This window comes from Urocitellus parryii, chromosome 2 (genome assembly GCF_045843805.1).
Source record: "Urocitellus parryii isolate mUroPar1 chromosome 2, mUroPar1.hap1, whole genome shotgun sequence".
NCBI classification, from domain to species: Eukaryota; Metazoa; Chordata; class Mammalia; order Rodentia; family Sciuridae; genus Urocitellus; species Urocitellus parryii.
The window spans coordinates 132,951,064-133,095,242 of NC_135532.1; the positions used below are offsets into that span (position 1 = coordinate 132,951,064).

The 144,179-nt window shown below is 35.5% G+C and overlaps 1 protein-coding gene, 1 non-coding gene and 1 pseudogene across 19 annotated transcripts; 1 reads left to right on the top strand and 2 right to left on the bottom strand.

The window, feature by feature from the left end:
• Positions 1-11,760: 11,760 nt before the first annotated feature.
• Positions 11,761-103,082, top strand: Ect2 (epithelial cell transforming 2). Of its 18 annotated transcripts, XM_077794087.1 has the most exons (25): positions 11,761-11,890; positions 13,027-13,106; positions 13,215-13,307; positions 15,634-15,816; positions 17,158-17,247; positions 17,910-18,017; positions 18,843-18,916; positions 20,371-20,501; positions 20,653-20,768; positions 20,913-20,975; positions 22,269-22,491; positions 23,590-23,592; positions 32,551-32,687; positions 50,915-51,034; positions 55,881-55,949; positions 57,204-57,314; positions 57,955-58,051; positions 59,930-60,011; positions 70,276-70,354; positions 70,505-70,624; positions 74,157-74,295; positions 76,323-76,477; positions 98,605-98,712; positions 99,662-99,808; positions 102,993-103,082. In XM_077794087.1, exons 1-25 carry the CDS (start codon positions 11,761-11,763, stop codon positions 103,080-103,082), a joined length of 2,748 nt encoding a protein of 915 aa, XP_077650213.1. The 18 variants fall into 18 exon arrangements, with proteins under 18 accessions (XP_077650213.1, XP_077650214.1, XP_077650221.1 ...); XM_077794088.1 differs by lacking the exon at positions 23,590-23,592; XM_077794095.1 differs by lacking the exon at positions 23,590-23,592 and having other exon boundaries at positions 76,323-76,474.
• Positions 26,828-27,309, bottom strand: LOC113187237 (tropomyosin pseudogene; annotated as a pseudogene).
• Positions 62,198-62,388, bottom strand: LOC113187263 (U2 spliceosomal RNA). The gene has a single exon (XR_003301394.1). It is a non-coding gene; the product is annotated as a U2 spliceosomal RNA (small nuclear RNA).
• Positions 103,083-144,179: the final 41,097 nt, after the last annotated feature.

Below are 144,179 nucleotides of genomic sequence, written 5' to 3' on the forward strand. Positions count from 1 at the left end.
GAAGGAATAAACTGCAAGAGAAATGTGTAAAAATGGAGCTAGGGGAAAAGGTAGAATGAGCCAGGCATGGTGGTGTGGTAGTACACTTTGTAATTCTAATAACTAGGAGGGGCGGGCTGAAAAGAGGAGAAGGTTATTAATAGCCTCAGCAACTTAGTGAGACCCTGTCTCAAAATAAAAAATAAAAAGATCTGGGAATTTAGCTGAGTGATAAAGTGTCTCTGGGTTTGATCCTCAGTAACTTCACCACCAAAAAAAGACTGGTAGGATGGTTCAGAATGTCACCCAGTTTGGAGATGGAAATGGGTAAACTGACCCTACAAAGTAAGAATCTCTGTAGTTCTATCTTCCACATGGAAAATTATTTTATTGCTATCGCTGAAAGCTCAGTCCTTGTCCTCGATGTCAATTTAATAAGGAGGACATGGTTTTGAGAAAAAGGAAAAAGAAAATTTATTGCTTTACTAGCAAAGGAGAAACACAAGGCACTGCTGTCCCAAAGGCTGTGATTCTGTCCATCATCAGGAACAGGGGGCTTTTATTGAGGTGATTCAGAGAAAATAAGATTAGAGAGGAGAGATCAGAAAAAAGATCGGGAGGAGATCAGGAAGGAGAAATTTAGGGAAAAGAAGATTGGGAAAAAGAAAAAAATGTGTAAGTTTCAAAGCCACAAGGGATATAGTCAGAGCATCAAGTTACGTTGCTTAGGGAAAATATATTATATACTTTAATATTCTAAGTACTTCTATTCATTTCAATTGCTTTAGTATTTTATCTTCATTTAGCATCTTAGGAGTTAAACATAAGTTACACATCTTAGGATAACACAAAAGAATTTTGTAATGCTTCATTCTTTCAAGGTACTTGTTATTGTGATTAAACTCATATATATGGAACTGTTACAGTTTTTGTTCTATTGACATTAATTCAATAACTATATTTCCAGTGAAGGGACCTTGGAGGGAGGGACTAACATTTAGCCTAAGGAATCTTGGCTGGGATTTGCTATGGGAAGGAGCCTTGTCAAGGGTGGCAACCAGTCCACATTCTCCAGACAAGAGGAGACAATTCAGGCATAGTAAGGTTTCTCTTAGAAAAGGGAGATTAAATTTGGTGTAGACCAAGGAATGGACTGTCCTTCCTCTGGGAGAAGAACACACACAGCCTTGGTGTAGCAGTGAGAGTTTGTAGTTGCGGTAAGGAGGAGCAAAGGAAATGGCAGCTGCACAGGTGCCACTGCTCCTGGGGTCATGGGTGAGAAGGCAGTGCACTCACATCAGTCAATTATTACAAGGCTTTAGCTGGGATAGCAAAAGTAATAACAGGTGCAGCCACAGTAGTAGAAGCAGTGGTAGTAATATTAGCAGATACAATTTGTAGAATGTTTAATAAGTGCCCAAACAGGTTTTAATTACATATGGTAACTTTTTAAGTCCTCAAAACAATGCCATAAATTAAACCCTACCTACCCTTTTACAGAAAGACAAACTGAGGCACAGAAATTAAATAACTTGCTTGAGGTCCTTGGCTAGGAAATGGAAAAGCCAGGACCAGAACCATGGAATTGGTTTCCATTTCCCAAAGCTAGAGGGCTTCTCAAGCAGACAAGGGAAGACTTTGTCTATTGTTGAGTTCTGGAACCCTACAGTATGGGAACTCTGCAAAGCAATGGTGGCCCAAGGAGGAAAAGGCTACTAAGAATGACAGCATATGAACCAACATATCTTAATCTGGTAGCTGCAGATTAAATCTGCAAGTAGATGAATTAATACAAGGGAAAGAGACAAGGGAGAGAGGTAAGAGGTAGGAAACTCTTTAGTTCATACACCATGAGAGAAATAAACTATGTTAGCAACTACCAGGCAATTCATGAAAGTCATTTTGCAGAAGTGACTTGGAAGGAGTCATGGCTCTGCAATTATGTTTTGGGTTTAAGACAGAAACATTGGCTTACATTATTTTAAGTTTCATTCCTTGAATATTACCCCTGATCATAGGGAAATAATTATTAAATATTGACTAAGAATAAGGTTAAAAAGTACACTTTAATATGTAGATAATTTATTCCAATTTAGACACAAAATGATAAGCTTTAGAATCAATTTAGTAAGCAGAAATAAAGCATTAAGATGAAAAGTCCCAGAAAACTAAGACAACATGAGCTTATTTGTCTGTTTTCAATCTTGAGGTTTAAACTCAGTGCTCTACCTCTGAGCTCCATCCCAAACCTGATATGAATTTATTAATCTATTTAGATATTATAAAATTCTTAGATCCCCCTGGCCACCTCTAAACATCTGGTATGGGTGTCATAAATAAGAGTAAGCAGGTGATATGTAACTTTTTGGATTTAAGACAGAACAATTGATAAAGCAACAGTAACAAGTGGAGGAGTATTTGTGACTGCTAATTCACTAATTTAAAAAATGATTTATACTCAGGCACCTAGCCTCTGTCACAGCAAATAAGATATATACATAAATCCAAATAGTGAAATATTTTCCATTTTCCCATACATATTAATCCAGTGCACAAATGCTAGGGTACAAAGATGAAAGGAATATGGTCTTGTTCTCTGTCCTTGAATACCTCGTATTTCAATAGAGGAGACAGTCATGTTAACTAATACTTACAATAAAAAAGTGACAACAGCCATACTGAGGTCTAAATAGTATTGTGTTCACACACTGATGAAGGGGCATATAACCCTCTATGGGATAGTCAAAGAAGGTTTCTTGAGGTTCCAGTGGGGTCTTCAATGATCAATAGGAATTTTCATGTAGAAAAACAGAGACAGGGCAAGTGGGAAAGAATATGTAAATGTAGATATTTATAAAAGCTTGACATGTTTTGGGGACTGATGAGAATTCCAGTATAACTGAACACATGGTGTATATATGGTAGCAAAGAGGGTAACAGAAAATTTGAGAAGGATCTGTATTCTCTTTAGGAATTTGGACTTTATTCTATGAGCAATGAAAAAACACATTTTTTTAAAAATGTTGTTTTTAAGTAGGAAGAGACATAGTCACGTTTATTTTTTAAAAGATGGTTCTTGGGCTGGGGATGTGGCTCAAGGGGTATCCTCAGCACCACATACAAAGATGTTGTGTCCGCCGAAAACTAAAAAATAAATATTTAAAAAAAAAATTCTCTCTATCTTAAAAAAAAAAAAGATGGTTCTTTTATCTTTCCGAAAGAATAATGACTGGGGGCGGGGGAAGAGAGAGAGAGAAAGGGAGGGAGGGGAAGAGACAAAGGGAGGGAGGGGGAGAGAGAAAGGGTGGGGAAGGAGAGAGAGAGAGAGAGAGAGAGAGAGAGAGAGAGAGAGAGAGAGAGAGAGAGAGAGAAAGATTGGTTGCAGATCCACAAGGTTGTTGTTGGAGTTGGAATGAGAGATAATGAAGACCTAAACACAGGCAGTGTTCTGACAAGGGAATATTCAGATTCTAGAAACATTTTGAGGTAAAATTAGGTGAATGATGTTGGGGTGGGTGGTGGTGTAGAAAGACAGAAAGAAGGAAAGGAACAGGATGAATAGAAGATGACTTTGAGAGATCCAACTGCAGAATCTGCATGAAAGGGATTCAACCAATTAAAAGAGCTCTTGTCTTTACAAGAGATAAGAGTGGAGAGTTAGGAGAAAATGAGGAATTCCCTTCAGAACAGGTAGAGTTTAGTCAGGAGCCACAGTGTATGCCCATAATCCCAGGAACCAGGGAGGGAGACTGAGGAAGGAGGAACACAAATTTTCAGGCCAGTCTCACTAACTCAGTAAGATTCTGTCTCAAAAGAGAGAGAGAGAGAGAGAGAGAGATATGGATGAAAGAGATATAGCTTAGTGGTAAAGTATCCCTAGGTTCAACCCCCAGTATTACAAGAACAACAACAATTAAAAAAAAAAAAAGTACAGGTGGAATTCGATATGATTGGGTAAGTCACAGGAGTGACCTTTATTAAAATCCTGGCTTTATGTTTCAATAGCATTAGGCAAGGTAGAGAGATCTAGAATCATTAGCATATAATTTAAATTTAAATTCCTTGGAATGATTGAGTTCACCTAGGGAGTGTTGCATAAGAACAATAATTTGGGAAACAATAATATTTAAGCCAAAGAAACTGAAGAGGAAAAATCAGTGAGGCAGGAAGAAAAATAAACCATTTAAACTGGTGATCTTTCAGTTGAAGCAAGTGATCAAGGGTTACAAAGAGAGGGAAGGATGCAATCATTTGGCAGAATTGAAGGCTAAAATTCTTGGTTTGGGGTAAAAGGGATTAAGAGGTAGGATAAAAACCCACTGGGTGTGGTGGCACACCTGAAATTTCAGTGACTCAGGAGGCTAAAGCAGGAGGATTGCAAGTTTGAGGCCAGACTTAACAAGACACTATCTCAAAATAGCAAATGAAATGGGCTGGAGATATATAGTTCAGTAGTAAAGTGCCTTTGAGCATCCCTAATACCCAACACAAACAGAAAAATAAGAAGTGGGGAAGAATGTTCTGATTGGAGTGGCATGTTTGAAGCTAAAATTTCAGAGCTAAAGATTTTTTGAGTGCAAAGTACATAAGACATGACCACAAAAATGCATGTTGAGGAGAGCTAGGGTTGTAGCTCAGTAGTAAAGCATTTGCTTCACATGTATGAGGCACTGGGTTCAATCCTCAGCACCACATAAAAATAAATAAGAATAAAGATATTGTGTTCATCTACAGCTAATAAATATTTTAAAAAATGGATGTTTAGGGTTTGGGATTCCAAGAATTCAAGGAACTTAATCTGGTTGGTTGGTTGGTTCATCAGTAAGGATATTGAAGTAACTGAGGATGAAAATAATCATTGGGAAGGGAAGGAGGACAGGGAATTAAAGTCTTCTGGATATAAGCAATTATTCTATTTCTTTAACAATATTGCTAGTTTTCCACTCATTCAGAAAGATGAAATGATTTTACATTACATTTTACATTCCTTCTCATCCTCTATATTTAATTAGCTGCAAAGTCCTACTAATTTTTTGTATTCTTTCTTTCCAAATCATCTTTCCCATCTTTGTTCAAACTGCCACTTCATTTCTTTTTCTTTTTTTTTTTGTGTGTGTTATAAAATTTATTAGTGTAAGCATCCAGACACTTCCAGGTGGGACAGATGATGATATGCAGATTCCGTTATGAGGTGCAACAGAAAATCCTGTGGGCAGGACAGTATGCCTGGTGCATGACTCTAAACAGAGGTTAGACAAGAGCGCTTCCTCTGGGACACTCAGAATAATAATTTAAAGCTTCATGAGGCAAGATATGTTCCAATTTAAAACACTAAGAAATAGTACCATCGATGAAAAAGGAAATCAACTTCTAAGTGTACCAAAAGGGGTGAAGGATAAACAAGAGGAACATTTGCATCTGTCGAGGTACGAATGGGAGTGTTCCATCGAGGGGCATTAATTATTATTAATGGCAAACCCTGCAAATACAAAATAAAACCTAAATCACTGGTCACATGATTCAAAATGTAATAAAGGCAAGGCAACAGACTCAAGTTATGGCCTGTCAAATATTTACTCCACGGAGATTATCTACAGAAGTCCTTGGCCAATTTGTACACAGTGATTCCTTATGCACACCAGAGGGATTTCTGTAAAAATGATGCTATATACAGTCTGTACACAGATCCACCAGCGATTCTCCATCCCCCTGGGGGAGTTATCGACTTAAAGCAGGATACCTGAGGTTTCATGTCTTTAGTTGCCTTATCACAATCCCAAATATACACTTCAGGGGTTTTGTTTTCAAAGACATTTTCCTTCAGTATGTGCACTATGGTTAAAATTAAAAACAATAAAAAAATAAAATAATTGGGCTGGGGATGCGGCTCAAGCGGTAGCACGCTCGCCTGGCATGCATGCGGCCCGGTTTGATCCTCTGCACCACATACAAACAAAGATGTTGTGTCCGCAAAAAACTAAAAAATAAATATTTAAAAATAAAATAAAATAATTGCTTGAAGGAACTGGCCCTCCCCACCCCTTGTGAAGACTTCATCAGGCTGTGGCACAGCGAGGGCTGAGTGTGTCCCTGGACAGCGTGGCCTTGGGGGTGGCCCTCCGTGGCGCCTCCAGCAGAGCCGGCAAAGGTTCTCCTCAACTTTCCAAAGGAGGCTGCAGAAGAAAGGAGGGAAAACAAAACCCCAGAGGCCAAAGGGTTTCAGTGGGACGAAGTTCCTCCACCACTAAGAGAATATCTCTGCAGCCGCTGCACCAGCTGGGCCACCATGGTGTCGGAGATCCCGGGGCAGGCCTCTTCTGCCAGGTAGATGGCCCCTCGCAGCTCCTCTATGGACCCCAGGTTCCCTCCACATGCTTGGCTCTTCTCCTTCAGCTCCGCAAACAGAGGAGAAATAATTGTCAATAAACACCGAGAGAAATGCCTCTTTGGGATGTCTTTCATCTTGTTTCTCTCCAATCCGACGGCTGAAGAGCTCCGTTCTCAAGATTCTTGGGATCCTTCTCTCGGATTGTGAAGGTCCAGTCCCCAGAGTGGCTACCTCCAGATGCCTGGCCGTCTGTCTCCCGTGTCCGAGTCCTCAGAGCTGGAATCGTCCTGGCTCTGCTCGGCCTTCCTGTCGATGAGCTCCTTCAGGTAGGACGTTTTCTTTGTGTTGCACATTATGAATTTGTGCTTCCAAACTGCCACTTCATTTCTATTTCAATTTAACATCATTTTGACTAGTCTTTCTTCTCTTCCATTGTTCCATTTCAAGTGAAAATCTGTTGTTAGATTACTATTATTAAAAAGTTACAGAGACTACATACCTTTCTTGCTTCAAGGTTTTTGGTTTTGTTCATTGGATACTGGGGACTGAATACTGGGGACCTTTACCATTGAGCCACACATTAAGAGCAATGTATCCTGGTAAAGGAGGCTGACGTCAGAGGATCTCAAGTTTGAGATCAGTCTGGTCAACTAAGAGAGGAGCTGTCTCAAAATAAGCTAAAAAAGGGTTGGTTTTGTAGCTCAGTGGTCAAGTGCCCTGGATTAAATCTTCAGTACTAACAAGGGGAGAAAAAAAAAAGAGAGAGCGAGCGAGAGCATGCGCGCAATGTGTCACTTTTATCTTTGTAGCGGTAGCCTTTTAAAACTGAAAAAATTAGGGACTGTTTTACTTCATTATCAAGTGCAATTAGGTGGCAAACAATCATTTTAAACACACAATTATCTAAATTACCTTCCTGTTCATTGCTTTCATTGAGCCCGAAGACAGTTTTTTTTTGGTACTGGGGAACCAAAGGCCAATACACTGAGCTACATTCCCAGCCCTTTTTATTTTTTATTTTGAGACAGTCTTGCTAAACTCCTGAAGGTTTTGCTAAGTTGCTAAGAGTGGCTTTGCACTTTCAATCTTCCTGTCTCAGCCTCCCCATTTGTTGGGGAACCAGAATACAGATCTATGCAGGCTTTGTTTACATTGATCTAAGGCAGGTTATAAAATTTACTAGGTGATCTTGTTGAAATTACTCAAACATTTCCTTCAGTTAGATGTTTTTCATGGAGGTACCTGATTGTGCCAATATGGGTTAATGATGACTAATCAGGGGGTTGTTTTAAGGATTAAATAAGGTAAAATGCTTAGTAAACTATCAGTATTAGGTTTTCTTTTTTCTTTCCCTTGCATTGTAGTCATTTTTACCTGTTAATATCCCTCACCAGATTGTTGGGTCCTGAGAAGTAGGTATTTATGCCTCATTCATCTCTGTACCCTCAGCAAGCATAAAGAATGTCTTGCAATTAATAAATATCTACTGAGTCAACAAAGACCTGAGAGAGAGAAGATTGTATTGCCTATTTGCTAGTCAAACTGCCACATATTCCTTGAGAGGAATGAAGTACAGCTTTTGTTAGCTAGCATAAAATTCGTGGAGTAAAACCACCCTTGGTCAATTATTAGTTTGGGTGGAAAGCCTGCTTAACAGGGAGCAATGTACAAAGGAAGTAGGCTGATTCCACAGTAGCTTAATATATTTCTAGTGAGGACAATTTTTGGAATGCTGGGCACACCCAAGTTTAAAGTATGCAGTTACATTCCAAAGGGAAATTTCAATTACTGTTTTTCTTTTCTTCTGCTCTAATGGTTATTACAGCATTATATTGAAGGGCAGACTATAAATATTGATAAGCAGGAAAATCAACAATTACAGACTGCTTAGACTGCTTCACTCCTTTTGTGCAGTGTATTACAAACTTTTCAGACACTCTTAAGGTTGCCTGACAAAATTAGGAAAAAGTTAAAATTCTTACAACCTGTTTGAGATTTTTGTTGTTGTTGTTGTTCCAAAGTGCAAGTTTTTTTTTTTTTTTAAATTGGGATTTAGGATTCTAGTAATGAGTTCCCCCGTTTTTCTTTATTTAAATCATCAGTGAAAATATATACATCTCCTTAAATTGCCCAGGCTGGCCTGGAATTAAGAGCCTACTGCCATAGAAGCTGGAGGAGCAGGGATTACAGGCTTGCGCCACCTCACCTTCTTTGTATTCTTCTTGGCAGATTGTGTCTTATAATTAGAAAATATAAAAACCTGTTTTCATAACAGCAATAGAAATCACAGGGAAAAACTTGATAAAACTCTTGGCTAGACTTTAAAGGAACTAATATTCTCACGGTGGGGGAGGGAGCAATTTACTTCTAAGGATTCTAGAACCTCGTGCATGTTTTTAATTTGTTCCAAGGCAAGTTTATGTTTTTTAAAAAATCCGATAATTTAAAAGATTTGATGCCGCTTTTTTCTGTTTTTTAAAAAATGTTGGGGAAGATGGTGGAGAAAATTTACCTAGCTGTTCCTCAGGAAACGGAATGTTTACTGAGTAAACAAGCGGTAGTCACAGAAACACCTGCTACTCCCAGAGGCGACAAGAAGTCACCACCGCCACCTCCTGGTCACATCCGGGCACTTCTGTACAAATTCCTGACGTCCCGACGCCCAAGCCGTTGGGCTTATTTGAAACTCACGCACAACCAATCAATGGTCTCCTGCAGGGAGGCGGGCATTGAAGAGCGGCCAATCACCTCACCTTTGGAGGCTCCAGCCTATGAGAAGGAGGTTGACATCACGCGCCAATCGGCATGGCTCTTAGAGAGAACGGCTCGTATTTTTGAATTGGAGGTGGCAGCCACCGGCAGGGAATGTCGGAGTCGGTGAGAGGAATCAGCGCTTGAAGAGGTGGATCTCACCGGACTTTTGTTTGAGTGGTGAGGACTCTGTGGTGTGGGTGAGGGAGGTGAGAGTGATCCTCGTCCCCCGGGGCCATGGACTCCTTTGCCTGCGGTCAGCATCCCTGTCCCGGTGACCGCGAATTCCGGAGCACCCTGGCTCAGGCTTCCCGATTCTGGGAACTCCTCCACCCCCACCCACAGCCGGTGGTGAAGCAGAGTGCAGCCTGGTTCCCGAGATTGCTGGGCATCTTCACCACTCACCCAGTTGCATCTCTTCCGGAAGAATGTGGTGAAGGGAGGGAATTGGGAAAGGGATTTTGGCTAGCCGCGAACTCTGCAGCTCTGGGGCGGGCCGCTGCAGCTTTTGGGGGCTTATCTCAGAGAACTTAGTGGTTTCATTTAGGATTCTTGGCTTCGTCTTTGCAGGAAGTTTAATTTTTAGTTTCTACATGAAAATGTATGGTCAACATCCCCTCTTCCTAGCCACAGATGTATATGGTTTAGTGATTAAAAGCACAGCCTCTAAAATCAGCTTGGGCTTTGAATCGCAGTTTTACTTTATTTATTCATAAAATGGGGATAATAATAATATCTGTCTCTTCGGATCGTCTCAATTTTTAAATAAGATCAAGCAAAAGGTTTAAGTTTAGTACAATGCTGCATATAAAGCTTTAAATGTTGTCAATCACAGTTTTATTAATAATACCACCATCATATCCAGTATTGTGTTTTGGCCCTTCACTCTGCAAGATGATTGCCAAAACCAACCAACCAACCAAACAAACAAAAACCCAACAAACAAACAACAAAAAGCCCCCAACAAACAAACAAAAAAGAAATTTGAGTAAAAGGAAACCTAATGTGAGTATTTGTTTACAAGTGCCTATGGGTTATAGTATATTTGGTCAGAAACTCCTCCAGATGCTGTTCACAGGTGAGAAATATAGGTTATAGGAACACTGATTCTATTGTGCTTATTTATTTATTGTGGTACTGGGGATCAAACCCAAGGCCCTGTCCATGCTCACCAAGTGGTCTACCACTGAGGATTAATAATTATTTGTCACTTATTTTAAGAAATCATTTATTCACTTTTTATCACAACTGGATTGCAGTTGTATTACCAACTCTGCTTGACCCAAATTGAAACTGATTGTTAACCTGCAGAGCTGGGACAGGAAGCTGAATTGCCTGACATTGAAGTATACAATCTCACAACTGTGCCAGGGCTCTTTTATTACTAAGCACATTTCCCACTACCTAGTGTGACTTGATGCCACTGCTAACTTTACCATTTTCCCAAAACATACAGTTTAAACCATTTCCTTGCTAAGAATCTGGAGCAAGGTATTTGTATATTAATTTAAAGAAGTAGGGAAGAGTAACGGAGATCAGACATGTATCTCCAGATGAAGGTGGAACTTCCTCTTTTTTATTTTTTTAATATTTTAAAAATTTACTTCAAGAAAATCAACTTATACAAAACCTCTATTTTGAACTGATGAAAACCTGCCAAACTGTTTTCTTTTTTCCTCATTTGCACAACTTTTTAACTCTTTTATCCTGGAAGGAAGAAGAAAAAAAGAAAAATAAAGTTTTTTTTTTTTTTTCTCATAGTCCAGAGTTATATTAACACTAACCTATGCATTTGAATAAGTTTGAAAAGTAATATGAAAATACTGATAAGGAATCAGTCTAAATATACCTGAGAGGTTCTGAGAGATACATAAAGGGTGAGTCAAGTGGTGGTTGACAGTTGGAAGCCACTCTATGTGGAGAGTTAAGCACTATTAAATATAAATAGTTGTGAAGTACATTGTGATTTGGGTTTGAAAAGTGCTGAAAAATTTCATTTATCGGTGATGAGTCTGAATGGGTAGAAGGGAACTAAATGGAAAACTTGATGGTGAATTTGGACTTGGTCATATAGGGAGGAGTGCTTATGGAAGTTGTTGAACAAGAAAGTGATATACCCCTGAAGACCATGTGAGGAATGATTTCTGAAGAGATTGATAAAGTTATTTGAAGTTGTTGTATTATACCAAGTAACTATTGTATCATTGTGCATAGAGAAGAGAGGTGAGATATACTTGAGGTGGGATTGACAGGAATTTGGGGAATGAAAATGAGGTAGAGGAAAGTAATGATGGATCCCACATTTTCTGCAAGGATTATCGATGGTGATGAGTGTTATGATGGTTTTATAAATAAACATAGAAAGTGAAATGATTGAGGGTAGAGGTATTGAGGGAGATACAATAATATTTATGACTACCTTTTGTGTGTTTCTTATGTCTGGTAATGTTCTGTGCTTTTGATACATTTTAAATATTTTACTGTATTCCTTTTAGTCAGGTATTAGTATCTTATTTTATAGAAGAGGAAACAAGCTCAGAAAGTAGAGTTACTTTTTGTAAGTATTAAGAAAAGTGGATAGTAATACTTTTTATAAATTCTAGGTGTGAAAGTAGAACCTCTGATGCTTGTTTTTGCCTAGTGATCGTATTTGTTTCATGTTTTTATTTAAATTTTGTTTTTTTCAGTCGATAGTACAAACAATGGCTGACCTTAGTATATTAACATCTACTACTGAGAGGACTAGCTTGGCAGACTCTTCCATTTTTGATTCTAAGGTTACTGAAAGTTCCAAGGAAAACTTATTTATTGAATCTACTTCATGTGTTGAAGGTAAATCTATTATCTGTTTTAAGACACTGAATAGCTATTTTAATGCTAACCTCATTAGCAATTTTCTTATGAAATAGCTGTAATAGCAACTGTTGTGCTAGAGCCCAGGTATTGAATCATGAATATGACAGAATCCCTTTACACTAGATTTTCTGCTTATCGTTTAGATTAATGCTTCCTAACTTTAAAAAGGAGGAGGCATCTTTATATTGATTCTGTTTTTGAACTATTGAAGGAGAAGGCTATGAAAGATAGTGAGTGCTTTCTTTGGTTAAGAAGAATGGGTATATGTTTGTATCCCCTGCTATGGTACATTTTTTCTCACTTTTTTTTTTTTTTTTTGTGGTACTGGGGATTGAATCCAGGGCCTCACACATGTGAGACAAATGCTCTTCTGTGTCATATCTCCGGCCCTCTTTATTTATTTTGGTACTGGGGATTGAACCCAGGGGTGCTTTACCACTCACCTTTATCCCCAGTTCTTTTATTTTATATTTTAATTTTTGAGACAAGGTCTCACTATGTTGTTAGGGTCTTCGAATTTATGATCTTCTTGTCTCAGGCTCCTGAGTTGCTGGGATTATAGTTGTGTACCTCTGCACCTGGCCATTCCTTTTCATTTTTAATTTTGAGAAAGAGTCTCTCACTAGGTTGCTCAGGCCTTGAACTTTTTTTTTCTTTTTTGGTACTGAGGATTGAACCCAAGGTTATTTTTATTTCACCACAGAGCCTATAAATTTTTTTAAAAAATTATTTTTTAAATTTTGAGGAAGAGCCTTGATAAATTACTGAGGCTAGCCTTGAACTTATGATCCTCCTGCCTCAGCCTTCTTAGTTACTGGGATTACAGGTGTGTACCACTGCACATAGCTCTGGCCTCAAACTTTTGATTTCCTGTCTCAGCCTCTTGAATAGTTGGGATTGTAGACATGAGACATGTGCCCCTGGCCTGGTAATTTTTTCTTTTTCCAAAGAAACCATAAGGCCAAATATTCCTCTACTAAATTAGTAATTAAGTCATTTTAATTTTAGAGAATTTTATGGTCTCCTCAAAAGTAGAACACATACCAGATATAGCCAAAGAAGGATTAGGAATTGCTGATTGTAATGTTAATACCTGATTAAAATTTTAACAGAAGAAATGCCTCAGATTGAAACAAGAGTGGTAATGGTTCAAGAAGCTGGAAAACAAGAAGAAGTTATACAAGCATTAAAGGTATGGAACTTGGATTTATAGTAAATTTCTAAACAGCAATTTTTCTTCCATCAGTGTATAAGTAGTTTATAGCTTCCTTAATCTTACACTTAAGTCTCTTTTCCACAGACTATTAAAATAATGGAAGTCCCAGTTTTAAAGATAAAAGAAAGTTGTCCTGGAAAGTCGGATGAAAAATTAATAAAAAGTGTTATTAATATGGTAGGTCAAACATCTCATTGCATGTGGCATGTTGCACTTCCCTTGATAAAATTATTCCACTTTATGGTGATGGGAGTTTAGGCACAAGGTGTATTTTATATATCTGAAGCTAGACAAATGGAAACTATTTTATACTTATTCTGAAAATTTGGGTGTGTATGAAACCCCAAACTAGCATCTATTTTGAATAATGCTAGGTTTATAAAAACTTAAGTTTAAATATATAGGTATTTTTTCTGATACTGGGAATTGAACCCAGGGTCACTTAACCACTAAGCTACATCCCCAGTCCTTTTTTATTTTGACACAGCGTCTTGCTAAGTTGTGATCTCAAAGAGTTGCTGAGGCTGGCCTTGAACTTGTGATCCTCTTGTCTCAGCCCCCTGAATCTCATGGAATTACAGGTGTCCAGCTTCAATTTAAATTTAAGTGACATAACATGTACAAAAATCTGAAAATTAAACTCTACCTTTTTCTCGTTAATTTTATTTTTAGCTGGGTGTGATGGTGCATACCTGTAATCCCATCTACTTGAGAGGCTGAGGTAGGAGGAATGCAAATTCAAGGCTGTCCTCAGCAAGTTAGGAAGACTATGTCTTAAAATAAAAAAGAAAAAGGTCTGGGGATGTAGCTCAGTGGTAAAGTCCCCCTAAAATCAATCCCTAGTTCCAAAAAAGAAAAAAACAAAGCCTAAATTCTTGTATTTCCAAGTTATATATCACATTAATTGATAATCACCAAGAAATTTACCTCTGCATTTGAAACATCTAAATTTCTAATTCAGCTAGGGCTAGGGCTACCAGAACAAAATACAACATCCTGAGTAGCTTAAACAAATTATTTTCTCACATTTCTGGAGGCTAGAAGTTCAAGGTCAAGATCAAGGTGTCACCTGATTTAGTATCCCTTGAAGCCTTTCTTGGCTTGTAGATGGCCTCTTTTTTGCTGCATCTCACATAGCCTTTTTTTTTTTTTTCGGTATATGTGCATCTGTGGTGTTTATTTTGTGTGTTCAAATATCTTCTAAAAGGATACCAGATTGGATTAGAGCCCACCCAAATGACCTAATTTAACCTTAATTTCCTCTTGGAAGTTCTTATTTCCAAATAGCAGACACATTTGGAAAAGGTCTTTATTATTTATTCTGGTTAAGGCTTCAACATATAAAGATCTAAGACATCAATATGAAAACATCATGGATACATGATTGAACCCTTGATTCCATCCTTCCACATTAAGATCAAATAATTTGTTGATCAGTTTACAATTTTCTTTTAAGTGGTTCTGTTCTTTTTAACAGGAATTATATAAGTTCTTTTATACTTTAATTCTTATTCTATAGAAATAGTATAAACAATAAGTCACAATTTGTAACTATCTTTTTATATCCTATTTTGCCATCCTGCAAAAGCCTACAAATCTCACATTTCTCTCTCTCTCTCTCTCTTTTTCCTGAAGATAGTTAATTTGTGCAGAAAGAACTGTATTATGGAATCATTTTCTTGATCAGGATAAAAGAAATAGTGGAGAAGATCTTTTTGTCCTACTATCAACATGGCATGTACTTAAGCCGGGCGAGGTGGTGCACACCTATAATCCCAGCAGCTCTGGAGGCTGAGGCAGGAGAATCACGAGTTCAAAGCCAGTCTTAGCCAATGAGAGGGGCACTAAGCAACTCAGTGAGACCCTGTCTCTAAATAAAACACAAAATAAGGCTGGGGATGGCTCAGTGGCTCAGTGCCCCTGAGTTCAATCGCTAATACCAAAAAAATAAAAGTGCATCTACTTAAAACAAATCTCATCAATCTAATTTTATGGAACTTAATGTTCATTCTGTATGATTTATGATGACTGCTAAGTAATTAGAAGTTTATGCCTTTATAATAATGGATTTTAAAAATCAATTACTATAAATTAAGATCTTTTTTTTTTAAAAGAGAGAGAGAGAATTTTTTAATATTTATTTTTTAGTTCTTGGCGGACACAACATCTTTGTTTGTATGTGGTGCTGAGGATCGAACCTGGGCCGCATGCATGCCAGGCGAGCGCACTACCGCTTGAGCCGCATCCCCAGCCCCTAAATTAAGATCTTAATGCAGATGGATACACACACACACACACACAAATGTACATAAGTAAAATGTGTTTTTTTTACTATGTGTAATGTTGATTATTATATGATATTAAATGAGTTTTCTAAAAATCTAAAAAATAAAGATGTTAAAAATATTGATAGGGAATTGATTTTTAGGTCTTATAGGATCATGAATTAATTAAAAAGGTATATAAATAATTTTTATTTCTAATAATCATGTGAAAAACTCAGGAAATTAAAGTACCGTATATAAAGATGGACTCATTAGAAGAATTTGAAAGTTTGGATTCCCCAGAATTCGAGAATGTATTCGTACTCATGGACTTCCAGAATTCTGTCTTTAATGATTTATACAAGGCTGACTGTAGAATTATTGGACCACCAGTTGTATTAAACTCTGCACAAAAAGGAGAGGTAAGAAACAATATGTTTGTTATGACTTTTCAAAGTTATTTTTTTTTAAATTTCTTACATACATGACAATAGTGGAATGTTATTAATGAATTCTTTGGAAATTCATATAGAGAATTCCTGTTAATTATTAAGAGTATACAATATTAATAGTGACCAATCTAATGTATTTCTTTCTTATTATACATTTTAGTAGTGAGCATCAAAGATCTTTGAGAGTTAAACAATGTCAATTGTGTGTATATATAAACATATAATCTTACTTCCTGCAATGTCTAGGAAGAAATAATTTGCTTAAAGTTGGGTTACAGAAATGTATACATGTACATAAACTTTTATTTTCCTCCATACAGAACAGATGTCACATTTTAATTTTTATCAGTTACTGCATGATTTAAAATTAGGGAAATTATTTTAGCTTTTTGCTTAAGAGGTATAGTATATTTTGTCCCTAATTGGTTTTGTTGTTTTTGACTTTCTTTTATTTTGGTGGTACTGGGGACTAACCCCAGGGGTGCTCTACCATGAAGCTACATCTCAGTCCTTTTAGTTTTTGTTTTGAGACAGGGTCTCTCTAAGTTGCTGAGGCTGTCCTCAAATTTGTGACCTCATGTCAGCCTCCCAAAACTTTGGAATAGGGTGTTCCATAGCGCCTAGCCACTTTTGCCTTTCTTAAACTTGCCTTATCACTGAAAATTGCTTTGGTCATTTTGCTTCTATTGTTATAGATGCTAGTAATGAGCACCTGGTCACCTTGAATTCTTGAATAATGGTGGGACTCAAGTATAGTCTTTTTTAATCATTCTATGCCTTTCTGGTATATATGTATATAACCATTGAATAAAATATTTACTAAATATCTCCATTTTTAACTTAAAAATTGAAATCACATTTGATTTAAGTATGTGCTACATTTATACACTGTTTATTATACAGTGCCTTTGACCTGTTTTTATAACATGTATTGGAAGCACTTATAATAGTGTATGAATGAGTCGTACATATATTTCATATATGTCAGAGTACATTTTGGTTAACAATTTTAATTATAAATATTTTGTTTAATTTGCTAATTGTAAAGTGTATTCAGATATTACATATATACGTGCATACATATATATGTCTATATATCAAATGTGATTTGAGAATTATGGGAAAATTTTTTATTGTGGAACTTATAGTCTGGATGTTTACCCTTTTTTTGTGGCAAAATGAAAAATACCAGTAAATCTTTGGGCTAGAAAGTTGATTGACAGGAGGGGAAATACCTCTAGCTTGAGAAAGATGTCTTCTACTTTCTACTAAAAAGAAAGCTCACAGATTTAAAACTATTATATCCTTCAGCCTTTGCCATTTTCCTGTCGCCCACTGTATTGCACAAGTATGATGAATCTAGTGTTATGTTTTACTGGATTCAGGAAGAAAGAGGAACTAGTAAGTATTATAAAACAAATTCTATTCAAAGAAATGTTTTTCCCATCCAAATTAACTTGGCTTTTTTCTTCTTTTTGGTATCATGATTTGATTTTAAAAATATTGACGGAGAAAATATGTGACTAAATTTGACTTTAAATTTTGTGATGATACAAATTCTTAAATAGCCTTGCAAAGAAATGAATATTTTATCTAGAATGACTGGCATGTAAACTAACAAAAAATTTTCATAATGACCTGATCTGTTTAATTATCTTGTTAAGTATCATATCAGCTACAATGTTTACATGAAGTTTTTGTTTATACATTTAGTTTTTCATTATGTAAGTATTCTTACTGCCCTACAGAAGTCATAGAATTTTTTTTCTTTGTTTCTCAAAATTTTGAATGTTGGAGCTAATGAGTAATTCTGTAATTTTGTGGGAAGAATCTTGGTGTGATATAATCTGGGTGATTTAGGAAAAAATAACAATATATATTTGAAAGCTTCTCATTTTTGCATGGTCTATATTATGTCTGTATGATTTTGCCTGTGTAGTAGGCAAACTAATTTTTTAATCCTTTTTTGACATATCAAGTAGAAGGTAGTAAATGCTAGGTGAATTTTAAATAGTTTAAAAATTTGTTCAAATTAATTATAGTATACTTAATTTTTTTTTGAGGTCAGATTGGTGACATTGGTTCATCATATGGGTGGAGTTATTCGAAAAGACTTTAATTCAAAAGTCACACATTTGGTGGCAAATTGTACAGCAGGAGAAAAATTCAGGGTATGTATGCTTGGTATTTTTGTGTATTTTAATAGAGAATTATTGTGGGATGGGTTTAAAAATAGCACTTTCCCCCTATTTGTTCCTTGCATAATTTATTGAGGATTAGAAATTCAGTTTTTACTGTGAGTATATTTAATAAAAGTTATAAATCATAGATGTTTGGTTCCATATATTTTTAAGAAGGCAATGAAATTGGAGTTAGGTTTTGAAAAATGAGTAGGATTGCAAAGTTAGGTAGATGGATAATGTTGTAGGCAGATGAATAGTATCAGCAAAGGTTCCTGTGATCGTTGATGATGAGGGGTCAAGAACTGTGAGAGCAGATAATTTACTCTTTATTTTTATTTTATAAGAACAGAGCTCTGCTCTTTTATAAAAGGGTTCTATGATTTTTCTTTAGTCTTCTCTTGGTCAGTATTTCCATTGTAGTGAACATAAAGAACAGAGAAGATAAATAGAAATTTATTTTGCATAAAGTGGCACAGGCCTATAATTCCAGCAACTTGGGAGGCTGAGGCAGGAGGATCACAAGTTGGAGGCCATCTTTAGCAACTTAGTGAGACCTACATCAAGTGACAGAGTGCACTGGATGCAGTCCCCTGTATCTAAGTAAATCAAATAAGGAATGAGTGTGAACACTGTGGAACTTGTTTTAAAGTTTTTAACTTAAGTTGTATGATTGAGTGATAGTTTTTTTGTTCATTTTTCTTTATGGTTTGCTACAGAGTAGATGATGCTAATCTAAAATTATGCTAAAATATATATAATTTTTTAAATGTAATTTAGACAAAAATTCATTGTAATTAATGTTAATATTTTTAGGTTGCTGTTAGTTTGGGTACTCCAATTATGAAGCCAGATTGGATTTACAAAGCATGGGAAAGGCGGAATGAGCAGTAAGTGTTTAGAAATTCTGTAGTTCATTTTGTGAATTCACCATATGTTTTTAAAGATAAATCTATGTGCCAAAAAAACCTCTAAATTCATAGATAGTATAGAAAAGATGAATTCAGTCTTTTGGTAGCATAGCAGAAAAATTTGAGGTTATAAAAAAATTACAAATTGAAAGATATCTGTAGTATCTTTGGGTCTTACTTTGTGAAATAATTTTAATTATAAACATTCTAAAATTACTAGATAATAGCTCAATGCATCTCTGTATTTTGATTGTTATATTTTATGCTTGTATGGTTACATTTTAATTGATGCTTATGATTCATTGCTTTGTTGTGCTAAGGTTTCTAATCTTATAATTTCATTGCTGTAGCAATTTATCACTAACATTTCATGAAATTAGAGAACTCAAAAGTTCAAATACAGTCAGGTATGATGGTGCATGCCTGTAATTCAACAATTTGGGAGGCTGAGGCAGGAATATCACAAGTTTGTGTTAAGCCTCTGCAATTTAGCATGACACTGTCTCAAAAATAAAAAGGGTTAGGGTTGTAGCTCAGTGGTAAAATGCACCTGGGTTCTGTTCCTAGTACTGGTGGTGGGGGAAACTCACAAAAAACACGGTATTTACACAGTAAGGATTTGATTGTTCTTGTGAAAGCTACATATGGTGACATTTTGTCAGAATTTACTTCCAGAGTGACTCCAGGACACACGATCTGCCTGCCCTTCCCGGTGCTCTAGATTGAACCAGGGTCTCTTGCATGCTAAGCACACACACTACCACTGAGCTGCATCCTTAGCACCCACTTTTAAATTTATTTATTTATTTATTATTATTTTTTAAAAAGTATATTCTTTTTTTATATGTATATTTTATTTTTTATTTATTTTTATGTGGTGTTAAGGATTGAACCCTTAGGCGAGTGCTCTACTGCTGAGCCATAACCCCAGGCCCCCCAATTTTTTAAACTGAAGTTTTGTGAACATTTCAAGATAAGTTATAAAATGTTTAGATATTATAATTTTGTTTGTTTGTTTTAATAGTATTGGGATTGTACCTAGGGGTGCTTTATCACTTTCTCTCTCTCTCTCTCTTTTTTTTTTTTTTTGGTGCTGAGGATTGAACCCAGGGCCTTGTACATGCAAGGCAAGCACTCTATCAACTGAGCTATATCCCTAGCCCTCTATTTTCCTTTTGATACACCGTTTACTATGTTATACAGGCTGTCCTCCAGCTTGCTGATGCTGGCCTCGAACTTGTGATCTTCCTGCTTCAACTTCCTGAGTCTCTGGGATTACAGGCATGCACCATCAAGCCTGGCTAAGATATAAAATATTTTCAGTAAATACATTATGCTAAGATCTTGGGAATTACTGTGGATTTGTAGATTGATTTGTCTAACAAATGGAACTGAAGTTAAACTGATTTTAAAAGAGTATATTTTGTTTTTAGAGATTTCTGTGCATCAGTTGATGACTTTAGAAATGAATTTAAAGTTCCTCCATTTCAAGATTGCATTTTGAGTTTCCTGGGATTCTCAGATGAAGAGAAAACCAATATGGAAGAAATGACAGAAATGCAAGGTAAAATTAGCATAATTTAAAAATGATGTGTATTTTATTCTCTAGGCCTGCTTAATTACTTCCTTTTAAAGATTTAATCACTTTCTTTTAAAGATTTAGGGTTGCAGATAAGTAGTTTGGCTTATTTATGCTTGTATGCATTCCTTTTTAGGAGGTAGCTATTTAGCAGTTGGAGATGAAAGATGCACTCACCTAATAGTTGAAGAGAATACAGTAAAAGAACTTCCATTTGAACCTTCAAAGAAACTTTACGTTGTCAAGCAAGAGGCAAGTAATTCTGGAATGAATTTTTTCTTTCTTTCTTTCTTTCTTTCTTTCTTTCTTTCTTTCTTTCTTTCTTTCTTTTTTTAAACAACAGTAATAGCTTCTTTGTTAAGGTTTATAAATTAAAATATTTTTTCTGTCATTTAGTGGTTCTGGGGAAGCATTCAAATGGATGCTCGTGCTGGAGAAACTATGTATTTGTATGAAAAGGTATGTTTTTTTTTTTTCCTTTTGGTACTTGTTCTGTGGACTTGATTGTATAAAAATAATACTTTTCTATGCAGAAGGTTTAGAGAGCATGATATAATTAGCACGTATATCATATCTTATGATGTGTATGAATTTCAAAATAAACAATTGCAGTATTCTTAGCCTATATAGATTTAAGTGAAAGTATTCAATGTAACGGGTATTATTTTAATCGAATATATGTCATTCTGTGTTACCATTATGAATAGTAACATTCCTGTGTTTAGAAACTTAGAACCTTAATGAAAAGATATTTGTAGACAATGACAGCCTAGAATGATGTGTGTTATAATTGCATAATGTATTCTAGGGAGCCTTACTCTGAGACTCAGGATTGAAAAGGGCAAATATATGTAGAGGCTAACAGATAAGGACATTCAAGTGCATGTGGGAGGTAGAGTCTGAAATCTTGAGAGTATATTAAAATAGCAAGTAGTTTAAAAAAAGAATATAGGAAAGAAGGCCAACAGATAAAACTTAATAGCCAGAGTCAAGAAGTTTTCAATATGTTAAGGAGTTGATTTTATTCATAAGGGCTAGGAGTCACTAAAGATTATTAAGGGAAGCAATGTCAGTTAAAAAGATGACTTTAATAGTAGTATGTAGACAAGGAAAACCCACCCTTTGTATGGATCTTGATGAACATTAATATCATTCACCAAAACAATAACAGACTTCAAGAGAAGATTTTCTTCAGTTTAGAATTTAATAATTTTGAGCAAAATATTGAAGATGAGATATGGATTATTATTTCTCTATAAAATCTAAATTGATACCATATTTTGCTCTTTAGACTCTCTTGTTCTCACTGTTAAGTTTATAACATAAAGTTTAAAAAGTATGCTTTAGATTTAAGTAGAGAGCTCTTAAAATCAAGTGTTATTCAGCAAATATTGAAAAGTACTATGTCTAGGCACAGTGCTTAATGTTTGGGATACAATGGACAGAATATGAATGGTCTCTGCCCCTGTGGAATTTATGGCCTAATAGAGGAGTAGATGGTAAACAGGCTAACAGATGAGTGTATAATGGTTATAGTGCTATGAAGAAAAAAATGAGGTTCCAAAGTTAGACAATTACTATGCTCTCTTGACCATTATGTTTTATGTAGCTTCTAAATTGTCTAGTAGAGTGTAGGATTACAAAATTGTGTAAAATCCAGATTTTGTCACTCATAAATTCATTCTTTTCTTGTTCCTGTCTCAGTAAAAGAACCATGGACGTGAAATGGAACTTTTGTGCTTTTGATTTCAGGCCAATACTCCTGAACTCAAGAAATCAGTGTCACTGCTTTCTCTAAGTACCCCAAACAGTAATCGCAAAAGACGTCGTTTAAAAGAGACACTTGCTCAGCTTTCAAGAGAGACAGACATGTCACCTTTTCCTCCCCGAAAGCGTCCGTCAGCTGAACATTCCCTTTCTATAGGGTCACTCCTAGATATCTCCAACACACCAGAGTCTAGCATTAATTATGGAGGTAATTCACATTTTATCTATCTATCTATCTATCTATCTATCTATCTATCTATCTATCTATTTTGGGTATTGGGGGTTGAACTCTGGGGCGCTCAACCACTGAGCCACATCCATAGCCCCATTTTGTATTTTATTTAGACACAGGGTCTCTGAGTGGCTTAGTGCCTTACTTTTTGCTGAGGCTGGCTTTGAACTAGAGATCCTCCTGCTTTAGCTTCCCGAGATGCTAGGATTACAGGCATGCACCACCATGCTCAGCAGTAATTCACATTTTTAAAAAATGATCTTTAAAATTTAGGGAAGTGAAATAATTGTTAAGACTATAAATTCCGATGGCAGTGAATACAAAAGACTTTGTCTTTAACTACCTTTGTTATAGTTGAGAAAAGACAAATGAAAAGGTAAGCATGATAGTGCTTCCAGTGGATAAGTGCGTACTGCATGCCAAATGCCTTATGCATTTTCTGTATTTATAATAGGTTTTTATTATTCCTATTTTACAGATGATTAAACTGAGGTACAGAGAAATTAAGTAATTTGCCACGACTAATGAGTAACAGAGTTATTTAAAAAGCAAATTCTTTTATTTAAAGAATTTTTTTTTATTGGTGCATTATATAGAATAGTGGGATTCGTTGTTACATATTTGTACGTTCACATAACATAATTTTGGTCAATTCCCTTTTACCTCCTCTGCTCCCTCCTCTCATCCTCCTTTTCTGCTCTACTGGTCTCCCTCCTATTTTCATGAGATTCTCCCTGCTTTTTTTCCTTTTTTCTCTCTACCTTCCCCATGTGAGAGAAAAACACATAATCCTGATTTTCTGAGTTTGGTTTATTTCATGTAATATAATGCTCTCAAGTTACATTCATTTTCTTGTGACATAATTTTGTTCTTCTTAATTTATGAATAAAACTCCATTGTATTTATATACCAGATTTTCTTTATCCATTTATGTGCTGACAGATACCTAGGCTGGTTCCATAACTTGGCTTTTGTGAATAGTGATGCTGTAAACATGGGTATGCTTGTATTGCTATACTATGTTTTTTAATTATTTTGGAATAATGCCAAAGAATGGTATAGCTGAGTCATAAGGTAGTTCCATTTCTAGTCTTTTGAGGAATTTCTATATTGATTTTCATAGTGATTGTATTATTTACCCACCAATAGTATATACAAGTGTCCTTTTCCCCTACATTCTCCACAATATTTATTATTATTTTTTATTTTTGCTAACTGCCATTCAAATAGGAGTGAGATGAAATCTCAGTGTAGTTTTGATTTGTATTTCCCTGATTGTTAGAGATGTTTTGTATTTACCTGATGTTAAATGATGTTTCATATTGGCCATTTGCATTTCTTCTTTTCAAAAATATCTGTTTAGAGCTAGACATTGTAATCCCAGAAATTTGGGAGGCTGAGGCAGAAGGATTGCAAATTCAAGGCCATCCTTGGCAATTTAGTGAGACCCTGTCTCGAAAAATAAAAACGACTGGGAGTTTAGCTCAGTGGCAGTACCCTTGAGTTCAATCCCAATTTAAAAAAAAAAAAAAAAATCAGGCTTGGGCTGTGGCTCAGTGATAGCATACTTTCCTGGCATGTTTGAGGCACTGGATTAAATTCTCAGCAACACATATAAATAAATAAAATAAAGGTCTATCAACAACTAAAAAATATTTTTAAAAAGTATCAGTTTAGTTCATTTGCTCATTTATTGAGTTTTTCTGGTGTTAAGACTTGAGTTTAATATACTCTGAGTATTAATCCTGTCAAAAGAGTAGCTGGTAAATATTATCTCACATTCTATAGGCTCTCTCCATGCTATTGTTTCCTTTGCTGAGCAGAAGCTTTTATATTTGATGCCATGCCATTTATTAAGTCTTGGTATTATTTTCTGAGCTCTCTAGGTCCTATTGAGGAAGCTGTTGCCTGCACCTGTGTGTTGAAGTGTTGATTGTATGTTTTCTTCTAGCAGTTGCAAAGTTTCTGGTCTATTCCTAGGGCTTTGACCCATTTTGAGTTGACTTGTATGAGATGAGAGAGAGGGGTATAATTTCATTCTTCTGCATATGGATTTCCAGTTTTTTCAGTGTCATTTATTAAAAAGTTTGTCTTTTTTCCAATGTATGTTTTTGGAGTCTTTGTCGAGGATCAGAATACTCTGTAGGTCTATCTCTGTCTTCTATTCCAAGTGGGAAATTTCTTTGAAATCTGTTATCTTTGAAAAGCTTTCAGAGCTCTATTGCATACATGTTTTTATGCCAGAACCAATGCAGTATTAGTTACTACAGTTCTGTAGTATAATTACTTCCTTTGTTTAGAATTGCTTTGACTATTCAGGGCCTTTTATTCTTCCCCAAAAGCAAATTCTTTTTTTTTTTTTTTTGATACTGAGGATTGAATTCAGAGGCACTCGACCACTGAGCCACATCCCCAGCCCTGCTTTATATTTTATTCAGAGATGGGGTCTCACTGAGTTGCTTAGCGCCTTGCTTTTGCTGAGGCTGGCTTTTAACTTGGATAGGTGTAGGCCACCAGGCCTGGCCCCAAAAGCAAATTCTTAACACTAAACAAAATTGTTTGAGATGTTATATGAGTTATGGATAAAATAGGAAGAATGAAGTAGAAGGAAGGTGAGTTCATTTTGTGTTATATCAATACAGGAAGGTTCCTACAATTAACTCCTTTCTTGATCATCAATTTTCCTCTTTTATTTTTAGTCTGCAAACAAACATTTTCTAGATTTAAGAAATGAACAAAAATTCAAAACCTTTTTAACCCCATTAGATTCTTCACTTACTGTCCTGTTTTTCTGTTCTCTTTGACATAAGTATGCTTCAAAGAATTACCTTGATCCATTAACTCATTTCCTGTTTCTCATTATTCTTTTTTTTTTTTTGAAGTTTGGAGGGACTGGTTCTTTATTTCAAAAAGACACTTGTCAGTATTCAGTATCAAAACAGTTGCATTATTGTTTTTCTTTCTTCCAACTGGCCCCAAAGAGACCACAACAAAGGAGAATACATTTTAAGCCAATAAGCTGCAGGATGTACACCTAACAGACCTCACGAAACTCACCTAAAAAAGTGGGGATTGGGCTGGGAAAGAAACTTTGAAAGATCAGCACACGGCCAGCCCAGACTGCAGGACTCTTACAGCCAGATGGGGTGGCCAGGTACCCCAACCCCAAAGATGCAGTTTCAAAATAATATAAAATTTAAAAAGTTGTGTACATAAGCTATTCAAGATTCTCCAGCACTGACTGATACAAAGCACAATGAGATGGCACTTTTAGATACAGCAGCTTCAGACCCAGAAAAGTCATTTAGCTATGAGTTCATATGGTTAAATCAGTGGCCAAAACATAATTTATTTATTTATTTTCTTCCTTCCTTCCTTCCTTCCTTCCTTCCTTCCTTCCTTCCTTTCTTTCTTTCTTTCTTTTTCAAGCAGGCAGGAGAGCAAATAAGTGGTCACCACAAGATTAAGGGGCCTATGATCCATTCTGTGAACACTTGGGAAGTGGGTAGAGATGGGAGAAAAATTTGGTCTCAGGGCTAAGAATATGGCTCAGTGGTAGAGCGTTTGCTGAACATGCACGAGGCCCTGGGTTCAGTCCCCAGCACCAGAAAAACAAAAAGTCTCAGAGGTCTCACCATGTTAATTTGGTCATTTCTGATGAAAAAAAGTAAAAAATAAGAATACAGTTGTCTAAAGATACCTTAAAGCTAAAACCAAAACAAAACCTGAATAGCAAGGTTTTTGTTTTTTGGCTAACTCCTCTTGGAATTACCTTTCTGGTTTGGCTGGTACTTTGCACAGAGCAATGAGGTTTGCCATAATAAAGTCTTTCCCTAGGCTCTGTTTGGCTCTCAGTAAGACAGGCCCATTCCTCGTTTCCTCCTCTATGGAGAGGGCAATGGGGATTAGGCTGGAAAGTTACCTTCCAAAAGTGAGAAGGGAATTAGATTGCTACTTCAGAGCTATGAAATTATTTGGAATGTTTTACAAATGGTTAATGTAACAACAACAAAAAAGTAATTACAAAAGTAAAAAGTAATTAAAAGCACAACATGCTTTTAAAGATACTTTGCGTTGTGCTCACATTCCCTTAAATGCTGTTCCCAAAGGTGCTCAGCTTGAATCTCTGGGAAGAAGCAGAGACAGTTTGGTGAAAAAGACAAAGGGGTTGGGGTAGAGGGGGTGTTGAAAGGAAAAAGCAGCCTTCCACTTAAAGATCAGCCCTCAGTTTCAAGGTCAGCTTTGGGCTGTCTGGCCTCAGGTGGAGTCAGGGTCAGAGGGAGGAGCAGCAGCAGGGCGGGACTGGGGAGCTCTACATCTCATTCAGGTCAAACAGAGTCTGGTCCAGCATCCTTTGTGTATAGACGTGCTCCTCTTTGGTGCATTTCAGCTTATCTTCCAAATCATCAATTATCTTTTCCAGTTTGCCTCCTATGTCTCTGCAAACTCAGTGCCGGGTCTCTGCCTCCTTGAGTTTATCAGTGAGAATCTTTATTTCTTCTTCATATTTGTCTTCTTTTTGAGAGTACTTTTCTTCAGCAGCATTCAGACACTTTAGGTTCTGGTCCATCTGTCTGATCTGCTCACCCATCTCAGCAACGGGACTCTGCCAGCTCAGCGCTCAGCTTGTTCCTCTGTGCATTCCAAGTCTCCTTCAATAATCACTAACTTACGAGCCACCTCTTCATACTTTCTATCTGCTTCTTCAGCATTGTGCTTAGCTTCTTTGAGTTGGATTTTCTGGAGTTCCATCTTTTCTTCATCTTTTAGGGCCCAGTTTTCAATAACCTTCATACCTCTCTCTCATGAGCAGCTTTTTCTGCTTCCTTTAGCTTTTGCTTAGGCGCTCCTGTGTTGTAGGGACAAATGAGGCAAGGCACTGAAGATAGCAGGAAAGAGTTTTATTTGGCTGCAGCCAGGTTCAGAGGGTACAACTTTTGCTGTAATCAATTTATCCCCTGAACCCCGAGTTCAGGGAGTTTCAGAGTTTTATACCTAGCGTATAAGGGGCGGGGCTCAGAAGTTCACAGTCTGCAGAAGTTCACATAAAAACAGCTTTTTCTTTCACTGTTCTGGGCAAGTTAACTCTTCAAGGACAACACCTGAGAAGGGGAGAGCTTCATCTTCCCTTTCTTTCCTCCCCCTGCCAGCTGTTACCATGGGCCCATTTGTAACTTATCTTAAAAAATGTAGACATCTCTGTGAAGCCCAGCTCAAGGCCAGAGGCCTTGTTTGCACATTTCTTCGAAGTAGTATACTTGATATGTTTGTGAAAACTTGTAAGGGGTTGTCCAGCACCTGGAGTGCTGGTATCTTCTTGGCCAGTGGCCAAGTAAACAGGGTGACATGAAAATAGGAAGTTTATCTACATTGAACTCTTTTGCAGAGACTCTTTTGCTGACAGTCCCAAAATCAGCCATGGTGAAGAGGGCTTTTCTGTGGAGAAAGGGGGTGCCCACTTCACCTGAGCAGGGTCCAGCTCTTCTTCCTATGGTTCAAGGAGGCTACCTCAGCCTTAGCCTGTTCCCTGGCCTGCCTTTCTCTCTCAACTTCCTGCTGGAGGCCCTCAGCCCTCTCTTCGGCATTATCTGCTTGCTGCTGCAGAACCTGAATCTTGTGCTTCACCACCTCTATGGTGGTGATCCTGACCGTGGTACCCACCCAGCGGCTTCTCAATATCTGCCTTCTGCCTCCTCTCGGCGCTGCAGCTGCTTCTCTGTTTCTCATTGTTCTTTCAGCTCATTCTAGATTAGAGCTGCAGTCCATACTATATCAAATTGTTCTTTTTGGGGGAGATAGTTTTTATGTAGTTCACAGCTTTTAGCAATCATTGAATGGGCTATTCCTTCATGAACATATTTTTTTCCTCTTGGCTTTGGTGATATCACTCATTTCTTTTTTTTTGTTTTAAGAGAGAGAATTTTTTAATATTTATTTTTCAGTTTTTGGTGGACACAACATCTTTATTTTATTTTATATGGTGCTGAGGATCGAACCCAGTGCCCGGCGCATACCAGGCAAGCACGCTACCGCTTGAGCCACATCCCCAGCCCCAACTTATTTCTTATTCTCTTTTGCCTAACATTTCTCTCCAACTCTAAATCTAAATGTTTTATGTTCTTACTGAGTCATCGTTTTCCTATTATATTCTTTCTAAATGATCTCATTTAATTCCATGATTTTAAATAATATTTATATGTTGATAATTACTAAATATATCTTTTTCCCTATTTAGTTCCCTACTGGATACCTTCTTGTCCAAGTTTGATAGGCATTATAAACTTAACATAGCCAAGTTAGAACATTTGATTCTCTTTACTACTTTGAATTCCTCGATTTTTCTACCATCTTTCATAGTCTTTCTGTAAAAAGGTCTTCTAAATGTTTGTGTTGGTCTCCTAAATGATTGCTTCATTTATGTTGTCTTTCCATAAGCAACACTCTAAAAGCCACTCCCATGCTTTAAAAGTCATTCAGTGGCTTTATGTTATTGTAGATTTTTTTGTTTTTGTTTTTGGTATTAGATATTGAACCCAGGATCACTTTACCACTGAACTACATCCCCAACCCTTAGTATTTTGTATTTTGAGACAAGGTCTGGCTATGTTGTGCTGTGCCTCATGAATTTGCCCAGGCTGGCCTCCAACTTGCAGTCCTCCTGCCCTAGCCTCATGAATTGTAGGGATTTCAGCTGTGCACCTGGCTCAACAAGGAATTTTAAAAGTCTTTTGAGCAGAATAGTTGGACAATTTGTAGTGGATTATTCTAAGAAAGTTGAAAGGTAGTTGGGAAATATCTAGACCATGAAGTAATCTACTGTGATGGATTGGGTCATGAGATAGGACACTAAATCAGGGTAGTTGGTGGTTGAAAAGTATGAAGCCCTGGGAAAATACTGATAGAAAGGAGTAATAAGAAGGGAACAGGGAAGATGAAGGTGAAATATTGATTTAAATGAAAGAAACATTGGCTTGGCACAAATAGGATGTTTATATTTTTCAGGACTCTTAGTACAATTTTAACGAAATTCATGTTATATCGAAGTAGAAATGTCTGGTAGGTTTGGAAAAGTTATACCTGGTGCTTGGAAGGAGGATCATGATTAGATATGTAACTCTGACCATAATGGACAGGGAATGAGGTGGTAGGTGCTGATCATCACAGACAATACTGAAATATATAGTTTGGGAGACAGGAGAAGAAAATGAACCATTAAATAAATTAATTTAAAAAGAAATAACTATGGATAAATGGCAGAAAGTTCAGTAGTGGGAAGGGAACAGGGGCCAGTGGGAAGTACTGGTGGGGTGGGAAGGAGAGGTACTAAGGACTGAATTAGAAAAAAATATATCCATGCTTTTGTAATTATGTCAAAATGGATTCTACTGTCATGTATAACTAAAAAGAACCAATTTTTTTTTTTTTTAAAGGAAAGAAAACAGGCATGACATCTACACTAATCTATTAGGTCCTCTATTCAGTTTGTAGATCACTGCCTATACACCATATAATTAAATTAGATCAGTGTGTCTCCATTCCCCTCCCCTGTAATGGCAGACATTTATGGGTTTGGTCAGTGTAGCCTGAAGTAATGTAAGGAAAGTAGAAAATTTCTTTGAAGTCTATTATCTTTGAAAAGCTTTCAGAGCTCTATTGCACACATGATTTGTTTTCATATAAAAATGTTTAAAAATATTTGGTATTGAATAAAATTGATATGCTGGGCGTATATTACCTTGTTTTTACTTCATGTCACATATTCCTTTTATGTTATATATTCCTCTTCCAATTGAAAAACTTGCCATTAGGAGATATTCTATATAATATTGAAGTATTCTAAACATTTCTTTTCTTTTATTGGGGGGGTGGGTACCAGGGATTGAATTCAGGGGCACTTGGCACTGGGCCACGTCCCTAGCCCTGATTTGTATTTTATTTAGAGACAAGGTTTCACTGAGTTGCTTAGCGCCTTGCTGTTGCTAAGGCCGACTTTGAACTCTTGATCCTCCTGCCTCAGCCTCCCGAGCTGCTGGGATTATAGGCATATGCTACCATGCCCGGTGAAGTATTTGAAACATTTTGATTGAGAAAATGTGTTTTAACCTTCCATGATTTTTTTTTCCTTTCATGAAATACCTATAAAGTATCCAAATTATATTTTTATTCTACTCTGAATTGGACTGGATGTTTTATATTATGATACTTTGATCTAACAAAAAACTTTTTTTTTTTTTTTTTTTTTTTTTAATTGGGAATTGAATCCAGGGGCACTTTTAACCACTGAGCCACATACCCAGCCTGTTTTATTTAGTTTTTAAAATTTTGAGATAGGTCTTGCAAAGTTGCTTATAGCCTTGCTAAGTTGTTTAGGCTGGCTTTGAACCTGTGATCCCCAGCTTTTAGCCTCCTGAGTTGCATCACAGGGATTACAGGCATGTGCCACAACATCTGGCCGTCACAAAGAATTTTTAATTAATTTTTTTTCTATTTTTGTTGGGTGTTTCCTTCATATGTATGTAAGAAGTTTTACACAATTAATTTTGTATGATTATAACTATATATATATATTTTTTTTTTTTTCCCCTCATACTGGGAATTAAACCTAGGACCTCATGCATCCTAGGAAAACCTTCTACCACTACGGTACATTCCCTAGCCAATTTTATTTTAGTTTTAATTTAGTTTAATTTAATTTTATATTTTCACTAGAGATTGAACCCAGGGGAGCTCTACCACTGAGCTATATCCCTAGTCCTTTTTGTTTTTTATTTTGAGACAGATTTTTACTAAGTCACTGGGACTGACATCAAACTTGTGATCCTCCTACCTTCAGTTTCCCTAGTAGCAGGAATTACAGGCCTATGCTACTGTGCCTGGCATGCCTCCTTTTTTAACCATAGCATTTTTATATGTTACTTTATATTTTATTTTTATTTATTTATTTATTAAAATTTTTTTTTTTGTAGTTGTGGGTGGACAGAATGCCTTTATTTTATTTGCTTATTTTTGTGTGGTGCTGAGGATCGATTCCTGTGTCTCACATATGCTAGGCAAGTGCTCCACCACTAAGCCACCACTCCAGCCCCCATTTTATTTTATTATTTTAGCTTTACAAAGATTCCTATTCCTTCTAAATAGAATTTTCAAATGGATTTTTTTTTGCCATGTTGCTTTAACCTTCATTTAGTAAAAATGTTTCTACATACATACACGTGTGCACACGTGCCTGTACACACACACTTTTTTTTAATATCTGTACTGTTTGAGAGTAAGTTTTAGATATAATGTGCTTTTAACTCTCTATATGTTTGTTTCCCAAAATATGAGATTATTTCTTAAATAACCACATTATACTTATATAATGAGGAAATTGGCATTGATGCCATGAACTATAGACTGAAATTTCTCTAGTTTTCCCACTAATATCTTTAGAGCTTTGTTTGGAGGTTCTAGCAGGAGAGCACAGCTAATTGTATACCTTTGACTGAAGATCACTCCTCCTCTAGTGGGGAAGGTTGTCCTCTTTGATTGAGTATGCAGCTTCCTGAAAGCAGTGAAGTGGAGCAGTGAAGGAGGAAAGGAACATCCGGTAGCCAGCCAGATCACCAAATCAACATTGTAATCACTGGAGTGACAGATTTCTCATCTAGATAGCCCCCACATCCTGACCCACTAATAACTGTCCTTTTAAGCAAAGCAAAACCGAAAAGTTCATTTTGTTGGTCTAAGGTCTAATGCAGTATTATAGTTGGTTGTCTTTATCCTCCTCTAGAACAGGTTCTTGTTGTTCTTTGTATTTAATGACCTTTATATTTTTGGGAGCATATGTACCATTTATTAGTAGAATGTGTGTCAAGTTGGAATGAGTGATGTTTTTGACCATTATATTTTTCTGGCCTTATAATGAAATTTTACTTTAATGAAAATATATATGGTGGTGGTATATTAAGCAGCCCCCCCCCCATTTTGTTAAATCTGTAAAATATTTGGTACTTAGAGCTGGCTTCCATTAAATCTTTCTTTCGTACCTTTCAGAAACACCGAAGTCTTGTAATACATCTTCTAAAAATTCCACTCCCATTCCTTCAAAGCAGTCAGCCAGGTGGCAAGTTGCGAAAGAGCTCTATCAGACTGAAAGTAATTATGTAAATATTTTGGCAACAATTATTCAAGTAAGTATGGGTTTGGTTGTAAAATGATTGCCAGCGTTCCTAATACATAATCTAGAAAACTATGTTCTTATTTGGATATTTTTGTGTTTTGTTTTTGTTAAAAATACTGTTTCTTATAAAAAGAATGTATGCATATAATTTGAATACAGATATTAAAAATGAAAATGTGTGATGAAAACTGCTATTAAGGAATGGCATTACTCATCCAGAAATAGCACCATTTTTAGTAATCACTTTAAGGAGAGAAAGACCCTGAGTCTTAGTTGGTGGTCTTAGGACAATGTTTGATTCAGAACTATGTAGATTTGGGTTGTCAACTAAAGCAACCAAGACAGATTCTCCAAAGAATAATGATATTTTGTTGGGAATATGCAGGTCATAGTATTCAGAGAGGTTGAAGCAAGGGAAAGTTTTTAAAGACAAAAAATGTAAAGGATTACATGCAATATTTTGAAATAATAATGCTTGTTCCTGATGGTTAATGAGAGTAATGTCAGTTCAAGGTTGAACAAACAATTTCTGGTCAGATGTCCTTTGTGAAAGTACTTTTTGTATAAGATTGTGGTGACTTCTTGGAAATTTTTGTTTTCGGAAGTCTTTTGTGTTTTTACTATCATGCAATTATGTCTAAGGACCCTTCCTTCATAACTTCCTGGATTTATTTAGTTTCCTTTGGTTAGAATTGATACAAGGGACTCCATTGTGATTCTGACAACTTTGACATTGTCAAAGTACTGCATTTATATTTGGAAATGGTACAAAATTTTTTTGAAAGTGTGTAATAAATCATTGCTGTATTTAATACAGTATATATGAGAAAAAGATTGTCTAAGCAGTAGTAATGAAGCATAACAATATTGATATCAGTAATTTTTTAGTAATCATTTCATGTGACCCATGAAATATGCAGTGGTTATTCTTATATAAAGAATATATATATACACACACACACATATGTATGTATGTATATATGTGTGTGTGTGTATACATTTTTTTTTTTCCTGGCACTGGGAACTGAACTCAGGCCCTTGCACATGGTAGATAAGAGCTCTACCACTGAGCTATATCCTCAGCCCTGCTGACCAATATTGAAATGTACTACGAAGTTATTTCTAAAGAAAAACAATTTTATTGAATCTTTATAGGGTAAGATTGAAGAAGATATTAAGGAGTAAATTGACATTCAGTGCTCTGAAAGATACAATAATAGAACATTATTTAGGCACCTGTAAAGAAAAGGAATAATAGTGGAACATGGTGGCATATGCCTGTAATCCCAGTGACTTGGGAGTCTGGAGCAGTAGGATCGAAAATTCAATATCAGTCTCAGCAACTTAGTAAATCCTAAACAACTTAGTGTGACCCAGTCTCAAAATAAAAAATGAAAAGGGCTGGGGATGTGGTTCAGTGGTTAAGTGCCCCTGGGTTCTATCACTGGTACCAAAAAAAAAAAAAAAAAAGGAAAAGAAAAAGAAAGAAAAGGAATACATTTGTTTTAGGTAGTGAAGGAGATAATTTTACGTACTGTCAGGAAAATAAAGTTGAGGCCACCAGACTTATCTTTGAATAGACAATAATAGGGAGTTTTTGATGTGAGTTCAGTTTTGAACAGAATTTGTTTGAATTCTTAAAATGACTCCTTAAGGAAAACTTGTACACTGTTGGTGGGATTATAAATTAGTACAACCACTATGGAAATCAGTATGGAGTTTCCTCAAGAGATTATGAATGGACCCAACTATACCACCCCTCGATATTTATCCTAAGGCATTAAACTCAGCATACATGCATAACTATGATACGTGCATATCCATACTTATAGCAGCACAATTCACAATAGCCAAACTAGAACCGGCTTAGGTATTTGTCAGCAGATGGATGTATAAAGAAAATGTGGTGTATATATACACACAATTCATCCATAAAGAAAAATGAGATTATGTCATTCACAGGAAAATGTTTGGAATTTGAGAACATCATGTTAATGAAATAAGTCAAACTCAGTAGTTCATATGTTTTCTCTCATGTGGAAGCTATTTTTTTTAAAAAAGGAAAACAAAAAAGGTGGGGAGGATCTCATGAAATAAAAGGGAGAACAGTAAAATAGAGGAAAGGGATCAGAGGGAAGGAGGAAAAAATGGAAAGGGGAAATACTGGGGAATAGTATTGGCCAAATTATATTATTTATTTATTTTTTAAAATGAACCCAGGGCCTCACACATGCCAGGCAAGAATTCTACCACTAAGCTACAACTCTAGCCCCAAATTATATTATATTATTGTATGTATCTGTGAATATGTAACAACAGATTCCATTATTATGTACAACTGTGATGTACTCATTAAAAAAATGAGGGGAAAACCCCCGATTGCTTCAAGTCCAATCTAATGGCCTTTAATTGCTTATACCATTGGTAAAATGCATGAATAAGAAATGAAAAGACTTCTTTCTTGATGGTCATAGAGATTTGTGTTCACAACTTTTTTTTATTAGCAGTAGTTAATGTTTTATGAGGCATTTTCCTGTTTTAAACTTATTTTTAAATCAGCTTTGCTCTTTCTCAAGGGAAATCATCATTGATGAACTTCTTGTATTTATAGTATATAGTGTAAGTATTTATAGTGAAACAATGTGGTTGAGTATCAGAAAATTCCTTTACCATATACTATTCATGTACTTTGGTAGCCATTATTACCTAGAAATGTAAATCTTTTCACGCCATGGTAAAAGGCACTGAAATTTCAGAATTCTAATTTTCATATCAGTTAAATAAATTAATGAAAACTCCTTTTTAAAAAACCCATAAAATCATTAGACTGGAGACAAGTTTTCATACTACTTTTCTTAGTATAAACTCATCAATTTAAAAAAAATATATTTTAGTTGTAGATGGACACAATACCTTTATTTTATTTATTTATTTTTTATGTGGTGCTGAGGATTGAACCCAGTGCCTCATACGTGCAAGATGAGTACTTTTACCACTGAGCCACAACTCCAGCCCCTCATCAAATGTTTTATGCAAACCTAAATTCATGATAATATTCTCTCTAAGCTTTGTTTTAGGCCTAGTGTTTTTCTTATTTTGAATTGTATTTGGAATAAATTAGTTTCAGCATAGCTATTCAAACTAAATGAATATCCAGAAACAGTTTATTTATTCTATATAATCCTTTGGTGACTCCTAATATAAACTATTGAGCCAAGTATTAAAGAGGATTTCTGTTTTAAAGGAAGTTCTAGTGAACGAGGAGAAAGAATCTAATTGTTACCATGTGGAAGGTTATGAACATCGTAAGATAATAAACATTGCAAGGGAGGTTTATTTATGCTATTAAATTTGTAAACTGAGAGTTTTACTAGAATTCTGTGGCTTTTACATCAGAAAAGCAGCATAAAGAAAGTAACGATTGAAGTAAAATTTTAAAGTATAGTTATGATTGGTACATGCAAACACAATATGGGTGGGAAGTCTGTTTGAGATTGGGCAAACAGTCCAAGTGATGGAAGAAGTATATCATTCAAGGTAGAGTAGCGCATGGATATAGAGAAAGTTGAGATAAGATGGTCTGTGTCAGACTCGAAGGCCTTTGAACAGTGTATTTATCCACAAGCTGTAGGAAAATTTATAATGTGAAGGGGGAATAATAATTACATCTGACTTATACATTTCAGAAAGATAACTTGGTTTACTTTGAAGATGTAGACTTTGAAGATGTTGAAGAGGGTAGATTGTGGAGATAGAGACAAGTTTGGAGATTATCTTACTAGTTCATCAGAGATTTTGAGGTGCTGAACTTCTTAGGGTTGAATCAGTAAAAATGAAGAGGATATATTTCAGAAATATTAGAAAGGTAGAATCAATAGTTTTTAGCTACTTAATTTTAATTTTTTGATACTGGCTGTTGAACCCAGGGGTACTCAAAACACAAAACTACATTCCCAAATCCTTTTTATTTTTTATTTTGAGACAGGGTCTCACTAAGTTGCTGAGGCTGGCCTCGAAATTTTGATTCTCCTGTCTCAGCCATGCAAGTCACTAGGATTATAGATATGTACCACTATACCTGGCTATCTACCTAATTTTATATGGGGGATTAAAGCAAATACAGTAGAGCTATTTTAGGATAGTTTATATCTTAAGACTACCGGGAGATTTTTAATGAAAAGTGATGTATTTTGGTTAGGACTTTGAATGAACTGATGACTAGAAAGAGTAATACTTAAAAATTGATTACAGGTATTTTTGAGACCTTTATTGTGTTTTTCTCCCATTCCTTTCCCTCTGATCAGAGATAATCATTATCTGAAATTTTGTACTTATAGATCCCTGGTACACATATCACATATGTGTAAGAATGCAAGTTTTATAGTCATTTTTATACCTTTAAAGCAAATTACTTTTTTTTTTTTTTTTTTTTTACAAATAGAAGTATTCTTGAAATCTATCTTTGTCAATGCATGTAGCTGCAATTCTTTTTATTTTTCAGTACTGGGGATTGAATTCAGGGGTTCTTTACCACTGAACTCTATCTCTAGTCCTTTTTTATTTTATATTTTTCATTCTGAGATAGGTTCTCTCTAAGTATTTTAGAGTCTCCTTAAGTTGCTAAGGCTGGCCTTGAACTTGGTGATCCTTCTGCCTCAGCCTCCTAAATTGCTAGGATTGTAGGCATACACATTATTACCGAAAACAATGAATTCTTTTCCTTTGTGATTATACCTATTTATCTAACGATTCTGTTGTAATAGACATATGAGTTATTGTAAGTTTTAGGTTTCTTGTTTTCTGTTTTTTTTTTTTTTTTTAAATCATTATTTGCAGTGCTACTGTGGATATTCATATGTAAACATGTCTCCTAGAAAACACTCTGGATAAAAAGCCTGGAATTGCTGAGCCATATGCTATGCACATTTTCATTTTTACTGGAATTTGGTGGTAGGTTGGAAAGTAGGCTTTGTGTTAGTCTTCTGTGCCTGCTGCAGCTTCTATAGGTGGAACTTAAATTTTCATTAGATTAGGCAAGTGTCCTTGAGGGCAAAAGTTGGCTTCAGTACTAAACTTTTTGTTTTCACTCTGATTTTAACTTTTAAAGTCACCCCAGTTTCTTATGAGCTTACTGATGTATCTGGTTTTTCTTTTCTTTTTGAGAGAGAGAGAGACAAAGAGAGAGAGAGAATTTTTTAATATTTATTTTTTAGTTTTCGGTGGACACAACATCTTTGTTTGTATGTGGTGCTGAGGATCGAACCCAGGCCGCATGCATGCCAGGCGAGCATGCTACTGCTTGAGCCACATCCCCAGCCCTGGTTTTCTTAATTCAACATTTTTAGTTGATTTTTGCAGGTAGGGTTCAGCCTACTAGTAGAAATGGAAAGCTTGATTATGTGTATGTAGGTGTGGGTGTGTATTTGGAATTTATAGGTTTAAGTTAAGAATTGTATGATAAAACAAAATATGAATGAGAAAAACAATTATTACTGTTTTACGGGGGCTGAATATGTAGAGTACATGCTTAGCACACAGAGGCCCTTGGTTCTACCCTAACACACAAATAGTAACAAAAATAGTAACAAAATTATTACTACTTTTTAAGAACTCCTAAAATTCTGCTAGTCTACTCTTTACAAATCATACGTCCCCCCCATACACCTTCTATTTGTGTCTGTCTGTAGGGTGAACCCTATGTTCAAAATATGGTTACATCAAAAATTCATTGAAATCCCCTAACCTATGGGACATCATAGCTTAGCAACACATTATATTATAGTATATAGTGTATAGTGTATACTGCTAGCCTAGGAAAAGATCAAAATTTAAAATTCAGAATATGAACATGGTTTCTACTAAATGCATGTCACCTTCACACTATCATAAAGTTAAAATCATAAGTCAGGAACTGTACCTTTCGTGTCATTGGCATCTATAGTGATGTCACAGTTTTTATTTCTTTTTTTTTTGTATTTTTCTTTTTTTATTCCTTTTTTTCTTTTTTTTAATTGGTTATTCAAAACATTACAAAGATTGCAGAATCACATCGGTTACACATCCACATTTTTACATAATGCCATAATAGTAACTGTTGTATTCTGCTACCTTTCTTATCCTCTACTATCCCCCCTCCCCTCCCCTCTATTGGCTGCACCAATTGGCAGTCCCACCAGCAGTGTACAAGAGTACCCTTTTCTCCACATCCTCACCAGCATTGTTGTTGTTTGACTTCATAGTGGCTGCCAATCTTACTGGAGTGAGATGGTATCTTAGGGTGGTTTTGATTTGCATTTCTCTGACTGCTAGAGATGGTGAGCATTTTTTCATGTACTTATTGATTAATTGTATGTCCTCCTCTGAGAAGTGTCTGTTCAGGTCTTTGGCCCATTTGTTGATTGGGTTATTTGTTTTCTTATTGTTTAATTTTTTGAGTTCTTTGTATACTCTGGATATTAGGGCTCTATCTGATGTGTGAGGAGTAAACATTTGTTCCCATGATGTAGGCTCCCTGTATACCTCTCTTATTGTTTCTCTTGCTGAGAAAAAAACTTTTTAGTTTAAGTAAGTCCTATTTGTTGATTCTAGTTATTAACTCTTGTGCTATGGGTGTCCTATTAAGGAATTTGGAGCCCGACCCCACAATATGTAGATCGGAGCCAACCTTTTCTTCTATCAGACGCATAGACTCTGATTTGATATCAAGGTCCTTGATTCATTTTGAGTTAACTTTTGTGCATGGCGAGAGAAGGGGATTCAGTTTCATTTTGTTGCATATGGATTTCCAGTTTTCCCAGCACCATTTGTTGAAGATGCTATCCTTCCTCCATTGCATGCTTTTAGCCCCTTTATCGAATATAAGATAGTTGTAGTTTTGTGGATTGGTCTCTGTGTCCTCTATTCTATACCATTGGTCCACCCGCTTGTTTTGGTACCAGTACCATGCTGTTTTTGTTACTATTGCTCTGTAGTACAGTTTGAAATCTGGTATCGCTACACCTCCTGATTCACACTTCCTGCTTAGAATTGCTTTTGCTATTCTGGGTCTTTTATTTTTCCATTTGATTTTCATGATTGCTTTATCTATTTCTACAAGAAATGCCGTTGGGATTTTGATTGGCATTGCATTGAACCTATAGAGAACTTTTGGTAATATCGCCATTTTGATGATGTTAGTTCTGCCTATCCATGAACAGGGTATATTTTTCCATCTTCCAAGATCTTCTATTTCTCTCTTTAGGGTTCTATAGTTTTCATTGTATAAATCTTTCACCTCTTTTGTTAGGTTGATTCCCAAGTATTTTATTTTTTTTGAGGATATTGTGAATGGGGTGGTTTTCCTCATTTCCAGTTCAGAAGATTTGTCACTGATATACAGGAATGCCTTTGATTTATGCGTGTTGATTTTATATCCTGCCACTTTGCTGAATTCATTTATTAGCTCTAGTAGTTTCTTTGTAGACCCTTTTGGGTCTTCTACGTATAAAATCATATCATCCGCAAATAGTGATAATTTAAGTTCTTCTTTTCCTATCTTAATGCCTTTAATTTCTTTTGTCTGTCTAATTGTCTGGCCAGTATTTCGAGAACGATATTGAATAGAAGTGGTGAGAGAGGTCATCCCTGTCTTATTCCAGATTTTAGAGGGAATGCCTTCAGTTTTTTCCATTTAGAATGATGCTAGCCTGAGGCTTAGTATATATAGCTTTTACAATGTTGAGGTAAGTTCCTGTTATCCTTAGTTTTTCTAATGTTTTGAACATAAAGGGATGCTGTACTTTGTCGAATGCTTTTTCTGCGTCTATCGAGATGATCATATGGTTCTTATCTTTAAGTCTATTGATATGGTGAATAACGTTTATTGATTTCCGTATATTGAACCAGCCTTGCATCCCAGGGATGAATCCTACTTGATCATGGTGCACGATCTTTTTGATATGTTTTTGTATACGATTTGCCAGATTTTATTGAGGATTTTTGCATCTAAATTCATTAGGGATATTGGTCTGTAGTTTTCTTTCTTTGAGGTGTCTTTATCTGGTTTGGGAATCAGGGTGATATTGGCCTCATAGAATGAATTTGGAAGTTCTCCCTCTTTTTCTATCTCCTGAAATAGATTGTGGAGTATTGGTATTAGTTCTTCTTTAAAGTTCTTGTAAAACTCTGCTGTATATCCATCCGGTCCTGGGCTTTTCTTGGTTGGTAGTCTTTTGATGGCTTCTTCTATTTCCTCACTTGATATTGGTCTGTTTAGGTTGTTTATATCTTCCTGATTCAATCTGAGTAGTTCATATGTCTTAAGGAATTTATCGATGCCTTCACTATCTTCTATTTTATTAGAGTATAGGGTTTCAAAATAATTTCTAATTATCTTCTGTATTTCTGAATTGTCTGTTGTGATGTTGCCTTTTTCATCCCGTAAGCTAGTAATTTGGGATCTCTCTCTTCTTCTCTTTGTTAGCGTGGCTATTGGTCTATCAATCTTATTTATTTTTTCAAAGAACCAACTTTTAGTTTTGTCAATTTTTTCGATTGTTTCTTTTGTTTCGATTTCATTGATTTCAGCTCTAATTTTAATTATTTCTTGCCTTCTACTGTATTTGCTGCTGATTTGTTCATCTTTTTCTAAGGCTTTGAGGTGTAGTGTGAGGTCATTTATTTGTTGGCTTTTCTTTCTTTTTAAGGAATGAACTCCATGAAATGAATTTTCCTCTTAGTACTGCTTTCATAGTGTCCCAGAGATTTTGATATGTTGTGTCTGAGTTTTCGTTTACCTGTAAGAATTTTTTAATTTCCTCTTTGATGTCTTCTGTAACCCTTTGTTCATTCAGTAGCATATTGTTTAATCTCCATGTGATGTAGGATTTTTCCTTTCTCATTATTGATTTCCAATTTCATTCCATTATGATCAGATAAAATGCATGGTAGTATCTCAACTCCTTTGTAATTGCTAAGATTTGCCCTGTGACATAATATATGGTCTGTTTTTGAGAAGGATCCATGTGCTGCTGAGAAGAAAGTGTATCCGCTTGATGTTGGGTGGTATATTCTGTATATATCAATTAAGTCTAAATTATTAATTGTATTATTGAGCTCTATGGTTTCTTTATTCAACTTTTGTTTGGAAGATCTGTCCATTGGTGAGAGAGGTGTGTTAAAATCTCCCATGATTATTGTGTTGTGGTCTATTAGACTCTTGAACTTGAGAAGAGTTTGTTTGATGAACATAGCTGCACCATTGTTTGGGGCATATATATTAATGATCGTCAAGTCTTGTTGGTGTATGGTTCCCTTGAGCAGTATGTAGTGTCCTTGTTTATCCCTTTTCATTAACTTTGGCTTGAAGTCTATTTTATTTGATACAAGTATGGACACCCCTGCTTGCTTCCGGGGTCCGTATGAGTGATATGATTTTTCCCAACCTTTCACCTTCAGTTTGTGTATGTCTTTTCCTATCAGATGAGTCTCCTGTAGGCAGCATATTGTTGGATCTTTGTTTTTAATCCATTCTTCTAGCCTATGTCTTTTGATTGGTGAATTTAAGCCATTAACATTTAGGGTTACTATTGAGATATGGTTTCTATTTCCAGCCATATTTGGTTATGTATGATACTTAACATGATTTGTTTTTCCTCTATGCTTAGTTTTTCCTTTACTCTACTACCTCCGCTGTTGGTTTTCATTTTTTTCATTTCCTCTTCCTGTAATGTTTTGCCAAGGATGTTTTGAAGAGCTGGTTTTCTAGCTGCAAATTCTTTTAACTTTTGTTTATCATGGAAGATTTTTATTTCCTCTTCAATCCTGAAGCTTAATTTCGCTGGATACATGATTCTTGGTTGGAATCCTTTTTCTTTCAGCGTTTGAAATATGTTGTTCCAGGATCTTCTAGCTTTCAGAGTCTGTGTTGAAAGATCAGCAGTTATCCTGATTGGTTTACCCCTAAATGTAATCTGCTTCCTCTCTCTTGTGGCTTTTAAGATTGTCTCCTTATTCTGTATGTTGGGCATCTTCATTATTATGTGTCTTGGTGTGGATCTCTTATGATTTTGTACATTCGGTGTCCTGTAGGCTTCTAGTATTTGGATTTCTTTTTCATTCTTTAAGTCTGGGAAGTTTTCTAGTATTATTTCATTGAGTAGATTGCTCATTCCCTTGATTTGGACCTCTGTACCCTCTTGTAACCCAATAACTCTTAGGTTTGGTTTCTTGATGTTATCCCATAATTCTTGTATGTTCTGCTCATGATTTCTTAACATTCTCGCTGAGCTGTCTATGTTCTTTTCAAGTTGAAAAACTTTGTCTTCGTTGTCTGAAGTTCTCTATCTTCTAAGTGTTCTACTGTGCTGGTAATACTTTCATTTGAGTTTTTAATTTGGTTTATTGTTTCTTGCATTTCCAGGATTTCTGTTTGTTTGTTTGTTTTTTATCCTCTATCTCCCTATAGAGTTGATCTTTTGCTTCATTGTCAAAGTGATTTTTTCATTGTCTAAATTTGATGTATAATGTCTTCCTTGAGACTCCAGATCATCTGAAGCATGTATATCCTGAACTCTTTGTCTGACATTCCATCAGCTGCAGATATTACCTCATCTAATGTTGAATTGACCTGTATTGTTTGTGGTCCTTTATTTCCTTGTCTTTTCATACTGCTCATGATTTTTTCTAGCTTTGTGAAACTGTTGTGCTAATGTTTTTCCCCTTATATATTTGTATTGTTCTTGTATAGCTCCAAAATTCCTCTTTTGCAGAGAAAGACAATGTTAACACATCCCAATATCAACAGTACATTATCTAAGCACAAGTTTTCATTATTAATACATTTATAGTTAGATTCTATGACTATAGATATTGGTTTTAATTATTACTTAAGAATATATTCATTAGTTTAATAAAAGGCGTACCATATCTGGTGGCATATAGAAAACCTAATTTCAGACGAAGGATGTTATACTTAGAGGGAAAGGAGTGAGGGTATGAGGTTAAACTAACTTAGCACCTTTGGAGAACTCTAACCACTAGACTGGTAATTTATGGAAGAATGTATAGACTCAACCTCCTATCTATTTAGATAGTTACCCTATGTATAGATAGCAAAAGTTAGGAGGTTGAAAGTGGGATAGAGAGAATACGAATTGAAAAAAAAGAAAAAATATCAAGGAAGAAAAGAGAAATAAGAGAAGGAAAATGGAAGTAAGATAGAAATAAAGAAAAAAAATGGGGGGGAGGTGGGGTATATGCAGTTCCTCCATATTATATTACTTTGGTAATTCGGTTGTTCATGCACAGTTCTTGGTTTCACATATGCTGAAGTTGTGGAAGAGAGAGAAGAAAAGAGAAAGAAAGAGAAAAAAATGTCTCTCAGAACACTGTTTTCCTTGCTTCCAGTAGGTGGCGTTGTCTATTCCTAGCTTGAGCCTCTGTATTCAGGGTGGTGGGTATAGCCAGTGTGAAAGGAAATGAGCTTCCACCTTTATCTTCCCTACTCTAGTCTCTGAGGTAGAAACCAGGTGCCTGTACAGTTGTTGTTTTGCGTTGATAGCTACAACCCCCAAAAGCTTGTGGGAAATATTTTGAGTTATCCTAGCTAAGGGTGGGGGAGTTGGAAACTGGTAGCCACACCCCCTTTGATGGGTTTTAAGGGTTGATGGGCTTCCTCTGGACTAGCACTCAGGGCGGGGCCGGACTTCCTCCTCCGGTCTGGCTGGGCGCCTGGCGCATCTTCCTCCTCCCTGTATTTTTCTTTTTTTAATTGGTACTTTTTAGTGATATATAACAGAATGCATTTTAACATAATGGTAAAAACATGTAATACATCTTATTCTAATTTAGTCCTTAATACCTCCCATTCCCCTCCACTGCTCTATTTCTTGCTCCCTTTACTCTACTGATCTTTCTGCCATTTATCCTAGTTATTTTTTTAAAAATAATTTCTTGTGGATGTACTTGATGGTGAGATTCACTGTGGTGTATTCACATATGTATATAGGAAAGTTAAGTCAAGTTTCTTTATTGTCTTTCCTTTTCTCATTCCTCTTCCCTTCCCTTCATTCCCCTTTTTCTATTCCACACAACTCTTTTTTAACCACCCAGCCTTTTTTTTTTGCCCCCTGCCTTCCCCTCCCTCCCCTTTGCCCTATCTAAATTTCCCCATTCCTCCCATGCTTCCCCCCACCCCTATTATGGAGCAGCATCCACAAATCAGAGAAAACATTCAACCTTTGGTTTTTGGGAATTGGCCTACTTCACTTAGCATGATATTCTCCAACTCCATCCATTTACCTGCAAATGCAATGATTTTTTTCTTTTAATTCTGAGTAAAATTCCATTGTGTATCTATACCACATCTAGGTTGGTTCCACAATTTAGTTATTGTGAATTGTGGCTTCCTCACTGTGGTATGCTGCTTTTACGTCCTTTGGGTATAAACCGAGGAGTGGGATAGCTGGGTCAAATGGTAATTCCATTCCCAGTTTTCCAGGGAATCTCCATACTGCTTTCCAGATTGGTTACTCCAATTTACAGTCCCACCAGCAATGTATGAGTATACCTTTTCTCCCACATCCTCACCAACACTTATTATTGTTTGTATTCTTAATAGCTGCCTTTCTGACTGGAGTGAAATGAAATCTTAGAGTAGTTTTGATTTGCATTTCTCTAATTGCTGGAGTTGTTGAACATTTTTTACCATCCCCCCACCCCAATTGTGAATTAGCTTTTACGTATCAGAGGAAATATTCAACTTTTGGCTTTTTTTTTTTTATGATTGGCCTTTAAGCTTTATTAATTTAGGCAAAATGACAGGGTAGTTTGTATGGTTTGCAGCTGTCAAGAACAGAGTCTTTACTAATGCAGTTTACAATGATAAGGAGATTCTTCCTCAGGCTACCCACTGTTGAAAAGATTGTAACACAAACACATGTCACCAAGGACTTGATTTCTAGTTAGACAATCCCCTAAGAAATTTATGATATACCATCCTGCAAGTGTTCAAATCTGAAGTTGAAAGAAGATTATATCTACATAATAAGGGCCGTATTATCCCAAGTCTTTTGTCTTTAATATACTCTATTTCTCCTGTATCACAAATTGTACTAGAGACACAATTTTAAAAGAATTCTATGCTAGAGAATCTATTTTCCTTAAAATCGCCACAAATATCAACTTTTGGCTTTTTGTGACTAGTTTATTTCATTTAGCATGACAGACTGTAGATCCATCTATTTACTGGCAAGTGTTGTAAAGTCATTCTTTATGGCTAAGTAATACTCTACTGTGTATATATACCACATTTTCTATAATCTTTTGAAGGGCACCTAAGTTGGCTCCATAGCTTAGTTATTGTGAATTGTTTGCTATAAACATTGATGTGGCTGTGTCAACTGTAGTATGCTGATTTTAACGCCTTTGGATATATACCGGGGAATGGGATGACTGGGTCAAATGGTGGTTCCGTTCCAAGTTTTCTGAGGAATCCATACTGCTTTCCAGAGTGGTTGTACCACTTTGTCATCCCACCATAATGTATGAGTGTATCCCTTTCCCCACATCCTTACCAACTTTATTGTTACTTGTGTTCCTGATAATTGCTGTTTTGACTGGAGTGAGATGAAATCTCAGTGTTGTTTATATTTGCATTTCTCTAATTGCTAGAGATGTTGAACATTTTCTTGCATATTTGTTGACTATATTTCTTCTTTTGAGAAGTTTCTGTTTAGTTCCTTTGCCCATTTATTGGTTGGGTTATTTGTTTATACTACAGGGCTATAGTAACAAAAACAGCATAGTTATTAGCACCAAAACAGGCATGAAGGCCAATGGAATAGAATAGAAGAAACAGACAAACCCACATAAATACAGTCGTCTCATATTTGGCAAGGTGCCAGAAACATACATGGGAGAAAAGAGATCCTTTTTAACAAATGGCACTGAAAAAAACCTGGAAATCCATATATAGTAGAATGAAATTTAACCCCAGTCTCTCACCCTGCACACTCCTGAACTCAAAGTAGATCAAAGACTTAGGAATTAGACCAGAAACCCTGCTCCTGCTAAAAGAAAATGTAGACTCAGCACTCTAAATGTTGGTTCAGGAACTGAATTCCTTAACAAGACTCCTGATGTGTAGGAAGTAAAACCAGAAATCATTAAAAAGCTAATTCACAGCAAAGGAAACAATCAAAAGCATGAAGAAAGAACTTACAGAATGGGAGAAAATCTCAACTGCTCTCAGATAGGGCATTTATATCCAGGATATACAAATAATTCAAAAAACTTAACATCAAAAAACAAAACAAGGAGCTGGGATTGTGGCTCAGTGGTAGAGTGCTCACCTAGCACGGGCGGGACCAGGGTTCTATCCTCAGCACCACATAAAAAAAATAAAACGCATTGTGTTGTGTCCATCTACACCAAAAAATAATACTAAAACAATAACAACAACAACAACAAAAACAACAACCCAATCAATCAATAGGCAAAGAAACTAAATAGGCTTTTTAATATTAGTAATTTGTGTCCTCTTTTTTCCTTAGTTACCCTGGCTAGACAATTACTGATTTTATTTGTCTTTTCAAAGAACCACCTTCAGGTTTTGTTGATTTTTTTTTTTTTTTTCTTTACTGAGTTCTTATCTTCAATTTTATTGATTTCTGCTCGAATTTTTACTTCTTCTCTTTGGATTCAATTTGGTTTTCACTTTCTAGTGGAAGCTTAAATTACTGATTTTTATATCCTCAGTTGATCATTACTGACTTCATACCTTTCTTTTTTTTTAAAAAAATAGTAATAGCTCTTAATCTTCAGGTATTTACAGTTTACTTTTTTTCCCATGTGTGTGTTTTACTTCTAGTCAGTCCCTTCTGTTCTTTGTTTATTATGGTCATTCATTTTACCTCTCTGTATATTAAGAGCCCAATAATACATTATTATTATTTTGCTTACTTCGAAAGAACAATTGACCTTTTAAAATTTTAGTTTTACTGGGGAGGTATGCAGTTCTATAAATTTTAACACATGAATATTTGTGTATCCACAATTAGGAACTTTCTCCAAAAGTTCCTTGATGCTGTTCCTTTATAAGTCACACCTTTGTCCCTCTCCCAGCCAGTCTCTTTTTCATCATTGCAATTTTCATATTTTTTGAGAATGTCATGTAAGTGGAATCATACGGCATACAACCTAATGAGGCTGGCTTCTTTATATATATTTAATTGTAGATAGACACAATGACTTTATTTATTTATTTATTTTTATGTGGTGCCAAAGATTGAACCCAGTGCCTCACATGTTCTAAGCAAGCACTCTATCACTGATCTACAACCCTAGCCCTAGCTTTTTTTTTTTTTTTAAAAAAAAAATTTATTAGAGCACTATAATTTACATAGTATATGAGTTAATTTCATTTTGACAAAATCATACATGCAAGGAACTTGGTTTCAAATACTTTTTTTTTTATGGTGTTGGGGATTGAAATCAGGGCCTTGTGAATGTGAGGCTAGCACTCTACCAACTGAGCTATATCCACAGCCCTAAGGAATTTGACTTCAATCCCAATTTCCACACTCTACTTTTCGCAACCTTCCCTCCCCTTATTCTCCCTGTACTGTAGGAAACTTTCTTTTTTCTACATATACATAAAGGTGATATTCCCTTTAGTACCTTTATATATCTTGTTGCATTCATTCCATTTTTCTTTCCCTTCCTTCCTCATTCTTCTACTTATTCCACTGATCTTCCCTATGTCTATATGGTGTTCAATCCCTTTACCAACTGCCTTTTTTCCCTTGTCTTGCTCTAGCTCTGGCTTCTGCATATGAGAGAAAATATTTGACTCTTCATTTTCTGAGTGTGGTTTGTTTCATTAAGCCTGTTTTTCCCCATTTCTATCCATTTACTGGTAAATATGATTATTTCATTCTTCTTTATGGCTGAATAGAACTCCATTGTATATCTATACCACATTTTCTGAATCTATTCATTTATTGACAGGCATCTGGGTGATTCCATAATTTGGCTGTTGTGAATTGTGCTGCTGTAAACATTAAAGTGGCTGTATTGCTATAGTAGGCTGATATTAAATCTTTTGGATAAATACCAAGAAGTGGGACAGCTGGGTCATGTGGTTGTACCATTCCTAGTTTTTTGCAAAATCCATACTGTTTTCCAGAGTAGTTGTACTCATTTGCAGTCTATATTGTGGTATTTCCATTTTTGGAGATTATGAATAGAGCTTTCATCAATCTTTATGTACAGGTTTTATATGAACATGAGTTTTCATTTCTCTTGGGTAAATACTCAGGAGTGGGGTTGTTGGATCGTTTGGTAAGAAATGTTTAACATTTTAAGAAACAGACAAATGTTTTTCCAGAGGTGCTATATAGTTTTGCATTCAATGTATGATAGTTCTAATGCTCATATCCTTACCAGTGCTTGAAAGGATCAGTTCTTGTCTGTGTCTGTTCACCTCCCTTCCCCATCCTCTTGCTGGGGATTGAACACAGGGACACTTTACCATTGAGCTATATCAACAGCTTTTTAAAAATTTGAGACAGGGTCTTGCTGTGTTGCCAAGACTAGCCTTCAATTTGTAATCCTTCTGCCTCAGCCTCTCAGCTAAGTAGATGGGATTATAGGAGTGTGACAGTATACCTGGCCAGTATCAGTATTTTTTTTATTTTAGCATTTTATTAGGTATGTGGTGTTATCTCATTGTGACATTAGTTTTCATTTCCATAATGAGTAATGATCTTGAACATCTATTCTTGTACTTGACATATTTATCTATTTTCATAAAAATAACTTCACCTTTTTTTTTTGCCTATTTTTAAATTGGCCTACTTCTTCCTGAGTTTTTAGATTCTTTATATATTTTAGGTATTAGTCCTTTGTTAGGTATGTGATTTGTAAATATTCATAGTCCATAGCATGTCTTTAATTTTGTTAAATGTCTTTTGCTGAGAAAGTTTTACATTTTTATTGAATTTATGAGTCCAGTTTATGAGTTTTTCATTTATAAATAATGCTTTTGAGGTCATGTCTAAGAACTCTACTTAAACTAAATCATGAAGATTTTCTTCTGTGTTCTTTTCTAAATATCTCACAGTTTTTAGGTCTCCGATCCATTTTGAGATAATTTTCATATAAGATGTTATATTTAGGCTGATGTTCATTTGTGGCTATAGTAAATGGTGTTCTAATACCACTTGTTGAAAGATTATTCTCCTTTCCTTCTATTGAATTGTTTTGCACCCTTCCCTAAAATTACTTGGCCATATTTGCATAGGGTGTTTTTTCTGACCTTAATTCTCTTCTATTGATCTGTGTTTTTCCTTTCACAATATCACACAGTCTTGAATAGTATAGCTTTTTAATAAGATGTTTCTTTGCATTTACAAAGAAATATTTAGGATCAGATTTTCTGTATGTACAAAATGTCCTTGATGGGCATGTGCTTAAAATCCATAGGTGAATTGGTAGGAGAATTGACAGTTTTACTGGGTTGAGTCTTTGAATCCATGACTGTATGTCTTCTTTTTTTTAGCTCCTTTTCTTTTATCAGCTTTTTGAGATTTTCAGAATTATTTGTCTTATAATATTTACACCTCAGTATGTTAATTTCTTGTTATAAATGTTACTGTTTTTAAATTTTATTGTATATTACTGGTATATTATAGTTAAGGCGTGTGTGTGTACATATGTCTGCCCTTGTATCCTTCAATCTTTGAAAATACATTTATTAGTTCTTGGAGATTTTTTCCTTTTATAATTTTGAATTGATACAAGCAACAACATGGACACAAATAGATCTTCTAGCATCAAATTCAGTTTTCCCTTACATCAAGTTTTTATACTACAGTCTCTAAAACATTTAATGCTTCATATTAACTATATGTCTGGAAATGATTGGTTATTGATTTCTTTTTTATGTTGAATAAAGAAGTAGAAATTATTCTTGTCAATTTTAATTTCATTTTATAAAACCGTGATAACATTATTAGTTTCTAAGGTAAGATAACATTTCGTGACGAGGGTGTATATATACACACACACATATACATACATAAGTATATAAGTAAGTGAATAGAAATGTTATGAGAAAAAATGTCTCGAATTTAGGGAAAGTATTTATTATTACTATTTTTCTTCACATCAACATCTTGTCCCTCTTTACCACTACCTGTATTTTACCTTTTGTTCCTTTCTTACAATCTATTTTAACTAGCACTTTTCTTCATTTAGTTATTTCAGGTACCCTTGGAAGAGGAAGGACAGCGTGGTGGGCCTATCCTTGCACCAGAAGAGATTAAGACTATTTTTGGTAGCATCCCGGATATCTTTGATGTACACACTAAGATAAAGGTAAATTTGAATCCTTTAGGTTGGTAGTATTTCTTTTTTCTTTTTTTTTTGGATAGGGTGTATTATTGTGATCTTTTAGTTATCTTAATAAATTTTGTGTTGAAAACTTCTTATTACCTCATTTGTTTCTTTCAATCGGTTGCCCCTTTGTCTAGTGCCTTATTAATATTTGTTGTTTATCTTTTGATTTCGATTAATACTAAAAATAGGAGTTAAGGCTTTATGAAATCTTTTCTATAGAAATGTGATTCCTAGTACTAATTTTACTTTTTTACTGTCATTGTTCTTGGGTTATGTAGGTTTGTTTGAGTTTGAATATGTTTGAAAATAAATACAGCTGTAAGGGACCTAGAGGTCATTTAATTTATTTCTCTGTTTAGGCTGATAAATGCCCAAACCATGTAAGACAGTATTATTTTATTCTTAAACATTTTCCTTTAGTGAAGAATTCCAGGATTTCCAGATGTCAGTCTGGAAATAGTAATTTGGGGGTAGATTTAGCTGAACTCTTTGTTGTTGTTTGAGGGGAGGTTTCACTGTGCTGCCCAAGCTGGTCTCAAACTCCAGTGAGTAAGTTATCCTCCTACTTGGCTCCTTAGTACCTGGGAGCATAGGCATGCATCACCACTCCTGGAATGCTGAACTCTTAGTAACAATAGTTTATCTTTGTTTCTCTTATTTTTTCTATATGATAATTTGAGTGAAACTGATTAATGTTTTTTCTATATTCCAAATAAAGCATCAAACTGAATTATATAATGTTCTCAAACACATTAAATTGTTTTTTCTTTTAATGTACATTGTAAGCAAAAATATTAAAAGATTGTAAGTTAGTAGGAGTGCAGTTTATCAAATGCTTACATTTTATCAAAAATCCTTAGTCATATTTCAGTTATTGTTGAGATCTAAAGGGAACCACATCCCCAACCTTTTTTTTTTTTTAATTTTGAGACAGGCTCTCACTAAGTTGCTAATTCTGGCCTTTAACTTGCAATTCTCCCATGTCAGCTTTCCGAGTTGGTGGGATTATAGACATGCCACTGTGCCTGGCTCATTTTTTTCTTTAAATATAGCTAGCCATTTACTGAATTTTCCCACATTTTTAGTGCAAGAAGTTGATATTATTGTTGTCCACATCTTATACACGTGAGACTGCTATATCCAGAGATTTAATAATTTTCCAAAGTTAATCATTTGATAAACATTAGATCCAGTATTTGAATTCTTGTTTGTCTAATACTACACTGGCACTTGGTGTGTGTATCTATATCTATATATCCATTCTGTAGTCTTCCATGCTTTAAAAAAGATACCATAAGATTATACTGGCAGAACTATAAGTATTTTCTGTTTTATATCTCAGTTTTCTATGTTCCCTTCTTTATATTAAATATTTATGTGGGAAAATAAAGCTAATTATAACTTATTGAGCACTACTGTCTGTTTAGGATTCTTTTAGATGCTGTACAAATATTAACTCATTTAATTTTCTATGAGGTAGGAATGATTGCTATCCTCATTTTTCAGAGTAGGAAATTAAGTTACATAGAGGTTAAGAAACAGGTCTAAGAGCACAAGATTAATAAGCCCTAGCGGCATATGTAAACCTTGGTAGTTGTCGCCAGTATCCACTACATTGTATGGCCCCAAGGCTAGACATATATATAATATTTTTCTTTTTTCTTTCAAGTGCAGTTTTGAGTAGATAAGCTTTCGTAGTTCTTGTGTCAAAGTTTTCTTACTTTGAGTTCACTTTTATGCCTTGAAAGCTATTTTATCCCCTTTTAAGTTTCTGAATGTGCTAATATAAGACAATGGTTTATTATTTGGATTCAGAATCCCTTTTTGTTTGTAAAAATCAAGAAACTTGTTTTGTTGTGCTGGGGATGAGACTAAGGATCTTATGTATACAAGACAAGCTCTATGTTACAGAACTACATCCCTAGCCCTGTGTGGATTTTATCTATTGGGATTAACTCTACTCAAAATTAAAAAAAAAAAAAAAAGAAAATTAAACTAGATGCAACAATTTTTGATGGCTTTATTTATGTACCATTATACATGTCTTTAAATTCACCTATTTAAAAGGTGCATTCTAATTGTTTTAGTAACTTTGCCAAATGGTATAAATATCATCATAAATCTGTTTTGAAATATTTTGATTCTCTACCCCAATAAGATCTTTTATCCCCATTTATTGTTAATCCTCATCACTAGCCACAGCCAACCATTAAGCTATGAATTTGTCTTTTCTTAGATATTTCATGTAAATGCATTTATATAGTTTATGACCTCTGAGGTCTTGCTCCTACTTATCATTTTTTTCAGGTTTGTATATGTTGTTCATGTTAGTTTATTTCATTTTATGACAAAAGGATGTTTCATTATATTCACTATAACAGATTTTTTAAAAAAATATTATTTACCAGTTAATGCACATTTATGTTATTTCCAAGTTTGGGTGATTATGAATAATATTACTGGGATCATTGTTTGCAAATCTGAGTAGATAATTAGAAGGAGAATTACTGGGTAATTTTATATTTAAGGTTGTGAGAAATTGTCAGGATTTTCCATTATTTTTGTTTTCATTCCTTTAATTTTCCACATTCTCATCAATACTTAGTATTATCTTTATTTTATTTTTCTAAATTAGAACAATCCTAGTAGTGAAGTGGAATCTCTTATGGTTGTAATTGGCATTTCCTTAGTGATTAATGGCATTGAATACCATTTCAGCATGCCTTACTAGCAATTTGAATATCATCTTTGGTGAAATATCTGCTTAGATCTATTGCCCATTCTTTGGGTTATTTTTCCTCTTAATGAGTTGTAAGCATTTGTAAATTCTGGATATAAGTTCTTTTAAAGTACAAGAGTTTTAAATTTTGAAGTTGTTCCTAATCCAAGATTTTAAATATATCCTCTTATATTTTCTTCTAAAAGTTGTTTACCTTGAGGTGAGGGCTTATAGTTTGTCTTTTTTTTTTTTAATGTACGATACCTAATTTTAAAATATATTAATTCATTTAAAATAATAATAATAGATTATCTGGTCACATAAATAATATATTCTTTATGAAAATCAATTTTCAAGGAACTGATTATTGAGAAGAGTGGTGATGTTTTACATTGTTTGTATTTTATTTACTATTTGGCTTTAAACGAAGATGAGTTATCATATTTCCTTCTGTATTCATTCAGTCTGTTGGAATATCACATATCATGTAGCTTCTAGAAAACTGTATACTTGTAAGAGAATGTGAATGAAGTAGTCGAATAATGCCTTAGTATTACTAAATGAAAATAGTTTTAATCTCATGGATCCCACTGAAAGTGTTTCCTAGGGTGTTTTTTTTTGTTTGTTTGTTTGTGTGGGCAGGGTACCTGGGATCTAACTCTGGGGCACTTGCCACTGAGCCACATCCCCAGCCCTATTTTGTACTTTATGTAGAGAGAGTCTCACTGAGTTCTTAGCCCCTTGCTTTTGCTGAGGCTGGCTTTGAACTTGTGATCCTCTTGTCTTAGCCTCCTTAGCCACTGGGATTATAGGCATGCACCACTGGCTCCTTTGGATGACATGTGGAGAACAGCTGGTAGAAGAGTCTCTTAATTGATTTTTACTTTAAAATCACTTAGAATTTTAATTTAGATAATGTCATTTCTTGGCATTTCATTTAATTGTTTAATTTGTTTTATTATCTTATAAAGCTTTAGAATATTTTCTAAAATTTTCAAGAATGTAACATTTTAGAATTACTGTGAGGAATTTTGTAGACCAGAAATTAGCAAACTGTGGTTCATGAACCAACTCCAGCCTGATTGTTTTTTTAATAAAGGAAGTCTTATTAGCACATAGCCACGTTCATTTGTTTGAATATTGTGTATGGCTGCTTTTACTCTATAGAGCTGAATAGTTGTGACAGAAACCATATGGCCTGCAAGCCTTAAAATATTTACCATCTGGATGGGAAAAGGGAAGTACGGTGAAATGAATCTCACCTAACTTTCCAGGGTACATGTATGAATATACCAAAGTGAATCTTACCTTCATGTGTATATTTACAAGGCACTAATTAAAAACAAACAAACAAAGAAATAACAACAAAAAGGAAAACCCACACTTTTAAATAGATAGCAGGAAAATCAGTAGAGTAGAAGAAAGGGAAAAAGGAAATAGTACTGAATTAGAGCAAATTATATTCCATCCTTATATAATTATTTAAAAATGAACCCTAATATGATGTATAATTAAAAGGATCTAAAAAAATAAATAAAATATTTATCATCTGACCCCGTCAGTAAAATTTGTTTTGTTTTTTGGTTGTCCTTGTGGTTTGAACCAAGGGCTTGCACATGGTAGGCAAGTACTCAATTACTGAACTACATGTCCAGATTTTTAAAAATTCTATTTTGAGACATGCTTGCTAAATTGTCCAGGTTGGCCCCAAACTTGAGATCTTCCTACCTCAGTCACCTGAGTCTCTGGGATTATAGGCATGTTAACCTTATTTGTCAATTTATATTAAATAACATGCTTCGGCAGCAGGATTAAATGTAGTTTTCTAATTAATAGCACCACCAGTTAGCTTTATAGTTAATAAGAAAAGATTGAATGTGATAACATTTTGAGAAGTTAGGTTTTGTCTTATTGACTGATACTATTTATATTTTCTTAATTATTTTTCAAAGGATGTTTTCTTTGTAGACAAAAAATTCCTTATTGAGGAGAAGAACAAAGTATGAACTATTTTTATACATTAAGTTAAAACATTTTTTGGAGTGCTTTTTCCCAATAAGGAGGTGTCAAGTTTGATTTTAAATGTTCTAATTTGTGCTATTTCAGGATGATCTTGAAGACCTTATAATTAATTGGGATGAGAGCAAAAGCATTGGTGATATCTTTCTTAAATATGTAAGTAGTTTCTTCCTTTTAAAAAATTTTCAGATTGAAGTATTATCAGGGACTGGCAAAGAGGGAAATTTACTTTTTGAAATGTGAGATGTTTTCAAACTTTGACATGATTATCTTTATTAAATATATCAGAATTTTTCTTGACTTCTAACATGTTTTCTATGTATGACTTAACACATGATCATTGTTAGAACCCTACTTGTTGCACTGCACTAGATTTTACTTTATGTTATTTGCTCTTTCTAATGGTCACAGATTCATGAGTTTTTGAAAATGTTAAATTTTTATTGTTTTTTTCTTAGTTGGTGTCACTTTTGTTTGTCATTATGTTTATTTCTGTTTAAAGGTTTCTAATGAATTGCTTCTTTATTAGAGTAAGAACTCCCTAGGTTGTTTATAAAATTAAAATAATTTTGGTGAGGTGCTGTGAATAGGATTTACTGTATAATTTTTTAAAAAAATTTCTTTGAATAGGAATTACAAGTCAGTGCCTTGAGTACTGACACATGTACTTCTGTTTTCTAAGGACTCTCTTTAACTTCCTTCCTTAGCATATAGTCTCTTAAAAGTTCTTTTTTAAATTTTTTTTAGTTGCAGTTGGACACAATACCTTTATTTAATTTATTTATTTTTATGTGGTGCTGAGGGTCGAACCCAGTGCCTCGTGCATGCTAGGTGAGCACTCTACTGCTGAGCCACAACCCCAGCCCCTCTTAGAAGTTTTTTTCCTGGTTGATTAAGAATCCACATATGCAAATCATTACCATGTATCTTTTTGATACCTATTTGTCTCAGGATAGTGTTCCTTTTCTCATTTGCATTTTTGGGTAATATAGTTGGTATTTTAATGGTGGTTTGGAATCTTCTATAAATAATATAGCATGCTTTTAGATTTTCTGTAGATCAATTCTATTTTTTTCATATATTCTAAAAATTTGTGAAGTTTTAAAGTTTTATTTGTTATATTTGTGTAAGTATGATAAGATTTAATATACTTTTGCTTCTGTTTGGTTTTCAATTTTCTAAAATTACAAGTTAATGTACTTTGTTTAGCAATTAACTCTCTTTACTGGGAAGTTTAGAAGGTGAATTTCTGTATTTAATTTGTGAATAAACTTACTTGAAGAAACTTACTTTAAACACTTTCCCTTTACATTCAAGATGTCAGACAGTGACTGGATTATTTGACCTTAAGTTTCATTGTCTAAAAGTGATATGCATAACAAATTAATGATTCTTTTCCCTTGTTCCTAGTCAAAAGATTTGGTAAAAACCTACCCTCCCTTTGTAAACTTCTTTGAAATGAGCAAGGATACTATTATTAAATGTGAAAAACAGAAACCCAGATTTCATGCATTTCTCAAGGTAATTTTTATATCTTTCAAATAAAAATCAGAATCATTTCTGAAGGAATTCATTAAATTATAATTTAAGTAAAATTACCTACATATAAGAGCACTCTAATATTGTCTGTTAATTTTAGTTGTACGTATAAGTGACAAATATTTTTTATTTCAGAAGATTTGATATATTAAGTAGTAGAGCACAAAAGGCAGATGAGCAAATGAGGATATTGTATGTGGCTATTTAAAAAGAAAAAAATTATACTTGTTTTAACTCTCAAAATACCTAGCGATTTTCCTGTGAGACTTCATTTTGCCTTTAATGGTTGCCTTTCCTCACCTGTGCCTTATATGTTTATCTAATGTACCAGCATACTTAATATTTTAAAACTTTTTTTTTGTTTAAAATGTAGATGTAAGAGAAAATTAAGATGGGATATATAGAGGATTATAGAGGAACTCACTTCCATAAAATATGTTAAGCTTTGATGGCCAAGAGGAAATTTCAGTTCCTGGAAGATTATTATCCACAGTGATTTTCCAGAGATCCTATGTCTTCTCCATTAGTTCTTATCAGGGACAATTATGATCAGATGTAATCTAATAAATGTAAGATGTCTAATCGTTGAAGAAAACTTAATGAATAAATTAATTCCTTTCAGATAAATCAAGCTAAACCAGAATGTGGACGGCAAAGCCTTGTTGAACTTCTCATTCGACCAGTACAGAGGTTACCCAGTGTTGCATTACTTTTAAATGGTACTTGTCTGGACTGTTTTCAGATTACTTCATGTATTTTCATGGAACTGACTTTTCTAAAACAGTTGAAATTCTTCTTTTCAGATTTTCTTATACTTGAGAATTGAAGTTTATATATCTTTTATATAGAAAACATCTTTATGGATAACTTTAAAAAGCACTTGCAAATATTAGGAAGATACTATATCGCAGGAGCTCACAGGCTAGCAAGGAAGACAGATAAATGTATAATCATAATAAATGAGAGGAAAGGATAACAATAGAGAAAAAACAAAACAAAAAAATTACAGATGCTATAAAAATTAAGTTTAGTACTTGAAATACTTTATTTGTTCTGAAGTTACTTATGTTGACTAATATTTTATCCTTTTTCTTTCCACTTAAAAATCTTCTTGTATTTCATGGTGTGTCACTAATTCAAAATCAATTTATATTTAAGTACCACAAAATTCACCCACAAAATTAAAAGGCAAGGGATGATACATATGTCCCAAATTTTTAGTTAAATTCCTTATGTTTGGTCTTATACTTTCTTATTTTTCCTTAGATTGTTCAAAGCTGTATCTATTTATTTTAGAACTATAGATATCAGTAGAAGAAAGTTGGACATCAAAGATTTTTTATGAATAAATTTTACCTTTGGTTAAAAAAAAGTATGTATATGAATGTGGGAGTGAGTGTGTATACATATATATATTTTATTCTTCTACATTCAGCAGACTAAAGTAGTGAGTAGTTTTAGGACAGTGCCAGTTTTTATTACTTTTTTGGTTTTATTTTTTATTTTTTGGGCTTATAAATTTTTTTCCCATTTTTTAATTGATATGTTATAGTTGTACATAATGGTGGGATTTGTTATTATATAATCATACATGTATACAATATAACAGTACAGTTTGGCTAATATCATTCCCCAGTATTTCCCTTTTATTACATTAAAAAAAATTAAAGTGTAAGGCTAAATTACAAACAAAAAATTTGCAATAAAAACTAAAAAATAAATATTAAAATTCTCTCTCTCTTTCTCTCTCTCTCTCTCTCTTTTAAAAAAAAAAAAAGAATTTTGATTCCTAAGCTTATAGTAATATGTACAGCAGAGAAGGAGGCTGATTTTTGTGACTGTTTAATCTGTGTTTTTTTTCTGTAAAATGTTTTGGTTAGTAAGAGGTAAAGTACAAAGTAAAAAGTAAAAAGTTGATTTTTGTTTTCATTGTGGTTATCTAATGTATTTGAGAATTACCAGCTTATAAAATTCCCCCCCTCTTTAAAACCTATCCTGTTTTACAAATTATAATGTCAGTATATAAACAAACCTTCAAGTTTCTCAAGCTGTGATTTTTTTCCCAATTTGCATATCTCAATTTTATTGCATTAAGTACTTGTAGAAATTTATCAAATGTTGTCATGACTAAAATGAATGTGATCTGTAAGCCTTTTGTCTTATTAGTCCACATAAAAGATTGGGTGGACATGGTATGAGATTGAACATAGATGTGGTAAGAATGTGCCAAGGATGGCATAAGGAACACAATAAGCAACCTGGATAAAAAAGAGTCAATGTGTATGAACTTCTACTAGGAGTCCCCAAGTGTTACTAGAAGGGAATTGAGACAGTTCAATAAGAAAATCAGTGTGACATTTTCTAAAAATTTAGTCAATAGAAAAGTATGGATACCTGATTGTGAAGTGTAAAAGAAAAAGCTTGTTAGGGAATATTGCTTAAACCTTTTTTTTTTTTTTTTTTTTTTTTTTAAAGTGAAGGGTAGATGTTATTTTTTAAAACAATCAGGCTATATCAAGATTGACCACATTTTTAAGTCTTGGATTGGAAACCATTGAATTTTTTAAAATTATGAAACAGCCATTTTATTTTTATAGATCTTAAGAAGCATACAGCTGATGAAAATCCTGACAAAAGCACTTTAGAAAAAGCTATTGGATCACTTAAAGAAGTAATGACGTAAGTGCATTGTTTTAGTTTTTTATTCTTTAGATTTAGAATGGAATTGATATGCTAGTCATAAATAGAAGAGTATCAATAGCAACTTTTTATCAAATAATATCTAACTTATTGTTATTATTTTTTGGTACTGAGGATTTGAACTCAGGGGTACTTGGCCACTGAGCCACATCCCCAGCCTTATTTTGTATTTTATTTAGAGACAGGTCTCACTGAATTGCTTAGCACCTTTTTCTGAGGCTGTCTTTGAACTCATGATCCTCCTGCCTCAGCCTCCCAAGCCCTGGGATAAATTATTTTTTAATAGTGTAGCTGCACATTAAAATGACAAGAAGAGGCTGAGGATGTAGCCTAGGATAGAGTGCTTTTCTAGCATGTGCAAGGTCCTAGGTTCAACCCTGAGAACTGCAAAAAGAAAAAAAAAATTTTAAAAATAAAAAGATGAGGCAAATACATTTATTAATCAAAACATTTGTTTCTGAAATTAAACTATTATGTGTAGACAGAATAACGGTTTAGAAACTTAAAAATGTTATAAATGCTCAAATAGACATTTTCTTCAGTTATGTTATAGCATGTTGTTGTTTTCTTACTAATGTGAACTACCCAAATGTTAACAGAAATTTGACCAGGTAAATTAAAACAAAACAAAACAAAAATGTTTATAATATTTCTATATTCTTTCTTTCTTACCTAGAATTTTATGGAATTAAATTGCTAGTACCATATTGATTAGAGATGTATTACAAGTCCAAACTCAATGAAATTGACTTGAGAGGCTTGATCCTTAAACTGAGGCTGTTGACTATAGGTCTAATTTGGAAAACAGGTCTGATGAGAAATGATCTTTTCTATTAGGATTATAGTGGAAGATTCTTGCCATTACCTGTTTTACCTCATGAAATTCACTTAAACTCTTTGAACTTTATACATGAATGTATTTAATACATTTGATTGAATGATTCCTGTGAATGCATGAGGTTCTTATCTATGACATCATTTATTAGAATGTTTGCAAAGGAGGGTTGGGGATATACCTCAGTGGTAGGATGCCTGTTTAGCTTGCATGAGACCCTGGGTTAATCTCTAGTACTGAAATGGAAAGAAAGTAAAGAAAAAAAAAAAAAAAAGAAAAGAAAGAAACACTTGCAAAGGAGCTGTTAGAAAGAAACTTTACTAGCTCTAGAGAGAAAATCCAGTTGGAACTCTTTATTATTCACTTATGTGAGAGATTAATCATCAAATTAGCTAATACCAGCTTCTGTTGCTGCTGAAAGGGTTATGGAGTTACATTTTTTATTTTATTTTTTTCCTTGTGGTGTTTTTAACGTTTTCACCTGCCAGCCTTTATACATTTTTGGGTTTTATTTTTAACTTTTTTTCCTGCTTTTGATTTGTTATCCTGAAGTCAGGATAACACTTTTGAGGCTATGATGATGATAATTCTCTTTTTCTCAACAAATTTAAAATAATGTACTATTATTTGCTTTGGTCTTTTCAATAAGCTTCATGAAATGGGCAGTTACTGTTTATTTATTTTTACAAAAGAGAAAAGATGTGAGGTTGTTACTTGCCCAGTTTGCCTGTTTAATGTGTAGAATACTCTATTAACTTATGCTATTTGTTACTTATGTATAATATATTTTGGCAAACTATAAAGAAATAAGTTACTATTAATAATAGGTATTGTAGTAGTGAGTAAACCAATCATTTGTCTAGTGGCCTCCTTTACAATAGTGTTAAGGTGATTGTTAACAGATAAACTGAATCCATAAGACAAATAATTAAAGATTTCTTTTCCTTTTAACATTTTTTTGAGCTTCCTGAGAATTTATGAATATTTTCAATGTATTCTTAAGTGCCTTGCTCATAGGTTTTCAAGTAATGTTGAATTATAGGAGATATTTTAGTGTTGATTTGTAATGTTGATATATAAACCTATTGGAATTTGACTAGATTTAGATTCTTGAACATCTAGTCTAACATGTAAATGCTTATTATGATTTATTGAAACCACCATAATCTGTCAGGTTAAGCAAATAACGAGTCAGCACAATTCACTAATCCTTGCCATTTAAGTAAACCCAAAACACTTGCTAAAATTCAATTCTGACAACATTAGTAACATATGCTTTGCTTATAATAGATTTTGTGAGTGTGTGTGTGTGTGTGTGTGTGTGTGTGTGTGTGTGTGTACCGTTGCTGGAAGTACTGCAATACCAGGTCGATGCGTGGAGTGGATGGAGCAAGCTACTATTCCATCTCCCTGCTCCAAAAATCCATTTAATATATTGTCCTCGGACAGAGGACGTATCAGATATTAAACTGATAAGAACAGATACTACATTTGATCTTAGCCAAAAGGCCAAGAAGTGATTATTATGAATAGATTTTGTTATGTTTCTAATAACTTCAGTATGCTTTTTCTCCCCTCAAATTATATGTTTAAAATGTAGTTTGATTAATTTTGGCATACATACACTCCTATGAAACCATCACCACAATTCAGGAAATTTTCTATCACCCCCTAAATTTACTCATGCTCCTTGGTAATAGATGCCTTGGTAGTGGTTCCACTTCTTTTGCCTCTGCCTATCTCACATATTCCAAGGCAACCATTACTCTTCTCTCTCTTCCTATAATACAGATTTTCCAGGATTTTATCTAAACCATATCACATGGTTTATTCTCTTTTGCATGTTTTTCCCCCTCAGTATAAGTATCTTGAGATTCATATTTATTCTTTTTTTATTATTTATTTTATTTTTTAAAATACATGATAGCTGAATGTATTACAATTCTTATTACACATATAGAGCACAATTTTTCATATCTTTGTATAAAATATGTTCGTGCCAATTCATGTCTTTATACATGTACTTTTTTTTTTGCATTACAATTCTTTTTTTTTTTTTTTTTTTTTGTGGTACAGGGGATTGAACCCAGGGTTATGTGCATGGAAGGCAAGCACTCTACCAACTGAGCTATATCCCCAGCTACAATTCTTATTACACATATATACCACAATTTTTCATATCTCTGTTTGTATATAAAGTAGGTTGACACCTAATTCGTGTCTTTATACATGTACTTTGGATAATGATGTCCATCACATTCCACCATCCTTGCTAATCCCCTGCCTCCTCTCTTTCCGTCCCTCCCCTCTTCCCTATCTAGAATTCATCTATTCGTCCCATGTTCCCCCTCCCTACTCCACTATGAGTCAGCCTCCTTACATCAGAGAAAACATTGGGCATTTGTTTTTTTGGGATTGGATAACTTCACTTAGCATTATCTTCTCCAATGCCATCCATTTACCTGCAAATTGTCTTTTATTGTTGAGTAAAATTCCATTGTGTATATATGCCACATTTTTTTTTTTATCCATTCATCCTCTGAAGGGCATCTAGGTTGGCTCCACAGTTTAGCTAATGTGAATTATGCTGCTATAAGCATTGATGTGGCTGTGTCCCTGTAGTATGCTGTTTTTAAATCCTTTGGGTGTAGTCCAAGGAGAGGGATAGCTGAGTCAAATGGTGGTTTCATTCCCAGACTTCGAAGGAATGTCCACACTGCTTTCCATATTAGCTGCACCAATTTGCAGTCCCACCAGCAATGTATGGGTGTACCTTTTTGCTCACATCCTTACCAACACTTATTGTTGTTTGTCTTCATAATAGCTGACATTCTGACTGGAGTGAGATGATATCTTAGAGTAGTTTTGATTTGCATTTCTCTGATTGCTAGAGTTGATGAGCATTTTTTCATATATTTGTTGATTGATTGTATATTCTCTTCTGAGAAGTGTCTGTTCAGGTCCTTGGCCCATTTGTTGATTGGGTTATTTGTGGTTTTGGTGCTTAGCTTTTTGAGTTCTTTCTATACCATAGAGATTAGTGCTCTGTCTGATATGTGAGGAGTAAAGATTTGCTCCCAGGATGTAGGCTCTCTGTTCACCTCACAGATTGTTTCTTTTGATGAGAAAAAACTTTTTAGTTTGATTCCATCCTATTTATTGATTCTTGGTTTTAATTCTTGCGCTATAGGAGTCTTATTAAGGAAGTTGAGGCCTAATCCCACATGATGAAGATTAGGGCCTACTTTTTCTTCGATTAGATGGAGAGTCTCTGATTTAATTCCTAGGTCCTTGATTCATTTTGAGTTAAGTTTTGTGCATGGTGAGAGATAGGGGTTTAATTTCATTTTGTTACATATGGATTTCCAGTTTTCCCAGCACCATTTGTTGAAAATGCTGTCTTTTCTCCAGTGTGTGTTTTTGACACCTTTGTCTAATATAAGATAATTGTAATTTTGTGGGTTAGTTTCTGTGTCCTCTATTTTGTACCATTGGTCTACCAGTGTGTTTTGGTTCTAATACCTGCTGTTTTTGTTATTATTGCTCTGTAGTATAGTTTAAGGTCTGGTATAGCGATGCCACCTGCTTCACTCCTCCGGCTAAGGATTGCTTTAGCTATTCTGGGTCTCTTATTTTTCCAGATGATTTCATGATTGCTTTTTCTATTTCTATGAGGAATGCCATTGGGATTTTGATCGGAATTGCATTAAATCTGTATAGTGCTTTTGGTAGTATGGTCATTTTGATAATATTAATTCTGCCTATCCCAGAGCAAGGTAGATCCTTCCATCTTCTAAGGTCTTCTTTGATTTCTCTCTTTAGGGTTCTGTAGTTTTCATTGTATAGATCTTTCACCTCTTTTGTTAAGTTGATTCCCAAGTATCTTATTTTTATTTTTATTTTTTGAGGTTATTGTGAATGGGGTAGTTTTCTTCATTTCCTTCTCAGGGGCTTTGTCACTGATATACGTAAATGCCTTTAATTTAATGGGTGTTGATTTTATATTCTGCTACTTTGCTGAATTCATTTACTAGTTCTAGAAGTCTTCTGGTGGAGTTTTTTGGGTCTTCTAGGAATAGAATTATATTGTCAGCAAATAGTGCTAATTTAAGTTCTTCTTTCCTATATATATCCCTTTGATTTCTTTCATCTGTCTAATTGCTCTGGCCAGTGTTTCAAGAACTATGTTGAATGGAAGTGGTATAAGAGGGCATCCTGTCTTCCAGTTTTTAGAGGGAATGCCTTCAATTTTTCTCTGTCTAGAATGATGTTGACCTGAGGCTTAGTGTAGATAGCCTTTACAATGTTGAGATATGTTCCTGTTATCCCTAGTTTTTCTAGTGTTTTGAACATAAAGGGGTGCTGTATTTTGTCAAATGCTTTTTCTGCATCTATTGAGATAATCATATGATTCTTATGTTTAAGTCTACCGATGTGATGAATTACATTTATTGATTTCCGTATGTTGAACCGACCTTGCATCCCTGGGATGAATCCCACTTGATCATGGTGCACAATCTTTTTGATCACCTGTGAACAAATTGTTGTTATTAAAACATTTACAGTTTAGTTTCAATGTCCAGAAATGTTGGACTCAATTATTATTTAAAATATAATCAGTAGTTTCATAAAAAGTTTACAGTTTCTGGCGGTGGACAATGAACTGGGGCTCATGTGTAGGACAGTATGTTGAGGGGAGAAGATGTCAGGGTATATAGTTAATGTATCTTAGGAAATGTGAAGGAGAAATCTAGTGAAGAGGATTTGTAGCAGGAGAATAGATTGGAGGTAATTTGGGGTAGACAATTATGAGGGAGGACAGTAGAGTACATAAAACAGACACATATGTTTTTAGAAAAATACAGGATGTTAAGATAGTATAATATGGAGGGTGAAGGAAGAAGAAAGAAAAAAGGGAAAGAAAGAAAGAGAAAAAGAAGAAAAAAAAAGGAAAAAAGAAAAAAAGAAGAAAGGGCTTATTATATTATTCAGGTGACGCAGTCCTCAAAGTCCTATTTCATGCAAAGTTCTTGGTTTTACATATGTTGGGGATGTGAGGGCCAGAGGATAGAAGGGTAGAAGAGAAAGAAGAGGAGAAAAAAAATACTCTCAGAGATCTGTTTCTTTCTCTTATCCAGTAGGTGGGGTTGTCTCATCCAGTAGGTGTCTAGGTAACCAGGGTTTGAAGACTGGACCTGGTGTGGAGCATCTGAAAGTGGGGAGTACCGCCCACCAGTCCCAGCCTGGAAATAGTGCCTCACGGGTCTTTTTTTTTTTTTTTTTTTTTTTTTTTGTGACCACTTGTCTGACTTGAGCCCCAGGTATCGTCTCCCTCTCTTGCCTGGAAATTTCCCAGATCCTGGTCTCTGTGTTATGCTCTAGACTTTAGTCTCCTCCCCTCTCTTACTTATCAGGTTCCAACTGCAGGACCTCTCACCCCTAGGCTCACACCAGGTGGGCGGTGCCCTGTTTGCATTGCGCTCCTGTCCAACTGAGAGCTGTTCTTGTATTGGGTGGTCACTGTGCCAAGTTAACACCATTGGGAAGGGGAGAGGGGAGAGGAATTGGAAATCAATGCTCAAATGGCCATCTGACTTGATAGCCATGCCCACCACAAAATGGCAGAGGAAGGGTTTTCCAAGATGGAGTCACGCTGGGGTGTCTAGTGATGTTGGGGGAGCTGGGCCATGGCCTTGTGCTGTGGATAAGTAGCAGCAGAGTGGCCTGCGCAGGAGCCGCATGTAGTCTGGAGTTCTGCAGAGGTACTGATAGTACTTATTCTTATATCAGTAGTTCGTTCACTTTTATTATTTTCATTGTAAGAATATACCACTATCCATTCTTGTGTTGATGGACATTTTATTATTTCTAGTTACTGGCTATTAAAAATAAATATATGAATATATGTGAACAAGTCTTTTTATGCATATATGCTTTTTTTGGATAAATTGGTAGGAGTAGGAGTGGACAGATCAGTTAGTTGATGTATGCATAATATTTTAAAGAAACTGTCAGACTCTCCAAAATGATTGTACTTTTACATTCCTGCTGTGTCTCTATATCCTTGTTAACCCTCATTTTGATCAGTCATTTTAATTTGTGGCATTCAAATAGATATACAGTGGTTATCTCATTATAGTTTTGATTTGGATTTTCGTAGTGACAAATGATGTTGAACATCGTTTTATGTGTTTATTTGCTATAAGATTATCTTCTTTGGTGATATGTACCTTGAAATTTTTTGTTTACTCTCTTTTAATATGGGTCGTGTTCTTTTTTGTGGTGTTAGGTATTGAATCCAGGGCCATGTGCATGCAAAGGAAGTATTCTACCAACTGAGCTATATCCTAAGCCTCCAGGTTGTGTTCTTATAATTAAATTTTGAGACTTCTTTCTAGAGTATTTTCTGATTAAAAAGTTTTTATTAGACATGTAATTTGCAGTTTTTTCTTATCTGTATCTTGTTTTTTCTTTTAATGTTTTTCTTTCAAAAAAGAGTTCTAGATTTTGAAGTATAATTTATTAATTTTTTCATAGATGATACTTTCATATTATGTAAGAAAATCTTTGTCTAACCCAAGGCTACAAGAATGTTCTCCTGTTCAAGGAGATTTTCAGTTTTAGTCTTTCCATAAAAATCATTTAGGTCTTGCTCAACACACGACTAAACCAGTAAGGGTCACTCCAGGTGAACTGGGATGGCACGAAATAATGACATACAGAGAAATACCTTTTTTTTTTTTTTTTTTTTTAAAGAGAACGTGAGAGAGGAGAGAGAGAGAGAGAGAATTTTAATATTTATTTTTTTTAGTTCTCGGCGGACACAACATTTTGTTGGTATGTGGTGCTGAGGATTGAACCCGGGCCGCGAACCCGGGCCGCACGCATGCCAGACGAGTGCGCTACCACTTGAGCCACATCCCCAGCCCACAGAGAAATACCTTTTTTGGGGCGGGGGGGGGGGTTTGTGATGGCTCCTCTGACCTAGCTTCCACAAAGGAGACAAGGCAGGCAAGAGAACTCTTTTATTGGGAAGAAACCATTTAAATGACGCAAGGGGGGTTCAGTTTTCAGGGGGTTGAGTCTAGCTTCCTGATGTCTTGCTGTCAACAGATTGACTAACAACTTGGAAGGCCATACCCATCCTGTGTATTGTGTGGGGATCATAGGCAGAGCTAGCTAAAAGGACACATACATCACCAGCCCAAATAGAGAGGCAGCGTCAGTCTAGTTCACCTTGTGTGCTCAGTGCTCATAGTTCACACACACATGGCTGGCTTGCCACATACGTAGCTCCTGTCCAGAGCAGCTCCAGACAAAGTCCATGATGCATTTTGAGGTAATTTTTGTATTTGAGGCAAGGTATGGATCAAAGTTTATTCATTTTTTATAAATATGGAAATCTTTTCTAGCACTATTTTGAAAAGAATATCCTTTCTCCAGTGAATTGCTTTTGTACCTGAAATGTAAGGCTTATTTATTTTTTGGATTCTCAGTTCACAGATTTATAGATCCATCCTTATACCAGTTTCACAGAGTTTTGATTACTGTGTTAAAGAGTTTGAAATTGGGAAGTGTGAATCCCACTTTCTTTGTTCTTTATTCTCAGGATTATTTTTGCTATTCAGGTCCCCTTGAATTTACATATTTTCCCCCTATTTATTTATTTATTTATTTAACATATGGTTTTTAGGACCATCTTGATAGTTTCTGAAAAACAATAATATTTAAAAAACAGTGGCAAATTTGAATATGATTTTATTGATTCTATAGATCAATTTGGGGTATATGGTTATTTTAGCAATATTAAGTGATCTGTGAGATTTATTTCCATATATTTTTAGTTATTTAATTTCTTTTATTTTAAAATATTTTTCTTAGTTGTTGATGGACCCTTTCCCCCTTTTAAATTTATTTATAAGTAGTGCTTAGAATCACACCCAGTGCCTCATACATGCTAGACAAGCACTCTCCACTAAGCCACAACCCCCAGCCTTAGTTCTTTAATTTCTTTTAACTGTGTTTTGTAGTTTCAGGGTATAAGTTCTTCATTTCTTTTGTTAAACTTATTCTAAGCATTTTATTCTTTTTGTTACATTGCAAATGGAATGGCTTTCCTAATTTAATTTTTGAATTGTTCATGGATGTTATATAGAAATGCATTTGCTTTATATCCTGCAATTTTGCTTTCCTTGCTTTTTATAGTAATTTTTTACTGAATTTTTAAGTTTTTCCTGTAAATAAGTACCATGTCATCTACAAACCTGATTTCAGGAAGAAAACATTCATTTTTTTTGCTGTTATGTATGATGGGGGTTTTCATATATCTGTTTTCTAAAAATATTTTTTTAGTTGGTATGGACCTTTATTTATATGTGTTGATGAGAATCGAACCCAGTCTCTCAAACATTCTAGGCAAGTGCTCCATCACAGAGCCAGAACCCCAGCCCTCATAGATAGTTTTTATTAGCTTGCAGAAGTCCTTACCTATTTGTAGTTTGTTGAATGTTTATTTTATGAGAGGGTGTTAATTTGTCAAATACTTTTGTCTTTTGAGGCGGTCATTTGATTTTTGTCCTTTGTTCTATCAAAAGTGTTACATTTTCTGTTTCTTCTTGAGTCAGTTTCTGTGGTTTGTATCTTTCTAAAAATTTGCCCTTTACACCTATGTGATCGAATTTGTTTTGAAGTAGTTGTTCATAGAGTTCTATATGATTTTATTTCTATAACATTAGTAATGATGTCTAGACTTTATTATTGCTGATTTTACTAATTTGAGTCTTATTTTTCTCTTGGCTAGTATAGCTAAAAGTGTCAATTTGTTGATCTTTTCAAGTTTTTTATTTTATGTTTTCATTAATTTTCACTCTAATCTTACTATGTCTTTCCTTCTTTTTGCATTAGGTTGTTCTTCCTCCACCCACTCTTATGGTAGAAGGTTATGTTACTGATTTAAGTATCTTGAGAACCTTTGTTTCTTTATATTTTGACTGGCTTTTTAGTTGTTTCAGGCAGAATGATAAATATATTCTCTGATATTCCATTTTGTCTGTAAGCAGTGATTTTAAGATTATTTCAAGAAATAATTAGCATATGACCTGGGAATGACTTGCATGAAGCCTTAACTGAATTTTTATTTAGAATTCAAAATTTTGTTTAATCCAAATATTTGTACATTTAATTTTTTAAATAAAATGTATAACGAATATAAAGATATACGCTAGGAAAACATACTTTTTAAAAAGATTCTATGGAATAAATTAGTAGTGTATTTTAAAAAAATATTTAAACTGATTTTAGTCACCAAAATCAAGACAGACTGATGAAATTTTTTGTGACATGAGATGTATTCATATTCTGATATTGTATTCTGTTTTTCAAAGCTTTAAAAATAACTTAATTTTTTAGGCATATCAATGAGGATAAGAGAAAAACAGAAGCACAAAAGCAAATTTTTGATGTTGTTTATGAAGTAGATGGATGCCCAGTAAGTATTTTTTGATGATTGTCATTTATTTTCTTCCTTGTTAATAAGTTTTGATATAAGCAACATCATGGCAGCACTTTCATTTAAAATACAGCTTTTAAAAAATTACTTGATACCAATTGATTTCTTAATATTTTTCCATCTGTACAGGCTAATCTTTTATCTTCTCACCGAAGCTTAGTGCAACGAGTTGAAACAATTTCTCTAGGTGAGCACCCCTGTGACAGAGGAGAACAAGTGACTCTTTTCCTCTTCAATGACTGCCTTGAGGTAAAGTTATACACATATAATAACACTGCAAACTACTGTTGTTTTAAAAAATTATTTAAGATGTATTTATTAACAGGTGCTTGCAATTATTGACTTTTTTGAAAAAAATCAAATTGTAAAATTTTATTACAGATTAAAGATGAAGTTCTCAAAAATCTCAGCATACCTATTTGTAGTTTGTTGAATGTTTAGTTTATGAGAGGGTGTTAAATTTGTCAAATATTTTGTCTTTTGAGGCAGTCATTTGATTTTTGTCCTTTTTGTGACTTCCCTGAATATTTAAAACCAAGCTTCAATTAAAGTATAATTTAGAAGTCTGAAGTAAGCCCAATTTAATCACTTTTAAAAAAAATTGAAACCAGTCATTAGTTTAATGTAATAAAATGTATTTAAGATAAGGTCTAATATTAGTAAGTAAAATGAATTTCTATTACTTCAAATTCAAGTCAAAATGAAAACTTAATTATTGCCATACAAATAAATGCCTAGATCAAGAATTTTGGGAACTTCTTGTTTTTATGTATATTTACTCAAGATTCACAAAATAATTCTGAGTTCTTCTTTTTTGAATTTAAGTAGATTTTTTTTCAGTAGAGATAAAGTCAATGTTTTGTTGAAGAGAGAATTTAATAAAAAATATTATTAATTCCTTATGATTCTTTGATTATTCTTTAAATTAATGGTTTTTGCAGTGAATGAATGTTTAGTATATCAGATAATGTGTAATGATTCCAATACTGAAATTATTTTATATCCAAATTAAGATTTTTCTTCATACTACTCTTACAGGAAAATTGTTGAATTATCTTTGTGTGTTTTTTAAAAAAAATTCTTCTTTTTCTCTTGATTCTTTTAATATGCATTTTTACACAACTATACAGTCTAGTGATAGATAAAAGGAGTGCCTTTTCTTCATGTTTAAAGAGAAAAAAATGTTCATTTTGATAAAACAGACATTGATAAGACTTTGCTTTATATTTTTTTAACTGGGTAACTTTCCGTTGCCTTCATCAGAGCAATTGGTGGTTTTCTTTAAAGTCTGTACCCCAACATTTTATCCTTTTCTGCTGTACTCCCCTTGAAGTGCTGCCCTTTTATATCATGTACATTATTATTTAAAGTATAAAATACAGGGAGTCGTAGAGAACAAGCCATGTACAAAGCAGTTACAAGTGCAATAAAATCTCACCAAAAATTCAATTGTTAAATGCAGAGTTTTGTGATTTTGAAATTAATGAAAAAATATTTTCATTAGATCAGTAACGTTACAAAAAGTATAACACTAACAACATTACAAATACCATACACAATTGACCATATCCTATAGTGAGAAAATCATAAAAAAAATCATGAGGCACAGATAATTCTGAACTATATGTCTCCTGCTTAATAAGAATTCTAGCCTGCCCTACTTTTTAAAAAATGTCTTTATTTATTTATATGTGGTGATGAAGATTGAACCCAGTGCCTCACACATGCTAGCTAGGCCAGTGCTCTACCACTGAGCCACAACCCCAGCCTAATCTGCCCTACTTTTGAGAACAGGTGCTAAGCAGATAAATCAATTTTAATCATATTGTATATGAATTTATATTATCATGGCATTTTACCCTACTTATATCTCTGTATTTGTATTAATTTGCTTCTATTAAGGCATTTTAGGTTTTTCCGGTTCAACTCCCTAGCCCAGCTGACTCTGTTCCAATCCATTTTGAATTTTGCCATCCTGTTCTTGGTGGAGCAAAGACTTAGTTTGTATTCTTTGATCTTAATTTCCTTCACAGTCTTCTGTAGCAGCCTCATTGACGTCCCTTCTACTTCAGTCAAGCCATGGCTCATCCTCTATAAGCTTCCAAGTACCTAGCCTCTTACTTCCCTACTAGTGACTTTTCGTTTGACTCCCTTTTAGGTTCTCTGTCTCAGAATCACTTTGATAGAAACTGCTCTATTTGTAAATAACATTAAATTTGAACTTTATAATCTTAAGTAAAGTTTTATTCTTGAATTTGTTTTAGAAAAATAAAACTCTTAGCAAATTTATAATGAAAATATGCTATTTCCTTAACATGATTAAAAACCTATAGTATTAGGGCTGGGGTTGTGGCTCAGCAGTAGAGTGCTCACCTTGCACTTGCAAAACCCTAGGTTTGATCCTCAGCACCACATACAAAAATAAATAAGTGAAATAAAGGTGTTGTTTCCAACTACAACTAAAAAATAAATTAAAAAACTATAGTATACATCATACTAGTTAGAAGTAGTGACTGTAGGTAAAAATCTGTTTTTTTCTCTTTGACAGGTAATGGTTTTTACTGAAACAAATTTTGGATTTAAGGATACATTTTCCTTTTGTATATTTTATCTCTTTTTTACCTTAATTTTTAACATTTGTACCATCAATATTAATACTTGTCATTTCTTTTCTTTTTAAAAATAAACCTTAAAATCATTTAATTATTTTGGTTAGCCAAACTTTAACGTATATTCAACTATTACAATGGAAATAATTATTTTAAGAGTCTTTATTGCTTATTTTCAATATACTTATATAAATGAACCTTTAATATTTGATATATGTACTTCATACGCAATATAAACATGTTTTTCATATTTCTACTTCAATGTGAATATGATATACTGACTAGTTTTGGTTTGCTCATTAGCCCTAACACAAAGTATTACATATTCAGCTGTACTTCGTTATATTCATGATGATCAATCAAAATCCAAGGAACTTAATCAAAACTCATTTTATGTTAATATCTTTTAGTAAAGTCTGTAAATAATATGTAAGACTTTCATGGAAATGAAACCAAAAAAATGTAGACTTTATAAAATTCATAAAACTTCAGTATATCATGAATCACAAGGTCTTTTCTGATTTTGCTCTTATCTTCTCCAGTGTTACCTTACTTAACTCTTCTTTTTGTGTGAGTACCCGGTTTAGGTAAAATTGTAGCCTAACAAGCATCTTGAATTTATAATTTGCATCATTTGTTTAATATATTGTTTGATTACTTCTTTAATTCCTTTCTCAATAGTGTATAGATAATAATGAGAGCAGGAACCATTTGTGTTATTTCCTCTGTTTTTCAATTTGTGCATAGGATCTGAGATATTGTAAATTCTGTTCTTAAACTAAAATTAATGATCTTTTGAACCTAAGAGATCTCAGAGTACCTGTTCTCTTCCAGAACTCACAGCCTTTCATTTCCTTTATCCTTTCATAATATTGCTTCTCACAATGTTTCTTATTCTTTCACATCTCTAGGGTTGTTTTCCACCCACCCTATCCCTTGGCCTATTTTTTCTTGACTTTTGAGCACTCCTTAAATGTAAGCATGTCTGCTACTCAATTGCATGTGTGATTTTGTCACATAGTAATTCTGCTTCTTATCAGATAGTAACTCTGGAATGTCTAATAATCAGATGACTTGTATATGGATTTGTGTGGTTAGTACTATTTTTTAAGTTTTTGGCCTTGGTTTTTATTCACATTATTGATGATGACTTTTTTATTTTCTATAATCAGATAGCAAGAAAACGGCACAAAGTTATTGGCACTTTTAGGAGTCCTCACGGCCATGCCCGACCTCCAGCTTCCCTTAAGCATATTCACCTAATGCCTCTTTCTCAGATTAAGAAGGTGCTGGACATAAGAGAGACAGAAGGTATGCTCATTGGTTAACTTATGGGCTTGGTAAAAATAGTTTATATTCATAGGAGGTTTAATTTGCTTCTGTATGTTTTCTTTTTGTGTTTTTGTGGTTCTAACAATTTAACCCTAGGTCAATTTACCTGTGAGCTACATCCCAGCCTGTTTTTGTTTTGTTTTTGTTTTATTTTGAGGTAGTCTTACTAAATTGAGAAGGCTGGGCTCCAACTTGAATCTTCTTGTATTGGCTTCCCAAGTTATAGGTTAAAGGATTATAGGTGTGTGCCAATTCACTCAAGTATATGTTTGTCTTTTTAACTGATATATTATCTTTCAGTGCAGAGAGTCAGTTTGGTAAAGTAATTGTTCCTGTACCTGTATCCCAACTTCATTTCTAGAAAGAGGTTTGATTTTTTTTTTTTTTAAATGAAAGTACTACTTCAACTTATAGGGTATCCTACTTCTAGTGGTTATGTACTAAACTATTTTATTTCCACATTGAAATATTTTTTTCTAATTTTTTCTTCTTTTTTTAAAAGAAATCACCAGTCTATGCTTCATATCTTACCATCCCCAGTGCCAGTGACTATGTTTAAGATATGGCTTGGGAATAGATTGTGTGTGAAATAAATTGTGTGTGAAATAAATATTACCTAAAGTTATTGGTAGACTTGACATGAGGTCATATATGTGTTAGTCAGCTTTCTGTTACTGTTAAAAAATATTTGATATAGTTAATTTATAGAGTATTTGGCTTGTAGTTATGGAGGTTTCAGTCCATGACTGAAATCCATTAGTATGATCCTATCATGAGGCAGCACATTAAGCCAGGAGTGTGTGATGGAATAGTGTTCACCTCATGGCTGGCATGTGAAAAGGGAAGGAGAAAGAGACTGGGGTCCCATAATCTCCTTCAAGGACATGCTACCAATAACCTAAAGCCTCCTATTAGGCCCCATGTCTTCAAGTTTTCAGATCTCCCAGTAGTGCCTAGCTGGGGGTGATGCCTTTAATAGATGGACCTTTGGATGATGTTCCATATCTAAGTCATAGCCTTGTACTAAAGAAAGCCTTTTCTCTCAATTTTGGTAGTATTTAGGGAGGGTGCTTGGAAGGCCTGAAATTGTTAAAAAATTTTTTGTGGTGCTAGGGATTGAACCCACAACTTTGTGCATATTAAGCAAGCACTTTACCACTGAGCCACACCCCTAGCCCTAAAACAGTGTTACCTGTTTACTTGTCACATAATAATGTGTTTTTATGCCCATATTTTGGATGTTAGGCATACATTTTTATAATGTAAGCTTTTTCTATTACTGATTCCTCTAACGATAGAAGTTTTGAGTTCATGAGAAATTATTCTTAAAGAAAACTAAGTTTATTAAGGTTACGAGACATTTATTTAAATAACTTAAATGTTTTTGGAATTTTTATTATGAAAGAGTTCATTGTTTAAAATAGGTTCGGTTTTAGCATCTTGAGCAAAAAACATTTTGTAATGGTTTTAATATTTGGACACATTTATTTGAATGTGATTCAAGTGTTTTGTTGTTGTTGTGGTTGTTGTTTGTTTGTTTGTGGAGCTGGGGATTGAACCCAGGGCCTTTTGCATTCGAGGCAAGCACTCTACCCAGCTATATCCTCAGCCCCAAGTGGATTGCTATTGAATTATTCTTATAATGCCATTTTAATTTGAAACAAATTCTAAAATTCTAAGAAATGAAATAATCTAATTTTTTTCTTAAAATTTATCATAGAAAATATTAAATTCATGGAAAATACTGCTTACTTAATGTTATTAAGTTATTGTTGGTTCTTTACATGGTATGCTATTACTATTATAATTTTTTCTTTGCTTCAACTTAATATGGTGATATTCTGTATATCTTCAAATAGACTTTCTTTGAACTGATGATTTTTTTATTGTTCATTTGAAAAAAAGGGGACAGGGAGGGTGGAGAAGAAATAATTGTATTGGAATTTTGGTGCTCCGAGGACACTCTGCAAGGAGTAACAATGTTTATGGTTATTCTGGAACCCTAGATTGCCATAATGCTTTTGCCTTGCTTGTGAGGCCACCGACAGAGCAGGCAAATGTGCTGCTAAGTTTCCAGATGACATCAGATGAACTTCCAAAAGAAAACTGGTTAAAGATGCTGTGTCGACATGTAGCCAACACCATTTGTAAAGCAGATGCCGTAAGTTCTTTAACCTGTGTTATAATGAAAATTTAAACTCCATGGCAATGCATTCACACTGAATTTGTATATTTCTAATGACTTGTTAATTATGAGTATTGAAGAGTTTTAGTTTTGTGTGTATGCAGAAAAACTAGTTTAATAAGTTGTTTTAGAAAAGACTTTTGAAAGTTTAGGCATGTGAAACATTCTTTGAGTCCCTAGCTTACAGACAGGTCCTCATAGCCGCCTAACTCCTATGGCTCTTGATGTGGTGAGGTTTTTGGGATTTGTAACATACCCTGTAATCTTCCATTCTATCACTCTATGCCTTTAGTTGATAATTTAATCTGTTTATGTTTAAAGGAATTATCGAAAGGCAAGGTCTTATTATAGTCATTTTGTTATTTGTTTTCTAATTTTATTGTACTTCCTTTCTCACTCTATTATAGTCCTTGTGTTAAATGATACAGTGATACTCTAGTAGTGCATCTTGATTCATTGCTTATTATTTTGGGGCAGTCTATTACAAATATTTGCTTTATGGTTACCAAGAGACTTACAAAAAAAAATCTTTTGATTGTAACAGGCTATTTTGAAAGGACAGCGACTTCACATGAGTATAAAGAGACACAAAAAGAAAAAGAGAAAATACACTAATAAAAAACTTCACTTGCACTTGATTCCTCACCACATTTTGAAGTTTGGATGTCCTATTTTACATCTTTCTGTATTGCCTATTTCTTTAATGCATAAATGTAGTTATTGTTTTTGTTTTATTTTTTAGTCTTCATACTAAAGATAACAATGCTTTACAAACCATGTATACATATTAGAGCTTTCTGCATTTGTCTCTCTAGTTACTCTTACCAGTGAGTTTTATGCCTTCTCATATTTTCATCTTATTATTAATGTTTTTTTTTTTCTTTTTGTTTGAAGAACTCTTTAAGAATTTCTAATAGGACAGGTATGGCAGAGATATATTCCCTCAGCTTTTATTTATTTGGGATGTCTATATTACCTTTCATTTCTTAAGGATAGCTTTGCTGGCTACAGTGTTCTTTGATGGCAGAGGTTTTTTTGTTTTGTTGGGGTTTTTTCCTTTCTCCCCTCCTTTCCCTTTTCTCCCTTCCCCTCCCCTTTTCTTTCCTCCTTTTCCCCCCTCCTCCCGCCCCTCATTCCTTCTCTACTTTGAAAATCTCATGCTACTGTTGTGGCATGTAAGGCTTCTGCTGAGAAGTCAGCTTTCTGTCAAACTAGGACACGCTTATGCAATTTGTTTTTCATTTCTCTTAAAGCCTTAGAATCTTTTTCACCTTTGAAAGTTTGAATATGGTATGTCTTGGGCTAGACTTGGTTGAATAAAATGTGATCTTTGACCTTCTTATACTTAGATATTTGTATTTTTCTCTAGATTTGGAAAAGTTTTTTCCTTTTATTTCTTTAAATAAGCTTTCTACCCCTTGGGCTTTCTGAAATCCATGAACTGAATATTTGCTCTTTTAAGGCGGCCCCAAAGTTCCTGCAGTGTTTTTTCATTCCTCTTCTTTCCTTATTATTTTTCTCCTCTGTATATTTTCACATAGTCTGTTTTTGAGCTGTTTCTTTTTTGTTTGATCTTTCCAGATTTATATTTTTGATCATGTTTTTAATTTTGCTTAGTATGTTTTTCAGCTCAAGGATTGTTTGGTTTAATTTTTAAAAAATGCCTCTCTCTCTCTGAAAGTATCTCTGAGAGTATTGAATTTTTCCTCTCATTTTCCTTCCCTTGAAGCTTGATGAATTTCCTTAAAACAGCCATTTTATATTTTCTATTAAACTAAGTACTGTGGCACATGACTATAATCCCAGTGAGTCGGGAGGCTAAGGCAGAGGATCACAAGTTCAAGGCCAGTCTCAGCAACTTAGTGAGGCCCTATCTCAAAATGAAAAGGACTGGGGATATGGCTCAGTGGTAAAGTATCCCTGAGTTCAATCCCCAGAACCAAAAATTTTTAAAATTTTCTTTTGAACTTTTGGAGAGTTCATCCATACTGGTTGCTATCTATTCAGTTTCTGGTGTGTTATTTTAACTGTAAGAGTGAGGTCATGATTTCCTGAAAGCTCTTGGTCCTTGGTGTGTAAAATCATCTAGGCATTGAAAGATCAGCATTTCTTCCACTCTTTGTGTTTTAGCTTCATGCCTGATCAGAAATTTAAGGCAAACTAGTTATGTTCTCTGAGACTGTAGTTACTTTATTTCAGCACTAGATGGCACCCCTAAGTCCACGTTAATCATCAGTCACTATTGGTGTATTGTCATTGTTTCAATACGAGAGGGCTATCCAAGTCCAAGCTTGTCCCAAATCTGCACTTGATTTGTTGTTCAATGTGAAATGAGTACTAACAAAGGGTACTCCATCCCTTTAAGTCTCTCTCTCAGACTGTGATAGGTCAAGATGCTTTATCCAGTGTCCTGTGGTTGGATACTATAGGATTCTGCCTCGCTTTGAAACATGTCACACTCTGAGCCCAAAGCCCACCATAATCAGCAAAGCAATGGAATAGGAGCAAGGCTCACAACTATGGGATACCTACTGCTGGGTGGACTTGGCCCAAGCAAGGCCCAAGATTACTTCAAGTAGACACAGGTGATGCTGGCTAGAATAGAAGTCTGACAAACTGGAACCACCTCTGGTACTGGGAGTTTTTCAGAGACTCTGCTTGGGCAAAGGCCTGGGGATTAGTGCTGTTAGTATCTGCCCAGTACACCAGCTCAGCACAAAGCTCCAAGGTAATCCTGTGCTAAGTACTCTGCCCTTCTCTCAGCAAATGGAGGTTCGTTTCATGCTTTGTTGCCCAAGATTGCTGTAATGTTGGTAAAGGCAGTAACTTGGCCACCACGCCTGCACTGTACCTGAGTCCCATAATGCTACTAAGTACATGCATAGTCTGCATAGTCCCGTTCTGCAACTAATAAGCCAAAAATGAATCTGTCCCTCCAGTGCTCAGGTTTCTGCTGGTGCCAGAGCAAGTCCAGAGGCTTCATCTGTGAGTATTGGCCTGGCCATAGCTATGCTCAGCAGTTGTTGGTGGAGACAGTCCTGTGGTCACTCATGCTGACGCTAAATTGGTTATACCTAAGTCTCATAGCCACAGAAACCTGCATAGGCTGGATGAGGACTGTCCTGGGCCTGTTTCAAGGCTGGACTTGATGCAGGTCAAAACTTGAGTCTGGCCGAGTGAGGTGGCCCCACACCTACCATGAAAATCTGTAATCCAAAATGCTTGAAATTCAAAAAATTTTGAGTGCTACATTGTTTTATTAATGAAGTATGTTGAATTTCAGATTTTTGGATTAAGAATTTGCTCAATCAATAGAAAGAAGAGAACATTTTGTTCTATTGTAATGATTAGTAACAGCAGTATTTTATTTTATTTTATTGAAAGCAATAAAGGGTTGTAGCATATTGCTTTGCCTGTCAGGACAAGTGACCAGTCCATTTTTCTCACATCACCTCTTAAAATCAAATACCATCGTGAAGATATAATTATCTTTGTAGCATACAAATTAAAGTAAAGATAGATGAGGAAATCAAAATATTGAAGTTACATGATCAGCCAGAAATCTACTAGCCTATAATAGATCTTGGATAAAATCTCAGTCAGTTCCCTTAAAGATAATTTGAAATGTTCTCCATGTATAACATAGACATATAATAGAGATAGAGCTCTTAACTTTTTGTACCAATAACAGATTGAATAGAATGTAATCATATAATAGATTATCCTTTTCAGTAGAATAGTACTATAATTGAGATTTTCCTGGACATGCTTGTGGGAATAAAACATTTTATCATAGTTAAATCTGACTTTGAAAAACATTTATTATTATGTAGTTTATAAAGTAGACAATTCTTGATTAAAAAAATTTCCCACCTAAGTATTTAGAACAATAAATAGACATCGTGATTCATTTGGTTTTTAAAAAAATTTTATGGATCAAGAATGTGTTTGGTCATAGAAAAAGTAGAGTTTTTTTTTTTTTTTTTTTTTTGGTACTAGGAATTGATTGAACTCTGAGGTGCTTTACCACGGAGCTGCATCCCCAGCCCTGTATTTTATTTTTTATATTGAGACAGGGCTTCACAAGGTTGCTTAGGACCTCACTAAATTGCTGATGCCCTTAAATTTGCCATTCTCGTATCTCAGCCTCTGAAGTCACTGAGATTACAGGTGTGTTCCACCATGCCTGACTGAAAACAGCTTAAAGATTAAAAGTATCTCTTATAAGGAAGAATTTTTAAATTTAGTTATAGGTATCTGTCTATAAAATGGACTTCTTTACAGTATAGTAATTACTCACTGTAGAAATGACTTCTGCATTGTCAGGATGTGAGACTTGATGGCCTATGTAGTCTTTTCCAAATTTATAACCTTAATGGTAAAATGTAAAGTTAAAGACACAATATGGCTAATAATATTAGAACTGAAATATAAATAGCAAATGAAAAATTTCATAAAATATAATTTTCCACAAGATGGCAGCAAACATTTAACTATGTTCTGATTTATATTCTTATCCTACAAAATTAATCCAATCTGTTGCAATTTTTCTTAGAATTTTGTTTGTAAATTCAGATATATGGTGTCTTCCCTTTCCTGCATTTAAAATTTTGCACTTAGTAAATTTTTAAAAAAGTCCTGAGTCAGTGTTTTGACAACGTTTTTCCATGTTGAAGAGGTAATGTTTATAAATATATAAATACAAAAGACATATACATGTAAAATGTATTGAAATCTCTCATACTTTGAATTAGTAGGTTTTGTCTTCCTATTATGTATTTCTTGGTATCCTAACTAATGGAAGCTTGCTTGATAATTATAAGTACAGTTTTTTCATTCTATAAATATATTTCATGATATTTTCATTTGTGATGACCCTTCATAAATGACTTAAGAATTAGGACTTCTAGGCTGAAAGAAAACTAATTTTTTTTCATATTTATTTTTTAGAAGTAGTTGGACACAATACCTTAATTTTGTTTATTTAATTTTATGTGGTGCTGAGGATCAAACCTCGCAGGTCCTCGCAGGTGGTAGACGAGCACTCTACTGCTGAGCCACAATCTCAGCCCCAGAAAACTTATTATTTTTTTAATGTGAAACTAAGGCCAAGAACAGTGACCTTTAAGTATAAAAGTAGAGATTAGTATAAAATCTGAGCTTCCTTACTCTTGGTCAAACTTTCTTGATAGTGTTTCTTCCCATGGATATGATGTTGCATATTCTGTTATTTCAGAATTTAAAGCTTCTTAAAATTATTATCTCTCAGAATACTTAAGTATGTGTTTATTATCTCTTGTCAACATGTGATCTTTAATTGCATGCTTCATATTCTGAAGTTTAAAAATATCACCTGCTGTCAGGTGGTATCTTTGTAAAGTCATTTCAGATTTCTAACTCTAATATCTAAAGTATAATTTTATTAATAGATAAGTGTAAGCAATGTTACCCTTTTTCCAATTTGATTAGTCTACAAGTAACTTCCTTGAGTTTGAAATGCTTGGGACCACAAGTATTTCAGATTTTGTAATTTTTTAGATTTTTTTAATATTGCACACACATGAGATATGTTAGGGATGTGACATGGAATTCATTTATTTTTTCATATGTACTGTATACACAGTGTGAAGGTAACTTCATACAATACTTTTAGTGCACCTACATTTTAACTGTGACCTGTCACATGAGAGCAGGTGTGAAATTTTCCAATTATAGTGTTACATCAGTGTTCAAAAAAATTTTGAATCTTGGAGCATTTTATTTTTATTAATTTTTTAAAAATTTATATATGACAGCGAGATGCATTACAATTCATATTACACATATAGAACACAATTTTTCATATCTCTGGTTGTATACAGTGTATATTCACAGCAATTCATGTCTTCATACATGTACTTTGGATAATGATGACCATCACATTCCACCATCATTTCTTTTTTTTTTTTTTTGTAGGACTGGAGAGGTGTTTATACATTCCACACAGCTTATCTTAATTAACATAAACTAGATACAGCAGTCAACCAATAAGGAATCTCCACACTTAATGGCTCACTGGTATTACCTCATAAACCACTCCCTCTGGCAAAATGCCAGGCGCCATCCAGACTTGTTTACAGACCCTAACATTTCTCTGGCAAAATGCCAGGCGCCATCCTGACTTGTTTACAGACTCTAACATTTAACTATGAACATTCTAGACTCCTTCTCTGACATTTCCTCCACTGTTGTGTCAATAGATTCTATTACTGAAGTATCATACACATACATACACATACATACATATATAAATGTATATATACCATATACATACATTATACACACATATATATAAAGTAAAAATTAAAAGTTAAAAATAAAATAATACAAAAGAAAGTTGAAATATACTGATCAAACATACTAGTCCTCAAAGTACTGATCCATGAAAACTAACTGGCTTCAAAAATGCTAGAAATGAGAAAAAAAATATGAATATGTATAAGTATCCATGAACCATTCAGGTCACAATTAAACAGAATAGAGATGAAAGAAATAAAAATTTAAAAAAAAAAAAAAAAAAGAATCTTGATGAAAAGTTAAATAATTGTTTCCTTTGGAGTTCCAAAGATTCTCAGCTTCCCTTCTCAGCAGTGTTGGGAGGGGTGGGCTGGAGTGTAATGCCTGCTCCACCCTCAGGGTGTGGTTGCTGGAGTGTGAAAGGAAATTCCACAGGTGGAGATCCTGGAGGTGAGGTTTAGGCTTAGGTAGACTACAGGTTCTTCCTTGAATGGGGATTAGTTTGAAGATTTTAAATCAGTTCACTTTTGGGGCCCAGCAAATCCATGCTGGAAGACTTCACCCCAGGGATTGCCCCTGGATTCCACTCATATGGTGGAGAGCCCAATTCTTATTCCCCTCTGTCATCTGAAGACCTCATGTTTCCTGGTCTCTACTTGGGTTCAGTCTCCAAACTCAATCTCTCCCATCCTGCCCTTTCAAATTCCTGGCCAGGTGTGTCTCTCCCAGCCAGTCCTGCAAGCTGCCAAATTGAAGAGCAAGGTGGGTAGCTGGGTGGATTTCCATGATCAATATTCTCCTGTGTAAACTCCTCTCCATGTTTAATTTTCTCCTAGTCACTTAGACATACTCTGTCATGCAGTGTGGGTTTGCCAGGCCTGTATTTCAGGCCAAACTCAGATTTTCCAGGATTTGATTCCCCCAGCTGTTGGTCCCCTGCACCATGGCTACAAAATTGTTCCTTCCTCTGTCCTCCACAGGCAGACAGGAGAAATGCAAATGCTTTCCTGCACAAGGATATTGTGCAGCACAACTTTCATATTAGTCTAGCTGTGTCTTCAACCTCTAATCTCTCTATACCCAGACACACCTCAGGCCTTCTAAAAATGCAGGTTCCTTTAATTCCCTCACCCCTCCACTTTCTGGCTGGTGCCTCTGGCAGTGATAGCAGCAGTAGTGCTGGGCATTTCTTCCTTATTTTATTATATCAAATTTCCTGAGTCCCAATCTGCTTTGAATATCCAATATTAAATCCCAGTAAAGTCCCACACACACACCTTTTTTTTTTTTTTTTTTTTTACTCACCTTGCTGAGAAGTTGCCTATTTGCTTTCTTGGTTTCACCCCACAGAGCAGCCAGGAAAGTGACTTCCTCTATTCCACCATCTTGAAAAAACCTACTTCATTACCTTTTATCACTACTGAACAAAGTTCTCATATTAAGCTATCTCCTAGGCTATTTATTAATTAGGTATCTTCTTGTAGCTCAATCAGGTGTATTGATGATAGTGGGGCATAAAGAGCAAAATATGGTAAATTCAAAGAAAATAACCCCTTAGAAAGAGAAAACAGGTATAGGTTTGCCAGATTTACAATGAAAAATACAGAATACCCCATGAAATTTGAATTGCAAATAAACAATGCATACATAGTTTTTAAAATGTAAGCATGTCCCGTGCAGTTTTTTTTTTTTTTTTTTATTGTTGGTCGTTCAAAACATTACATAGTTCCTCATACATCATATTTCACAGTTTGATTCAAATGAGTTATGAACTCCCAATTTTATCCCGTATACAGATTGCTGTATCACATCAGTTACCCTTCCATTGATTGACATATTGCCTTTCTAGTGTCTGATGTATTCTGCTGTCTGTATTATTCTCTACTATCCCCCCTCCCCTCCCCTCCCCTCCCCTTTTCTCTCTCTACCCCTTCTACTGTAAATCACTTCTTCCATTTGAATTATCTTGTCTTACCCCTCCTTTCCTCTTATATGTCATTTTGTATAACCCTGAGGATCGCCTTCCATTTCCATGCGATTCCCCTTCTCGTTTCCTTTCCCTCCCACCTCTCAACCCTGTTAATGAAAATCTTCGTCTCAAGCTCTTCGTCTCTACCCTGTCCTTGTTTCCTCCCCTTATATCAGAGGAGTCATTTGGTATTTGTTTTTTAAAGATTGACTAGCTTCACTTAGCATAATCTGCTCTAATGCCATCCATTTCCCTCCAAATTCTATGATTTTGTCATTTTTAAATGCAGAGTAATACTCCATTGTGTATAAATGCCACATTTTTTTAATCCATTCATCTATTGAAGGGCATCTAGGCTGATTCCACAATCTTGCTATTGTGAATTGTGCTGCTATGAACATCGATGTAGCAGTGTCCCTGTAGCATGCTCTTATTAGGTCTTTAGGGAATAGACCGAGAAGGGGAATAGCTGGGTCAAATGGTGGTTCCATTCCCAGCTTTCCAAGAAATCTCCATACTGCTTTCCAAATTGGCTGCACCAATTTGCAGTCCCACCAGCAATGAACAAGAGTGCCCTTTTCCCCACATCCTCTCCAGCACTTATTGTTGTTTGACTTCCTAATGGCTGCCAATCTTACTGGAGTGAGATGGTATCTTAGGGTAGTTTTGATTTGCATTTCTCTGACTGCTAGCGATGGTGAGCATTTTTTCATGTACTTATTGATTGATTGTATGTCCTCTTCTGAGAAGTGTCTGTTCAGGTCCTTTGCCCATTTATTGATTGGGTTACTTGTTGTCTTATTGTCTAATTTTTTGAGTTCTTTATATATTCTGGTTATTAGGGCTCTATCTGAAGTGTGTGGAGTAAAGATTTGTTCCCAGGATGTAGGCTCCCTGTTTATCTCTCTTATTGTTTCTTTTGCTGAGAAAAAACTTTTTAGTTTGAGTAAGTCCCATTTGTTGATTCTAGTTGTTAACTCTTGCGCTATGGGTGTCCTATTGAGGAATTTGGAGCCTGCTCCCACAGTATGTAGATCATAACCAACTTTTTCTTCTATCAGATGCCGTGTCTCTGATTTAATATCAAGCTCCTTGATCCATTTTGAGTTAACTTTTGTGCAAGGCGAGAGATAGGGATTCAGATTCATTTTGATGCAAATGGATTTCCAGTTTTCCCAGCACCATTTGTTGAAGATGCTATCCTTCCTCCATTGCATGCTTTTAGCCCCTTTATCAAATATAAGATAGTTGTAGTTTTGTGGATTGGTTACTGTGTCCTCTATTCTGTACCATTGGTCCACCCGCCTGTTTTGGTACCAGTACCATGCTGTTTTCGTTACTATTGCTCTGTAGTATAGTTTGAAGTCTGGTATCGCTATACCGCCTGATTCACACTTCCTGCTTAGTATTGTTTTTGCTATTCTGGGTCTTTTATTATTCCATATGAATTTCATGATTCTTTTATCTATTTCTACAAGAAATGCAGCTGGGATTTTGATTGGCATTGCATTGAACTTATAGAGAACTTTTGGTAATATCGCCATTTTGATGATGTTGGATCTGCCTATCCATGAGCAGGGTATATTTTTCCATCTTCTAAGGTCTTCTTCTATGTCTTTCTTTAGGGTTTTGTAATTTTCATTGTATAAATCTTTCACCTCTTTTGTTAGGTTGATTCCCAAGTATTTTATTTTTTGGGGGGATATTGTGAATGGAGTAGTTGTCCTCATTTCCGTTTCAGAGGATTTGTCGCTGATATACAGGAATGCCTTTGATTTATGCGTGTTGATCTTATATCCTGCCACTTTGCTGAATTCATTTATTAGCTCTAATAGCTTCTCTGTAGACCCTTTTGGGTCTGCTAGGTATAGAATCATATCATCTGCAAATAGTGATAATTTAAGTTCTTCTTTTCCAATTTTTATCCCTTTAATTTCTTTCGTCTGTCTAATTGCTCTGGCCAGTGTTTCGAGGACTATGTTGAACAGAAGTGGTGAGAGAGGGCATCCCTGTCTTGTACCAGATCTTAGAGGGAATGCCTTCAATTTTTCTCCATTCAGAATGATGCTGGCCTGTGGCTTATCATAGATTGCTTTTACAATGTTGAGGTATGATCCTGTTATCCCTAATTTTTCTAGAGTTTTGAACATAAAGGGATGCTGTACTTTGTCGAATGCTTTTTCTGCGTCTATCGAGACTATCATATGGTTCTTATTTTTTAGTCTATTGATGTGGTGGATAACATTTATTGATTTCCGTATATTGAACCAGCCTTGCATCCCATGGATGAATCCTACTTGATCATGGTGTATAATTTTTTTGATATGTATTTGAATCCGGTTCGCCAGAATTTTATTGAGGATTTTTGCGTCAAGGTTCATTAGAGATATTGGTCTGTAGTTTTCTTTCTTTGAAGTGTCTTTGTCTGGTTTCGGAATCAGGGTGATGTTGGCCTCGTAGAATGAATTTGGAAGTTCTCCCTCTTTTTCTATTTCCTGAAATAGCTTGAAAAGTATTGGTGTTAGTTCCTCTTTAAAGGTTTTGTAAAACTCTGCTGTATACCCATCCGGTCCTGGGCTTTTCTTAGTTGGTAGTCTTTTGATGGTTTCTTCTATTTCTTCTATTGTTATTGGTCTGTTTAGGTTGTCTATATCCTCCTGGTTCAATCTGGGCAGATCGTAAGACTTAAGGAATTTATCTATGCCTTCACTATCTTCTATTTTATTGGAGTATAAGGCTTCAAAATAGTCTCTGATTATCTTCTGTATTTCTGAAGTGTCTGTTGTGATATTACCTTTTTCATCCCGTATGCTAGTAATCTGGGTTCTCTCTCTTCTTCTCTTCGTTAGCATGGCTAAGGGTCTGTCAATTTTATTTATTTTTTCAAAGAACCAGCTTTTAGTTTTGTCAATTTTTTCAATTGTTTCTTTTGTTTCAATTTCATTAATTTCAGCTCTGATTTTGATTATTTCTTGCCTTCTACTTCTTTTGCTGTTGTTTTGCTCCTCTTTTTCTAGGATTTTGAGATGAAGTATGAGATCATTTATTTGTTGGTTTTTTCTTTTTTTGAGGAATGAACTCCAAGCAATGAATTTTCCTCTTAGGACTGCTTTCAATGTGTCCCATAGATTCCGATATATTGTGTCCGTGTTTTCATTTAACTCTAGGAATTTTTTAATTTCCTCCTTGATGTCTTCAATAACCCATATGTCATTCAGCAACCTGTTGTTCATTCTCCAAGTGATGCTTGATTTTTCCTTTCTTCTTTTATCATTGATTTTCAGTTTCATTCCATTATGATCAGATAAGATGCATGGTATTATCTCTACCCCTTTATATTGTCTAAGAGTTGCCCTGTGACATAATATATGGTCTATTTTTGAGAAGGTTCCATGTGCTGCTGAAAAAAAAGTGTAACTACTTGATGTTGGGTGGTAAAGTCTATATATGGCAATTAAGTCTAGGTTATTAATTGTGTTGTTGAGTTCTATAGTTTCCTTATTTAACTTTTGTTTGGAAGATCTGTCCAGTGGTGAGAGAGGTGTGTTGAAGTCTCCCATGATGATTGTATGGTGGTCTATCAGACTCTTGAACTTGAGAAGAGTTTGCTTGATGAACACCGCTGCACCATTATTTGGGGCATATATATTTATGATTGTTATGTCTTGTTGGTTTATGGTTCCCTTGAGCAGTATGAAGTGTCCTTCTTTATCCCTTTTGATTAGCTTTGGCTTGAAATCTATTTTATTAGATATGAGTATGGACACGCCTGCTTGTTTCCGCTGTCCATATGAGTGGTATGATTTTTCCCAACCTTTCACCTTCAGTCTATGGATATCTTTTTCTATCAGATGCGTCTCCTGTAGACAGCATATTGTTGGGTCTTGTTTTGTGATCCATTCTACTAGCCTGTGTCTCTTAATTGGTGAGTTTAAGCCATTGACATTTAGGGTTATTATTGAGATATGGTTTGTACTTCTATCCATATTTGTTTGTTGATGTTACTAAACCTGATTTGTTATCCTCTTTGACTACTTTCCCCCCTTTACTGTCCTACCTCCCATTGTTGGTTTTCAATGTTATTTTCCATTTCCTCTTCCTGCAATGTTTTGCCAAGGATTTTTTGAAGAGATGGTTTTCTAGCTGCGAATTCTTTTAACTTTTGTTTATCATGGAAGGTTTTAATTTCATCTTCTAACCTGAAGCTTAATTTTGCCGGATACACGATTCTTGGTTGGAACCCATTTTCTTTCAGTGTTTGAAATATGTTATTCCAGGATCTTCTAGCTTTCAGAGTCTGTGTTGAGAGATCAGCTGTTATCCTGATTGGTTTACCCCTAAATGTAATCTGCTTCCTTTCCCTTGTAGCTTTTAAAATTCTTTCCTTATTCTGTATGTTGGACATCTTCACTATAATGTGTCTAGGTGTGGATCTCTTATGGTTTTGTACATTCGGCGTCCTGTAGGCTTCTAGGATTTGGGATTCTGTCTCATTCTTCAAGTCTGGGAAGTTTTCTCGTATTATTTCATTGAATAGGCTGTGTATTCCTCTGGTGTGGAGCTCTGTGCCTTCCTGTATCCCCATGACTCTTAAATTTGGTCTTTTGATATTGTCCCATATTTCTTGGATGTTCTGTTCATGGTTTCTTAGCAGACTTGCTGAGCTGTCTATGTTCTTTTCCAGTTGAAATACTTTGTCTTCATTGTCTGATGTTCTCTCTTCTAAGTGATCTACTCTGCTGGTAGTATTCTCAATTGAGTTTTTAAGTTGGTTTATTTTTTCCTGCATTTCTAGTATTTCTATTTGTTTGTTTTTTATTTCCTCTATCTCCCTGTGAAATTGATCTTTTACTTCCTGGATTTGTTTGTCAATGTGATCTTTCATTATCTGATTTTGCTGTCTCATGTCTTCCTTGAGACTCCAGATCATCTGAAGCATGTATATCCTGATCTCTCTATCTGACATTCCATCTGTTGCACCTATTACCTCTTCTAAAGTTGAGTTGACCTGCATTGCCTGTGGTCCTTTCTTTCCTTGTCTTTTCATACTGCTGGCGTTTCTTTCTGCTTGGAGAAACTGTTGTGTTTTGAAATTTTCCCTCTATTTATTTATATTGCTCTTGTATAGTTGAATAATCACCCTTGCAGGGCATGTAGTGGCTGTGATCCTCCTCCAATTGGTGTGATCTGTCTACCACGCTGGCAGGCCCTAGGTCTGCTCTGCTGGTCGGTCAAAGGTCCGCCTACCCAGCAGGCACGAGGGGCACCTCTATCACTCCGCAGGTTGCTGGGCTTAACCTCCCGATGGGTCGAAGGTTCGTCTAGCTTGCAGGGGGCTGCTCCTGGAGCGAGAGCTAGGCCTCCCGGGGGAGCCCGGATGGTGGAGGCCGACTGCCGGTTCAGGCGGGGCGGGCCAAGCCGCACTGGGTGCCGGCGGCTTGCAAACGCGGCTGGTATCAGCAGGACTTAACTCCTGCACCCGCTGCGGGGGCACCTTTATCGCCGAGTAGCTGCGGTCGCGTGGTTGGGAACCGGGCGGGTGGGGCCGCTTCTCCCAGGGCGAGAGCTGGGCCTCCCGGGGGAGCCCGGATGGCGGAGGACTGCCGGTTCGGGCGGGGCGGGCCAAGCAGCTCAGGGATCCCGCTGGTTGCAAAGGCGGTTGGCGTCTGCAGGACTTAACTTCTGCACCCGCCGCCGGTTCGGGCGGGGCGGGCCAAGCCGCTCAGGGTTCCCGCGAGTTGCAAAGGTGGCTGGCGTCTGCAGGACTTAACTTCTGCACCCGCCACGTGGGCACCTTTATTGTCGAGTAGCTGTGGCTGCCTGGTTAGGAACCGGGCGGGTGGGGCCGCTTTTCCCTGGGCGAGAGCTAGGCCTCCCGGGGGAGCCCGTATGGTGGAGGACTGCCGTATGGTGGAGGACTGCCGGTTCGGGCGGGGCGGGCCAAGCCGCTCAGGGATCCCGCGGGTTGCAAAGGCGGTTGGCGTCTGCAGGACTTAACTTCTGCACCCGCCGCCGGTACGGGCTGGGCGGGCCAAGCCGCTCAGGGTTCCCGCGGGTTGCAAAGGCGGCTGGCGTCTGCAGGATTTAACTTCTGCACCCGCCACGTGGGCACCTTTATTGCCGAGTAGCTGTGGCTGCCTGGTTAGGAACCGGGTGGGTGGGGCCGCTTCTCCCAGGGCGAGAGCTAGGCCTCCCGGGGGAGCCCGTATGGCGGAGGACTGCCGGTTCGGGCGGGGCGGGCCAAGCCGCTCAGGGATCCCGCGGGTTGCAAAGGTGGCTGGCGTCTGCAGGACTTAACTTCTGCACCCGCCACGAGGGCACCTTTATCTCCAAGTAGCTGAGGCCACCTGGTTAGGAACCGGGCGGGTGGGGCCGCTTCTCCCAGGGCGAGAGCTAGGCCTCCCGGGGGAGCCCGTATGGCGGAGGACTGCCGGTTCGGGCGGGGCGGGCCAAGCAGCTCAGGGATCCCGCGGGTTGCAAAGGCGGTTGGCGGGTTGCAAAGGCGGTTGGCGTCTGCAGGACTTAACTTCTGCACCCGCCACGTGGGCACCTTTATTGCCGAGTAGCTGTGGCTGCCTGGTTAGGAACCGGGCGGGTGGGGCCGCTTTTCCCAGGGCGAGAGCTAGGCCTCCCGGGGGAGCCCGTATGGCGGAGGACTGCCAGTTCGGGCGGGGCGGGCCAAGCCACTCAGGGTTCCCGGGGGTTGCAAAGGTGGCTGGCGTCTGCAGGACTTAACTTCTGCACCCGCCACGTGGGCACCTTTATCGCCGAGTAGCTGTGGCCGCCTGGTTAGGAAGCGGGCGGGTGGGGCCGCTTCTCCCAGGGCGAGAGCTAGGCCTCCAGGGGGAGCCGCCTGCCGGAGCGGCTGATGGTTGGGGGACTAGACCTCTGTGCCCGCGTGGTCTTCCAAGATCCACTTCTCTGGGGCAACCTGTCACTTCGAGTAAACCTACCAGTTCACGGCAGCTCTCCTCTTAAGGAAGTTATGCTAGAAGTTCCTCCGTAGCTAGGCTGCAGCTGTTTCGATGAGTCTTTCATATCCCGTTAAAGTGGAGACGTTGGAGTCGCTGCTTCCTCGCCGGCCGCCATGTTGGATCCCTCCCGTGCAGTTTTTGAAACAAACTTTTAGGGCTGGGGATATAGCTCAGTTGGTAGAGTGCTTGTCTCGCATGCACAAGGCCATGGGTTCGATCCCTTTTTCTTTGACCAGGTCTGAGACGGCCCTCCCTCTGGCTCCTGCCTCCAGCCACCCGATCAGGAGGGGCAGGGGAGTGATGTTAAAAAGCCCACCATCATTTCTAACCCCATGCCTCCTCTCTTCCCCTCCTACCCCTCTGCCGTATCTAGAGTCTATTCCTTCCATACTCCCCCTCTCTACCCCACTATGAATCAGCCTCCTTATATCAGAGAAAACATTCAGCATTTGGTTTTCTGGGATTGGCTAATTTCACTTAACATTATTTCCTCCAACTCCATCCATTTACCTGCAAATGCCATGATTTTATTCTCTTTTATTGCTGAGTAATATTCCATTGTGTATAAGTGCCACATTTTTTTAATCCATTCATCTACTGAGGGGCATCTAGGTGGGTTCCAGAATTGTGCTGCTATATACATTGATGTGGCTGTGTCCCTATAGTATGCTGTTTTTAAGTCCTTTGTGTATAGACCAAGGTGAGGGACAGCTGGGTCAAATGGTGGTTCCATTCCCAATTTTTCAAGGAATCTCCATACTGCTTTCCATATTGGCTGCAAGGCCTCAACTTCCTTAATAAGACTCCTATAGCACAAGAATTAAAATCAAGAATCCATAAATGGAATGGAATCAAACTAAAAAGTTTCTTCTCAGCAAAAGAAACAATCTGTGGGATGAATAGAGAGTCTACATCTTGGGAGCAAATTTTTACCCCTCACACATCAGATAAAGCACTAATCTCTGGGTATATAAAGAACTCAAGAAGCTAAGCACCCAAAAAACAAATAACCCAATCAATAAATGGGCCAAAGACCTGAACAGACACTTCTCAGAAGATGATATACAGTCACTCAGCAAATATATGAAAAAATGTTCATCTTTGCTAGCAATTAGAGAAATGCAAATCAAAACTGCTCTTAAGATTTCACCTGCAGTCAGAATGGCAGCTATTATGAATACAAACAACAGTAAGTACTGGCGAGGATGTGGGGTAAAGCATTTTATATTTTTGGATTTGGGATGCTCAATTTATAGTAAATGGTTACTATATATCTATTATTATTATTACCTTAATTAGACCAAATCAAAGCTCTAAGCTATAAAAATGATTATAGAGTTTGAGGAAACCCTGAGGTACAGGTTAAGTAAAGAAAGGGATAGAAGAGAGTAGTTTTTGGTTGTTGTTTCTTAACCATTTGGAAATTTGAAGACTAATGGGAAAGGAGAGCTTAAAGAAAGCAGGGAGAGGAAAAGAATCTGATAACTCACCTCTAAGTTGGATCATTACCTTAGAAATGCTAGAAAATTTTCTGAAATTTAACACCCACGAATAGTATAAGATCTGTAGCAGAGGCTCCATTTCTCTTGAAAGATATTATGTATTTCACTGGGAGAGATTAAGTTCTTCTTTCTAATGTTAAACTCAGCTAGTCTTTCTTTAGAACTAGTCTTAGGTAAATGTGAATTTGGAGCTGATTGAAAAAATCCCGCCTTTCCAAAATTTCATTAATGCTAAACATACTTTTAATAAATCAAATTGTTTTCAGAATTCTATTTAGTATGTTATTAAAAAATGAGTTTTGGCTATACTATAAATTTTATTTTTATTTTAGAAATTTAGAGGAAGAGATTAAAATATAGAAAGGACTTTTAGAAGAGAGAATGGGAATTATTAATGAGAAAGAAAGTAACAGAAAGAAGCCCAAGACTGCTGATAAGTTTCCCCCATTGAACTCTTGCCTAACTTACTTTGTTGTGTGTATGCACACAAAGAGAAGGAAAGGAAATACTTCATCTTTACATTTTTGAAAAGGACCATATTGTCATTTCAGCCACTAGTGAACTATCTAGATGTTAACCCTTTCAGTCATTCTAGACCCAGAGCCTTCTATATCAAATCAGTAACAGTTTATTTGTTCATTTAAAGAAAACATGAAGCCATTTGTTCCCTGTTTGGTTTAGAGGTGATTATTCTATGCTTAGTAAAAATAATAGAAAAAAACTGAGAATAAACTTGGTAATAATTTTTTTTCTTTAGAAGCAACTTCTAGAATTTTAAATTTCAGAGACCTTCAATTGTAAAGAGTGTTATACCAAATACTGAGCATATTGGAGTTGGTTTCATTACATATACATTGAACATTTTGCATCTAAATATTTTATTTGAGGAGTTAATTTAATATGCTAGATTTGGCTTTATGTTCATGCTGAGTTTACTCTATATTTTAAAATAATATTTGCACATAAGAGAAAAGTCAAATAAATAAAGGTAAACTGCAATAAAATGTCACATAACCCCTGTCCCTCTAGTCTTTCTTTTCATAGACATACCTTTTGATAGTCTTTCTTTCCAGAAGTATCAAGCATGAACATAAAGCCTCTTTTGAGCATTAATTATATTAATTGTCAGGCAGTTTTCTGTAGAATAATATCGTAAATAGGATATTTTGGCTATTTGTAAGTTTCTCTCTCTCTCTTTCTCAGTACTTGGGATTGAACAGGGGAGTACTTTACCACTGAACCTACTTCCATAGCAGACCTTTTTTATTTTATTTTATTTATTTTTGAGACAGGGTCTCATTATGTTGCTTAGGGCCTTGCTAAGTTTCTGAGTCTGGCCTTGAACTTGGCAATCCTCCTGCCTCAGCCTCTGGAGCTGCTGGTACTATAGACATGTACCACTGTGCCCACCTTATTTTCTGTTTCTTTGGCAGTCTTTTTTTTTTTTTTTGTACTAAGAATTGAGCCTAGGGCCTGTGTGTGTCCTGGATCTTTGATATATATTTTTAATAAATAATAATAATAAATAATAAATAATAATAAATAATAAATGAGTTCCCATATTGTTTCTAATTCTCCCCCCCCAACCAATTCCATTGGATTTTTTAGCTTTCAATTTTTAAAATGTCATAATTAAAATAAGCATTGGCAAATTACTTTGTAGTTTAAAAATAAAATGATGATGGAAAATGTATTTAAATGTCAAAACATTCTTTTTTTTTCTGAGTGTGCTTCTATATTTTATGAGCATAAAAGATTTCTAGTGGGGCTGGTATGTGGCTCAAGGGTAGGGTACTTGCCTAGTATTCTTGAGGCTCTAGTTTACATCCCAGCACTGCAACAACAGCAAATAAAGAATCTAGGGCCAGGTGTGGCTCCATGATGCTAAGACAGGATGATCTTTTAAGTCTACAAGTTAGCAATGTAGCAAGATCCCATCTCAAAAAATAATTAAAAAAATAGATAGATAAATAAAAGATATATAGCCTTATGGTGACACTGCAGCCATCTTACATTGTAGGAAACAATGTACACTGATGTTTGTATGATGGAATTCCCTAAAGATTCATTTCTCAGAATGTATGCTTATTGTTAAAGCAGCACATGACCTTACAGCTCTGATTACTTTATGGTGCCATATGTACACCAATAAAGGAAACATGATCCCTTTATTATGACCTGTAGGAAATATATATATTTTTATAAATTTTGTTTTTCTGGTACTGGGGATTGAACCTAAGGACACTCAACCACTTAGTTACATATCCATCCTTTTTTATTTTTATTTTGATTCAGGTTCTCTCTAAGTTTCTTAGGCTTGCCTTGGATTGGGAACCGTCTGCCTTAGCTTCCTGTTCAGGTCTCCCTATTCAGTTATTTTACAAATTATTGTGAAGATGATTAAAACCTTGAAAACTATCAGGATTTTAAACATAATTGAATAAAGTAGCCAAGGAATATGTAAATATATACTTATCAATGGTTTTCCTTTGTGCTAGTAGTCACCATTTAGAAAGTTTAGAAAATAAAGATCTGTCTTCCAATAAAATTTGGCATGAAATAACTACAAATGATCTCATAAGAAACACATGATAACTATTTTAAGAAAACTATAATACTGAGACACCTCTGATATTCCTGAATGGCAATACTGACTACTACAAAGATGTCAAGTTGTCTTTAATTTACAAATTTATTGCCATGTCTATAAAATCCTACAGGGACATTTTAGAATTTTATTGAATAATTCCAAAGGTGGGTTTTAAAGAAAAAGCAATGATACCTAAGAAAATTTAGAAAACAGTAATTTCTTTGTGAGACATTAAATTATACTTTTTAAAATTAAACTAATCAACATTACTGCTCAGTTTCAGAAATTTATAGATGAATTAAGAGAAGGAATAGATGGCCTTGAAATATAAGACATTTATTGTATTACAAATGTAGAACCTTAACTAAAGTTTTTAACGCTGACAACACTTATACACATTAGTTGTAGATAAATACAAGAGTTAAATGCAAAAAGCCCAAACCATTTCAAAAACATAAGAAAATGTAGGTAGTGCATATTAGCTCTTTAAGTAAGGAAATGCTTGTTCAGCATAGAAGCTATATAAGACTAGAAATAGCATCTATATTGTTCCTTATGTTAAAACAATCAGGAATGTAACAATTATATAAACTAACTATGGCATCAAACATGAATTTTGTCAAAATTAAATCTTTTAAAACAGTGAATAATGAACAATTAAAATATAAAAGATTAAATAATTAGGAATATAAAATCAGACAAAATAAATATTGGGGGAAATAGTGACAAAGCTGGCCAATTATTTCCTTTCTTAAAAGCTTATTTCATAATTAAATACCAAAGCACTGGTATTTCATTAGAAAAATGGTCAAAGTGTATAAATAGACAATTTATAAACACAGTTTTAAAAGTTAGAAAATATACCTCGCTAGCTAGTAACATAAAGCAACATAGTTTAAGAAAGCAATCTGTTGATTGTGTGTGTGTGTTTACTGGGTTTAATCCGCAGTACACATACACACACACACACACACACACACACACACACACACGTGCTCTGCCACTGATCTATTTTTGGGGCAGAGTCTTGCCAAGTAGCCCAGGAAATACATATATTTGCAGTCCTTCTGCTTCAGCCTAAATTGCAGGGATTAGAGGCGTGCACCACTGTGCCTGGCTATCAAATTGTTTTGCAAACCATGTTGCTTTTTTTTTTTTTTAAAGGAAGTTACTCAGGGCTAATGAGGTAAAATAGACCCTTTCCTAATCTGCTAGTGGGGATATTGTAACAGTATATCTGTTTTGGAAAGCAATTTATACATCAAGAATTTAAAAATGTTTATTTTTCTGCTTTTCTACTTCTAATTTTCTAGCCTAGAAAATGGTATAATCAGAAGAGACTTGTCAGCTGTTTGTTAAGAATAATTCTTATGAGTATTTAATGACTTGAAAATGCAGATAAGATACAAAACTAAATAAAATGATTCCAATTTTGTTATAAAAACATTTTTATGTAGGTAGGAAAATATCTATGAGAAATAATACTAAACAGTAAATAGTAATTGATTAGTAGAGTTGAGTGATTTATATTATTCTGTTTTAAATTTGTGCCTTAGTAACATTATTTAGTAATTAATTAGTAATTACTTTTTAAAAGATACTGGTAATTTTAAATACTGTTACTTAATTGGGATTAGATAAGCCCAAGAATCATTTAATAAACAGATCAAGTGGGAAAAAGAAGGTCTTGAGCAGGAAGAGCAGGTTTCGTTGTTCTAATGAAGAAATTAGAGAAGCTTTATCAAAGTTAAGGCCATCTATGTGACTGTCAGTGGTGGAAAGCCAGAGTGGGCAATTATAATTATGGAGAATAATATTTAACACTTGATGTATATTAAAAGGCTTAATATTTCATTTCAAAATGTTTCTGTGAGTTATCTTGTTTTATCCTTATGAATACTATAAATTAGATACAACATTTTCTACATTGAACTTGTGAAATTTTTCAGAAAAACATTTTCCCTAAAATTTTCTATAAAATTCTCTGTAGCCACAGAATGAATGTGCTTGAAGACATAGTCTTATAGTGTTAGAATAGTGAAGCAATTTGCCTATTCATAGTCTAGATTTGTACATTTTAAGTGAAAATTATTTGTAGGAATATACAAAAACTATCTTGTTTAATTTGTTTTCTCTGAAAGCCAAAACAGTTTGAACAACTAAGATTTTGAATGACTAACAGATTAGTTATCTCACTTGTAAATTTTGATCGGTGACTCTTGGCTTATATGAGGTCTTTGATTCCTTTGGTAATGTGATACAAACTATGAACTCGCTCCTCAGAAAAATGCACCTGCACGTGATCATTCAAAATTTTCCACACAATTTCCCTGATTTCTGCTCTTGTGACCCTAGGAGTTCCTGATCACAAGCTTAGAACCTCTCATTCCATATGCAAATTGAAGAAGAAAGAGAAAAGTAGAAGAAAGATGAAATCTTAATTTGAAAATTTATTAAGGTTTTATTGGTTTTGTAGTGGAGTTCATACTTAAACACTAAGAATGCAAACTTTCTAAAGTTGTTAGTTTAGGGTTGGTAGTATGATTCTATATTGATATCTCTTTCTCATTGCTTTGATTGTGGTCCTTGCAGTGAATTATTCATTTACTGAATACTTATTTTATGCAAATATCCTTAAATTAGTGTGTTTCAAAGGAAAAATTATTTCAAGCACATTACAAATCTTGGGTGACTCAATTTATAAATATCCGCATATGTGTACTTGTGCTTAAATGTTTGATTTTAGAAGCAGTTTTTTTCTTAATTTTAAAGTAATAATTATTTTTCAACAGGAGAATCTTATTTACACTGCTGATCCTGAGTCCTTTGAAATGAATACAAAAGATATGGATAGTACATTGAGTAGAGCATCTAGAGCAATAAAAAAGACTTCAAAAAAGGTGAGTTTCAGTGAAATTATTTGACATATCTCTAAAATATTTTTTAGTTATATTGAACTAATATTATCATAAATACTGGTATATAAAGATAGTCTATACAACAAAGCCATTCTTTGGTTCTATGAAATTACCCACAGAATTGAGATAATAGTTTTGGTTCCATAGCTTCTTTGTCAGAGCAATTATAATAACTTGGTGTCCCTTCCATTCTTGTTACAGTGGTATGTCTATGAATTATGCTGCAGTGGCATTGTGCTCTTGGTGTTTTAGATCTAGATATGTGTTCATTCTTAAATATTGCCTCAGATGTTTTTTCAGCAAAGGGCTAATGACTTGAGTCTGAGGACATAGGATCTAGTCGTGACTCTAGAAGTGTGTTTAATCTTCTCATGATGAAGATGACTTCCTAACTTATTGTATCAGAGTTATTGAAGACTTATCAGAGTAATTGATAGTAAGGCTTTTTAAAAGTGGAACTAGAATTTTAAGGTTCCTAGGGTAATTTGCAACCAGATAGCTTACTCTTATATTTGTAAGTTTAATATTGTTTTGTTTTCTTTCCCTGTAAAGGATAGGCTTTGTGCCATCTTTGTGTCTCTACATGTTAAATAATAATTAAAAGAAACTATCACTATTCCAACAAAGAAATTGAGGTTCAAATGGTTTTACATGAGAGATTTCACAAGGCTGTGATAGAATCTGACATATCCCAGGTGTCTTAACTCCCAGACTGCTTTTTGCCTCCCACCCTCTTTTTTCATAGGATTTCAGTGTTTTCTAAATGTAAGATAGACTAATCTACACCTACATTTTCTCACTGCTTTATTCCCTATAGAATTTTGTCACATAATATTTGTAGAAAATTGTATATTTGGCTTTCTTTATGCCCATTCTGATCAGATACATTAAATTTGTATAGGCTTAACTAATTGTAACTTTTTAATTTTAGGTTACAAGAGCATTTTCTTTTTCAAAAACTCCAAAGAGAGCTCTACGAATGGCTCTTATGCCATCCCATAGCTCAGTGGAGGGAAGAAGTCCTTCCAGCAGTGATAAACATGGAGTGAGTCGTCTGCCTAGCACATCATCATTAGCAGTAAGTGTTTCTGATTTAATGGGCTAAATGACTTAACTCATGGAGTTGGTTTAGAATTCTTTAGCATTTTAATAAACTAGACACGTACTTAATGTGTAGTGTATTCAATATGAAATTTAACTGGGATTGAAATTTATTTTAAAATTTATTCTAAATTCATAAAAAAAGAAGCAGGTTTCAATCTGGATTGTCATTTTACTAATGTAAATACTATGGTTGTTTATGCACGTGGGTTCTAATTACAGAGACTGAGTATTATTCCCTTTACTGTTTCTTTGATGAGTAGAAAATAATCTCTGAAACTGAACTTTAGAGGATGATACTGGTTCTAAGTTTGTATGTATATGTTTAAATAATTCCCTGAACAATCCAAATTCACAAGTGTCAGATTTATTCAATAAGGGCATTTTTAACACATATAATTTAGTGTACAAATATATCTGTTCTTTCTTTGTACAGTTATTATTAACTTAAGTATCTAAGGTTAAAGAAAAGCAAATGACTGTCACTTCTCAGCAATGTGTCCTTCAGAAAGTTTCTTATTCTCTCTTTGTCTGCCTTTTTATAGATGAGAGGAAGGAGGTCAGCAGTACTTATCTCCCATAGTGTTATTATAAGAATCAAATTATACATATCAATGTATAAAGTCACAACTTATATATATGATATGATTATATGTTGAGACACAATTTGGTTGGTGATTAAGAGCATGAACCCAAGTGTTCAACTTTGCTCTGATATTTTTTAGCCGTACGATTTTTGGCAAGTTATTAAAGATCTCTCTATTTTACTGTCATAAAATGAATGTAAAGTGGTTGTAAGGATTAAACGAGTTAATATATACTAAGTACTTAGAATAGTACCTGCACATTGTGGGTGCTCTAGTAATTAAAAAGTATATTACCTTTTATATTATATAAAATTCATATAGGCAAGGCACATAATATTCAGTAAATTTTTTAAAGCTAGTTATTTAGGTCTTTAGTTAACACAACAAAGAGTTACAGCTGAATTTATATTTATGCAGATTTTCCTTCAAGGTTAACCTTAACCAGCAGGAGACAAGTTGTATTTAGTTGATTATATAAATATATGCAAAGTAATTTGGCTAATTTAAATTGATAATGCAGATACACATTCATTTATTAAATTTTAAGCTTTCTCAAGGTCAAAGTATTATCTTTTGTTTATTTTCTGCATTTATATAACTATTATTAACTATTGTCTTTCAAATGAAGGCAAGTGGATTTTATAGAAAGACTTTAGGAAATTATATATAGTTATAATACTTTTATATAGACAATATATACCTAAGTAAATTAAGATATTTTTAAGAGTTTCATGTCCTCTTCTCAATTGCTTGTTTCTGTTCTAACAGATAAACCATTCTGTTTCCACAAGCAATATAATTGGATTTACTAAGCATATTTATGTTCAGCGCTCAAACTCTACTGGTGGGCGCTCTCAGTTCTCCTGGTTTCGATCTATACATCATTCTGCCTCCCGAGCTAGTTTTTCAAAGATACTAGAAGGAAATATTGATTTTTTTCAAAATTCAAAAAAAGTCCTATCCAAGTCATCTTTGACATTTGTGAAGAATTAGGAGATATGCCAAGCAATAATGGAAACAAGCCTCGTGAAGTTTAATGTGAGCTTATTAGCTATTTGAAATTTATATTCTGAAAAAAAAAAGAGAGAGTGTTCTTTCTCCACTGAATTACTTATTGGGTGGGTTGGGACTTTTGAATTCACAACTTTATTACTGCTTTGTTTAAAAATAGTATAGGTTTAATAGTGTTTCTTTGCATATTGCCAAATAAAAACAGTTTTACAAAGTAATTTACTGTTCTGTACAGAATATTTAAGATCCACTGGAAATTTTATTTAGGACAATATTCTTTTAAAAAAATGTTATAAAATGTAGATTTCTACTCTAAATCTGAGTCTTAATCTTAAATATTTGGCATTTATATAAAATTCATATTTTTAATATGTCATCATAAAAGTTCCACCAGAGAAAAACTAACTTAGTTCTTTGAAAAAAAAATTTTTTTTTACTACTTTGCTAAGAATTTATAACTAGCTACCTTGTTCACTATAAGTTTAGTTAGCTATTTATATGTTAAATGAAACTGTATGTGTACATACATACATACATACACACGTACTTATGTACGTATGTACTGGGGATCAAACCCAGGAACATTCAACCACTAAGCTAAACCCCAAGCCCATTTGTTTTTTATTTTGAGACAAGGTCTCACTAATTTACTCAGGCTGGACTCAAATTTGTGATCTTCCTGTGTTAGCCTTCCAAATTTCTGGGATTACAGGCATGTGCCACCTCCTGTGGCTCTAATCTGATTTACACCCACCCTTGGGTTTTTATATTCTTGTTTATATGCATATTTCTTTATTATAGTTAAAAATTCTGATAATATTTAACTTTGGCCTCTGAAACAGAATTTAGATAGCTAGCAACTTCTAATCACTGTTATCCAGAAGCACTTGTGTTTTGCTCAGTTTTCATATGGAGCAAAATTAAACACACACACACACACACACACACACACACACACACACACAGAATTTCACATATAATAAGATAGGATTATATGACTTTTAATTTTAGAAAATTATTTCCCATGAGGTGATTTCGACCTTCCCAGTTTTTTTTTTAAAGAGAGAGAGAGAGAGAGAGAGAGAATTTTAATATTTATTTTTTAGTTATCGGCAGACACAACATCTTTGTTTGTATGTGGTGCTGAGGATCGAACCCGGGCCGCACGCATGCCAGGCGAGCACGCTACCGCTTGAGCCACATCCCCAGCCCCCCAGTTTTGCTTTATGAATTAAGAAGAAACCACTAAACTTGATCAGTTTATAACTTTTTCTTTCATAATCTGTAACACTGAGTCATTAATATCTCACAGAAGAAATTTTGATTGTCACTACTAGCAGTAAGCCAATGTCCATTCTAGTTGAGTTAATATTCATTTAGTTTCAGAATGCTAAAAGAGGTTCACTCTCTTGATTTTTAAGTTCTTTTATTTAAAGGGCTTAGAATTGTCAAATGTCATTTAACTAATTCTTTAAATAATTTGTATGATGTAAAAATGACAGGCATGATAATCATGCCGAAATTTTAAACAAAAATTTAAAAAGTATTTGTTTTGTCTTACAGGGTATCCCATCTCCCTCTCTTGTCAGCCTTCCTTCCTTCTTTGAAAGAAGAAGTCATACTCTAAGTAGATCTACAACTCATTTGATATGAAACTTAAAAAAAAAACTTAAGAAATATGTAAATTCATATTCACATAAGAAACTGACTTTTGGTACTTGTATTTAGCCCTTGGTAAAAGCTGAAAAGAAGAAAACTAACACTAAACTATGCCATTTGATTTTCTTCTCGAAAGACTAAAGTTTACCTCTTCTGTTTAAAGTTAATTCATGTAAAAAATTATATTGATTTTGATGTAATTTATCTCTTTGCTTATATTTCTTATCCGAAGACCAATAATTTAAGTTATTCATGTTATCACTAGCTTTGTAACCCTGAAACAGTAATTAAATTTTATTGTAGGTGTTACTTGTGAATGTGTTTGTATAGTATCTGTGAATGAGTTTATGGAAGTACATATTTATGTCTCTCAATTTGTGTGGAGATTAAATGATAGTACAATACTTAATGAATAAAAATCTGCATATATTCCTGATTAAATAGTGCAGCTTTGTTTCACAAGCACCATTTAATGTATTTAACTGCTGTTTTTTACAGTATATTTTCTTAAACATTTTCAAGATCTAGCATGATTTGCATTTATCAATAAGTATAACATTTAAAGAAGAGTGTTTCAAAATGTGCTTGCAAATTGAGATAAGGACAGAAAGATTTAAAAACTTTGTATATTTTGCAAAAGCAAGATATTGGATACACTTGTAGCTGTTTCAGAGACAATATATTTTTGGTAATTTTTAGCCATTAGCAAATATTGATTTAGTTTGATACTGTATTGACTTTAATTTCAAAGGAGAAAACCATTGTAAAGATTGTTTATGCTCTTGATGCAGTAATTCTAAAGTTGCCATCAGTTTTATTAATCTCTTGTGGAATGCATAGATATATGTATGGTCAACTTATTGTGATCTTATAATTAAATGTAAAATTGGAAATTTACTTTTGTAAAATATTTTTCAAAGTCATGTTATCATTCACAGTAGTCTTTTTTTTTAGTCATCCCTACCTGTTTAAGGATTACTGAAAAGATTTCATAGTTACTTAATAGTTTTTAATTATCTACTTTAATAGTTTAATTGACCATATAGATTTTTTTTCTATGCCATGTATGTGTCACTTCAGAGATTAATAAATGACCTTTTTTGGGCTGTATTTTAAAAGTAGTTATATAAGTAGAACTTTGTAAATAAATAACTTAAAACCTAATGCATTTTATGCCTCATGTCTTAATTCCTTCCATCAAATTTTCATATACTAGGTATGAATGTCTCATCATGCTCTGTTCTCTTTTGGTTTTGGCTTATTCCTTCCATTAATATATTGAACATTTTTGTATACTGTGTTATCTGTAGGATGGAAGTTTTTAATATGAAATCTACATTATGGATTGAGAATAGTGAATTCTATATTTTATGTAATTTTTTTTGTTGATTTGTATATATGCATTTTTTTTTCTGGCAGAAAACATAATCTTTACCAATTTTGTTAGAGGTAGAGGTGTGATTTTTCCCTCAATGTGGTGTGAGTGTGTTCCCAGAGAGAAGAAATGCCAAGAGATAAGGCATGAAGTTGAAAAAGTATTGTCTGTGCCGTGGTAAGACAGAGCAGGTAATTTTAAAGGATTGCTTCTGGCTTTCATTACCTAACTACTCAACTGAAACAGCAAGCATTTCTTTATGAAATATAATCAAACTATATATAATATATGATATATAATATGCATATTATATTATATATAATATATAATGTATATTATATGTATATTACCTGTTGAGGGCCACAGCCGAGTCGGGATGATGCATGGCATTTTTGCCAGAAGTAGTGGTTGAGAGGTGATGCCAGCGAGCCATTAAGATGATGACTTTTGAGTTCTCACGGAGTTCCCCTTGAGTTCCGGTTGAGCTCTCGCAGGGATTCCTGAAGAGTTCTCGTTGGTTGGGGAAGCGCCGGAGAAGGGATTTCCGGTTGGTGGTTCCTGGAGGAGCTGCATGGTATTCGGGAGAGTTCCTGGGGAACGTGTGTGGAGTGTGCTGGTGGAGTTCAGAAATAAAGTTTGTTCCTCTTCAGTGGCTCATGATTTGTGCCTAGCCAGACTGCGGCAATTACCAAGGTTAAAAGAACAATACAGAACCAGGTTTGGTGGCACATACCTGTAATCCCACCTCTTTTGGGAGGTGGAGGCAGGAAAATCACAAGTTCAAGGCTACCCTGGGCATATAGGGAGACTCTGTCTCAAAATAGCTGTGTAGTAGAACACTTGCCTAGCATGTGTGAAGCCCTGGGTTCAATCTCTGGTACTCAAAAAAATAAAAAAAGAAACAATGCGGACTTCCTCCTCGGGTATGAGAGATTTAGAAATTGAAACCAGATGATAAGTGCAGACTGAAACCAAAAAATTAGCAGAAGGAATTGATGTGGGCTTTAAAGTGCTGGAAAGTTGATCCCTAACTCATCTTGTTGCGGACATAGGAGATGGTACTTTGGTACCATAAAATGTTATGGAGAATGCAGCCTTGGAGTTGTAGAAGACTATGGTATGTTTATGCATTAATAACCTATATTCTAAACTTTTAATAAAAATGTGACCCAACCATCAGAAATGGCTTAGAGCATGAGACAGTCTTTTTTAAAAAAAGATAGGGAAAATCTGGCTTAAGATAACTCATTTAAAAGCAAAAGAGAAATGGAGAAGTATAAGGAGAGGAAACAGATGAAGCAAATAGAGTCTGTACTGAACTGAAATAGTGAATCAATCAAAAAGACACTTGCATATGTGTATTAGAAAGAACTCATAGGCCAGGATGATTTTTTTTTTGAAAGCTTGATTTGATAAAGAAATAGAATCACCTTCTAGATATAAAAATAGAGGCACAACTGAGGAGAAACTAGTGATCTAATAGATAAATTTGAGAAAATTAACAGAAGGTCTCACAGGCAACATTGAAAAGTATGAAAAGTGTTTAAGAGGTAAAAAATGGAATGTGTTATTCAATATTCTCTAAGAAAATATCAGGAGACAGAAATTTAAATCATGGGAGGGAGTAGAAAGCAGTATTTGAAGAGATACTACCTCAATGTTTTCTAAAATGGATGAAAACTTGCAACTTAAAGGCAAGCATAAAGTCAACACATTTTTAAAAAACATACTGGGAGAAATAATGGTCACATACTGGGAGAAAAATTATAATGCATAAAACAAAGAATTTAGAGTGTACATGGAATATATGGAGGTTAAGAATGAATCTCCAAAAGACTCCAATAGAAAAATTGCCATAAGATACAAATAGATGGTTTACACACACGAACAAAAGGTGACCCTTTAAAAGGATAGGATAATGAAACTTAGAAAGTTCACTAAAATGATACAAATGTAGCAGTTTAAATGCATCATTATCTGGAATTTAAATGTTTAACAATATTTCTTCTGGGTATAAATGGACTCTCACACATTTCTAGTGTTAATATAAAATGACTACAACCCCCTATGGAGGGGAATTTAGTTAGGTCTATCAAAATTTATATATACAGTTGTCCTTTGACCTAGTAATGCCACATGTACTAACTTTTTCCTCTAAAATATGCTGACAAAAGTACAAAAAGACCTATGCAAGCCTTCATTGCTGCATTATGGTGGTAGCAAAACACTGGAAACTGATGTTCATTAATAGGTTATTGGGTGAATAAAATGGTGTCTACCCATAGATGGAGTACTCTGCAGCGGTGAAAAGTCATTATGTATAATTATATATATATATATCCATATCCAGATATATTTTGAAATGATAAGAGCAAGATTTAAAGGTGACTCCCCAATAGGATCTGACAATATTTCAACTAATTTAGCTAAGCAGTTACTCTTCAGCATAGATGTTTTTTGACCCCATGGAAAAAATAACTTGTTAAGGAAGTCAAGGAAAGAAGCAATAAGGAGCACTAGAAATGTGAATTGATGGTGAAGGTATGGCTCTTGGGAGTCAGAATAATTCATATAAAATATTTCAGGTGTCTTGGGTTTGAATAAACTATTTTGAGACCATTTTTAGATTGCTGTTTGTTTTGAGCTCTAGATGTGAATCAGAAAAACTTGGTCACTGAGCAATTGGTATTTTATCCTTTTTTAGGAATTCCTCTTAAACATTGTTTAATATTTAGAAGTCCCATTACAGCCTTATGATTTTAAATTTTCCTTGGTGAATTTTGGAATTCACTATTGGTAATGTCAAAATCATAGGATTATAGTAAGAATACATAGGAAGAGTGTCACCAGAAAGTTTCCAAGTTGGAGGTAGAAAATTACAGTAGAATGAAACAGACATTATTATTACTGTGTGTTTATATGTGACTGCATGACCAATGTGATTCTGCAACCTGTATACTCAGAAAAATGAGAAATTATATCCCATCTGATTCAAATGTATGACATGTCAAGATCACTGTACTGTCATGTGTAACTAAGTAAAACAAATAAAAAAAAAAGAAAATTACAGGATATAAAGAGGCTTCTTGAGTTGGTCAAAATGTGTTTATAAATGTCTTGAGTTCATAACACATCTTTGTTAGCTTTGTGTTATTATATTGAAATACCTGAGATAGATAACTTTTATAAAGAGAAAAGTTATTTTTGACTTAATAATTCCATAATACCCTTCAAGGGCACACCCTTAATCACCCAAGGACCTCTCACTAAACCACTTCCTTAAGGTGCTGCCATCTCCAAAGAGTGTTACCTTGAGGATTAAAGTTTTAATATATGGTCTTTTAGGGGACATTCAAGATCTAAATGTAGCAACATCTCATAATACAAGAATTAAATGAAAGAAAACATGTTTGCAAGATATCTCTGTGCTTATATACATGTATTCATACAAAATGAGCAGATACTAAAGACAAATGATTGTTCTGTAATTGACCACGTGACTGTAGCTGATATTTGTAACTAACTTCTAGTACCCATTTTGTAGATCCTTTATTTTCTTTAAATACCTCAGCTGGTCATGGTTCTTCACCTGGTGGGATGACCCAAACCTTCATCCTTGAAATGTATGGAACGTTTTTAGTCTTGTCTGAATAGGTGTCATTTCCCATTGATTTTTTAATCACAGAATGAAGTAATAAGAAGAGATGCCCTAAGCAATCTCCTGTATTCCAGACATGTTCTTCCTTGCTTCTGTAGTGGAGTAGTAATGCCATTTCCCTTTGGTAATGAGGATCCACCACCCTAGCCAACACTATAGCACTCTGTTGTTTCAGCGGCATCAGGCACCCAGTGTCTCAGTGGCAGTCCTAAGTTCCAGTTCAGTGGAATCTTCTGTTGAAAACATTCTGTTGAAAATCTTCAGTTGTATCTTCTGTTGGAAATATCCTCTCTCCAGAACTAAGACTTCTAGGCCAGCTGATATAGTCATAGGAATAAAAAGCAAAACTTTTGCTATTGGATCACTATCAGTAATGGTGAGTGATGCCACTCCCATTTCTACCTCTTGATTCCTAGAGCTGTGATTTCTGGTTATAGAAGAAATAGCACCATATATATAGCATATATATTGCTCTGAACCTCTGATTCAGAGCAAACATGGCCCAGGTAGGAGAACCTTGCCCAGCCCTGCAAGTTATTGCCACCTTTCTACTACCAGGGATTGAACCCAGGGGCACTCTACCACTAAGCTATATTCCCAGCCCTTTTCATTTTATTTATTTTGAGACAGGGTCTCACTAAGTTGCCAAGGTTGGCCCCAAACTTACGATCCTATGTCTCAGCCTTCTAAATTGCTGGGATTATAGGTATGTGCCACAGTGCCTGGCTGTTAACAGCCTTAAAGGCCATTCTATTATTCAGCTTCAGAATGGTGGGGACATGGTTAGACCAGTGAATTTTATGAGCACGGGCCCATTGCTCTACTCCTTTGTGAAGTTACTTAATCAGAAACAATGCTATGTGGAACACAATGACTGTGGAGAGACATGGGGATGAGATAGAAGCTTTGGTAGGACTACTGAATACAAGGAAGACAAATATTTAGGCTGTCTGTTCCAAAAAAGGACATAATGCTGCCCTGTCTAATGGAAATTGTCCAACGTAATCAACCTGTCAGTACAAACCTGTCTGATCAACCCATAGAATAGTGCCATATCAGGGACTCAGACTCTGTTGGCAGCTTGGACACTAACCAGTGGTCATGGACAGGTTAACCTTGGTAAATGGAAGTCCTGTTGCTGAGCTTGTGCTGTATGAAAAAAAAAAGGCGGGGGCGGGGGGTGGCGATTTTATTCATAAGTCCTTTGGATACTGACAGGTAACTGAGAAAAAAAGTAGTTATTTATAGAATAGGTGATACTATCCACTTGATTATTAAAGTTCTCTGCTAAAGTTTGTTACTCTTTGGTAATGATTCACATAGGAAAAAATATTTTTGCATCTTTTGCTCATTCTGAGAATTTTTATATATCTCTTCTCCCAATTTTTGTCACTAATTTTCTAATCATGGTCCTTCCAAGTCCCTGAGCATACAGTCCTTTGGTTATAACCCATGTATTGGTATGTAATTACATAAGGTGACCATTTGTTTCTTCTTCCAAGAAAGTCAACTGCCCAAGGTTTTGACCACTGAGAATATTTTCCTTCACCATTGTCCTTCAGGGATGTCCCCGAGAGAGGCTATAGTGTCTCAGATATCCATTTTCAGAAAGTGTCCACAACATGGAGAATCACCTGTAAACCAGGTCCTAGAATTATCTTCCTCTCTCAACATACTATAGAGAAATCCCCATGAAGTAATAGGTGCAGACTGGGAGAAAGAAGTATGGCAAGAATGGGGACTGTGGATACTGGGCCATCCATGTAACTTACTATGAGTTCAGGGTTGCTCAGGCTTCATCACATATATACCACTTATATTTGATGATGGAGTGTTGCTGTTCATGCCTGACTTTATAGTTTTGAGAGTCAGATAATTCTTAGTTCAAGAGAGGCAGTTTAGATTGCATGGTAACTTGGTGGCACGTGGTCAAATGTTCAGTTTTCTTAAGGCCCGGTAGCAAGAGCTATTTGTAAAAGAGAGTCATTACCTGAAGATGAAAGCAAGACTTAACTTCAATTTGGTAGGGGACCTGCTAAAGTTTTTAAATAGTATCCCTGTCTGCTACTGAAACTTCAGGGACCATCAAATCTGCTGGATTGTGTGGCCTAAGTGGAACAGCAACTTTTTTTTTTTTTTTTTTTTTAAGAGAGAGAAGAGAGAATTTTAATATTTATTTATTTTTCTGGCGGACACAACATCTTTGTTTGTATGTGGTGCTGAGGATCGAACCTGGACCGCATGCATGCCAGGCGAGCGCGCTACCGCTTGAGCCACTTCCCCAGCCCCAAGAACAGCAACTTTTACAGTGGCCTAGACTTGTAATAGAATTGCCTCTTTTTTTTTTCTTCTTTTTTCCTGTGTCCCACTTAAAAAAAATACTAGTAGTTTTTCAGATTGTTTGATAAATAAGTCAAACTAACACACCAGAATGAGAAAAATGTTATTTCACAATCTGAGAGGGCTCACTGTGCCTTGTGCCTCTTTCTCAGTTATAGGAAGAGCCACTTCCAACATTGTATCCTTCACCTTAGAAGGGGAATCCACACCTTGGGATCTCTAGAAATTTCATTGGGGTGGAAGCCCCTTAAATTTTAGTTGGATTTATTTCCCACCCTCTGATACACAAATATCTTACCAATATTCTGGAGTAGTTGCAATTTCTCACTCACTAGGCCTATAAGCATGAGGTCCTTAAGGCAATGCACCAGTGTGATATGTTGTAAAAGGGAAAAGCAGTCAAGGCCCCTGTAAACTAGATTATGACCTAGAGATGGAGAGTTGTTTTCTTGTGCGAGTGTGTGTGTGATGTGCTGGGAATTGAACCCAGGACTTTACACAAGCTAAGCAGGCATTCCACTTAGCTACTACTGAGCTGCATCCCTAGCCCCGGAGAGTTGAGATACCCCTGAAGTTGGACAGTGAAATTATATGTGGCTGGCTTTCCCAGCTGAAAGCAAACTGATTCTGGTGGGCTTTATGGATAAGGATGGAGAAGAAGCATTTGCTAATAGCTGCATAATAGGCATCATAGGTATTTGGCTGATTTATTTAAGCAATGATGTGACATCTGGAACAGCAACTACAATAGAATTCACTGGTTAAAGCTTATGGCAATTCAGTGCCATTCTCCAAGATCCATCTTCTGCACAGGCTAAATAAGACAATTTGAATGGAGATGGGGGTGGGAATCATCATCACTCTATCTTTCAGTGTTTTTTTGTTTGTTTGTTTGCTTTTGTTTTGTTTTGTTTAGCTCTTGGTATACTTTGTGTACTGATTGCCACAGTCAAATTTGTACACCCATCACCACTTATGTTAGTCAGCTTTTTGTCTCTGAACAAAATACCTGACAAGAACAATTTAGAAGAGGAAAAGTTTATTTTAGCTCATGGTTACAGAGGTTCAGTCCATGGTTGGCTGACTCCATTGCTCTGGGCCTGAGTGAGGCAGGATGGTGTGGTGGAGGAACACTGCTCTGCTTATGGTGGCCAGAAAGCAGACAGAAAAAGGAGAAGGGGCCACAGAGAAGATGAACTCTACCAGGGCATGCCCCCAGTGACTTGCCTCCTTTAGCCACACCCCACCTGCCTAAAATTACCATCCAGTTAGTCCATTCAAACTAGGATGGGATCCTAGTTTAGGTTACAGTGCTCCTAATCTAGTCGTTATACAATTCCAAGGTAATCATTTTACTTGAGAATATTCCTGTGGTTAACAGGAGATTTTGTGAGACACCTCATAGCCAAACCATAACACAACCCATGCTACAAATCCTCATAACGTATTCATTATAGCTGAAAGTTTGTGTGATTTGAACTTCTACCCTCTTCTTCCATCATCCACCCCTTGGAAACCATTATTCTGTCCTCAGCTTCTATGGGTTCGACTCTGTGTTACACATTTAAGAGAGATCATTCATTGTTTGTCTTTTGGTGTTTATTCACTTAGCATAATATCCTCCAGGTTCATCTATATTGTTGCAAATGGTAGAATTCCCTTATCATGGTATATGTGTACTGTAATTTTGTTATCTATTCATCTGTTGATAGGCACTTAAATTGTTTCCCTATCTCAGTTATTGTGAAAAATCTTGCAGAGAATATTGGATCATAGATATCTGCAAGACACTGGTTTCTTTTCCTTTGATTATATGCCCAGGGATGGGAATTCTGTATTGTATGGTAGTTTTAATTTTTTGGAAGAGTTCCATACTTTTTTTCCATAATGACTCTACACTAGTTTTCATCCCCACTAACAGTATACAATAGTTCCTTGCCAATATTTATATCTAGTCTTTTTTGTAATAGCCATTGTTTTGAGAATGATGTCTCACTAGAGTTTTGAGATAAATTTCTTGAGTCCGACTATTTTGATCACTGCTTTGACTGTGCTTTCCATTATGGTAAACATACCCATCCTTTGGAAGTTAAGAGTTGACACTTGGCCCCTGGTACCCTAAGGTCCAATTATTCATATAGTATTTAAGTTTTGCAATTCAGTGGGTATGGTTCCCATGGTAAGGTCTGGCCTACAGAGAAGAGAAATCACAGAACTCTTCAATGATGCTCACAGTCTTATTTTTCAAAGTATTGATGAAAGGTGTGTCTCTTGGGCCCTTGCAGTTTGGATGAATAGAACTTACATGACAGATCTACTGGAACTTTCCAATATCCTTAAGGCTTTTAGTCCCTTCCTCTATCTTCCTGTTCACTCCTCGTGTTCTACCTTTGGATCCATGTTTCAGCCAACCAATCAAACTATTAGAACATTTTTTGATTCCCTGTGCTGCAATGTTGAATGCAAAATCTGTACTCATATCAACACATTTGTCCAGACTCAACTTTATGCCTCCTCACCATTATCCCAAACCCTTAATATTCATTCTCACATATGTTCCCTGGACTTTTGCTTGAACAAATTAGAAAACTCAACTAATTCTTTTGGAGTGTAGCACAACTTCTCATGGGTTATACTTTGAACCTCATCTTTAGGGCCCCATTGTTATTTTTTAATATATATTTTTTATTTGTTCTAAGATTAGTTATACATGGCAGCAGAATGTTCTTTGATTCATTGTGCACAGATGGAAAACACATTTTCACTTTTCTGATTGTACAGGAAGCAGAGTCACACCATTCTTGCTGTCATACATGTACCTAGGGTAATGATGTCCATCCCATTCCACCATCTGTCCCACTAGCTTAAACACAACTTTTTTTCCTCCTAGTTTGAAGGTGAGAAGTTCAATATCAGTCTGACTCAGCGTCAGCAAGTTCTAGGCTCTAGGTTCCTTACTTCTTCCAACTTTTAGAGGCTGCCAATATTCTTTGTTTTGTGACTGCATCTCTCCAACCTCTACTCCTGGTTTCACATCACATTTTTCTCTGTAGACAAATCTGCCTCCCTGTTACTATAAGAACACTTGTGATTTCATCAGACCCACCCGGATAATCTAGGATAAGGTCCCTATCTCAAGATTCATAACTTAATCACATCTTCAAAGTCCCTTTACCATCTAACATATTCATTGGTCCTGGAATTTTGGTATCAACCCTTAGGGGGCATTACTCAGAGTAACGTGGGTTTCCTTGTTAGGGTGACATGATGGGGGCATGTGTCATCAGCAGCAGCTTACTCCAAGCTTGTTTATGTAGTAGCAGTTGCAGGGGTCCAAAAGAAGCAAATAAGTTTTTCAAGTCTTTGTTTTGTTTTTTGTTTTTTTCTGCTTTCTTATTGGTCAAAACAAATTACACAGCCAAGCCTAAAGTCAACGTGCGCGAAGGTACTACTCCACAGAGGTGTGACTGCAGGGAGATGCGGGCAAATTGAGACATGTTGCTGTAGTGAATACTATAAAACTCTAATGAAATGGAGCCTACATTTAAAATCATTTCTAGAAAGAAGGAACCAGAAAGAATTTCACTCGTGAATTCTAACTAATATTCAGTTACAAATTAATACCAATCTTACACAATTTCATACATAGACTAGAGAAAGAGAACATTTCTCAACTTGGGAGTCCCAGATAACTTTGGGCATCTTAAGAAGGGCTATTCTTACTTTTGAAAATACATCCAGCCTTTCAAAATAAAATATTAACAAAAGAGATACCATTTTATAACAATAATTGTAATCATGGGTTTATGCCAGGAATGCAAAGTTGTTTAAATTTTAGATAATTCATCAGCATATTTTCATACTTTAATAGGTTAAAGGAGAACTATATTATTTTAATAGTTACAGAAGAAATATTGGTATATGCAATGTCCTTTATGGTAAAACCTCTTTGCTGGTTAGGAATAGAATGATAAACCCTTAATCTGATATCTACTAAAATAAGTAGCATTCTTTTTTATTTTATTAATTTTTTAATATATGATAGCAGAATGCATTACAATTCATATTATACATATAAAGCACAATTTTTCATATCTCTGGTTGTATACAAAGTATATTTACACCAATTCATGTCTTCATACTTGTAGTTTGAATAATGATGTCCACCACATTCCACCATCATTTCTAACCCCATGCCCCCTCCCTTCCCCTCCAACCCCTCTTCCCTATCTAGAGTTTGTCTATTCCTCCCACGCTCCCCCTCCCTACCCCACTATGAATCAGCCTCCTTATATCAGAGAAAACATTCAGCATTTAATTTTTGGGGATTGGCTAACTTCACTTAGCATTATCTTCTCCACCTCCATTCATTTACCTGCAAATGCCCATGATGTTATTCTCTTTTATTGCTGAGTAATATTCCATTGTGTATATATGCCCCATTTTTTTAATCCATTCATCTACTGAAGGGCATCTAGGTTGGTTCCACAATTTAGCTATTGTGAATTGTGCTGCTATAAACATTGATGTGGCTGTGTCCCTGTAGTGTTCTGTTTTTAAGTCCTCTGGGTATAGACCAAGGAGAGAATTAGCTGGGTCAAATGGTGGTTCCATTCCCAGTTTTCCAAGGAAACTCCATACTGCACACCAATTTGCAGTCCCACCAGCAGTGCATGAGTGTGTCTTTCCCCCCACGTCCTTGCCAGCACTTATTGTTGTTTGTATTCTTAAAAGCTGCCGTTCTGACAGGAATGAGATGAAATCTTAGAGTAGTTTTGATTTGCATTTCTCTATTGCTAGAGATGATGAACATTTTTTCATATGTTTGTTGATGCTTTAGGGTATATAAAGAACTCAAAAACCTTAACACCAATAAAAATGAACAGCCTAGTCAATAAATGGCCCAAGGATCTGAATAGACACTTCTCAGAAGAGGATATACAATCAATCAACAAATATAATAAGTAGCATTCTTAATGATGAAACACAGGCAACATTTACCTTGAGATCAGGAAGGGGGAGGAGGTACCCATTCTACCATCTTTAGTTAGCATTATACTGTAGTTCTAACCAATGAAATATGGCAGGATCCATGTTCCAAAAGAAATAAGAATTAGAGAAGAAAAAATGCTATTATTATTCAAAAATTATGATCATATAGATATAAAATTTTAAATAATCTACAGATCATTTGTTAGATTGTTCTGATACCAAATCAATATACAGATAGATACCAGACACAGACAACTAATAAATACTTTTTCTTAAAAGATACCTTTACAATTATACAAAAACCATTGACATGCTTAGGATAAATCTAATAAAAGATGTACAAAATCTCTACAAAGACTCTGGAATTTTACAGTTATTAAAGAAGACCTTGAAAGAGATATTATTTCAGTCATGAATTAGATGCCTCACTATTATAAAATAGCATTTTCCTCAAATTGAACAAATTCAAGTAAAGCAAACCAAAATACCAAAGGATCATGTGTGTGTATGTGTGTGTATGTGTGTGTGTGTTTGTGTATGTGTATGCAACATGAGAAACTTTCTAAAACTTGCATGAAAATAAAAAGTGTTAATCAATACAGTTGAACAAGGAGAAGTCATCTTCATCAAAGGTTTATTTTATTTTTATTTTTTTTTAGAGAGAGAGAGAGAGAGAGAGAGAGAGAGAGAATTTTAATATTTATTTTTTAGTTTTTGGCGGATACACATCTTTGTTTGTATGTGGTGCTGAGGATCGAACCCGGGCCCCACACATGCCAGGCGAGCGTGCTACCGCTTGAGCCACATCCCCAGCCCTCAAAGGTTTATTATAAAACTGCAGTAACCAAAACAATGAAGTAATGGAGGCTTTGGTGTGCTGAATCTAAATAATCCCCAAGACAGATAGGAGTAGCACTGTAAAATAGAGGGGAAAACAGTTTATTCAATAAATGGTGGTGATAAAAATATGTATACTTATGAAAAAGGGAGATATTAAATCTTTCATACTGTGTACAAAAAATGAATTCTAAGGGGGTTATAGATATAAATATGAAAGATAAAATTATATAGATTTTTTTAAGATAATTTATGTGAGAATCTTAATCTGTCTGGGATTATAAAGGATTGCTTAAACATGTTGCCAAAAGTTCATTACAGGAGTGATGATTGATGTCCATTTAATAAGAATGTCTAGTCATGGAAAGATATCATTAAGAGAAAGTAGGAAGAAGATATTTGTAATACATATAATTGAAAAAGTACTCATATTTGGAATATATGAAGATTTAAAAAATAAAAATCAAACATTCTATAGAAAAACAGGTTCTTCACAAGTAAGGAATTCCAACAATTCTAAAGGATATTTATTCCAAAGAAATTTAGGCATATGAATGCCACTATCCAGAATATTTATAATTGCATTATATATTGTAGCTTGAAACTGAAAAAAATCATAAACTCATATTCAACATTTTAGAATTGATTAACGTGTTCAGATGTGTTGGCAGATTCTTATAATCCCAGTTTCTTAGGAGGCTGAGGCAGGAGAATTATATGACTGAACCTAGCCTCCACCAATTTAAAAAGACCCTGTCTTTAAAAAAAAAAAGCCAGGGGATGCAGCTCAGTGGTAAAGTAACTCTGGGCTCAGTCCTCAGTACCAGAAAAAAAATTGACTAATGAACTTTATAATCAAGCATTGAATGAACTCTATTAGACCTGCAATGGTTGGGTAAATCTTCAAAGTGTTGACTAAAAGGAAACATATATAATAAATACTACATGATTCTATTTACAAAAAGTCGAAAAAGTGGTAAAATGACATTTTGTGGTATAAGGTTGCAGAGTTATTTGGTAAAAGTTACCTGGCATGAAAGTGATTGTCATAGAAATCGAGGTAGCGTAAGCTCCACATGGGAAAATGAGGATGTGCCCTGTGGAGATCTATGGGCACTGGCAGCATGCTATTTCCCACCTTGTGATGTTCACATGGTTCATGATAATTTATCATTTCATTGAGTTAACTCTTTGAGAAAACTTTTAACATTGACAAAGTTCAGACAAGGTTAATTGAGAGGAAGAGATAGACAAGAGAGAATGAGAGTATGTAAGAACCCAAATAAGTAACACTAGGTATGAATTCATACACCTGGATACATGGCATATGATATAATGAATAACTTTCTGCCAATCATCAATTTGAAACCTTAGTTGGAACTGATAAATTTTTAGGACAATACAAATGCATGAAACTCATTTAGTAAGGAAAAACTCCAATTGGTTCTATAATTGGTTCTATGATTATTAAAGAATAGATTCTAATGTTAAAATTCATTCCTACAAAGGAAACAAACACCTGGTCTATGTGGGTTTAGGGAAAGTACACCCCATATTAAGAAACAGATTCTAGGAGTTGAGCCCAATCTCTCTTCCCCACTGTAGGACCCTTTTGCAGTGGCCCCTGAAACTCTCACCATGGCTCTCCCTTGAGTAAAGGTGATCTAATCATCTTCTACCACCAGGAAGAAGGAAAAAAACAAGAAGAAACATTTCTTCTATTCTTAAACTCATTAAGAGAACAGTGAGGAGAGAATATTTTTCCAATTTAAACAGTTTAACATTACCTTGGTAATGAAACCAAATGAAGACTGAACAGAAATGGGAAATTATGACTATAAATGGAAAAATTCCAAGGTAAATGTTAGCAAAGTGAATTTAGCATTATGTAAAAACCATTATGCATCATGGCTAAATGGGGTTCATCCCAGGAATGCAAGGTTGGCTTAACAGTACAGAATAAGTTGAGGTAATTAACCTCATTAACAGATATAGGAGCAAATCATAGGATTATTTCAGTAGATAAAAAAATTGCATTTGGAAAAGTCAATAACATTTAACTCTTAAAATGATGAGGAAAAATGCTTTCAGTAGTATAGGAATAGAAAGGCAATTATTAAAAATAATAAAGGGTATTCACCAAAGAAAAACTATTGTAAACATGATATTTAAAGACATAATTTTGAAAGCATTCCTCTCAAGATCAGAATTAAAAGATGTCATTTAGGGCTGGGCATGTGGCTCAAGTGGTAGCACGCTCGCTTGGCATGCATGAGGCATTGGGTTTGATCCTCAGTACCACATAAAAATAAAATATAGATATTAAAAAAGTGTCCACCTACAACTAAAAAATATTTAAAAATTATTTTTAAAATATGTCATTTAGACATTGTATTAGAAGCCCTACACAGTTTAGTGACAAAAGGGAAAAAAAAGAAATAAGAATTTCTCTCTCCTTTCTTTCCTTACCTGCCTACCTACTTTCCTTCCTTCCTTCCCCTTCCCTCCCTTTCTCCCTCTTCTTTATTTCTCTTCTCTTCTTTTCTCCTCTTCCTCCTCCTCCTCCTCCTCCTCCTCCTCCTCCTCTTCTTCTTCTTCTTCTTCCTCTCTCTCTCTCTCTCTCTCTCTCTCTCTCTCTCTCTCTCTCTCTCTCTCTCTCTCTCTCTCTCTCCTTGAGATGGTCTTGTTATATTGCCCCAGCTGGTCTCTAACTCATGGGCTCAAGCAATCAATCCTCCTGTTTCAGCCTCCTAAGTAGACGGCATATACCACCATGTCTGGTTCATTCAAAAGATTTAAGAATTTAAGAAGAGAGAGAGAGAGAGAGAGAGAAGGAGAGTTTTGGTCAAATATCCCAAGAATCTAAATTAGTAGTTAAGAGAGTTTAAAAGTTCCTAGAAACAAATCAATGAGTAAAATTAATTTTATTTCTATATATTAGCAAAACTCAAAACAGTTTAAAAAGGGATAACTGTTTCAATAGACAATATCAATGAAAAATGCTAAAACTTTTTAAAAAATTTATTTGTTCTAATTATTTATATGCTAAAACTAGTTCTAATAGAATATTTGCAATACTTTTATGGAGGAAATTAAAACCTTATTAGAAAGCATATAGAAGATTGTGGAAAATAGAAAGTATTTGTGAACAGAAAGTCCCTCTAATTGATTATATATCCTCAATTAGACCTTTTAATTTATTAAACTAGCTGATTTTAAAATTTATTGGATAGGGCAAGGAGTCAATGGTAGTTAAGATGTTATTGAAGAACAAAACAAGAGTATTTTGTTTGCCAGATAGCAAGTCTTAAAAACATATGATTAGTACAATGATCACTCACCAATTGATTATTGGTGAGTGGATAAATTGAATAGAAATCAGTTTGTTATTTATAGTAAAATTGTACATGACTAAACCTACACCCACTTTTACCTAGGGAAATTATTATTTTTTAGTTGTTTATTATAAGGTTGATTTAAATTAAAGATTAGAAACAATATATTCTATTTGCAATTTAATAATGAAGTTGCCATAGCAATGTAAAGTTATTTACAGTAATTCCTTTTCTATGCATATTATCATATTATCTTTTTAGACAATAATCAGAATATTTACCTAGTGAAATTCTTGTACAGGTATACCAGCAGACACAGGAGCAAGAATTTCTACAACAGCATTACTTATGATTCCCAAACTGAAACAACCCAATGTTTCCAAGAGTGCAACTGACTGATAGACAATAGTAAAAAATCAACACAAGTGCTGGGTGTGATGGGGCACACCTGTAATCTCACTACTACTGCTTTAGCTGAAGCAAGAGGACAACAAATTCAAGGCCAGCCTAGGTAACTTAGGGAGATCCTGTCACAAAATTTAAACAAGGGCTGGGATGTAAAGTACCCAGGGGTTGGACTCTCGGTCTTACACAAATAAAACAAACAACAACAAAAAAATGCATGATCTCGACATGTAATAACAAATTAATTTCAATATACCTAGTGAAAAATCAAGTTAGAAAAATACATATAGCATTATTCTATCTATATAAAATCCAAAACATCTCAAACTGAGTCATTCAGAAATAGAGAGTGGGTAACACTCTAAAGAAAGAACAAGGGCATAATTAACAGGAAATTCTGGGTAACAGTTACCTCTCGAAGGGGCAAGTATAGGGAGAAAGATGAGGTCAAGGAGGAGTACAGAGTGGGTGTCAAAGATGAGGTCAAGGAGGAGTACAGAGTGGGTGTCAAAGATGAAGTCAAGGAGGAGTACAGAGTGGGTGGCAATTTTTTTATTTCTTCAAAAGGATGTTATGTACATGAGTGTTTATTTTATTACAGCACTCACTTTAAAACTTAAGTTGCATGCATGATATATTTTAACATAATGTTTTTGGGGGCAGTTCTGGTGATTCAACCTAGGTTCTTGCACACACTAAGCAAGTGTTCTACCACTTGCCCTTTTTATTTTATTTTGAGTAGGGCATCACTAAGTTTCTCAAACTTGTGATCTTCTTGCCTTGATCTGTCAAGTAGCTGGGATTATAGGTATGTACCACCATGCCTGGAACATAAAACAATTTTTTAAAGAGAAAAAAATCTTCAAAATAAAATAGTAATAGGAGCAAACCACCTAAAAATGATAAAGACTTTCTAACAATTGACAGATCATGGCTCATAATAAAATACTAACACCACTGCCTTAAAATAGGAAAAAGGTAAATCTATCCTCTATCACCGACATTGTTTATTTGATTTTTAAAGTTTTAGCTAAACCAATAATGCAAGAAAATTAAATAAGTGGTATAAATAAAAGAATAAGCAATGATTTTATTATTAGCAGATAATGTGGCTATATATTCTAGAGACTTCTTGTAGAATCAGTTTTTGCCTGGTCGCATGACTAATATATAAAAATCAAAAGATTTTCCCCAAGTTTTTAGTATCCAGTTATCATTTGAGGCAAAGAAAAACAAAACCCAAAAAAGACCTTTCAATAGTGACAAAGTTTATAAAATTCCTTGGAATAAACTTAATAAAGAAGGTACAGATCCTGGGCTGGGGGTATAGCTCAGTAGTAGAGTGCCTGACTATCATGTCTGAGTCCCTGAGTCTGATCCCTAGTATCAGAAAAAGCAAGCAAACAAACAAAAACACATATTATGTAACTACAAATCCTTTAGTAGGGGGCTTGAATCTGTGTTGAATGACTTTGGACATCTATTTTTCCCAATGGTAATACGTAAGATTAGAATAATTGTTCTCAAATTAATATATAAACTCACAGCATTTCCATTTAGAATCTTATTTATCTTAAAAAAAAAATTTCCCCCAGTACTGGGGATTGAACCCAGGGGTCCTTTACCACAGAGCTACATCTCCAGCCTCTTTTATTTTTCTGTGTTTTTGAGATAGGGTCTTGCTAAATTGTCCAGGCTGGCCTCTAAGTTGTCATCCTCCTGTTGCAGAAGGAACCCTCTTGCAGAACAGAAGTGGCCCCAGGGGGTTCTCAAATGGGAAGAATTGCAATGTCTCCACAGTAACAGGCAGGAGTTTATTAGGATAGATAGCAGGTGCAGATGTTCAGGACAGACAGATGTTCAGGCCCTGACAAAGTTGGGGTTTTCAGGGTTTTGAGTTCTTTTGTCCTTGACTGTATTTCTCATACCCCCTCAATTGGTTTATTACCCTTGGGAGAGCCCTCAGCTGCTCTCTGTGAGGGCTTTGATGTCCTAGCCACAGGAGTGGTTGTGACGTAGTTTTGGTGATAAGGGAGAATTATGGCAACCTGCTTATGAGAGAAATGACTTGGTCTGGAGATGGCAGTTTCCTTAAGGAATCAAAATTAACTGTGGCCAGGGGAGGTTCTCACACACCAGGCCCCATTTTCCCGAAGCTTATCTGCTTGGATAAGTGAGTTTAAGTGATAGCTCCCTTTAAGAATTGTAATTATCTAGTCTTGGGAAAGGTTGGACATTCCGGCTTCCATTCTCCAGATGCTTGCCTGCCAGATACATCTCCTCCTGATCTCAGTGACTCATGGATTTTCTTACTGCCTATGTCTGATGTCTTTCCTGCACCTCTGTATGTTACTGCCCTTCGGAATTCTTTCCTTTGCCCACCTGTTCATGGATGACTAGCCTTCCTAACATTTCTGCCTCTGCTTTCTGGGAAAAAAAAAAAAAACCCAAAAAAAACAATACTGGTGGGATCACAGACTTGTACCACTGTGCCCCTTTTCATTTTTTTTTTTTTAAAGAGATGGAACCTCACTATGTCCCCTGCGCTGGCTCAAAACTCCTGGGCTCAAGCCTCCTGCCTCCACTGCCTGAGGATCTCTGGGTTTAGAGGTGTGCGTCATCATGCCTGGGCTTTTATTCTTTAAACAAGATGAAATGATTCTAATGTTTTTGTAGGCGAGAATAGACAGCTGAGACTAGCCAGAATTCTTCTGCAAATTAGTAAGGGACGTCTTGCCTTTGCAAAGATTGGCATTTACCTCAGAGTTGCTATAATTATACCTACTCAGTACCGGAATGGTAGGAGAACATTGGTTTAGTAACAATATAAATTCTTTCAGAAAAAGATCAGACTACATGTGAGAAACTAGCAAATATAAAAGTGTCATTTCAGTTTGGGGGCTGAAGGGTGGTATATTTGTAGATATTCAGGCATCATGGGCCATTCATCTGGAAGAAAATAAAGTTATATCTGTAGCTCATATTTTTTTGAAAAAAAAATAACTTCAGTTTTAAAATATAGGCATATAAAATACAGAATAAAATTTAGGAAACAATTTTATAAACTTGGTGTGTGAGAAAAATTCAGAAGTAAAAAACATCAAGGGAAGTGTATTTTACTTCATAACATTAACTTGTTTTTATATATGGTGAAAAACTTTGTCTACTTAAAAGATTTTAAAGGTGAGTGAAAAAAAATTTCCATGTCATATGGCAAAAGATGCATATCTGTAAAATACAAAGTGGATCCTGCAAATGAATTTGTGGAGAATAAACCAACAAAATTCCTGTGGAAGAAATGGATAATGAGATCTTTAAAACATGTTTTTATGATCATTTAGAAGTGTTTTAGCAGAGTAGTATAGGCTGCCTGGGCTTGAATTCTAGCTTCACCCCTTTAGTAATTAACATTGGACAAGTTCCTTAACCTCTTTCTATAAATCAGTTTGTCTTTCAAACAGAGGTAATAATAGCTGCTCCCTTAAAGATTTATTGTGAGATTTTTACTTAGAATACTGCTTGATATCCTGCAAACAAATTATTATTACTAGTATTTATTAGTGAACTGGGGATGATACCTAGTCTCTCCTATCACTGGAAGGTATGAGTAGAGAAGAGGATCAGCAGCAAGCATTTAACGTGTACTGCACACAAGCATTTAGTAATAATGTTAATCACTCTTATTGTTAAAGATTATTACAATAAGAATAGGACAATATTCTTATTATAAATGCTGATTAGTAGTATTCTTATTGTTAAAAATTCCAAGTGGAGGTTCAATCCCCAGCACCTGAGTAGAGGGTGAACAATACATGGTCTCTGTTGTTTATATAAAGAGAAGGCAGGTGTTAATAGCAATTCACTATTCAACTGATTCTGTTTTGTTCTTTAAAAAAATCTCTAAGTGGCAATAATTGGAACATTATAGTACCTATACCATAATAAACAAACTAATGGAATGGAATAGAAAGTTCAAAAAGAGACCTAAGATAGAAGAATTAGTTTATGACAAAAGTTTTGTTTCATATCATTGAGGAAAGGGAAAATTACATTATTGATAACTGATACTCAGACAACTAGACAGCCCTTGGTTGAAAAACAACTTAAATTTGTGTGTTTTATCAAATATTAGGATAAAATTTGGATAGATTAAAACATTTGATGTAAAAATAAAAATATTAGAATTAAAGGTGAATGTTTATATAGTTTGGGAAGCTTTTGTTAGAATGGTATAAAAAGTTGTAAGTGGAAAAAAAAGGCATCTTGAATACATAAAATAGAGAATCTTGATGTATTTTTGAAAGCATGTAAATGTATTTTCTTTGACACCATCTACCCCAGGGACTTAAAATTGGATGGAAAAAGAATTAAGATCTAGATTTTTTAAACACATTTAATTAAAAAAAACTAATAAAAAGAGCTTTAAAGTATCCCAGAACAAACTCAAAGGGTAAGTGAAGAGCTGTAAAAAATATTTATAACATCCACAACAGTAAGAAGTTAAATACCTTTAATCCAAAAGGTATTTTAGTATCAAGATGTAAGTATCAAAACCAATAGACATGTTGTTAACAAGCAATTCATTGAGAATGACAAAAATATGAAAAGATACTTGACATTATTAGTAAATAGCCAGTGTTAAACAAAGCAAGATGCTATTTTTAATGTACATTTTTTATTTATATATGACAGCAGAATGCATTACAATTCTTATTACACATAGAGAGCACAATTTTTCATATCTCTGGTTGTATACATAGTATACACACCAATCTGTGTCTTCATACCTGTACTTTGGATAGTAATGAACATCACATTCCACCATCATTAATTACTCCATGCCCCCTCCCTTCCCCTCCAACCCTTCTGCCCTATCTAGAGTTCGTCTATTCCTCCCACACTCCTGTTCCCTATCCCACTATGAATCAGCCTCCTTATATCAAAGAAAACATTCTGCATTTGGTTTTTTGGGATTGGCTAACTTCACTTAGCATTATCTTCTCTAACTCCATCCATTTACCTGCAAATGCCATGATTTTATTCTCTTTTATTGCTGAGTAATATTCCATTGTGTGTAAGTGCCACATTTATTTTTTTATCCATTCATCTATTGAAGGGCATCTAGGTTGGTTCCATAGTTTAACTATTGTGAAGTGTGCTGCTATAAACATTGGTGTGGCTCTGTTCCTGTAGTATGCTCTTTTTAAGTCCTTTGGGTATAGACTGAGGAGAGGGACAGCTGGGTCAAATGGTGGTTCCATTCCCAATTTTCCAAGAAATCTCCATAACGCTTTCCATATTGGCTGCACAATATGCAGTCCTACCAGCAGTGTATGAGTGTGCCTTTTCCCCCACATCCTCACCAACACTTATTGTTGTTTGTATGCCTAATAGCTGTCATTCTGACTGGAGTGAGATGAAATCTTAAGAGTGGCTTTGATTTGCATTTCTCTAATTGCTGGTGATGAACATTTTTTCATGTATTTGTTGATTGATTGTACATCATTCTTCTGAGATTAAACCCCTATCTCTCACCATGCGCAAAACTCAACTCAAAATGGATCAAGGACTTAAGAATACAACCAGAGACCCGGTATCTAATAGAAGAAAAAGTAGGCCCTAATCTCCATCAAGGAAGTTGGGATTAGGCCCCAATTTCCTTAAAAAGACTCCTGTGGCAAAAGAATTAAAATCAAGAATCAATAAATGGGATGGACTCAAACTAAAAGGTTTCTTCTCAGCAAAAGAAACAATTTGTGAGGTGAATAGAGAGCCTACATCTTAGGAACAAATCCTTACCCCTCAATCATCAGATAGAGCACTAATCACTAGGGTATATAAAGAACTCAAAAAGCTAAACACCAACAAAACCAAATAACCCAATCAATAAATGGGCCAAGAACCTGAAGAAAGATTCTATTTTAAAAATCAGTTTGGAAAATACTACAAGAAAAACGATGCATTATTGTCAGGTTCATGTGGGAATAGGTGCTATCATAAAGTGCTTGTGGTATAAGCTTTCTGGTGCATAGTTCTGAAAGAATCTTTAAACAAAACAAGCATCCAGAGTCAATCTCTTTCTAAAAACTGATGCTAAGCAAATGGTCAAATGTAGATGGTTGTATAAGATTGTCAATTCAAAAAAATATTTTATTTCCTTCAGTAGAGATTTATGTAAGTTGTGATTCATTCATTCAGTGGAATCCATACCTCTATTAAAAATGATATTGTAGATATAGATTTAGGGACACGGAAAGATGTTCATTGCCTACTCTTCTATGATGTAGACAGGTTATAAAGTGATGTATAGAATATCATCACTTTCTTTTTCTGAAAGCAATGTATACAGATAAAAACAAGTTTAGAGGGAGATTCATTGAAACATTAGCAGTTATTATCTATGGGTGGGAACAATGGTGATTCCTTTTAAACCTTTCTGCTTTCTTCTATTGTCTGAATTTTAAAATAATGGACTTCTGATCTATGCATCTATCCATCCGTATCCAGTGAGTCCTGCCTTGACATTTCTGCCTGTCTTGTCCATCCTCTGATTTTTCTAAAACCCACTGCTAGTTGGCTTCTACACTTATCCTTCCACTGAAAGCTGTTTTCCACAGTCAATGATGACTTCCTATTTGTCAAATATAAGATACACTTTTCAGTTGTTTATTAGAGACCTCTGGTTCTCTCCCTCCTTTTAAAAACTTAAAAAAATTCTTTCCTTCTTTGGATCCTGAGTCACTGCTCTTTTTTTTTTTTTTTTTAAACACCTCTTGAGTTCCATCTTAGTCTATTCCACTGAATTGTCTGTGCGCCCCTCTCAGGTACAGGTTCTTCAAATACCTATCTTTACATTTCTTTCCCCTTTACATACTCATAGTATGTACATGTGTGTATATGTATGTAAAACTTCCCTCAGGTCATAAACTCCTTGATGATTAAAAACCAATTCACACACATATTCTATCCAAGACTGATATCCAGAATATATAAGAAGTACAAAATCAAAAAATTTATAGACACCTGTCCTTCATTCCTCAGAAACTAATTCTCCCTTTTTCCTATGGCTTTCTACCATGTCAGCACTCACCCCCCCTACTTGAGGCAGACACCCAAGAATCAGCCTAGGTCTGGGCTCGTCTCTCCTACATTCCTCCTAACCAGGCTGTTTATTCCATATCCCTAAGATCCCATGACTTGATCCATGCCCTCATCTCCATCCCCACCGCCATGCTTTATTCAGGCATCCATGGTTTCTCCTGGATTTATGCAGTAGTCTCTGCCTTAACCTGAGGTTCACAAAAGCATAACGGGAATGGAACAAAGGCTTGGGCTCAGGTTTATCTGGGTATTTATCCTGAGGAATAGGAGTGAAGAAACAGAAGGAGGGCACGCCAACACAGATTGGCCCTCAGCACAAACCACTTGTGCACAGGACTGTGTGGCAGGGGTTTGTAATGGTATTTGAGAGTATTGCTCTCCCAGCTCAAGGGCAGCTCCATGATTGAAGTCCTGCAATTCCAGGGTGCACTTGCACAAATGCCCACCAGTAGCAAAAGCCTTGGGAATCCTGCAGGCAGGAAGTGAGAGGGGGTGGCACATCCTCCAGCAATGTAACTAAGCTTTAGTAAGAAGAGGTGGGCTGAGAGGCGGAGCAGCCCAGGGGAAGTGTTCAACTAAACTTCTGATTGATCTCTCTGCTCTCCTGCCGCTATCGGTCCTTTATAACCAGAGTAATTGTCGCAATACAAAATGATTATGTTGCTTCTCTGCTTGAAAGATTTCAGTGTTTCTCTTTGAGACTTCCAGAAAAATCCATGTTCCTTAGCATATCAAAAAGGCCTTTCCTTTAATATCAGGCTCCTTGCCCTTTTATATGGTCCAGTAGCACCTGGTGTTGACCTTCATCACAGGATTTATTATATTTCTTTCCATTTTTATCTAATTTATCCGAGAAACCAGATGGTTAACTCCTAGCACAGGACCTGATAGACAACAAGAATTGAAATTGTTCCAATGTCTATAGGAAAGCTGTTTAGAGGGGAAAGTGGACCCACTACCTCACTGACATGAAGACTAATTACATTGGATATATACCTAAGGACTTTTGGGGGTTCAGTTTCCTTCAAAGGTGTTAATCTAATGTCCCTATAAGATGTGCCTTGGAACAAGGAAGATTTTAAGCATTGCATGAAGGAGGAGTATTAGGTGAAGAGATGAGAAAGGTGGCCCCTCTGAGATCTAGAATGATCTGAAGAGCAGTTACTTGCCTGCAAGAAGTGTGAAGGCTGACCATGCCTGCCAGTGGTCTTCTGGAGAGAGTTCTAGCCCTCCACACAAGTGGCTTCCACAAGCTGGAGCTGGAAAAGCAGCTGTGTGAGTGGGGACAGAATTGGGCTGTGGGCCAGTACAATTTTTGTGGAGTTTGAAAATGTGACATAAGGCATTAGTATTATACCTCCCCGAGGTTTGAGTCTGGTTGCCAAGAGGTGTGGCATTATTATCATCCGGGAGAGTGTGGGAAAGACTTGGGAAAATATTGTAGGCTGAGAGATTATTTTTCACTTTGGAATAGATCTGCCACATTGAATTCATTTGTGAAAGAACAGATTCAGTTTGATTTGTTTGGCTTTTGGGTTTTCAGTTTTCATAGAATTAATTCTTTTGGCCAATTCTATTATAGTTTTATTTTTTAAAAGAAAAATTGTATGATTCTTTATTTAATTAGAAAAAAATAATACATGTTTGTAACTATTTCTGGATTCAGTGTTTCTAAAGGTTACCTCCTTAACTTGAGATAGTACAAACACTGCTGTTTTTTCAACTGTCAACTTCAGACATTATTTCATAGTTGAACTTCTGAGAAGCTGAAAAAAAAATTGAGTCTATTTAAGTGGACTCTCTCTCCATCCTTTCCCCCTCCTATTTTAAAACAGTTGTTACCGTTGTTGCAGCTTTTATTCTAAGTGAGACAGCATCTCATAACTAATGGTGTCAGATAATATTAAACATTTGAGTGCCTACTGTGTACCAGACATGGTTCTGAACCTTTTATACCCAATTTTCAGGTATGGAGACTGAGGCACATAGCAGTCATTTAACCTGCTGTTTAGTAAGCAGTGGAGCAGTGGGTGGCTGTATTGTCTGATTTGCTATGATCCTGCTCTATTGTGTCTCCTCTGATGGTAGAGGAGGCTATTAGAGACTCTGGCCTTCCTTTTCTTCACCTTTCCACTTTCACCCTTATCTCCTCTTAGCTAAACCTTCAAGATTATGTTGTTGGCATTGATAACATTTACATTCTGCTACCTAACGTTGTTAAGTTGCCCAGATTTGGCTTATGGAATAATTCAAAAGAAATTGAAAAGTCGTACCCAGCATTTACATTGTTATGGATAAGTGAACACTGTCTGGTATAGAGACAGGTAATGTGTAGGATTATGAGTTCATTGTGGGAAGCTTGGAACCAATCAGAGCCACATGATCCTTGCATCTAGTTCAGATGGAGCTTCCTTTATCATCCCTTCCTCCTTTAATTCTTCCAAACCACACTGTATTTTAGTTTACATACTTTCTGGATGTGATTTTCTTGTACAATTTTTCCCCCTTGGTGTTTCTTATTTCCTTCCTTCCCTATCTCCTCTGCCTTCCTGCAGTATTGTTTGGTGGCGGAATTTTAGTTAATCCCTCCTTTTCAGTTACCCATTTTCCTGTTCTCCTCCTATTGTGGTTTGTATATGAGGTGTCCTCCTAAAAGCTCAGGCAATGCAGGATTCTCAGAAGTGAAATAATGAGACAATGAAAACTGTAACCTCATCAATGGATTAATCCATTTTGTGGATTAATACTTTATTATTATTTTTCTTTGTATTGTAATTATACACAACAGTAGTGTTCATTGTTACATGTTGTGTAACATGCACACAATATAACAGTATATTGTGGTGGATTTCACTCTCCAGAACCTTCAGAGTAATCATTTGAATGGGTTACTGGGAGGGAGCTGTAAAAAGCGGGGTGTGGCTAGAGAAAGTTAGTTACTGGGGGTGTACCTGCAGGGATTATATCTTGTTCCTGACTCCTTGTGCTCTCCCTGCCTCTGGCTGCTATGAAATGAACAGCTTCCCTCTGCCACACTCTCCTTCCTTGATGTTCTGTTCTGGCTCGCCCCAGGCTCAGACTGACCATGAACTGAGACCTCTGAAACTGTGAGCTAAAAATAAACTTTTCCTCCTCCTCTAAGTTGTTCTTGTCAGGTATTTTGGTCCCAGAGATGAAAAGCTGACTAACACATCTCTTCCCCTTGGCCTTGAGCTTGGGGTCTGACTGTGGTTATGCAATTAAGGTTAACAGGTTTTTCTTTCCCCCTACTTTTCTTTCTTCAGTGATTTCTGGGTCCCTGCTCCCTCATTCCTATCTTTCAGTAGCTTCTCTCCAATTTCCATCTTCTAGAAATGTGTTCAATTTCCTCTTCTACTATTTTCTTTCGCCCAACTTTTATTAGATGTTTTCTTCACTCCTCACTGGAATTACTGGACAATAAATTTGAACCCAAACTGCCTTTTGAATTAGAAATCCTGCTTGGTCCACATTCTAAGCAGTTGAGATTAAACACACATGCGCTCGCGCGCGCGCACGCACACACACACACACAATCTTAAACATGTACAAATATTATTGTGTGGTAGAGACAGTATTTGTTCCTTTAAAATGGAATGATTTATACATAAATAAGTATTTACTGAGAAATGTTTAAAAGTGAAAGAAGATGATTTCAAAATATTATTCTCCACCTCTCACTTCTATTCCAGGCTGATGACCAAGAGAAAATTCTGTTATCTACCATTATTTAGACACCCCTATTTGCTTAATCACACGTACAGCACAATAATAATCTTGATATTCTTAAGGCCATGCAGGACTCTGGCACCTTCATAATTCAAGATGAATTGTAACCCAAGTTATTTCAAGCCAGGTTGACAGGCGTATGTGACACATGTATTTGTCGTCCTGTCATATTAAAGAAAGAAGTGGCTTCCATACATGCACACTGCACACAAAGACAAAATAAAACCATGGGCAAAAGAGTGGGAATGTAAGATGAATCCAGGAATGAGGTTGGTACTTGCAGTGACTGTAGAGTGGTTCACTTGTTAGAAATGCAGTACACACCTCATTCTGAGCCCTTGGTAGCTAAGCAAAAGCAGCAGGACCAGTTCCTTGGTTTACGGTGCCCATATCACAACAACTTGCTGTGGAGAAAGAGAACTATTGCTGGAGCCAGACCTGGGCAAATTCCTTCCCATGGGCTCTGGTAAAGAAGATAAGTTTCATGTAGATTTTGATGTACCCCATGACTTCCTGCAGTGAACAACAATATTATGCATATGGGAATTTAGTCCTACGAACCAGCAGAACTCCATAGGGTAACAGTATATTATTTTCCTCTCCCCACATCACTATCACCAACCATTTTGTGCCTGTTGGTTTTCCCCCACCCCTCTGGGGGTGGATTTTGAGATTCAACTCTTGGGGTTCTCATCATTCTCAGAAAGCAAAATGTTTCCATTTGCTTTTAGTGACTAGAATTGTCTCCTTTTAGTCATGACTCTGAGGTCCACCAACACAATCCAAACTCTGAACCTCATTTGCAGTTGAACTTCATTTGCAGCCCACAGGTTGGGCTGGAAGTCTGTGGTGGTAAAGGAGGGACACGGTCTGACATCTTGCTTGCCTTATAGTTTGATTTCTTTCTTTACTTGTTGAACCTTGTTTTCTTTCCCTGTGTCTGGATTCTGACTGGGGAAGAGAGAAGTCGGGGACAGGGAACACCTTGGTTGACTGGCCATGCTGGGCCTCTCTAGAGCTGCAAGTGTGGCTCCTGCTTCCTGAACCTGGGCTGCTTCTGGGTTCTTCCTGGTGGTGAATCCTTCAGGGTGTGTTCAACACATCTTCACTGTGGGTTCCACATTTTGGGAGACTGATGTCAGGATTCCCAAATGTCCCCCTGAAACTCCTTCTCCAAGCTTGCCACAATGGGGCGAGTATCCTGTTTCTTTCCTAGTGAAGAATAAAGGAAAAATATCACAAGGCTGTGAAGAACATTCCCCCAGTTTTCTTTCTGGCATCTTCTACATGCCCTTTTTATCCCCTTGACATGGTGCGGAGCTGAAAGTCGAGAAGGTCGCTTTCTGACACCTCCTTTCCAAGTCTCCTTTGTCTTCTATTGTTTGATTTTCACCTTTTTGGTGGTCTCTATTGAAATAAAGGTAAAAAACGAGTCCCCTTTTAATATCCTGTTACATTTTTAATAAAGTCTGGCAGTATTAGTGAACAGGAAATTTTGTTGAAGTGCTTTCCTGCTTTGGAGCTCAAAAGAATGTTCTCCAGGTGTGAAATACTCTGCTAGCCTAGGTAGATGGCATTTTATTCTGTTTATTTATCTATTTCCCTCATTTAAACTATAAAATTGTCACATATTCATTTTAAATAGATTAAAAGCATCAGTGAACCCAAAGAAAAATTGTAAAAATTACTATGTTCCATCTCTTAGGGATAGTTACCAACAACCTTGATTTAAATTCTTCTATTTTCTTCTTATACTGTAATGGACATTCTTTGCCTTGTGAATCTTACGATCTAAATATTCGTTTTAAAGACTTACACAAATTTGGCCAAAATTTGCCATGTGAAAGGCAAATTTGTTCTAACAAATCCAAACTGTCACAGCAGGAAGACTGATGTGAGCACAAATTCAAGGAGAGAAAATAGAGAATGTGCTGCAGTAGAGTCTCAGCTTTTCTTTCAATAATCCTGAGTCTTGTGTTTGCACAGTATCAACATGTTGTGCATTATCTCATCAGATCCCCTGCATTATTATATGAAGATGTCTTCTAAGAATGCTGAAAAGCCTGCAAAGAAAATACACGCGCCCACAAATTGCAGAAAACTACCGACAAAGGTGATTGAACTGCACAGCAACTTTTTAATATTGATGATAATTGGGCTCTCTTGGATACAAATGCCATCTTGTAAGTTCATTTTGGAAAAGGAGACAAAAGTGCTAGAACATAAAGCATCTAAAATAGGCTGGTCCTGCTTTGAAGTGAACGGGAAGTTAGGCTGAAACCTCTGCTGGTGTGCAACACTTCAAAAACCCCAGTGCCTTTTAGAGACTATTGAAGAGTGAATTGCCTGTTATGTGATATTCAGCTCATAAAGACTGGGTGACCAAGGCAGTGCTCAGTGATTACATGAGGAGCTAACTGTCTCTATTCATCAAGGAGTACACAAGGATGGAAAACTTGCAAACAAGGCTCTTTTGATAATAGACTAAGCTCCCAGATGTCCTTCTAGTGTTGGCAATTATGGAGATGATATCGCAGTGGTCTTTTTGCCTTCCAGCATTGTGTCATTATTGTAGCTTCTGGACCTAGGAGACACTGCAGCCTTCAAGGCTTATTGTTTGCAGATGGTGATGCCGCACGCGGTGCTTATAAGCTGATATATGGTCTGACGACGCAGGCAACGCTGCTTCAAGGGAGGATTTATGGGAGAGTTTTGACATTCAGAAGGTCTTCACATTTATCAACGGGATTTGGCATGTATCATAACAAGCAATGAATGGACTGTGAGAGAAACTAGTCCTGCCATTTATTGCTGACTTCCAAGGTTTTGTGGAAGTGATTAACACAAAGCAGAAATCCTAAATCTCTTGAAGAAGGCTAGATTTAGTGAGGTGGATGGTGCAAACAACTTAAAAGCCAGGAACTAGTTCAACTGGATGCTCATTCTAAATCCCAGGAGAAGAAAGAAAAGGAGCCATTAAACTTATTGCCAGATCTTAAGGAAAATTTGGAATTATGCAAAGATGACTGTGCAAGTTGGGCTTTGTTTTGGTCCATGACTTTATCTAGCATTTCAGATAATTGTTTATAGCCATCCAGTTCTAGAGTATCAAGTACCAAAAAGAGAGGACTGTCCCCAGGAAGCTCAGACTTGAACATAACAGGCCTTTGAGGTTTCGCTGGTTCTCTGCCAGATCACTCCCAGTTTCCTCCCTCAACCCCTGAGTAGCATCCAAGTTTGACTGCAGCCTCCATCTTTCTCTCCCCAAACCATTCCTTATTTGGTTAGTCATTTAAAAGTATTTCCATGTTTGCTTATTTTATTTAACTTAGTGGTATTATATTCATTATATAACTTTAAAACACAGAGTAATTTTAAATTTGCATAAAAGTTTATGCTTGGTGCATTACAGAGAGAAAACTAATTTCTAATGGGTACTTTATTGTATTGTTGCATATTACATGAAAGCATGACCACTAAAACCCCATTAAATATTAAATAATTATGTAGTTGGGATTTTGTTCTCTTTTTTGAGTTAGGATCTCCCTGAGTGGCCCAGACTGGCCTGGCATTCACAATCTTTTTGCTTCAGTTTCCTGAGATGCTGGGAAGCTGGGATTGCAGGCATGTGCCACCACACCTATCTTAGTTGGTATTTTGTAATATACTTATGGAGAAATCCTTGGGTCCTTGGGTGTTTAAGAGTATTTAGTTAAATTCTGGAATATTTATTGGGGTTTTAGATACATTTAAAGCAGAGTATAATCTTTCCCACTTAAAATAATAGGAAATATATTGCTTATATCTCTCACTCCTTCCAAATTTGTTATCTAACATGTCAAACCAAATATGTTCAAATAACAAGAATGCTTGTAAATTAAATTTTTAATAAAAATAGATATAACCTTATTGATTTTTATGTTACATACTGATATTTAGAAAAATATATGCTTTTGTCCTGTTGGTGACATGTATAAGGAAGGCCACACCTCAGAATACGTATAATGTCCTTAGATTTTTTTTCTGAAGGTTTCCTGTTCAAGGTTCTCTGTTATGGAAACAGGGTCATATTGTTTCTTATAAACAAGGAGGTGATTTTTGTCACTTGGTTCTACAATGATTGGAGCAGAGGGAGGCGCTTAAGGTTTGCAAACTCAAGAGCCATTAGGGGCCAGGCAAGTAATATGATTGAAGTCAGCAAGCAGATGTAAGAGACAACAGAGAGGTTATTGGAGTTTGCAAAGAACTGGAGACAGCACGCGTCTTCTGCTCCTTCCACCACAGAAAGGCCCAGTGTTCCTTGCCTCTGGATAACAAAACAAAGTGCCATCTTGGAAGCAAAGAGCAGCCCTTGCCAAACACCAATCCTGTTGATGCTTTGATCATGGACTTCCCAGCCTCCAGAACTGTAAGAAATAATAATAACTGTTCTTTATAAATTATGGTACTATAGCAGCACACGTGGACTCAGACATAGGAGTTTAATATGATTAAACAGTAAATAGTGTGATTTGTATTCAGATTTATATAATCCGGATTGTGAGATTAGTGTACTGCCATAGCTCCTGAACTGGGTCATTACTCACAATGGTAGAGATAATGCTTCAGTTGCCCAGAAGGGAGGATGAGACTGAAGTACAGCCTATACTAGTCAACCTGTAGGCTTTGGCGTGGGGCTACTTCAGACTGGGAGCGAGTAACCTGTTTGTAATATCTGAGGCTGTATTTTTCATAATTTTGCAAAGGTATGATTTGATTGCCTGAAGGGGTGCTCATCTCTCCCCACATCCCCAGCTCCCCAGCTCCTCAGAGTTGAATCACCTGAGGAAGGTCTGTTTTCTAAATTTCTGCGGAGGCTTCACTATCCCATCCTCAGTAATCACTGACATGTAATTAATGACAGTAATCATTTCAACCTTGAAAATTATTCGTTTCTCAGATATTTAAAAAATACAGTATCTTCTTCCCCAGACACTCCAAGTCATGGGACAATTGTGGTGTATCTTTCAGAAAGCACCTACGAGCTGCAACCTCTCCAGGGCTGCCTTTCTCAGAGAATGACACCTTTTTTTTTTTTTTTTTTTTTTTTTTTAGAGAGAGAGAGACAGAGAGAGGAGAGAATTTTTTAATATTTATTTTTTAAATTTTTCGGCAAACATAACATCTTTGTATGTGGTGCTGAGGATCGAACCTGGGCTGCACGCATGCCAGGTGAGCGTGATACCGCTTGAGCCACATCCCCAGCAAGAATGACACCTTTTATCTCTCTTACGAGCATTGAGATTGTGCCTGTCTTGTTCCAAAACACAGTATTTCCAAAGCAACAAATATAGACACCCATTTTGTACATTACACTATTTAAAATATCTAGATTAACAGAAATTGAGATGAAACATATTATTTCTGGGGAATTTTTCATGTATTGGAAAGAACATGTATTTAAGAATTAAAAGGCCTGGATTCAAATCTCAGCTCTGCCATCTACTTGGCTGTGATATCCTTGGTAACTTTTTTCTTCCAATGCCTTCTTCCTCTGATTGTTGCCAGGATTAAATATAATTTTATACAAAGATGATATTCCCTTAATGATAATCAATTTCATTCCCTTATATGTATAAAAAAATGTGTCAGTACCTCTGAGAGGTACCTAAACTAGAAGCTTCATAGGTTGGGATCAAAACAATGACCCCCTAGAAAAAAATATCAGTAGCCACAAATGGCAATAGGTTCTTGCACAGAGTATTTTCAATTTCATTAAAATTCTCACTTAAATCATAGTGGTATAACCTCCAATAATTTGCCTGAATAGCCATATGTAATTATTTTTCCTAAGGAGGAAAGAAACTTCTCAAATTTTTTATCCTCTTCAAGTACCTGGGGTAAAAGGCATGGACTGAGCCAGAGGACTCATTTTACAGATGAGGAAATCATTTTTTCTCTCTAAGCTTCACTATTTCCTCCTGGGAATCAAAGAGCTAATAGAAGTCATGTTTCCCCACTTTCTTTTCTCCAAGGGAATAGTTGGGTGATTAATGAGATAATGAATGTGAGGAGAACTCCCTGGAGGAAAGACATTTCATAAACATGAAGACTGGCTGGCTCACTGGTTCCCACAGCTCAGGGTATGGATAAATCTTTTCGGTATGAGTCCTAGCTAGTTAGTTTACCCACCTCATGCACACCTTAAAAGCTGGATTCTGGAGCACTTCGTAAATGTCAAACGGATCCTACTTATAGAAAATTCATCATTCAGTTTGGAATTAGCACCAAGTGTTTATTAAGTTAAATGATTCATTTCTCAGTACTTCTGTAGGGTACGAAGCAAGAGAAGTGCTCAGGACTGACGTGAAATTGAATGACTAATGAAAGGTAGCCAGCAACTGATTTACTTGCTTTTCATGGTCTTTCAGAGTTAAAAAAAAAAAAAAAAAGAGTTTTCAGAACCACTGTCTTTAAAACAAATTGATGTTTTGAGTATCTGAAGCTTTTCTGGGAGAATGGAAATGAATTGGTAAAATTTTAAAAAGCCAAAAGCAAAAGATAAAAACTCACAGCTGGAAGAATTGAATTAATCCTATACCCAGCTGTTTTCTAAGGACCTAAACTTTGTCAGGGATGTCAGGATGTTACTGTAGATGTGGCTGGCAGCTCTGCATTGTGCCTCTGGCCCTGTGAGTTGAAATGGAAAACAATTCCAGAAGAACAAATAAAGAAATGATTTTCCAACCCAACTCTTGTGTTAAATGAGAGCCATAGAACTTCGGTTAGATTAGAAAACCAGTCAAAAACACTGCAGTGGATACACATTTAAGATCGTTGTATATTTTTGATGTGTTGACTTTTTGAAAATCGTTATAAAATATCCTTCCTCTTCACGTATTCTAGGATCCAGCTTCCTTTGCTTGGCTTCATCTGTCAATACCCTGTTTGCTTTTTAAAATAAATTTCTTTTGAATTTTTTTATCTGCTCATGGTTCTCATAATCTCTTTATTGTTGTAGATTTAAAGATTACTTTATTCCGTGGGATCTCTGATCACTGATAAAGCTGGACTGTTTACTAAATGGTGCTAGATCTCTGGGTGGCCACTTGGAAGGAGATTAAATTGGACCCATACCACCTCATAGCATACACAACAACAAATCCTAACAGGGTTAGGAATTTAAATGTGAAAAAGAAAAGCAGATAAGCATGGGAAGAAAACATGGGTAAGTTCTTTTTATTTGGAAAGAAAGGGAAAACTTCTCTGTGACTGAAGATCCAGGTCAATAAAAGTAAAGAGAAATTTACACACACACACACACACACACACACACACCACACACACACACACCACTTTCAGGATAAAATCACAGTTTAAACAAAACTGAAAGACAACTGACAACTTATAAAAAGATATTTATGATGCACATATACTACAAAAGACATAAAGAACTTATAGAAATTGAAAGAGAGAAGATTTGGAAAAGTTACAGGAAAAACTATCAACAGACCCCAAAATATATAACCAGCTCTCAAACATGTGAATGATGTTCATGTTCTCTTACAGTTAGAGAAATGCACATTTAAACAATGCTGAGATTCATGTTCTCACTATCAGACTGAGAAAAATTAAGGAGTATATTAATATGCTAGTGAGGCCATGAAGGCACAGACGCTTCCGCCCAAGTTTCTGGAGAGAAGAAACCCTGGTCACTCTCCCGGAAGGCAAGTTGGTAAAAATACGTAACAAAACTACACTGGCATTTGGTTTTTGGCTCAGAAATCCCACTTATAGAAATCCACCATGAAGATATACTTTTCCAAAACACAAAAATACATATACCAACATCATTTATTGCAGTATTTTTTTGTAATTGCAAGATAGAAGAAGCCACCTAAATTTGAGTACAGTAAAGAAAGATTGAATAAATTGCAGCATGGTTACTCTGCTCCTGTAAAAGAGTAAGAAAGTAGAGAAAAAATTTGGCCTTTGGTTTTGTGGGATTGGCTTATTTCACTTAGCATGATATTCTCTGTCTCCAATCATTTACTTGCAAATGCCGTAATTTTACTCGTCTTTAAAGCTGAGTAATATTCAACTGAGTATATATACTACATTTTCTTTATCTATTCATCTATTGAGGGATACCTAGATTGGTTCCATAGTCTAGCTATTGTGAATTGAGCTGCTATAAACACTAATGTGGCTGTGTCACTGTAGTATGCTGTTTTTAAGTCCTTTGGGTATCCACCGAGGAGAGGGATAGCTGGATCAAATGGTGGTTCCATTCCCAATTTTCTGAGGAATCTCTATACTGCTTTCCATAGTGGTTGCACCAATTTGCAGTCCCACCAGCAATGTATGAGTGTACCTTTTTCAACACATCTTCACCAACATTTATTGTTTCCTATATTCTTGATGACTGCCATTCTGACAGGAGTGAGATGAAATCTTAGAGTACTTTTGATTTGCATTTCTCTAATTGCTAGAGATGTTGAACACTTTTTCATATATTTGTTGATTGATTGTATATCTTCTTCTGTGAAGTGTCTGTTCAGTTCCTTAGCCCATTTATTGATTGGGTTTTTTTTTTTTTTTGGTGTTAAGTTTTTTGAGTTCTTTATATATCCTAGAGATTAATGCTTTATCAGAGGTGCATGTGGTAAAGATTTTCTCCCAATCTGTAGGCTCTCTTCTCATGTTATTAATTGTTTCCTTTGTTGAGAAGAAGGTTTTAAATTTGAATCCATCCTATTTGTTGATTCTTAATTTTACTTCTTGGGAATAGCATTATCTTAGATTAGAGAGAGGGAAGTGACGGGAGGGGAGAGAAGGGGATGTGGGGATTGGAAAGATAGTAGAATAAAACAGATATTATTACTGTATGTGTATATGTGACTACATGACCAATATGATTCTGCAATATGTACACTCAGAAAAATGAGAAATTATATCCCATTTATGTATGATATATCAAAGTGTATAAATGCATTCTACTGTCATGTATAAATAATTAAAACAAATAAAAAATTAAAAAAACAAAAAAGAAGACATAAAAAAACACCCCCCCAAATAACAACAACAACAACAACACATTTATGCAAAAAGGAATAAAAAAAGATAACTTAGAGACTAAAGAGGAAAAGGTATGGGAAGGAGTGAATGGGAATGGGTTAGTAGGAATAGAGTGTGTTTTTTACAAAGGCTGGGCTCTTGGAACCATGCTAATGTTCCACTTATACACCTGTCCTCCAATAAGTAGCTAAAATTAACATGAGAAACCCCAATGGAATGGAGTCCATGCAGATGGACGTGACTGTACAACAAATGAAGGTCATAGCCACACTGAAGTAAGTGGAGAGGCAAAAAACCATCCTGGATAACTTTGGAAAATAGCACTTTGGATACCATGAGATGAAAGATGAAAAGAATTGGATGAAAATTCTGTTATCCAGTTTGTACATTTTTTTATGAATATTTTTTTATTGATAAATTAGCACAGTTTATCAATTGTGTGACCTCTTTGAATATACTAGTATTGACAGAGAAGTGAGTCTCTGGTAGATGTTGAGAGAAGGATCTCCCACTGTTGGAGGAAGTCAGAGGGGAATAAAGAGGGAAGCACAGAACCAACCTCATCATGTTGGATTGGAATCAGAGGGACAAATATGTGCTCATGATTTTGATTAGGAGATAGACGGATGGTCAATAGATAAAAAGTGAAATAAGTATAGATGCATGGGTCAATATTTATATATAAATATTTCCTAGCTTTGTCTTTTGAGAGGGCCTTACAGTAAATAACTCCCTAGCTGTTAGAACACCTATTGCAAAATCTTGGTTTATAAATACTATTTTACAAAAGAAAGGAACCAGAGCCCCTTGGAAAAGTGATGGATTCAAGAGTTAGGGGAGAGAGAATAAGATGAGAATGGAATATCTCATGGGGCCAGAAAATAAGGAAGTACAACTACAACAACAAAAGAAAGGAAAGAAAAAGGAGGAGGGTATGTTAAATGAAATTTGGATGATAAAATATGCAACTTCAATATTGTATTTTAACCAAGGAAGTAAAATAAATATTATTGAGTCCATACAGATATAAATAATCAAATAAATACATAAATGGAGAGAAGAGATAGGTCTTCCCTACAGACAATTCTAATTAACAATGGCAGAAGGTATGAAGAAAATACAAATTCATTACTAGGCAAACATAGCAAAATGATTCCCGAAGAAAGAGGAATGATAAAAATCACTGAACAAAAGTTTGAGGATATCAATAAAAGTCTCAAAACTATATCCATTGATTAAGAAAGGACTAATAGTAACTTTAGAAGGGAAAGGTTTTGCAGACATTGTCTTAGCCAATGATCAAGGTTAACATCATCAATAATAACAGATGACTTCATTTACTTTCTGATACATTCTGAGAAACAGAAAACATTACTAACTCTTGAAAAAAAAGCTTAATACATAATTAAAGGAAAAATTAAACAAATCTGCTTTAGACAACATTCTTCAAAATAATTGACCACTACTTGGTCAAGAACATAAAAGACAAGGAAAAAAATGAGGAATCGCTATAGATTATGTGGAAAACAGTAAGGAAGCAACATGGGATTACTGATTATGTCCTGAGCAGGAAAAGGACTTTAGGGGAAAAACCGATAGAATTAAAGTTTGTGGCTTAGTTAAAGAAACTGTTACCATGTTAATATTTTTGTTTGATAATTAAACTAGGAGGTTACCAACACTAGAGGAAGCTGAGAAAAGCATACACAAAAACACTGTACTTTTTTCTATATTTTGTATGTCTAAAATCATTCCAAAATAAAAAGGTCTGATAATTTATTTATTAACATTTTAATATAGTTTCAGAAAGATATATATTTAGTTTACTATTTTGAAGTGAAAAATATGCATTAAATATTTGCTTAAATATTTTTATTGTGGTAAAAAACACATAACATTTACCATTTTAGCCATTTCTAAATATAGTCATTTTTTTAAAACAATGGGAATGTGTTCTGAGAAATGGTGGAATTTAAGTGATTTCCCTGTGGTGCCAATACCATAGAGTGTATTGGCATTATGACCTTGTAACAATAACTATGATGTCACCAGGTGATGGGACTTTTTAAGATCCTTTAGAGTCTATGGGACCACTGTGTCCCATCATTGACCTGAACATCCTTATGTGGTGGATGACTGTAATTGGATCATTAGTATAAAGTAAACTTACATTTTTGTGAAATAGAGCCCCAAACTTTTTTTTTTTTAATCTTGAAGAACTGAAATCCTGTGTCCAATAAAAATCAATTTCCCTTTTGTCTCTTCCCTGCAGCTCCTGGCAAACCGTTTTCTACTTTCTTTATCTGTGACTCTGACTACTTTTAGATAACTCGCATAAGTGAACTCATACAGTGTTTGTCCTTTTGTGACTGAATTATTTCACTTCGTATCATATCCTCAAGGTTGTACCATGTGACAAGATTTCCTCCCTCTTCAGGCTGAATAATATTCTATTGTATACACACAGTATATTTTGCTTATCCATTCATCCATTGATGACATTGGGGTTTCTTCTACCTCTTGGCCATAGTGAATAGTGAGATTATAAACACGGATATGCAAATATCTCTTCAAGACCCGCTTTCAATGCTTTTGGATATATACCTAGAGTAGGGATTGCTGAATCATATGGTACACATTTACTTTTATTTTTTCTTTTTATTACAAAGTGTATTATATAGCCAAAGAGTACATCATGTATATATACATATAAATATATATGTATATATGCACACATTATACATGTGTGGGTATAATATATATGCTAATATATATTTATGCACCTTGTATATACACTTAAATATAATATACTCACACATACACAAATATAGATGTGGTGGTTAAACTTTATAAGTTAACTTGTCTGGGTCAAAGAGTGCCCAGATATTTGGATAAACATCATTTTGGGATGTTTCTGTGAGGGAATTTGACTTGGAGACTGAGTAAAGCAGATCGTCCTCCTCAATATGGGTGGGCGTGATCCAATCTATTGAGGGTCCTAATAGAACTCAGAGGAAGACGAGGGTTGAATTTCCTCTTTGCCTTACTGCCTGAGCTTCAGTGTTCTCCTGTCCTTAGACAGACTTACACCATTGGCCACTCTTTTCAGGTTTTGAGGTCTGTCTGCAACTACATCACTTGCTTTTCCGAGTCTCCCGCTTGCAGACAGCAGATCATAGGATTTCTCAGCCTCCATAATTTCATCAGCCAATTTCTTATACTCTATCTATATGTACACAATAAGGCTTGAACTTTCTTTCTCTCCCTTTCTCTATCTCTCTGTATCTCCTACTGGTTCTGTTTCTCTGGAGAAGCCTAACTAATACAAAATGGAAAGAATAATAAAACATTCATTTCTCACTATCAATTTTAAATACTATTAACTCCCTGGTATTCCCTGTGGCGTCTTCTTTGATTTTACCCCCCCTCCCCACTGCCGCGACCATTCCCCCTAATGAAAATCACACTGCTCTCAATTATGTTACTCATTTCATTTTTTTCCTATATGGTTTCACCACATGTGTATTTTCTGCAAACGATTATTAAATAATAGATTATTAAATATATTATGAAGTGAATTCATATGGTGTATAAGCTTCATCCAACTCTGCCAGGGTATAATAAAGGTGTTTGGAGCTGAGACATCTCAAGGCTTAACTGAGAGAGAATCTGCTAACAAGCTCAGGCACAGGGCCGTTGATAGGATTCAGGTGCTCCTGGGCTGTTGACTAGGAACATCAGTCTTTGGTCCTGCAGGCCTTGCTGTTGAACAGTTCACTGCATGGCAGCTGACTTTCCCTGGAATAAATAAGGAAGAAAAAAAGAAAGACAAAGCAAGAAGTCAGTGTCCTTTTTATAGCCTAATCTAGGAAGTGACATATTGCTGTATTCTACTTGTCAGAGACAAGTTGCTAGATCCAGCCCATACTCAAGAGATTGGGAATCAGAGGGACATGGACATCAGAAAGTGGGACTCATTGGAGAATGTCTAGGAGGCTGCCAGCTGCAAACTGAAGTGCAGTAGGGAGGGAAAGAGGAAGTGGGGGGCATCAGTCAAAGAAGGAAAATTTACTTCTTTTTAGGACAGGTGGAGAATAAAGTATTGGTGAGTATTTAGGTAGAGCTCCATCTGAAGTTACATGTTGAACTGAGGCTCGGGTATCAGGTTGGAATGGAGGTAGAGAGACTTAGGCATCTTTAGTTTGTCAATGGCAGTTTAAATCATAAGGATAGAAACAAGTATC

Bases quoted from the DNA above. Each gene is read 5' to 3' on its own strand.
- Ect2 (XM_077794084.1), top strand. From the start codon at position 11,761: ATGGCTGACCTTAGTATATTAACATCTACTACTGAGAGGACTAGCTTG. The intron at 70,355-70,504 runs GTAAGTATTTTT...CCATCTGTACAG, and splicing joins ATGAAGTAGATGGATGCCCA to GCTAATCTTTTATCTTCTCA. The intron at 74,296-76,322 runs GTATGCTCATTG...CTGGAACCCTAG, and splicing joins GGACATAAGAGAGACAGAAG to ATTGCCATAATGCTTTTGCC.